Below are 119,921 nucleotides of genomic sequence, written 5' to 3'. Positions count from 1 at the left end.
TACTGTTAGTATCCAACTTGAGAAAACAGTGCATATTATATATAGTTGGAAGAAAACAGTGAATATTATATATCATCCAAAACATAAAACAATAGGAAAAAACAAATATATATCATCCAAAACTTTAAAAACTTCTAATACTTAAGAGTCTAAGCTCCAATCAACTATCTCAAATTAGATTTTCGTGGTCTTGGTGTAGGGTAATTGCTGGTATCCGGAGCATGTTCTTTTGCTATGCGGGGTCCATCAAATTTGATAGCAACATTTTCAGTTACTTCACTCTCACTAATCGCACCATCATCGTTCTTTGTTTTTTCGTACTGCCATAAGATTGTGGCGTACCTTTGACGATGATACTTTGCATCGATATCAATGAAATTCATATTAAAAACTTCATTGCTGATATATTCAACAAATAAACATGTGTACATACCACAATCACTGAAACAAAAATAAAAGAAAAATAATTTTAAGAAATAAAGTGAATTAATTTTTATGATGAAATCACTAAAAGATAGAAATACAAACTTTGAACTTGACTCTTGTTGAGGCACATTTGTCAGATGCATGACTTCAAGTATTAAGATAGTTTCATACCAATATTATTCTTGTTTCATACCACATTCATATACATATATTAGTTAGATGACACACTTCATACAAATATTAAGACAGTTTCATACCAATATTATTCTTGTTTCATACCACATTCATATACATATATTAGTTAGATGACACACTTCATACAAATATTAAGACAGTTTCATACCAATATTATTCTTGTTTCATACCACATTCATATACATATATTAGTTAGATGACACACTTCATACAAATATTAAGACAGTTTCATACCAATATTATTCCTGTTTCATACCACATTTATATAAAGATATGAGAGATTTTGAATAATAACTTCTCTGCTAAAAGGTGTATCAACTTCATACCAAAATTTAATCAGTTTCATATCAATGTTAAAACATACTACATACCACATTCCTAAATCAATATTAAGACATTTTTCATACCAATATTATTCATGTTTCATTCCACATTCATAGACATAATGAGAGATTTTGAATGATAAATTTCCTGCTAAAAGGTATACAAAGTTCATACCAAAATTAAATAAGTTTCATACAAATGTTAAACATACTGCATACCACATTTATAAACCAATATTAAGTCAAATTCATATCAATCTTAAACATGCATAATTGAAAAATAAATTAGATAAAATATTTACCCTAACCATTTTTTTTCCCTTTTTGATATTGTAATTTCCGAAGCCTCCTTCATTGTTGCTCTTCTTTTGGAGGGTTTTGATGACTGACCCGTTTCTACATTTGTTGATTTTTTTATTTTTTTGATATTTTTCTCGCTTACAAAATTTGAGTCTGAATCAGAAGGGGGTTCCACCCTTTTCCCCTTCCTCTTTTGTCCCTTCTGATTTGAAGGACTTTGAATTTTCTTTGCTTGAGTTTCTTCTCATTTTCTGTAATCTGCTTTTGCTTGAGTTTTCTTCTTCTTTCCTGTAATCTGCTTCTTATTTTGAGAAGTACCAACCTTTTTCGCTGGAGTTGCATTTTTGTTATGCGGTGGCGTTTGAGTCAATATGTTAAACGTCGGAGGCTCTATTCCAACCGTAGAACTCGCTTCTACTAATATGAGACTTTTTCTAGAAGTATGTTATGATTTCTGACATGTTTTAACGAAAATCTTGAAAACTTGAATCTTAATATTGTGAAATCGCCCTTTCTTTCTGATTGTAGACTGAATATTTTCTGATTTAGGAGGTGATATTGAGATGTAGAAACGATTTGAATGGAATATGATTGATGAGGTGAAAGAGGAATGGGTAGTTGTTACAACGGAAAATTTTACTTTTTGAACGTGGGGGTGGTGGGTTACTGACTAGAAGAGGCGTGGTGACATTAGGGGTATGAATTTGACATGTAAAAGTAAAAAAGGAACAAGAATCAAGGAAAATTTCCTATAAATGTGTAAGAGATAATTATGGTAGATTATTTATTTATATCATTTAATAATATATATAAAATTATAAAATACTATTTATTTAATAAAGTAAAATTTTAATTGATTTTTAAATAAAATGTGATCTGTTATAACCCGTAATTAAACGTTATAAGTAAGAATATTTTAAAAGTAGCTTTAAAACCCGTAATATTATCTCTTAAATATATATGTGGGGTGATTTTTCCTTTAAAAGTTTATAGGTTCACATTCGTAATTTATCATTATCGTCAGATTTACTGGATTAAAAATTTATTATTTACATAAGTATATTTTAACACATACAAAGTGTATGTCAAAACGTCACCTGATAAAGTGTATAAAAATAATAATAGTTAGAGTAGATTAGTAATGCTTACATACATTAATAATGCACAGTGACACATCCAAAAAAATTATATTATGAGTGCTCAATTCTTTTAACTCAAAAATTACTATATAGAATGGTGCTCAATTAATACATTTCAATTAAATATTAAATTTTATACATAAATAGTAAAGTTTGTCATAAAAGACAGTAGTAGTGGGTGCTTAAGCACCCATCATGCACAAGGTACGTTTGTCACTGACAATGCATGTATTAGTTATGCTTGCATTAATTATATATTATTTTTTTGCATTGTTTGATTTAACACATTAAAAATAACATTGCATAAAAAAAATTATTTACAAAGATACCCTCTACTATTATGATAGAAAAGATGTAAAAAGAGGTTTTGATGGGCAATTGAGTCTTTGACCATGTTAATACATGCATTAAAATCATTGTGTTGCTAATACATAAAAATCCATTATATTAGCAATATACACCTTAACACACAATAAAGTGTTACTTATACAGAGATTAAAAAAGAGTACCAATAACACTCTACCAAACAACGAGTTCAGTGGATACTTCAATATGACATTAATAATGGAGGGAATACACGCGTTTGATATCCGAAGGATCAAGTCACTTGATCACCGGCTATTTAGATTTGACCCCTTTTTAAGAGTGGATATAATATAAAAAAAAATGCTCGTTTAATTAATTCGGATTCATGGGCCAGAACACGTTTATCTCACATATGCAATTGTCAGCCATGTCTCCCCCTCCAATTTTTTATTTTTTTTTATCCCTCCATAGGAGCTCTCACCCTTTTTGCTCCCTTGGTGACTCGAACTTGCAATCTTCGGGTTGAAAGTGAGGAGTGCTTACCATTCGAGCAACTTCCTCTCGTCCTCCAAATATTTATTACTTTTTTTAAAAAAAAAAATAGCTTAGTTTCACTTAACACAAAATTTAAGAAAATAAAAAAAGATATTTTAATTTTAATCTTGTGGCCGTAAATATATCACATGAAAAATTGAAAATTAAATTGTTGCCAAAAAATGAAAAGATTCATTCTTTGTTTGATACTACCTAAAAAGAAAAGGAAGTTGTTCTTTTTTAAACGAAGCAAGTTTTAATAATTTGTCATGACTAAATAATGAATAATAATAAATATTAGTACTGATAAATTAATATTGGTATTTGGTGATATTAGTGGGTAAGAAGACACATCATGTATTTATTTAGTTGAAATTATAGTAAATAGTATGTGCGTAATTTTTCTTTTAATGGAAAACAATTGCCATGACGTGTTAATTTAAATATTTTCATTGGTGTGTTACACGTTCGAATCTCTTAATTTTGGTCTTTTATGTTGGTTTCACTTGTAAATATATGTTTTCATTGGCCTCTCTAACTTTGTATGATTAGTTAGCTTAATTCGCTCCTCCTTTTTAATCTCTAAAGCCTTTTGCATGCTTAATTCATTTTTGAACTCTAATTATAGTTTGGTGAACTTGAAATTAACGATATAGATTAAAAGGTTGTTCGTCAACTTGAAATTAAGTCACTTATAATAAGTACTATGTCAAGGGGAAAGTTAGAACCTAGCTAGGAATTTTCCTGTCCGTATCTACTTCTTGAAAAACCTAAAGGGTCAAGGTAAGCGTATCAAGAGAAAATGAGCAAAGCTTATGCCCGGCTAATTGAATGGAGTTCTCGGCTTTAAAGAATCAAATTCAAGTACCGAGGAGATTTATTTGAAGAAAATAGGCATGTGGAAACAACATTGCTTGCATTGATTTGAAGTGGCGACGTTTAGTTGATTGCTTTTCTTCAACCTACTCATATTTTATTTAAGTTTCTATATTTTTGTCTTTGATGACCATGATTCACGTGATAATGCAAAGGACAATTATCACTATATAAACAATTAATGTCCAAAAATTTAAAATCATGATTTTGTACCACTAAACGTTTTGAGGTGACTTTTAAGGATAGATTTTTCTAAGATCGAGGTTAATGTATTTGGCTAGAAATAATATGTTGCTGTTGTAGAGGTAAGCTTATCATTATTTACAGATATTATCAAAATCTTGCTTAAAATGTTTAGTTTTGAATTTTATGAAAATTTCAAATACATTTCTGTCCTTTCGGGTTAGGGGTGTGCACTATTCGGAATAAACCGAATAATCAAACCAAATCAAACTGAATTTTTATTTAGATTGGTTTTTTGGTTTTTCGGATTGGTTTTGGATTAATAAATTACTTTGTTTGGATTTTTGGTTTGGTTAAGATTTTAAAAAAAAAAACCAAAAAAACCGAATTATATATATATATATATATAAATGTTTAGGTTTAGAATTAAGTTGGAGTTAACCACTTTTCTCCCTTTTTGGTTATTGCCTTTCCTCATGATTATGTTTATATTTTATATTTGAACATCTATAATAGGTTTACTTATAAGTATTGTGTTTTAAGTTTTACTTATGATTTATATTAGAAAGTATATTTAAGAGATTCAACATTATTACTTTGGTTATGTTATTAATTATTGATATAACCAAATAATCAAGCCGAAAAAAGCCGAACCGAATAAAGGAAAACCAAACGAAACCAAATTTATTTTGAATCGAATTGGATTACACTTTTACAAAACCAAAAATCGAAAAATTTAAACTGAATAGTGCAAAATCGAACCAAAAAAACGAATGCACACCCCTATTTTGGGCTAACCCTGCATGCATATGGTGAGGCAGATATATATGTCCCTCTCTAACGCGATTCGCGATATATATGGTTTAGAGTAAAATAATTATTTCTTAATTATTTATATTTGCATTCATGATATGTTCTTCATTGGACAATTTTGATAATTGATTATGACATTATTCAGAAATTTGCTGATACGGCACGGACTATATTAAATTGTCACTTGCCACAACAGTCCATCTAAAAATAGACTAAAGTATGCAAGTGACTGCATTATTTCCAATCAGATCAATAAACAGTGCCATCTTGATTGTCCAAATATTTCCATTATTCAATTTATTTATTTATTTTTGTGTGTGGGGGTAGGGTGTGCATCAGTCAATTTAATTTTATATTTTATGTATTATTGGTTTTCAATTTATAAATACACTACATCAATAAGATATTTTTTATCGGTTTTTGATCCTTAATGTTTCGATTTCTATTTAACCAATAAGAAAATGCACATAAAATAATCATATTACTTCTCCAACAATTTGGCGCGACTATACAAAAGTGCAACACAAATAAAAGAACTAGGACAATAATGTGAATTGAAAGCTAAAAGACAAAAGTAGTAACCATAAGGTATTGATATTACTATTTATGTATGAGTAGAGTAATATAAATTACTATTGTCTATTTGTCTTAATGGGTTATCGATTTACTCAATAATTCAATATTGAAAAAATCAAAGATTGAACCAATAACCAAATAATTTTTTTAATAAAATCATTAAAAACTCATTAACCCAATAACACTTCTATCGGTATGATTCAATTTTTGCACAGCGGGGGTCATTTTATATCTCTGCTATTTATATATCTAAACTTCAGGAAGTTTCTGAAGGACTCAAAAGGAAAACAAATGGATCTTAAGCTTGGTTTTTGTATTCTCTCCCTAATTCTGCTGGTAAATTTCACTCTACTTTCGTCAGTCTTAATAGTATTACAGTATTATTAATGGTTTGTTCAATATTGGTACAATTTATACAAAGTTTTGATTTATATGTATGATGTTGGCAGGTTGCTTATGGGACAGAAGGTAGGAAAATGGTTCAAGGGAACCTACAGGGCAAAAGATTGAACTTCCCAATTCCAGATGATGATGTCCAAAAGACTAATGTCTATTTTTGGATTTATGATAACCAAGGAGAAAATGGTTATCACAAAACAGTAGAGGACGTCCAAGTTCATCCATCATCAAATAACAAGAATCTTGAAAATAAGGATGACACTTATTTCTGGATATACAATAACCAAGGTGGAAATTCTCAGCAGGGCAATCACAAAATCAAGAAAGAGAATGCCGGAGTTCAATTATCATCAAACAACATTGATCATGAAAACAAGGTTGATAATCACAATTGGATATACAATAACCAAGGAGAAAATAAGCATCATCAAGCAAAAACGGAGAAGGAACATATCCATTCATCATCCCATATGGATCATATAGATCCTTCTCTGAGAGTTTTCTTCCTTATAGATGATCTAAAGATAGGGAAAACAATAACTGTCTCCTTCCCAAGAAGGGATCTTTCTTCTTCTCCGAGTTTCTTGCCCAAAGAAGAAGCTGATTCCATTCCATTTACTCAAAAGGAACTCCCAAACATCCTTCAACGTTTCTCATTCTCTCGAAACTCTCCACAGGGGAAAGCCATGGAAGACACACTGAGAGAATGTGAGGCTCCACATATAAAGGGAGAGACAAAGTACTGTGCCACATCCGCGGAGGCAATGCTTGATTTTGTTCAAGGAATCATGGGAGAAAAAATCCAATTCAAAGCTCTGTCCACAACTCATTTCTCAAACTCAACTCCCCCACTTCAAGAGTATACTATTTTGGATGCTCCACAAGAAGTAGAAACTCCTAAGATGGTGGCATGTCATACCATGCCTTACGCTTACGCGATTTTCTACTGTCATTACACAATTAGCAAGAGCAAAGTGTTTAAGGTTTCATTAGGGGGTGAAAATGGTGATAGAGTGGAAGCAATTGCTGTTTGTCATTTGGATACCTCTGAGTGGAGTCCATCTCATGCATCTTTCCAATTGCTTGGTATATTACCAGGAACATACCCTATCTGTCACTTTTTTCCATCAGATAATCTAGTATGGGTTCCAAAAATCGCCACTGCACAAGTGATTTGAAAGAGCAGTCTCTCCATGTAGATAGCAGCTCTTGTTGGCTTGTGTTTTACTACTACCTGTTATTACATGTATGTTTACTAGTAATATTTTCATGTATCTTTTCTGTACTGTTTCAGTGTACCTCTTGTTTACCTTCCTTTCCTGTGGAGAGATCCAAATTAAATAAAACAGTACGATTTTCTGCTAATGGAACTTCCACAGTTGATTAAAATTTGGAGTTCACACGAAAACGATTGCAACTCAAAAGTGCTGCTTAGAAATATTAAAGAACCTGTTACTAAATGCAAGAAGAAAGCATTGTACTAATTGACATCAGTATGTCAAGATACGACAATGGATATAGCTTATTTTATGATTCGATTCCAATTCAAAGTAAAATTACAGGATGTAATATATTGCTAATGAATAATAATGATGGTGAACGACCAACACGCAGATAGTAGCATTCAATTAAAGAAAGGGAAATTATAATTATGCATTGCAATGCGTCCAAAATTTAAGTTACATGTGGATTATTGGATTCAAATCCAGAAGCAATGACCTATATAACATGATTTACCAGATAACCTTCTATTAACAGGAAGAACAAAGCTATAACGGAGAGAGAATAATCATAAAAGAACTCAAATAAGAATTTTAACAAGCTTCAATACTTTTCTACAATGGTTCTTGTTTTCTCAATAGTCTCTCTCTACAAGGGAGACACAAAGCATTGTGCCACATCCTCACAGGCAATGCATGATTTTGTGCAAGAAATCATGAGGAGAAAAACTCCAAATCAAAGCTCTGTCCACAACTCATGTTTCACACTCAACTCCCCTGCTAGAAAAAGTATACTCAAGGTTTCATTAGGTGGTGAAAATGGTGAAAGAGTGAGAGCAGTTGCAGTTTGTCATTTGGAAATCTCTGAAAGGATTTCATCTCCTGTAACTTTCTGAGTGCTCGGTATATTGCCAGGAACATCCCCTATCTGTCACTTTATTCCATTGGATAATCTAGTGAGGGTTCCAAAAATAACCACTGCACAAGTGCTTTGAAGGAAGAGTCTCTCCATGTTGGCAGTAGCTTTTACTTCACTAGTGCCTTATCTGTTAATACATTTATGTATCTTTTCCTTTTTTTTCTAGCTGGTGTTAATAAAACAATAACGTGGTTTGTTGTCATAAAGTTTAGAGAGTTTTTACAGAACACAGATTGCAAACTTAAAAAGTGTGGATTGAAAATATAAACATACCTCTTTCAACTGCTGCAAAACATCAGCACGAGTTGAACCAGCAGCGAGCAATGGACATCAGCACTGCCTTCACTTCTTTTTCGATCTCGGTTAGGGACAAAACAAACTGATGTCGGCTTATCAAATAAGTATTAATAAGTTTATGGGCATTCTGAAAAGCATCTTTTAAAATTGTAGGTGTATGCAAATCGTCAGCAAGGTTTGTTTCCAACTCATTATGCAGCCTGTTGATGCATTCTGGGGCCTTATTGTAGGTGTATGCAAATCATCAGCAAGGTTTGTTTCCAACTCATTATGCAGCCTGTTGATGCATTCTGGGGCCTTAATCTAACAACAGGTGCAGCCACCCCACTTAGTACTGTTGATGATGGCAAGGCTCAAGGCTCGTTCACAATCATGTAAGGTCTGATAAATGTAGAACACAGATTCTGAAGCATATTCTATCTGTGATACTAAGTAATTAACAGGAGAGCGATAGTGAGCCCCCAACAAGAAGTACCTTAATGCAAGGGGATGGTACAATCGAGTAACCTCACGTATAGTGAAAAAGTTCCCTAAACATTTTGATATCTTCTCACCATCTTTGTTAACAAAACCATTATGCATCCAGTAGCTAACATTACTCTCCGGCAAGCAGCGCAATTCTGGGCAATCTCATCCTCATGAAGAGGAAAAATCAAGTCAATTCTACCACCATGTACATCAAAGGAATGTGTTAGATAGTGTGGCGCTCATTGGACTGCATTCAATATGCCAGCCCGGTCTTCCAGGACCCCAGGGACTATCACAGCTTGGTTCACCAGCCTTACAAAAGGCAAAATCAGTCGGTTTGTCTTTGTTCTAACCAAACAATACATAAAAATAATCTATACATAATTAATGCAAACATAACCAATACATGCATTGCTAATGCAAACATTATTAATACACTCTATTTAGAGTTATTTTTATACACTCTACCAAATGACCCCTAAGATATTCCTGGCTAAATAGACCACAACAGGATATGATCTTTTCCATTCTCTTTAGCCCAACCAATTACATTATCACCAATATCAGTGAAATTGCGGACTTAAACAACATCATATTGTAATTACTTCAGGTATCTGTAGAGAATGTCAAAGGCGACATAGGCACGGGCCGGGCATGGCCCATATGACTGAAATCTTACGGTGTAACACCGCAAACATGCATCTTCACCTTCCCTGGATCCGTCGACTGAAAAAGTTCCCCATACTTCGTTATTGTATTGTACAACCGGAATTCCACCTCCTCTGCCATTCCGATCGCCGGCAAATTGTTGCCTGATCGATTTGCTGCTAAGTATGTATTATATGGAGTGGGCGGGAAAAACCCTAATGCTGTAGCAATGCTTTTGGAAATTAGAACTATGAACGAGTAAAGACTATTTTTTTAATTTATATTTATTGCTATTAATTTCCAAATTTCATAGTGAAATATGGGTGGACATTCCATTCTTCTATTCAAACTAGATAGACTTGGCCCGTGCTAATCAGAGGATCATTGCATTTCCAGTCGTCGGTAGAAAACTCCAATTTTAAGTTCATTGAGAAAATCATGAAACATCTTCATTCCTTAATTAGACGTATGATGGTACATCAACAAAGAAGCTCCGTGATATAAAGCATGATCATTTCTGTGAATCATAGTGAGAAGTATGATGGAATTTCAAAGATATGAATACTAAAAGTGCAAATATGCATTGCAGTGTAAAATCATTTCTCTATAGGTTCAATAATTTTCAACAATACATATTAAGTAACAATTTCTCTCTTTGCAATACCTCCTCTTAATAAAATCGCTTAAACAAAATATTAAACATACCAACTTTTTAAATTTTCACATGGGACCAATACTATGACTAAACACTAATAAAAATAGTTATCCAAAAGCTCTCTGAGAGAATTAAACTCCTAGCAACAAAGGATAGGTGATACAGTCTCTTTTTCAAAACTGTTGAGACCAAACACTAACAAAAAAAAGTTCACGAAAAGCTCTCCAAGAGAATTGAGCTCCAAGAAGAGAACTCACCACACCAAAAGCACCTTGATTTAAGTACTTTTTTCATTGGTTTAAGTGCTGCCAAAATGAACTTGAAATTCATATCCACGCTATTTTAATACCTGCAAATAGCCGTTAAGTAATCCATATCAACATCTCTCCCGAGAATTAAAATCGAATACATTGTGTCAAAGCTAAATCCTTCTATTTTGAATAGAAATTAATAAGCGAAAAAAATCATATATGCAAATCTGTATCTACCGCATACTAAATAGTCACCATGAAGAACATTACCTTCATTCAAACATAGTAGCATAATCCCCTTTTCTTGTCTGTAATTAAAAATTCTACTACCCCAATCAAGTAATCTTTTCTTGGAATCATATTTCAGCTCTTCACTCAACCTTGATGGCCTATAAGAAAAAAGGTAAATAGTGTTACCTTCTTTACTCAACAAGATGCTCTAGCTCTTCATCATCAAATTTGTTCTTTTGTTGCCCTTCTAGTTTTAGAAGATCCTCACTTATGTTGTATGGTTCAAATGAATTACCTCTTCGCTCATCTTGGCAACAATTTTACCCTATGGCAGATATACAAACCATAAGCTTCATTCCATACAAAATTTCATAAATAGACTATTCCCAACCGTCAGCACTTGCATTGAAACACAGATCTTAGAGAAACAACTTTAAGAAAAACAAATATCACATTCAGAGTTCACCGTTGGAGATTTTGGCACTTTTCACAACAGCCTAGATGAAAAGGAATGAAACACTTCCTTGCCATTGGAAGAAAAAGCGTAACTTCCTTTCCTTTGAAGGAAAAGGGACACGTGTTACAATATATAATTCACCGTGTACAACTGTCAAGACTCAAGAATTGATAAAGTTAATAATACTTTGACAATATAACACAGGTGCAACAACATTTTGGAGGATCCAAGCAACATAAGTTAGATCGTGGATATGACACAATCAAAACCATACATTTCAAAATTACCTTCATTAGTTTATGGATTCAGGTTCTTGGTGCTTTACTTTTTTTTTTTAAATGATACGAGACTTCATGCCAAGTTGACAACTATTTATTGGGGGAAAGGGAACAATAGCATAAATAACTATTCAGATACAATTATGCAATGAATGGTTTCCTGACAATTGAGATCTGGAAGGAGGAATAGCCCTCTTTGGAACAAAATGGATTTATTAACATCGGCATAGTTAGCAATGGAGTAATAGTAATTAGTTTGTAGACATAACATCTTATATGAGTTCAAGATAAAGTACAATCAGATTATGAACTTGCAATACTTGAGAAACAAAAATCCCTTCATAGTTATGGAATGCCAACCCGGCCTCTTTCATTTAACCGAAGGCTATCTACAAGAATGTAATACTTTGGAGAGAACCAACAACACAAAAATTTGGTTCTATGTCAGCCCTTTGTTTAGGGGAATTGGGACTAAAGAATGGGGGGACAACAAACATCCATCTCCAAATTCGATAAATATAGCTTGATCATATACCTCATTACAACTATATGATTCAGAGCTATTCAGAGTATCATTCATATTTGATCCCTTTGACTTTCATATTCGAGTTGGTACTCTACATATTAGATGCAAAGTTCCCTCTATAACATTTTGGAACAGTCATTTGAGTATCAAAAAATAATTTTTCAATCCTATGTGCATTTGGTGAGTTTTTGATTGCTTAATCAATCTGTGGAATGAGAGAGTATAATTCCACTCTTAAATCCTCCAATTTTCATTCAAACCTTAAATTAAAAATCTAAAACTTCTAAACAAACAAACAAATAAAAACAACAACATAGCCTTAGAGTATAGAGTCACGACAACACACCATCAAAAGAAAAATATAAGACTTTGAAAAAGTGAGAAACGCCACAGACAAAAAATTCAAAGTGATAAAATATTGAGACGGTAAACCTTAGAAAAGGATCCGCAATTCTCCTCGGACTAAAGAAAAGAGGCCTTCATTGGAAGGATCCACAATTCTCCTCTGCCACGAAACTACGCAACTATACCTGGACACCAATATCAGAAAAGAGAAAATACATAAGCATATAATAAGCTAAAATCAAGGATCTAAAGAATCAAAATTGTATCATATTGCTCTTCACCAAACATGGATAACTTTCATAAATATTTGGGGCTTATGCTTTATCAGCTCTCTTCCTCTTATATGTCGTGTATTTCAAATTGGGATTTTCAACAGTATAGTTAATTTAACTCGTAACCCATAAGCTTTGAACCGTTAGGAGAAGAAGAGATTTGAGGGAGATGATCCATCATTTTGGCTCTAAGGCCTTAGCAATTGTTAATAATAATAATCTGGAAGTAGAGGAAAAAGATCTAGAACAATCTGGAATGGAAAGGTGTGGTTTGCTGAAATATCAAGCATGCTAATTACTATTTTACCTTGCATGATAACATAATTATGAAATTGTCCTTGATCGTCCTACCTTTCATGTTTCTATATAATAGAAATTTATCAAATTTTGATTGATTTTTTCAATTTTTGGTTATGAAAAGTATGCATCGAATTAATTTATTTTGGTCAATTTTTTTAACTTTGATTTGCCTCGGTATTTTTTGAAGGAAAAATTACGCGGTTAAGCAAACTTATACTACTTAATTACTCATCATAGCTATAATTTGCTATAATTATCACTCACGACTAACATTATATATAAATTACGCAGGCTGACTTCGAGTTTGAATAATTTGCCACGTTTGTATATGTATAATTCGCCAGAATATACAAATACATATGTATAATATACAATTATCTAACCTATATACATATACAATTCACCTTTCTCCCACTCTTTGCCCCTTCTCTCTCGCCTCTCTCCTCCATATAACATGTAGCTATGAATTGTAATTATCAAACTATAGCTATGGAAAGTAATTAGGCTATTTTTGTATGGCTATATGTGAAAGTTCCCCTTTTTTAAATCGTTCTTTTGATGCGAATAAAAAATAAAATAATTAAGGACAAAATCAAAGTATAAGATATGTTTCAGTGAACATTTATTGCGCTTAAAAATTATACTCTTTCTGTTCCTTTTTATATGTCATCACTTTCTATAAATAATTGGTTGTAATACTTGTCATTTCATAAAATCAATGCATAAATTACTATGTTCTTCCTAATATTTCCTTGACATAGTAGTTAATTAGTCTTGAATATATATATATATTGACCAACTTAGGAAAACTGATAAGTGATTAATATTCATTAGAGTATTTCATACATTGATTAATGAGCAACTTTCACATATAGCAAACACAAAATTCATATTTGTATACTAAAACAAAGTTTGCATAATTGCGCTCCATAGCAAACATATATATGTATAATTCGCTATACATATACAAAAAAAACAGTTGTATAATTCGCTATACATATACAAAGAAGACAATTATATAATTCGCTATACATATACAAAAGAAACAGTTGTATACAAAAGATCAATTGTATAATTTGTGTATGTATAAAACGAGAAAGAGAGAAAGGCAAAAGAAAACTGGGCAGGAAAATATTTGTATTGTATAATTATAAGTGTATAGGACGAATATATATGTATTTGCATGTGTATATACAATTTTCTCTCGCTTTATACAAATAGAAGCATTTGTATACAAAAGATCAATTGTATAATGTGTATATGTATAAAACGAGAAAGAGAGAAAGACAAAAGAAAACTGGGCAGGGAAATATTTATATTGTATAATTATAAGTGTATATGACGAATATATACGTATTTGCATGTGTGTATACAATTTTCTCTCACTTTATACAAACAGAAGCGCAATTTATACATTTCGTTTCTGTTTGTATAAGCGAGAGAGGCGAGGGTGGCGAGCGAGATTTGAGAGAGTGGCGAGCGAGATCTGGGAGAGGGGAGAGAGGGGAATAGAAAATATATGTATATATACAATTTCCTCTCGCTTTATACAAACACAAACGCATTTTATACATTTGTGTTTGTATAAAAGCAAGAGAGGCGAGCGAGACTGCCACAAACGAGAGTGGCGAGCGAGATTCCACCAGGGAGAGTGGCGAAAAATAGCAATAGTTTGCTATAGGGTACAATTAAATCAAAAGTATAATTTATAGCATTTAATTTGAATTAATAGTTTGCTATTATATATAATTTTTCCCTTGATTAATTACTCTCTCCATTCACCGTTCTATTAAATCTTATTTTGAAAAAGAAATCTCAACAAACAAAGTAAAAATAAAAGACGGAGAAAAAATAAAAAATAATCTTGAAAGTTGAAGATTTAACAATTTTTATTTTTTTTAGATCAATCAGTGAAAAAATGGCTCCAAAAATAAATTCAAAAGTTTAAATAGTCATTCAAATGCATTTTTAATTTTGAAATTATCATTTATTGAAAAGTTGACTTAAGAAAATATTAAATAAGGATAGAATGATAAGTTACTTAAATTCTCAATGTAAGTGCAATTTAAAAAGTTGACATATAAAAAGGAACGGATGAAGTATTTATCTTTGTCAAGAACATTTTACCTTTAAGGAAAACAAAGACAAAAATGAATTCCTTTAACTGACGCACATATTTTTTTTTTAAAAAGGTCTTAGTTATGTGAATCAAACATATTTTACTAATAATATTATATATAGAATAATAATTTTTTCTTGATTTTATAAAGGGATAAGGGTCTGAAAAATACCTCAACTTTGGTCGAATTTACTGTTGCGATACTAAACTTTCATGAGGACCTATTACCTCCCTAGACTATTTAATACCGTATTTTAAACATATATATTTGCCCACGTGGACATAAAAATAATGCAAAATTATAAATAGTAATGTGTCCACGTGGGCATATATATACCTTTAAAATACACTATTAAATAGTTTAGTGGGTAAAAATACGGTATTAAATAGTCTAGGGAGGTAATAGGTCCTCTCATAAAAGTTAAGTATCGCAACAGCAAATCCGACCAAAGTTGAGATATTTTTCAGACCATTATCCCTTTTATAAATGGAACAAATAACTCCAATTCTTTAAGTTATGTTTTACGATCAAATGAATTATAAGTTACATTTAAGAAAAATACTACTCTTGTGTCATTTACTTTTATCTGTTTAATTTCTAAACACATTTTAAAAATAAGTTATTTTATGAACGATAATTGAAAATGCAGCTACTAAAATAGGGAGCGTGATCTAAAATTAAAAAGTCAATCTGGTGTTCCTAAAGTTTGTTTATGAATTTATTCTATTATTTATTCTATTATAAGTTGGATTGATTCTTCTTGTTATTTTTTAATTTAAAGATTAGCCGGGTTAAAGCCAATAAGAAGTCAACAATATATTTTAATCAAATTTATGTCTGGAACTGTTAGGGTACACATTGTTCCAGATTCAACTTATATTTATTTTTATTTTCGAAAATTGTTTGAATATAAATTGTCATAATTTTTTGGATTGTGAAAACTTCCGAAAAATTGTTTTTATAATTTTTGCTTTAAATCATTCACAAAAATTCAAAAACAATATTAATTTATATTTATGTTCAAACATAATTTCAATTTTCAAATATCATTTATCATGAAAACAAATACACTTTTCTCCAAATTTCATATTTTTTACGCCCACTTAGTCATGCAAATAATATATGCAATGACAGTGAAAAAATTACATAATTTCCGAAATAATTTCTAGACATTATCGTGTAGTAGATGATTAGAGTTATGCATGTATTAGTAATATTGTTATTAGTTATGAGCAAATTTATGTACTATTTTATGTGAATAAAAATATTAGTTATGCACAATTTAATTGATATATATTATCCCTCTTCTATCCAACATAAAGTGATATATAAATTCCTCTGTGATTTACACATAATTAGTTATGCGGGTTTTTAAATAGCAAATCAAACACCGTATTAATTTTATATAAAAAAAAAACTTACTTCCCAACATCTACTAAACATTATCTATTACTTATATAGAATTTAATATATGCACAACTCATCTCCAAATCAGCTACCAACTGATAAAAAGGAACTACTTAGGCATAGTTACAAATAGCAACTAAACAACATCTAATTAATTAACAAGAAGCTTAATACTGTAATTAACTAGGTAATTAAGAAACACACAATTTTTAAAAAAAGGCATATAATATAATCAAGCATAATTAATTTCAGGGATCTACAGTTATTCTCCTTTGAGCTTCTTCTTCCTTTGTTTCTGAAAAATGATCATCCTAAGGAGTAGGCCTGGATCTTTTTGGATATATATCAACATCATTATGATAAATAATAATATTAGCCTTCAAATCAAAATTTCTAACAAATTTGTTCCTTTCTATTGGAAAATCTTGATATTGATCATTAAGAAGGTCCTTGAGTGCTTTAGGCATTGGATCTCCATTCATTTTGCTCTTCCAATATTCTTCTGGACCATCACTAATTACATATCCCAACTGAAAAAAATAATAATTAAACCAAATATAGGAAGACATAAAATTAAGTGAAATTAAATCTGCAAATTATTACTCTATCTGTCCTAGTTTATACGGTACAATTTGAATTTCGAGAGTCAAATAATTTAATTTTAATCATGAATTTTGGTATGAAATCTTTAAATTTTTGAAATAAAAATAATATATTTAAAAAGTACATAAAAAGTAATTATTTGAATCTCAAAATTCAAAAAGAGACGAATGGAATATTAGAGAAGAGGAAGTAGAAGAAGAATTACCAAAGAAAGAGATAGGAGAAGGAAGAAAATAGAGAGAGATTTCATATTGTTGAAACACTCTTTGAGTTTGTAAAATTTGTAGACTTTCTAATGTCTGACTTACTATTTATAGACTCTCCACAATGACCAAATAAAATATGTTTTTACACATATTTAAAATCAGGAAAAGAAAAAAAGAAATTAAAAGAATATGATGTATAGTTCTTCTGATTTCTTAAGCGGTCAGTTTCTCTTTAAAATTAAGAAATAAATAAAATGGGATGAGAATAGAAATGTATTAAAATATATTAAATATCTATAAATTTTACTAGAAATCAAAGTCAATCAATGTAAATTTGTGCTATCAAACATGATTTTTTCATTTATTTTCTGTTAAGCTGACTTGGAAAAACGCAAAGTGAGAAACAAATTCTCACGAGAAACTTCCTAATTTTTTTCTGAAAACATTAATACCTTTTTTACTTTTCTCTCACTGATTCAATCAAAATATTTGTGAGAATTCCACTAAACAAATTTTAATAGAAAGATCAGTGAAAAATTATTATTTTTTAATAGTGAGTTATATTTAAATTTAATTATCATAGATGTTAACTTGAACCCCAATTCATCGATCGCATCTGACCATTACATAATCGACCTTAAAGTCTGGTAACAAAATAAGAAGTATTGAGTTTTACACTGGAGACGTGACTTCTCCATTCTTAGGTGATTAACGCATCTTAGTGATTTAAATTATTATATGTATTTGGAAAAAAAAAACTACATAACAATGGAATATTTTTTAGTAAATAACTAATTTTGAAATCTAATTTTTTTAATTCGGTGAATCCAAAAAAAATTACAAACTGCCAAAGTGTAATCACCATAAAAATAAAAATAATTAAAAACTGACAAGGTGTAATCACCATAAAAAAACAGAATTTCAAGAAAAAAAGCTGCCAAAATTTAACACTGCTAAAAGTGTAATGACTGGAAAAAAAATTATTTCAAAAAAATAAAAGACAATATTTCAAAATAAAAGAACTAGATATATATTTGAAATTTCTGCTACAAAATAATCAATTTCGAGGCCTATAATTTTTGAATGATCAAGAAGAAGAAAATTAAAACTGCCAAAATGTAATCACCACAAAAAATGAATTTTTTTTAAAAAAAAAAAATGCCAAAAAAATATACCAACCGTCAAAGTGTAGTCACCGCGAAAATCAAAGATATTAACTTATTTATGTATTATAATTGTAATTAAATTAAATATTATTGTATATTAATTTTAAATTAATATAAAAAAATTTCAAGTTTAAATAATTGATCAATCTCTGATCACTGCATAATCGACCTTTTATAAAATCTTAGGAGGACAACAAGATACTATTGAGTTTTACATTGGAGACTATTGAGTTTTAACACATCTTAGTGACTAAAATCAGCATATGACTTAATGCTAGTCTTTAATATTGATCTCCTTGAAGAAAATAAGAACAGGAGAAAAAATAATCGTAAATAAGAAGTTGTTTGTCAAAGAGTATAGGATCATGAGTCTTTTTGAGCTTGTCGAGTTTCCTCAATATGATTTTTTTAAGTGCTCTATTATATTGTATTTGTTCACTTGTATCGCGCACTAGAATTACATATTCAAATCTACTAGCTATTTATACAATTTTAATAAATTTTCATATATAAATTTATGTTCTGCATTAAAAGTACTAGATTTAAGATGAAATCAATTTCAACGTGTTGAATCCACAATTATTTGAAATATCCGCAATTTACTTGGAGAATTGTCCTCCGAATATGAAATGTTTTTCTAGAAGTTTCTATCTTTTAACTATGATAAAGATTGCACTTATAAATACACTTTTTATTTAATATGATGATACGTTCTGTCTTCTCGCAATTCTTACTTTGAAAAAATAAATTCAAAAACATCTATCGAAAGATAACTTCAAGCTCACCGCATAGGGAAAATACATAAAAATTCCCCTGAACTTGGCGCGAGAACTTACTTTAGTACTTAAACTACACAGGTGTTTATATACCCCATGAACATCTTTTATGTGAATTATTTTCAACCCTCCGAACACCAGCCTTGTGCACGTGTTGTTACAGCTTAGAACGACGCGTTAGTCATCTTTTAACATTTTTTTTAAAATTAAATTTGCCCCTCCAACGATAATATCCAACCCATTACCCATTTGAAGAACAATCACTTTTTAAGAGCCCTAATTACCTCTTCTCCCTCACCAACCCAATCATTCAAAAATGGTGACCAAATTTATTATATTTTTCTTAATTTTTCTCAAATCTTAGTTCTTCAAACCTAAAAGTTGAATCTTTGAAGGAATTATTGTTCTTCAAAATCTAAGATTCAAACTTACTCTTCTTCATCTATTATTTTGATTTTTGTTTCCTCACTTTTCAGTTTTTCAAGATTGTCGTTACTTTTTGAGCAAAATTGTACTCCCTCCGTCCCATTTTATATGATGTACTTTGATTTGGCACAAACTTTAAGAAAAATGGAAAGACTTTTAAAACTTGTGGTCCAAAATGAATGATAGAAATTTGTGTGGTTGTAAATCATTTCATTAAGGGTAAAAAAGACATTTTATAGGCAAATTGTTACTTAAAATAGAAATGTGTCATTCTTTTTGGGACTGACTAAAAAGGAAAGTAAATCATATAAATTGGGACAGAGGGAGTAGCACACAATGCGATCAATTACTTCACGCTAACGAAAGAAAAATCTTGAGATTAGGTCTTGTAGATTTGAGAGAATGAGAATCAGGCTAAGAGATTTAGGGATATTTGTTTAGAAATGGGTCAGGTTGTATTTTGGGAACGGGTGAATTATATAAAACGGGTAAGATATTTTTTAAGCCCTTAGCGACGTGGACCAATGAAAACACGTGTGTGTAACAATGCCCAGCCTTCAACTGGGCTGGTGTTCGGATGGTTGAAAATAATTCACATCAAATATGTTAAGGAGGGTATATAAACACCCGTGTAGTTCAGGGCCGGCTCCAGCCTATGAATTTTTAGGCCAATGCCTTAGGCCCCCCATTTTTGGGGGCCTCAAATTTCTAACACTCACATTATTTATCTTTTTATAACTCTTTTTGTACTCTATTTCTTCAAATTTTTGATAGTTAGAGTAATATTCTGTCAAAAATATGAAGCAATAGCCGAAAAGTGTTGAACAAAGTAAATTATAAATATTTTTTTATTTCTTCGTAACTTTTCCTATTAAAGTAGGGTATACCAAGTTATCAACTTTTTGAATCAGATTCAATTATAGAACTATATTATTGATTCATATAATAATTGTCTCAATAAAATGATGTTTTTCAATGTTGAATTGATAAAGTCTTGCTTAAAAATAATAATTAAAAAAAGTATTTGAAAAAATCATTTATAAAACAATATTAAGGAATAATTTACATCTAAAAATTTAGAAAAATAAATAACTACAGATAAAATGTATTTAAATTTTAGGCCTCTAATTAAAATTTCGCTTTAGGCCTCGAATTATGTTGAGCCGCCCCTGGTGTAGTTTAAGTACTAAAGTAACTTTTCGTGCCAAGTTCAGGAGGGTTTTTATTTATTTTCCCCACCGCATATTACATAAACTAGTTAAAGTATTTTTTGTCATGATCACAAGGAACAAAACATGATTGTACCAACAAAAAAAATTAAAATAGTCAACGTTTAGGACCCAAAAACTAAAGTTTTAGGCCAATCAACATGAGAAAAAAGTACCCATATACTGTCATGCAATTAAATTATTTAGGCCAGGAGTTAAAATGACAGCACATATATGCATAAAATATAGGAAAACAAGATCTATAAACAAACCAATTTGCACTGTAAACCACTTACTTTTCTCACTCTTTTTTTTTTCTTCTTTAATGTCGAATCTTGTTATAATATTATGTCCATTTCATTTTTTTTTTTAATTTTATTTTCAGACTATTTAAGTATAATATTTAGTTCCATTTAGTTTCAACTTTTTACGTGATAAGTTTAATATCGTAAGATTAAATGATGTTAGTTTATACGTTCCACATATTTTTTGCTTAAAATTACAAGATTTAAAAGTATTCCTACTCTTTAAAATTTTATGTCAAATTAAAATCAGACAAACATATTGAAACGAAGTATTTAAAAACAATATGCAAAAAGGAAGGACAGGAATCAAGATCAATAGATTCGATTGACTTTTAGGGAGAATATAATTTGATAAATTAAAGCTCCACTATTGAGGGTTAGGCACCAATCCATACTTGTTGTACCCAATACCTTTAATTTGGACTTGTTTTTGAGTGACACTAGCTAAAAAAAAACACTTTTTTTTGTCTCAAGGGATTGAACCTAATCATGTTTAATTACATTTTTTAAGCAGAAAATTTAAATCATAATCTTTTCTATCATTTGTCGTTATTCATTACTAGCAAATAAGAAATGTGACAGCCTCAACAACAACAATGTTCTAATAATATTTAATCATCATTCACCTAAATGACTTTTCACATATGATAGTTTTAAAGGACTTGAACCCTTTAGCTAGTCAATCACTCCAATAAAGGATAAAAAAAAGGACTCGTCGATGAATATTGCTTTTTAAGTTTTTGATGCTCATAGAAGGGTTGATTTGGGGATTGGTTATTTGTAGATGACTGAATTGCACAAATATCTGATTTTGGATTTGTTATTAAGCAAAAGTTATGTTTATTCTTTGGCAAGTAAATTCACTCTAGATCACTTTAGTTAAACTAAATTTAAGTTACGAAAATTTTTGTGTTTAAAGTTTGACAAACTTCGGAGACATTATTTGCTTGAAGTATGACAAAATGTCATATATCTTTCATTGAAATTATGATCTTGACAAGGCCTAACTTCAGAGTTCAGACTTGTAATAATTTATCACATCAATTTTAGACATTTTTACTTTTAGCATGCAAAGCTTAACTTCAATCATATAATGATTTGCCAAGGGCAATTGTTATTTTTCCTGAAGTTGTAGTCTTGGTAAGGTTACCATAACTTCGAACATATAATGATGTTGCACTTTTGACATTTTGGTGTGAGGTTAGGCAAAATATTTGGCCGCAGAATTTTAGCATGAAGTTTAGGTGAATGAATTTTTGCCTAAAACTAATAATTTGTTTTTCGAATTTCAACAATTTAATATTCAAATTTATCTCAAATGAGATCAAATTTATAACTGAAAAATTCCATATATCATAAAAAGCAAAATCAAATCATCAATCTATCAAAACAATAATAAATTTAACAAATTAATTTTTCAATAATGATGATTTGTCATTATTTTCAAACTTTTCCGATAATACCTATTTGATTTAAAATTTACTTTTTAAGACCATTTCTTCAAAATATTATACTTCAATTGTCATAAATTAAAAAAAATACTAATATATTGTACAATAATTAAGAAGAACAAGGAGGTGGAAAGAATAGCAAAAATTAAATAAATTATCCGGTGAAACTTTTGCGAAAATTGTACTTATCTAGATTTTTTAGTGGAGAAGGTAATGGTGTTGTCATAAACTAAAGTCAACTATATATGAAGATTTACATGAACGCAAAATAGATAAAGAGTAGCAACACACATCCTCAATTAGATTCTTGCACATAGTTTGACAAATTAAAAAGATTGTAGATGTGACATAACAAAAGTCATAGTAGCACATAAAAAATGAGATAAATAGAAACACGATATAGTGGAATATAGACTTTAGCTTCTTTTTTTAATTATTATTTGATATTCGATATCTATATTAGCATATAATTAAATTTAAATTTGCGCTAAAAAATTTCACATTTGAAGGTAAATGCTCCTTAATAAAGATTACTTATGTACCCAAAGAAACTCAAATAAGATACCACTAAATAAGAATGACGGAGTACTTACTGCTCTACTTCTTACTCGAGGGTTACTTTAATTTTTTTTGTGCACGTCCATAAATCATATCAAATATCCACTATAATGACATATTGGAGTATACTATAGACTATTTGAAATTTTGAAATTGCACTGCATCATACACCTGTTTTGTTACTACAGTCTACATCAAAGTCTAAATGAATGTACTTTCAACATTTCATGGCCATGGATAGTACTTGCATCATTTATTTAGACTAAAAATTAGTTTTGCTGTTTGCTGACGCAGAACACAATTCATTACCATTTCAATGGCTATCACAGAATTTTCAAACCTCAACCCAAAACACAACATCAGCAATTAACGGTTGCTTCCTCGTCTCAATTTATGTGACATACTTTGCTCTAATTTCGTCTGAAATAGAATGTCGCTTTATTATAATTAAAAATAATTTATGTTAAAATTCTTTTATAGGTATACGAATTAAATGGTCAAAGAGTGTTTCAGATCAGAAGTTTTAAAAATCTTATTTTATTTCTTAAACTTGATGTCAATTTAACACATAAATTGAGACGGAAGAAGTGACGTTTACCATTTAACAAGCTAATAATGAGAAACGAATTCAAGATGTAAGAGTTAATTGGTTTAAAATAAACATGTATTACTAGAACTCTGTGACGTAGTGGTGATGGCCAGGAGAAAGTCAAGAAAACTTGAAGATATAATAAGATATGATAATTTTATCCTAATTTAACCATCTTTCCTATAGTTTGAAAGTGATAATGCTAATTTTGGGGTCATTATTATAGAAAAAAATAGTGAATTAATTCATGCCAATGTTTACTTCACCATCTTATCACTCTGCAGTTGAACACACGATTAGTATGCTTTTAGGAATTATCTTTTTTGTCATAATTAAGGCCTAAGGGTTGGACGTTGACAACTAAACACCTACGATTTAACGTTGATATAGGTTTTAAATATAAATCGTTGAATCAAAGAAGTTAAAAAACATTCACATATGATGAATAAGGATCAAATATATATTTCTCAACCTTACGAGAATGATCAAATATATTTCTATATGTATTTTATTTTAATTAAAAGATCAATTTTTTTCACTTATGTGAGCCAAAAAAATATATCTACATCTTTTATGTCACAATCCTAAAATTGGGGGTATAACATGTCTTTTTCCCGGTATTATTTAAAGAACAATTCATACAACTATAAAACTATCCTATTGCCCTTTTATTTATTTATTTAGTTTTGTTTCTTCTTCTTACGTATTAAAATAATTAGAGAAGTATAGCGTTAGGGTTATATATTAAGTTAATAGAAGTACGTGCATCTAAACAGAAAAATATAAGTTAATAATTTTAAAATAGCCTAATTAGTTAAGGGTTTATGATGGTCAACTTGGACAACTCTTATTTTATTCTTATTTAATTATCTAGTTGGAAATACAAAAAAATAAGAAGATTAAAATAAAGTGAATAATTGTTTTAGAAGCCTCAAGAAGTCCAATGATACAGGCACAAGGAAGTCAATAATTTTGAATTACAAGATTTTCTGAATTTCATCAGTAATTTAATACCAACTAGGCATAATTCAAATGGTTAATGTCTGTATTTTCTATACGTTTTTTTTCAATTTCAAATTATTTATTTCTCCTACCACTGGTGATTACCGGTGTTATTAAACCATTCACATTAATCTAATCTACAAATTTTATTTTATTTTAAAAAACTGTCCCTCAGCTATTTTATGAACTCCCAAAATACTTGTCATTTTTTTTAGAATCAAACTACATGATACTATAATATATATTTTCCATAATGTTGATATAAAAATAATTGTAATGAAGCATATTTTTCATATAGTTTTTGAGTATTTGAAATTTAAATATCTTGTCAATATAGTTCAATATTTAGCTTTAAAAAATAGTTAAATTAATGTTCGAAAAGCGAAATGTGACAAGTATTTTAAGACCGAGGGAGCAGTGAACTTCGCCAGATACACATCTGCTGTGTTTATTTTTAAGTTTCAACAAAATGATTGATTGCAATGGCTACCACTGAACTGTTTAGTTGACCAAGTGTTAGGATAATTAAAAAAAAGTTTTATCAGAAATAGTATTATTTCATCATAGCGCTGACTTGTTTTATAGTGTGTGATTTGATAAATTAATCATAGATTGCCAATTAAATTATTGTCTCAAGCTTAGTTTTGTTGTCAAGTTGGCATGTTCCTCCCATTGGCCTATACTTCCAAGAAAAAAAACATATTCATAAAAAAATATTTTTTATATAGTGGTTGTATAATATTATTTTTTTCACATTATTAATATATTTTAGCATGTCTTTTTAAAAATAAAATAAAATTGAGGTTAGGGGAAAGAGAAATGAAGCGGAGATTACAATGTGGGGAATTGTATCCTGATCAACAAAATGAGAGTTTAGATTGTCAATCAACTGAGCTATTCAGATTTACATGTTAATATATTTTATTATGTCATAGTAAGCTTACCTGTCTATTTTTTAAGTGATCTGATGATATTGAATTCCTTTAAATTGTCTAAAATTTTATTTATTATTTTTTAAATAAATCCAAAAGTAAAAGGATTCGAAAAGAAATTTATATATACTTAAAGAGAATGACCAAATTAAGAATATGACAGAAGAAAAAAAAAAACTCTTATTGGTACATGAAGTTCACTTTCCATTTATTTTAGAAACAAAAAACATCAGAGTAGAAGCAAGAAAACTGATCAACCATGGAGTTTAGACCCACTCTTTCCATCTTACTTCATGCAATTCTTCTGTTCCGGGTACGAAATTTAAACTTGACGAGTTCAACTTATGTATTTTTATTACTTGCTGAGAAATTTAGTGATTGTTTTGCATATACAACTAAGTTTCTTATAATATAAATTCGATTGAACCTAACGTGTTGAAACTCAAGTGTATTCGCCTTTGCATATGATCAATCTATTTATCTCATTCGAAATAATGTTCTTATGTGAACTTAAAATCTGCTCGAGAAATAGTTGTCCATACACTGATAAGCGATATAAACAGTGTAATCGTAGAAATTTTTTTTTTTTTTTTTGGGGGTTTACACTATGATTAAATTTATTTATTTTTTGTTTTTGCAGTTTGTGAGTGAAAGCAGAGCCAGAGACATTGCAAAGACTTCTCCAGAAGAAACTCTAAATCCACAACTCAATATTTTCTTCACTCCAAAAGATTTAAAAATTGGAAAAATTATGCCTCTGTTTTTTGCACTAAAAGACCCTTCAACTTCTCCTCATTTACTTTCTAGAGAAGAAGCAAATTTAATTCCATTTTCTTCATCAAATCTTACTTATCTTCTTAATTTTTTCTCATTTTCTAAAGATTCACCTCAAGCAAAAGCTATGGAAGACACATTTTTCCACTGCGAAATCTCAGCAATGAATGGCGAATCCAAATTCTGCGCTACTTCATTAGAATCAATGCTCGATTTTGTTCAAGAGATTTTAGGATTTCACACCAAACTCGATGTATACACTACAGAATTCTTGAAAAAATCCCCTGTTACTTTACAAAATTACACAATTTTGCAAAAACCAAAGGAAATTTTAGAGCCAAAATTAGTTGCTTGTCATACTTTGCCTTACCCTTATGCTGTTTTCTATTGCCATATGCAAAAAGGGGAAAATAAATTATTCAAGATTTCACTTTTGGGTGAAAATGGAGATAGAATTGAAGCTGCTGCAATTTGTCATATGGATACTAAAGAATGGAATCATGATCATGTTGCTTTTAGAGTGTTGAAAGTTCTGCCTGGAAGTTCCCCTGTTTGTCATTTTTTTCCAGTAGATAATCTTGTTTGGGTTCCATCATTGTAAATTTCTACCTATGTACTAGCTAGTATTTTGTTGTGTTGCTCGGACTTTTTAAAATCTTGTTTAGTTCGTGTTGGATCTTTTCAAAATAGTGTGCTTTTAGAGGATCTGACATGTGTGCCGTGTGAGGCATCGTTTGTAAAGAGATCAAGCAACATAAGTGGTATGTGATACTCTTGTTTGAATTCAATGATGGACCTTTATACATTTGCATAACCTACCAGAGTAAGTATGATTAAAGATTTAAATTTTATGACTTCTATTATAATTTTAAATTAATTTACAAATGATATGTATCTAAACCTTTGGAATAGCCCCGATAAGTATAAGTATTTGAAAAGTATTTTGAAGTGCTAAGATAAAGTTTAGAAGTTAAAAGAGGATAATAACTATTACTCCCTCCGTCCACTATTGTTTGTCAGGTATACTAAAAATAGTTGTCCAAAATTAATTGTCAATTTAAACAATCAAGGATTAATTAGTTACTTTTTTCCAATTTTGCCCTTAATAATTACATAACTACTTTCAAAAAGTACTGATCATTTTAAAGTTACTATACTACTTAATGTGAGAAAGTTATTTTTACATTTTTCAAAAAGTACAAACCATTTTAAAGTAACAAAGAAAAACTTTTTAAGAAATTGCCCTTTAGTTAGCTTAAGTTACTCTATAAATTGGAAAGTTATTTAGGTAGACCGTTGGTATTCTTTATAATATATGGGTAGACTTTTGGTATTCTTTAGTTTACTTTTGATTGCTTTAGTCTTTATGCATTTAATACTCCTAGCAAACAACAGTATTAAATGTAAAATTGCACGGTAAAAATACATTTAAGACTAGGTATTCTTTAGTTCAATAGACTATTAATGAAGACCAATTTTCATAATGATTGATAGTAGGGTTATATTAGTCAAATTGCACCTTATATTCAATTTTTCTTAAGGGTTGTGCCAGACCTTATCCTGACAAACAATAGTGGACGGAGGGAGTAATAAGCATTGAAGTATTAAGTACAAAAATTCCAATAATTTTCCCTTTTACGACCAATAAAAGGGAAAATTATGCAGAATAACAAATACTTAGCCTATATTATGTACTATAGCTATCGTTTAAGAAAATTATAATTCGCGGCTATAAATTCCTCAATTTTTGCTATTTTCTTTATTTGTATAATTTTTCTAATTTGTATAATTTCTGAATTTGTATTATTCGGTTCCTGATTGTATAAATTCAGAAATTTATATATGCTTACCCTGACTATTTGTATACAGTTTATGAAAGATTCATAATAAATTACTATGTTTGTATATTGGCGAGCGAAATCTACAAACAAAGTTCTGGAAAAAAATTAAATGTATACATACATAATTTGTATATACTTATGCTACTTGTATATTCGCATGTGAAATATACAAATGGGCAGAAAATTAGTAACCGCAATCTCCATAGCAAACGAAAATTATGGAGTGCAATTATAAAAAAATATAGCTATATAGTCTTATTATGTTTATTATGCTTGTTATTTCTGAATTTTTCTCCAAAATAAAAAGGCATTGGGTTTCGGCTCCTTGTAGAAGTCCACTATAACTATCAAATATGGGCTTCTGGATTTTTTGAGCCCACACTATTTCCATGGATGAGGTTGCAGAATAGAACGCTTAATTAGGTCTATGTATAATAGGATAAAATTCACAAATAACCACTTTTGACCCATATGTATTGAAAAATAATCACAATTACAGATTTATGCAGATTTATAAACAACTGTTAATTTCCTCACAAATCCTATAATTAAAGCTGACGCCATCCAGTTGGCCACTAATGAAAATAACAACTAGGGGTGTACATGGCCGGATTGGTTCGGGCTTTTCAAATATCAAATCAAACCATTTGTGTCGGATTTTTGAATTTATAAACCAAACCAAACCAATAAAAATAAGATTTTTCAACCTCAGGTTTTTTCGGATTTTTCGGGTTTTTTCGATAAAGTATTCATACAAACATATAATTTACTTGTATTTCAAATATTTCTTTAGTCCTACCAAAATACAACTATATAAGGTGTTTCTTAAGAAAATAACATAAAATATGATATGATTAATTACTCTAAAATATCCAACAACAAAAAAGGGAAAAATGTCTGAAATATATCCAAACTTTGACCGAAATTGCTGTAACAATACCGAACTTTGGAAAGGACATTTTTTACTCCCTGCACTATTTAATAGTGTATTTTTAAAGGTATATATGTGCCCACGTGGACATCATAAATATTACATCATTTTAAATAGTAATGTGTACACGTGGGCACATATATACCTTTAAAACACACTATTAAATAGTGCAAGGGGTAAAAGGTCCTCCATAAAGTTTGGTATTGTAACAACAATTTCGGCCAAAGTTGAAGTATTTTTCAAACTCCTTTCCCAAAAATATATGATATGATTAATGACACTAAAATATCCAACAACAAAATTATAATGAAATCGCGTAAAACAAATATTGTAAATTAACAAGTCATAATGAAAATGATCATAATTTAAAAGTACTAAATCATGCTAAAATTAAGTTTAATAAGTATTAGTTACATGACTAAATATTAAAGGAATTAAAATTAGATTATGTATTTTAATTGTCTAAACTTATGTAAAACTAAAGAACAAATATTCAATATTATTGTCATTCTTAGTGTTGAATTGATTTTCTTTTTGCATTAGTATTAATTTGATTTTGATTTAAGCTTTATTATAATTACCAACATCTATGAACTATAATCTTTATTGGACCATTAAGAATTCTAACTTTTCAACATGAAATAATATATTAAAAGATAAAAACTATGAAAAAGTATAAGAAATATTTAAAAATTATATCAAAGTAAATATTTTTACGTATAAAATAAAATTTTAAAATTATATATATAATGTCGGGTTGTTTTTTTTTAGTTGAAATCAAACCAACCCAAATATAATCGGATTTTTTTTCCAATACCAAACCACTAGTCGATTTTTTTTTTCAATTTGACTCAATTTGCAATTTGATTCGATTTTGTACCCCTTAATAACAACAAAGATGGTGGCGTAATAGGACCATGAAATTTGGGCCACAATTGGGCTAATAATATACATGCACATGGCAAGAGTAAAAGACTAGAGGACCACCAACATTTTAAGGCCTGGTTTTGACCAAAGTAAGCCATTAAGTAAGTCAATTTACCAAAATAATATGTTTTTTTGAAATTTTACAAAACTAGAATAAACGTATTTGGCAATAACGTTTTAGGTATTATTTTATTAAAAGAAATCAGTAACAAAAAGACAAAAAGCTGACGGAGTTAACAGACCTAAAACGTTACTTTCAAATACGTTTTATTAATTCGTTACTCACAGACACGTTTTATACCTAAAACGTTACTTTTAAATACGCTTTATTAATTCGTTACTCACAGAGATGTTTTAAGACTAAAAGGTTATATCTGATGTATCGTTATCTCTAAAGGCGAAATTTTCTCCATTAATAACACTCCCGACTTTCACCACCATCAACCTCACTAGTCACTCCCACAACTCCGCCGCCCCCAATTATTACGACGCTCTTCTTCCATATTTCTCCGACGACTTCACAAATAACCTCTGCGTTTCCGTAAGCAAAACTCTTTTGCTGGCATTTCAAACAGTTGTCGTCTTTGCTATGTTTGTCACTATAAATTTCCCACTTTTTCAAAAATTTCTTAAAAAAATATATTGAATTGATTCTTGGAATTTGACTTTCTTCCATAGATAGATTCAAATTTCAATAAGTGATTTCGATTAACTTGTCAGTTAGGTATTTGACCAACTAATTTGAAACTTAAATTTGAAATTTCTGGATGTAAATCTTACTAAAAGATAAGATTTCAATTACAAATTTGTAATTTCAGTTTCTTACAAATTAATTAAAACATAGTAACTTATATGTTTATATTTTATTTTTAAAAAATTCATAATTCCGAAGTTTGGATACATGTGCAGACACTCAGTTATGTTTTAGCCTCTATCTGTAATCGAATTCTAAAGAGTTCTTATGGTCAGTAACATTTTAGTCATAAAACGTGATTGTGAGTAACGAATTAATAAAACGTATTTGAAAGTAACGTTTTAGGTCTGTTAACTCCGTCAGCTTTTTGTCTTTTTGTTACTGATTTCTTTTAATAAAATAATACCTAAAACGTTACTGCCAAATACGTTTATTCTAGTTTTGTAAAATTTCAAAAAACATATTATTTTGGTGAATTGATTTACATAATGACTTACTTTGGTCAAAATTTCCATTTTCTCTTTTCAGCTATCATATCTAGCAAAGTTTGTGTCACTTGTCAAATATTTAACGGAACGACACGAAGTCAACGATTTTTTTATAGGAATCTCACATAAGTTAATAATAACATATTCAGTGAAATGTCATAAAGCAAAGAATGTAGAGAGTAGAGTGTATGCAAATCCTATTCTTACCTTTTGCAGGGAGAGAGAACATTTTCGAAAAATCCTTAGTTCAAGTGAAACAAAGCAAAGTAGAAATAAAAAGGGAAAAAGTCAAATCTCATAAAAGTTATGGCCTAAATTTCTTCTTGAAATAGACGACACATCTTTTAGTGGCAGGATGGAGAAGGAGAAAGTGGACGATGGGCCTGAAAAAATATTAAAAAGGTGAAAGAGAGAGTTTGTAAGTTGTAAGAAGACGCAGATGGTTGAGATTTTAGTGGTACCAATTAACCATTGAAGTGGCAATTTCTTAATCATCTTTTCTTTGATCTGCATTGATTCCAACAGTTGGTAGGTCTTTCGAGAGAATATGATCTTAGGTCCACCTTGTCCTCTTTTGACAACTCCACCCGCTAAATTTTCAGAACTATGATACATTTAGAGGTTGATGCAAAGCATGATCAAAACATCTCAATCGATCTTTGCTCGTTTTATCTTGTGCCTTTTCGTGAGCTCAACCAAAAACGTTATGGGACCTAATATTTATATTGTGTTGGTTTGCGAGTCAATTCCCTAAATGGCCACCAAATTTAGGCAATTGCCTTGAAATATCATTTGTGATTCATTTAAGACCAAAATATCACTCAACTATCACTATTTTCCTTCAAATATACTTGACACTTCAAAAGCATCACTCTCCTCCAAGGTGAATAGCTACAAACTCAATGCTGATCTCGAGTTTGGTTATTTGTTCTAAAGAAATTCAAGGACCATTTTAAGGAAATTTTTTTGGGTAATGAGACAAAAATGACATATTTTAAAGGCAGTTTGAGATAATTTTTACCTCTGTTTACACATCATGTATTGGTTTTGATAAATATTTGTCATGTATCGTACATGTAGTAGTTTTTATCCAAATTATCAAAAGTCACAACATATTGAAGTAGTAGTATGTACAAAATTAGGAAATTGTTGTCTCCTTTCATATATTGTTATTTGTCTATTATCCAAAGTCTCAAACAATCACACAACTATGTTTGGTTGTGCGGATACCATCATAAAATTTTGCATAGCTGGATTATTAGTACCCATCTGAATCTGGCCGTTATCGTTACTGTTTTTCTCCGTCTTCTTTAATTCTTTCAGTTCTCTCCCTCTCTCTCTCCAGTTCCAAAAAGTTCCAAACAATGTTTCCATTTCTTCTAGAGTCTTCCCTTGAGTTTCCGGCATCAATGTGTAGAAAAACACCCACGCCACCGCCGCTAATGCGGCGTACAAGAAGAACGCCGCTCCGATAGTTATCGCCTTTTGGAGGGACAAAAACGTCATTGACACTACTCCACTTGTTACTCTGTTCACTGCTACCCCTATGCTGCATCCAGTTGCCCGGAGCGTCAACGGAAATATCTCCGAACTGTAAACCCACGTTATCGGACCCATACCGATAGAGAAGAGCGCCACGTAAGCTAACACCATTGATATGCAAAGTGCTATTGCCCAAACTAATTTCTGTTCTGAGTGGTCGATAATTGTGAGGCCGGTGGCGAGAAGCACCAACGACGCCACCATTCCGCCGACACTGGTTAATAACAACGGCCGGCGACCGGATCTGTCGAGCATAAATGTGGCTACTAGAATGAACAACGTTTTGACTACTCCGACGGCGACGGTGCAGAGCAACCTGTCGTGATCGGACTTGATCCCGGCTTTTTCAAAAATCTTCGGGCTGTACAAAACGACGGCGTCGATTCCACTTGCTTGCTGAAAAAAATGGATTCCAACGCCGGTGATTAAAATGTGTCGGATGGCCGGCGTCGGGGAGAAGATCAATTCCTTCCATACGTTGTCTCCATTTGCGCGTTTCGGTACTTCGACAATGTCGTCGTTGCAGTTCTCCGGTATGCCGGCGGCTTGTTTGATATCGGCGAGTCTCAATTGAGCTTCTTGTAAGGAATCGGATGTTTTGTTGAGAACTCGCCGTGCATCGCCGAGTCGACCTTGCATAACTAACCAACGCGGTGACTCCGGCATAGCCAGAACACTAACGGCCAAGAATACAGATGGGACTGCTCCGATTCCGAGCATAAATCGCCAACTCAGGTGAGTTGGAAGTTTGGAGAACGCCACATTAGATACATATCCCATCAATATACCTGCCATTAACAAATTTATCTGAGTCTATTTGATAAAAACTAAATATAAATATTTATCACGTAAACTTCGATTTAATTAAAAAATATGTATATAATTTTATTTAAATATTTGTTTAATAAAATGACATGGTAGTATCTTTTCTAATACAGTAAGAATTGTGTTCATTTATAGATATCTTTTAAATCTCAACAACTTAGATTACTTTGCAATAACTTGTCACACTTTTTAAACTTCATTCCTGATAGATATTTTCAAAACGTCTTTATGTTACCAACCAGAACTTTATTAGAACAAGCAAGAATTTTAAAATAAAGAAATCTCTCCCAAGTCTTGGAATAAAAAAAAATGGAGAATTATATTATTTTTTATTTTAATTTATTTGATATATATATTGACTCGGCACAAATTTTAAAAAATAAAAGAAATTTATGAATCTTGTAATTTTAAATTAAAAACATATCAAATATATTTTAAATTAAAAACATATCAAATATATTTTATAATTTTAAACATATCAAATGGAAAATTCAATATAAAATTGCTACCGATTAGAAAACAAACTAAAATAAAAAATAGGTGATGGCACGAAATCTATAGTAATTACAACTGACAAAAGTAAAGATCTTTTTTGGATATTATATATAAATCATTTGAATCCACAAAAAAATGCCTTGAGAGGTAGACATTGAAGTTTTGTCGGACTCTTCCAGATCCCGTTAAATTTTGGTTGGGACTCTACAAGGTATGTTCAATTCTAATTAGAATTCTTTGAGGCTATTTAACTCACTCTACATGGTATGTTCAATTCTAGTTAGGATTCTTTGAGGCTATTTAACTCTAAACCCTAGTTCATGTCTAGATAAAAAATATTATATTTCCTTATATAGACATCTCAAATATTTCACAAACTCATAAAATATTCATAAAGAGATTAAATTAAAATCGTCTTTGAAAAATACACCATCCTCAAATTATGAATAAATATCTTATTAATTATTTTTTAATTTGTTGCAGAGGGATTCTACTGTCGAATTATATACAGTAAAATATATTTTTCTCTATCGTATCAATAAAATGATACGACAAAAACATGTTGTTTGTCATTACTATTGACTCAGAAAACGACAATTTCAACGTCAAATTCAAAGTCCCACGCCATTGGTTTCAAATTTTTTTCTTTTTTTTTAATTATAATTAAAAAATAGTACTAATAATTTCATAAAACATATTATTATTATTAAAATCTAAAAATAGAGAACGATTGTTAGATTGATATTTTATTAGTCATACTATCCATCTTTTTAGGATCATAAATCTTGCTCGAATGCGTGAATATTTTTACTATCCGTATATATAACTAAAAACTTTTAACTGTTAACTAAAAATTACCACGTACCGAAATTAATGAAAACTTCGGGGAAGGAAGTAAGAAAACCGCGAGATGACGCCGGCGAGACTTCAGCTGTGTAAACCGGGGCAACCATGAGAGCATACCCGACTCCGACTCCAGCGACGAATCGACCAAACATGAGAAAGGCATAAGTTGTAGCAAAACCCATCAAGAGAGCTCCGGCGAAAAAGATTCCGGCAGCCACCACCATAGTATACCGGCGGCCAATCCAATCAGAGGTCCGACCGGCGGCGGCGGAACCAAAGAGAGAGTAAACATTGAGGATTCCGACTAGAATCTCTACTTGGACATCAGTAATATGGAGATCTTTCTTAATATAGATAATTGCTCCACTCATTACACCAATATCTGCATGAACCAAAAAGTTATAAAATCGTTAGAAACAGATTTAAAATTTAAACTTAACGAATAACAATATTTAAGTGTTTTAGTATTAAATTCGATATATATTGATAAAATTAGTGGCATAGAATTCAATGATGATAAATATTACTGTCAAATAATAATAATAATTTGAGATAACTATTTTCGGAAAAAGAGACAATTAATTTGAGTACATAGGTAATAAATGAAGTAGTATGTAATAAGAAGGGAGAAAATGAAAGTAGTTACCATAACCAAGCAAGATGGATGACAATGAAGCTAGAAAAGTACAAGCTATTGCATATTTGTTTGTTTTTGGCTTCTTTGGTGGATCAAAATCTTGAATTCTAGCTACCTGGTTTTGTTTATCTTCCTCCATTGTTGGAAGAGAAAAATTAGCTAGCCTGAGAGAGAAGGTATAGTTGGGAAGAGTCACCCAAGAGTGTGTGGTCTTCATCTTTGTGTTTATCACACACCTCTATTTATATACATAAAGGGCCCCTAATATTGACCTAATATATGTTAAATTATTGAGCTTATGGGGTCCATTTTAATTTTGGTTTATTGGATCTTTATACTTGACTCGTTTTTCTAAGGTGGATATGATTTTTAAATTTGATTATAGCTGATATTTATGTTTATTACTTTGAATATGTATAAATAAATATTAATTAAATATTTATAAAGTTAAATAAATGGACATATAACGTTGTACTTAGCGTCCTACATGTATTATATATGAGACGTTGGGCATGTCTGGTGTGTGTCTACTTGTTCAATTTTATAGTACAAGTTTAAGTGTTTACTGAAGCATATATAAAGTTGAAAGTTTTAAATGTTAGTCGAAGTCAAGTTAATTTAACTACAACAAGCTCATTATAAGCACCAGATGGTGTGATCGATATCAATTCTATTTTTACCTTTAAGTAGATATTTCGAATTTAAATCTTTATGTTAATATTTTATTCCTCAAATAGAATTATACAAAATGATTTTGAATTAATCGTACTCTAACATGAATAGCGAATGAGGGAGAAACTCAAAAAGAAAGAAAAAAACAAGGTCATTACATATTATTGTTCGTTTTGGTGATGCCGACATCCAATTTTATGGTCGGTTTACACTTAACCACGTCGATCAATTAATGACTAAATTATCTTCTTAAGTACTACCATATATGGAACAGCAGAAACATAATTAGGAACAATTGAATTAGCTAATTCGATTGTTTGATGTATATGCAAAAAGTACTAAGTTTATACTCCTACTGAAAATTTTATCCAAAAGTTCTGCAGAAAGATATCAAAACTCTTCCTTTCATAGAAATGATGCGGATAAAGAGTACCCAATATAAAATCAAAAAGTGAATCTATTGAAAATCAGAAAAGAGTTACTTTACGTAGAGTCCGTTTGGATTGACTTAAGAAAAATAGTTTTTAAATTAAAAGAATAAAAAGTTAAACTTAAATAATGTTAAACAAATAAAAAATAAGGAAAATTTATTTTTGGTTTTTAACATATTGATCATCATTTTATACTTATTTTAAACTTAGTCAAATACTCCAAAAGGTGAAAATAACTTAAAAAAGGTTCTAACCAATTTTTAAGTTAATTCAAACATACTCATAAACTCATTAATGACAAAGTGAATTTATGAGAATAATTAGGCAATTTGACTGTTCTTCACATAATCGTTAAAAAGACAATTTTAAATTACTACAAAAAAATGGAAAAGAATTTTACTTATTAATCAAACACCTCTAAAAAAAGATGATTAAAAATACTTTTGGTTTTCAATTTATTTTTTTTACCTCCAAATGACCAAATCGGTTGGCCAAACAGCTCCTTTTTTTTAAATTATTTTTTAAGGCCAAACATCTCTAAGTTGGACTCATTGGTCATTTAAAAGGTTAGAAAAGTCAAAGGAGAGTTTCCTCCATACCTAGGAGGGCATTTTAGTTTTTAAAATGAAATATTGGGATCCAATGAACCCTCATCCCTATCCAATTCCTTCATTTAGGCTAGCTAGCTGCTTCCTTCTGTCATTATTTGTCTTTGATTACTATTCCCATTGTTTTTTTAATTACTTTTTTTTGGTTTCCGACCTAGTGTCAGAGTTCGTGTTGGAGCTTCAATTAAATTTGGATCGTGCATTGCAAGACCCATTTGAGGATAACACTCTCAACAGAATTTTCACCATACTCAAAACTTGAAGTCAAGATATCTGGTTAAGGATGGAGCAGTCTCATCACTGCACTACCACAATCTATGTTCGTTTTTTAATTACTTACTCCTTACAACAACATAGAGATTTATTATTTTATTTGTGTATTTTATCAAATCAAAATAGATCTATTATTTTTATAATAGATTTAGTATTTAGATAACAAAAACTATAGGTGATAGTGGTTGGAAGTTGTAGGGGATGTAGGATAATGGGGATGAGAGCTAGGGGGGATGGGGGGCGAGGATGAGGTATTTTGGAGAGTGGAAGGACAATCACTGTGGAATGCGATTACTAGTGAAATCTGTTTTTTCTATTTTCATTTGGAAGATCAATTTCTCTTTTTAAAATTAAAAATTAGAAAACTTCTTTTCTGAAATTTGTTTCCTTAATTCGTACGGAACACAACCATCGCACAAGAATTAAATTATTTAGGAGTACTCTCACATTTTGTAAGCACTAAATTAAGTTAGTATTAATTAACTAAGAAAACAGCTAAAGCCATGTGCTAATTATAATATGATGCTAGATTTAAATTGGATAATTTGCAACTCCTAACTTCTTTATATAAAGTAGTAATTGTTTTTTAGAGAAAAAAAAAAGGAACTGCCTTTAAAGCATGGGAAACATGAATTTACATGTCATAATCTAATAATCTTTGAATAGAAATGCCACATATTTTGAGAAGAACAACATGATATACCACTATAATGAAGTCATTATCAAAACCAATGAAAATAACTTGCACCATATTTTTAAAAATGAGTACATGTTATAATCCAACTTAGTTCTAGTCATTAAGATTAAGGGGATTCATTATCCTAAGTTCGGTGATGATCTTATGGAACGAAAATAAATTTAATTAATTTTGATACATGATTCTTCATATTTGAGTATCTTTTTGAAATATTTATTCAATTTTCTTCTATTTAATTTGTAAGTAACCAGAAAAGATGAGATAAAATATTAGTTGCAATTTTCAGTAGTAGGTATTCTTTCACGGAACACGCTGATGATACTTATCCATAGTTTCTTACATTATTTCAGTCAAGAAAAAAGATTATGTGAATATTATTATATTACAATGTTTATTTATTGGACCTAAGTATAACTTAGGAAAAAGGTAAGATCCTTCCTTTTTGTTCCATACTATGATGAGTCAATAAGTTGATGTGAAAAATAAGTCTCTTTTCTTTTATTAGCAAAAGAAATAGAACAGTGAACTAAACGTTAGTAAAATAGATGAAACAAAGACCCCTACTCTTGGGCCACTTTCATGTTATAAAAAAATAATGACTTTTTAAGATAATTATTAATAATTGAGTTATTAGAATATATAGTGACTACAACTTTAATAGTAAAAAAGATTTAAATAAATAATTTTATGAGATAATTATCAATAATTGAGTGATCATATACGAGAGTTGCTTTCCAAATTGAAATAAAGTCAAATTAATGATTGCATCACGAAGAAAGAAATTTTGAAAACATGGATGATAATTGTTGATATGTTTGGAGTCAACACTGATGGGCTTGATATCTTGTACTGCTTAATGAAACAAATGCCCCACACTCATTTCATTAGAAAAGTCCTTATTATATTTAGTTATATATTCACACTACAACTTGTTATATTTTCTTTTTCATTTTTGTATATTATAAAGTGCATGTGTCGATGAAGAGAATAAAATATACGCAAATTTTATATATGCATACTTTTATGTGGTTGAGTGCCCCCAAATGTGTGTCAACAAGTGTCTTAATGTATGGCGATGGGATAAACAAAATTATCCTATGTAATGAAATTAGTTATTCCTGCTATATATATGTGTAGTTTATTTTGTTACAATCGTATAATTAGTGAGATTTTATCTCGAGATTATTATCTTTATCCTTCCTGCCAAACAACTCCTTCATAATCTAACTGTTTGTATTTTGTTAAAATTCTTGAATGACATGAGATATAATTGGAATCTGTAACTCTTAAGTACAAATATCGAGGTATATTTGATAATATATTTTTGGCAGCTATGTTTCTCCACTTGCTACTCAAGTTGTCAGCAATTATCCAAGTGTAGCCAGTATTATATATGGCCATTGTTGAGCTATATGCTATATACAGTATATACATATAGAAATGCCAGTTGTTATACCTGGCTTCCCCGCAACTTCTCTTTTAGTTATTTTAATTTCTTAGCTTTGATATTATTATTGTGATGATGACAATTAACAAATATATTCCTCTACTATACTTAGGATGTGTTTGGTATGAAGGAAATTGAAATATTTTTGAGAAATATTTTTTATTTTTACTAGAGTAGAAAATAATTTTTGAAATTGAAAATATTTTTTAAAAACAAACTTATTTTTTTTTGGGTGGGGGGTGGGGGGGTGAAGAGATCAATGTGATTATGTATGCTCTCTAAGAATAAGAGTCTCACTAACCTAGAACGTGGCACTAAGGCTCTGGTGGCATCCAAAAGATCTTGCAACTGCACAGCAGTTTTGAGCTTTGTCTGTGCAAGTTTGAAATATTAATCATCTAAGACATCAGAAAAAAGATAAAGAAAAGCAGTTGTACCATGAAAGCAAAGAAGCACCTCTGATCTAGGTTTACCGCCATTGTATTTTAACATCAAATTTAAGAGTTTTTCCTCAGTAACCTTCAACTTCACTTTTTGTTTTGGAGTTCTATCACCACTGTTACAGTTGAGAATGGTTAGGTAAAGGAGACAAATGGATCTTGCCAGCAAGGCTAAGAGGCATAAGGAGTATGTCTTACTGCCGAACAATTGTAACAACACATCGTAGTTCCTCTGCTTGTCCAAATGTGCCAATCAGCCCACTTCCTTGACGTGTTAACCCCTCAGAAGGCTGAACTGGTTCACTGACTTTCCATGGTAAAATTGGTGGGATTGTCGATGAAAGATGTGGAGCTTTTGCATCTAGAAACATCTTCCTCAACACACAAGCAGCATCGTCATAGTACCTTTATTTGGCCATCGTTGCAATAACTATCTTTTAGAACAAATCATATAATGCACAAACTGAAGATAGTACCAGTCATATAGCTGCTACTATTGTAATTATGCTAACCATACAGATTAAGTGATGTCAGTAATGATATAATATGATGATACACCAACTACACTAACACCAAAAAAGTAGGAAAGATTAGATTGGAGTATATGTCTCATTTAATTGATATTTGAGGAAACTGAAGAAACTTACTTGTAAGAGTTCTTCACAAAGCTCCAGCCATTTACATCACAAACATATGAACGCCCCTCACTACGCAATAGATCGAAGCCACAAACCTGAAACGAGAAGGGTAATTTCATTGCTTAATTCTTAGGGCACACAGATAAAACAGCGATAACTTAGTCAACATTATCAAAGAAAAGAAAAAAGGGAAAATTAGCTTGCGTAGTAGGGGGGGTCGAGGGTAGGGGTGTTAAAATGAATATTTGAAGTTGAAAATATTTTTTAAAAACAAACTTAAATTTTTTTCTTTTTTTTTGGGGGGGTGGTTGGGGGCTGGTTTGAGGGTAGGGACAAAATAAATTGATTTTTTCAACAAAAAAAATTGTAATTTGAAATTGAAAGAAAGTTTTGGAAAATGTTTTCCTTAAGTTTTGAAGGGAAGTCATTTTCCTTAAATTTGAGGAAAATGAGTTGATTTGGAAAACATTTTTCAAAACATTTTAGCCCAACCAAACATGAGAAAATGGAAAAACATTTTCCGACAAATATTTTTCTTCATACCAAACACACCCTTATACCTTTGACTTCAAAAAAGATTCTTTAGGGGTTTGGTTAAGACTATACTCATCCCCTTAAGACTCAATCGCATCGTAGCGTTTGTCATTTCAACTAGATTATGACATGTTAAATGGTCTTCATTCTCTAATAAATTACGTTTTTATTTCGATTTATTGCCGTTCATCAAATCCTTTAAATATAACAGGATTTATGATTGAAAATCACAAAGACTTTTGTGAGTTATCATAATATTTAAGGAATCGATATCTCTCTTTGGCACTCAACTACTGGCTCGTTTGGTGAATCATCTGACAGAATATTCAACTATAAAATTAATTGTTTTCATTTTAAATATAAATTAAATATGGACTAGTAGACCCACAGGGGATATTTAATTGGACAGGTGGATATTTTTTACTAATAAATGAACAGACACAAATCCATAACAGGACTTCTCTAAATTCAAAGATTACTACAATTGCCATTATTATTATTTTAAATATCGAATTAATATAATTTAATTTTACTTTAAAAATTAGTTAAATTAACTTTTGAAAAGCACAAGATAATTAAAAGTGGACAAAGCAAATATATATTACATGAGTATCGCAACTAGTCTATTTCACTGTATCTTCAGTTCACCAAAATGTGGAATTTGTTGTCTTGTGAGTCAATTCAAAATAATCTATTCATCAAAATCATGACTCATCACATATAGAGAACTGGAAAATATTTCTCTATGTTGCGTAATGCGTGTTAGCTGGTGGTAAACGAAACGGTCAAGTTGAATATGAGCAAGTCAAATATTTATTGGTGTGTGTTTAATCATTAAACACGTAATTTTCAATGCAAAATATATACTTATGTGTATACATATTAGATATAAATTCATAAAATTTAAATCTTGAATTCGTTTTTGATTAGTTCGAATATGGAGATAAAAAGGATTCGTATATGGGGATTAAAAAGGGTATCAATTTTTTTCAACTGTGAAAGTGTAAACCCACAAATAAATGAATATGTACATGAGAGTGATTTTTAAATGGATATTAGTGAATAGTTAAATGACTTATGTGTGACGGAAACAAATAATATACGGCCTTTCAATAATATTGAGTACCAAATAATTTTTCCTTTTTTCTTGGTCAAAGTATTGACTTCTTTTTTCCTTAGTTGCACGTAATTATATTAGAACCTGAGAATCTCTTTAAAATACAGTTTAACTGATTTTGTAGGTTATTCATAAAAAAATTTATTTTATAATTTACTTTTTATAAGAATTTTTTAATTTTAGATACAAGAGATCAGAAAAAAATAATTTTTTTTAATTCAATTTGTAAATGAGACCAACAAATCTTATTTTCCTTAGAGATAAAAACGGAGATGATAATAGCAGAATCTTTGAAATATATGTCCACATGAACAATCCGAATTAAAAATACTCTGATCCCAATAAATCAAGCTTATATACTCCACTTCTTATAATTAGTAAATCATTTACCTAATAATTAATTACTAGTTAAGTTTTCTAGTTAACCAATTCATGACTTTCAATTATTGCTGCTTTCTGATCTAGTTAGTTGGATATAATTATAAAATTATGGCTGCCCACTTTCTGGCAAGTTAGACAATTCAACTTCTATAAATTATGATTCAAAAGTAAGATTAGTAGGCTAACTATACAAATTAAAATTTATGTTAGTCCATTCGTGTTGATTTAGTGTCGATAAAATTGTGTAAAATATCAATATATTTCAAATTTGATTTAAATACTTTTACTGTGAACGTTTTAGTAACTCCAACACGTCTTTGATATAGTTGATTTTTAATTTTGTCTCAATTTTATAGTACTGTTCGTATCTTGCAAAAAATAATTATTCAAACATATTGTGGTTTTAGAAAATTTAAAATGTATTAATGATCTTTTTTCATTTATATCCTAAGTATTAATAGAGTGAGCATTTATTGGAGAAAAAAATTGATATTTTGTCAAATAAATTATAATCAAATCGATTATTAATAGACCAACACTAAGCTCCTGTTGGGTTGTAAATAGCCTGATCATAAAAGTCTATTATACGCGACCTGCCCATGCATTAATCATAGTACTATAATAAGTTGAAGTCAAGTATTACTAATATTAAAACTCATCAATTTGACGAGTTCATGAAAACACCATGATTAATACACCAAATTCATTTTTAAGAAATTACCATTAGAAATTAGGACTTGTCAAATCTTATTCATACAATCAATTGTTAATTGAAGTTATAAATAGGAGTCGATGTCCACATTCCTAACCTTTTCATGCTTACGTCTAATTAAACAGTTTCTTGTAATTACAGGCTGTTAGGCTGTTAATAACAGCGACGTGCCATTATATATTTATAGATTTTTTTAATAAAAAAAATAGTTAATGAAATGCTATAATCACCCGTAAGGGTTATCGAGTTGGTTAAGTAGGTGATCTTCAAGGTTTTGAGTTTCCAATCCCCATCATGCTTTCTAGCTCGGTAGAGCATGTCTCACGACATTTTGCTTGGTGTGGTTTAGCCTCTGTAATTTGCAGACTATTATACTGAAGCGAGATTTATCATGTACGAATATAAAGAATAGCGACTGTGAATTTTCTTATCACCGACAAAAGAAATGCTAAATAAAAATCAATCAAGTCTCACTGGTTTTACCTATGCCCAACGCATAGTATTTCTGACATAAATTAAGTTAAAAATTCACACAAGAAAATATGTTAGTTATATAATTAATTTATCAATAACTTCTAATTCATTTGACGCTAAAAACTTATAGCTAATTAAATAATCTTTTTATAGTCCATCACTAAATGAAATTAACATGATTTTTTTTTTTGCTATTTAGCTGCAGTTTTTTGTTTATTGCTAACTAATTCTTTATTTTTTTAATAGAACCTGTCTGTATCAAAAATATTTTGCTTTGGACTATTTGGTAAATCTAACAATTAGTTATTGTACTTTCACAAAGGTTGTTTTACTATAATAAAAATTAGGAAATTATGGCTAATGTTGTGAATCTTTGACCAACTAATGTAGCCACATGCAATGAATCATTTATTTTCTTACCCTAATTAAAAAGTATTTTAATTAATTGGGGACAAGGATAGAAAATGATATTAATTATTGTGAGTATTAATTACGTATCAAATTGTGGGCAACAATAATTCACCAAAAAATAATGCTTAAAAGTCCACTTCACGTGGCTTTGAACATTACTATATTGCTGCAGATTTTTCTAAGTCTTGCTGCCAACTTTATTATCTTGTCATATATCATAAAAAATACTTTTGGGGTTTGATTTAGACTGCCAACAAATTACGAAAGAAACAACGATAACATAATTAGTATAATTTCACAAGTTATATTTGTTTAAATATTAAAGTAGAACATATGTGGATTTTATTCTTGCGAGGTTAGATAGATTATAATTTCCGATAGACCCTCGATTCAAAAGAAATGAAAATTTATGTAATTTTTTTTTTAATATTATGTTTAGGGAAGTAAATTAATTTGATGGCTTACATTTATTTCTCAAAAGTTTATTATACACAGGATTTTAATATTAGGAAAAAACAGAAACCTTTGTTCGACATAATAATCGATGGTTGCATGTTGATAGACTGTACATAAGTTGTATACAATAATCAAATAACAGACGCGACAAATTAAATCATGCAGAGATTTTAAAATAACGTCTATATTGTCTGTTTAGTATACTTTTTTTAAATAAATAAGTTTATAAATAATGATATCAGATGCTCAATCTTTTATAATATTGTTGGTTACACTTATCTGTCAACAAGAGTAATACTACTATTATTAATTCTACGAGTCAAAAGTCAAATATGATGTACTAAAGTCCAATTTGGTAAGGGCCATATAGTGTTGACTGTTGCAAAAGATCTCAAATTATATATCTTCATGCTCACCATACGTATATACTACACACTTTTTGGACTAGTCTATTGCCTTATTTGACTTCGGGCATGGATCAGTTTGTGCAGATCTTAATTATTTTATTAAATAATTGCAATTTTCTATCAAGACATACATTAGTGAATTTACCTGATAAAATATACTTAAATATTTTTTCATCTCATATTAGTTGTCCTTTTTTTGGTTACAATTTCTTTATTTTTCATGCCCCAAAAATTGCTGCTTTTATGTAGGAATGTCATTCACTGACCATTTTTTAATCTCATCTTTGAGAAGTAGTCAATATCATGAGGTTTCATATTTCAAATGTGTTGCCCAATTATATCTGTGAAATTTAAAATTTTATGACAAGTTATTTTTAATAGGATAAATATGGTCCTAAATACCTCAACCAACTACTTTTCAAAAATGTATAAAGTGTATAAGTTGTGTGTATATATATACACTCTAGGATTTTGGACTTTTAGCCCAATAATATCAAGCTCTTGTTTTTTTAGAGCAACTTTCACATATAGCAAACACAAAAATTATATTTGTATGCTATAGCTATAGTTTGCATAATTGCACTCCATAGCAAACTATATGTTTGCTATGGCTATTAATATGTATATTTCGCTATACATATATACAAAAGAAACAATTGTATAATTTGTTTCGGTATACATATTCAAAAGAATCAATTGTATAATATGCGTTTGTATAAAGCGAGAAAAGAGAGAAAGACAAAAGAAAACTGTCCAGGGGAAGATCTGTATTTGTATAATCATAAGCGTATAGGACGAAAATATATGTATTTGTATTTGTATATACAATTTTTCTCTCGCTTTTATAAAAAAACACAATGTATACATTTGTGTTTGTATAAAGTGAGAGAGGCGAGTGAGAGTGGCGAGCGAGATCTGGGAGAGGGAAAATGAAAAATATATGTATATATACAATTTTCTCTCACTTTATACAAATACAAACACATTTTATACATTTGCGTTTTGTATTAAAAAGCGAGAGAGGCGAGGGAGAGACTGCCGAGAGTGGCGAGCGAGATTCATCAAGGAGAGAGGGAAAATAGTAACATTTTGCTATGGGGTACAATTAAATCAAACTGTGGTTATAACATTTAATTTGAATTAATAATTTGCTATTATATACAATTTTTTCCCTTTTTTCAAGTTACAAACAAAAAGGAAGCCCAATAAGTGAATGGGTTACTGAGGGCCCAATAACAGAGATGAATCAGAATATTCTTCCCACCTCAATCAGTGCAGCTGCAAAGTGACAGTAAACGGAGAGTAGCGTTTTCAGTCAAAGAACTCGTTTTTCCGATATGAGTTCGCCGGAAAATGAAACCCCTCGTGGCGTCCAATCGGTGACCATTTTTTTCTAGAGAATCGTTATTACTATTCAATATTTCTTGATTCGTAATTCATAATTATCTATGCTCAATTTAGGGTTTCTGCAAAGAGGATCAAGCTAGAAAGTGTACAGTACAGCCAGTAGTCATTGGGGGTATGGTGTTGGATGTAAATGCAACATCTTCCATGCATGCTAATCCAAGGACCACCACTCCCGGAAAGGTATCAACTTTTTTAACTATTTTTTTTTTCTGGATCATAAATATAAGTATGTACATAGTGTTGTTTTACTGCTTTAGTCTGTAAAAGTGTAATTTTTGATACTCATTTTTTCTTCAACATATCAGTCTTGTCCAAGAATTGAACTTTAGTGTGTGAAATTCGGTTAGCTTTTGATAATTGCAGCATTTGCCTTGTCACGGTTGCTGAAGCACAATGCTACATGGTTTTGAACTTGCAGATGAAAGGCCAATTTATCAAGTTCGAAAATTGTAAAAATATTAAGATATTGGAAGAAAAAAAATCACAAAACACAATGGACAGAACAATGAGAGAGATATTTCATAGATACTCATATAATGTAAAATGAAAGGTTTCTTATTTATTCCTATTGCAAATCAATCATGCTAATATTAGTCCTTGTTTTGTGACAGAATTAAGTAATGACACCATCATATTCGCAATGGGTTAATTACTTAAAGTTTATTTAAATGATCCATCCATTTGGTTTTGATGAACTAAATAATGACACCATCATATTCAGGTTATCTTTTCATTAGGTGGTGTGGCAAGGAACGTTGCTGACTGCATCTCGAAGCTTGAATCGAGACCATTTATGATAAGTGCTGTTGGATTTGACATGGCAGGTGAATTCTCTCTATAGTTGGCACAGTTCCGTTGCCACTCGTCCCACATTTTATGGAGTTGGTCTTTTTGGTAATAACTGATAAATTCTCCCACAACATGATGGTTAGACACTTCTGACAGTCCTAACGGATTGGATTTGTTGAAAGAACATGCTGTCAGGTTTAGGAAGGTGTTACCATTAGTGTTGCTATCTCTCTCATCTATTCCAAGAAAACTCAACTTTTAGCGTGAATGATGTAAGTAGGTTATGTTCTCCCCCGTTTTATATTTTGCAGTATCATGACCACTTTATAAGTGTTACTATCTCTGTCATCTATTCCAAGAAAACTTAACTTTTAGCGTGAATGATGTAAGTAGGTTATGTTCTCCCCCATCTTATAGTTTAGAGTGTCATGTCAAGTGAGCTGGAAAAATAAATCCATTTGAATTTCCACCTTAATGTTACAGGTAAATCTATTGCTATGACCTTATTGACTGAATCTACAGTGATGCGCTGTTATACAGACACAGTGGCGGAGCTAGAATTTTCAATAAGAGGGTTCAAAATCTGTAGAAATAGACACACGAAGTAGCCGAAGGGGGTTCGACATCTACTATATATACATAAAAAATTATTTTATCCATGCATAATTAATATAATTTTTCGCCGAAGGGGGTGAACCCCTTACTACAAGGTGGCTCTGCCCCTGTTAACAAACACATGTGTAGATTATGATATAACTCGGCATTGAAATTTCCAATAACGTCGAGGTGCCCTTTAGCTTGTACTCATGCTGATTATGTTTGTCTATGGTAATATTAACAGTGTTACCAAAAAAAAATAATTCCAATAATGGGATAGCTTAATGTTTTCTAGAAGCTTTTCTGTCTCATCACTCTAGAACAACAAATTAATACGAGTTGAGAACTGAGGACTTGCACATGGTGTTTCTATTTTTATAGGAAATATGCTACTGGAACACTGGGAATCTGCTGGATTATCTATAGAAGGTAACCTTTTTGACCTTTTAATGAACTGTCAACCTATATGTTCATTTGCCATTAACTATGTTGACATGAGAAGAGGGTTCATTTTCTAACTACATACACCTTTACTCTCTCTTTTTCCTCCCTGTAACACATTCCCAAGTGTTTGAGAAATCATTTTGCCTACTTTGGAATTAGAGTGATGCTTTCACTTTATGGAAGCGGATTGCCTACTGCCAAATGAAGGCTAGTTGCGTACCATTTAAGTGAACAACTAGTCATGTTTTGACATTGGAGTCTTCTCATGTATTAAAGATCAACTGCAGAATCTGATTAGTCATCCTTGACTAGGTATCCAGAGACATCAGAATATTGAAACTGCTGTTGTTTGTCATATCTTTGATGAGAAAGGTGAAGTGGCAGCTGGTGTAGCTCATGTAGAGTCAATTGTGAGTTGATTTAAAGATGAAGCAGTTAAAAGTTAATACTCCCTGTTACCTACTATTAATGTGTGTTTAATGCCTCTAAAACAGGAACAGTTTCTCACTCCAAGGTGGATAGAAAAGTTCAAGTGCAAAATAAGCTGCAGTCCAATATTGATGGTTGATGCAAACTTGACCTCTTCTTCTCTTGAAGCATCTTGTCAACGTAAATACCTCCCTCTATACATTGTCAATTAATCTGCATTTCGTTGTTCAGGAGGTGCTAAGTTTCTCATTATATATATTTATCAAGTGGTGATATGCATAGCAGAACTTATTGATTCTCAAAGTACCACATACATGCTCTTCATTGAAGAAAAAGATATCACATATATGCTTAAAGCGACACATAAGTTGTATTTTAGGAAATAATGTTGAAGCTTAAAACTACAAAGCATATTTTCTTCTGCACAAGCAATCTACTTCTAACTGCTGTCTGTGTTGTCCAGCTAGGGGTGCAAGTATCCGATACAGGTGCAGATCTAGAAACCGGATTCATCATGAAGTAAATCTTAAGATTCAGGGCACAGATCTACGTAGGGATAAAGTGTTGGGATTCAGCTAAAAGTAATTCAAACTTCTAAAAATAGAGCTACACAAATATGCTTGAATTATTAGAAATATTCTGTAGATAACTTATATGCAGCTTGTAGAGTCCATTTTGTTGCTTGTTGGTCATTTTCTATTGTCTAAATTCCAAAAGTGTAAGTTTTACTAGATGTTCATCTACTATTTGGAGTCTTATCTTGAATGATCATCTTCCTCACTGGGAGATGAATTACTCTTCTCCAACATTTCTCCATAGTAAATCTCTCGTGTTTATGTAACTGGGCAAATACTGAACCGAGTATTTTGTATTATCTATTGGGTAGGCGCAATTAATCAAAATTCTATCTAGAAAGCTTGAAACCTACTTACTGCCTTGCAGTCTAATATCTCTTGTTTGTAAATGTTGTAATATACTCAATATTGCTTGTTCTTTATCTACTACTTTAGTACTTTAGTACATGGATCGATATTTATGAACCATTTCAAACATTTTCCTCTCAGTGGCTGCTCAGTTTAATACTCCAGTATGGTTTGAGCCTGTATCAGTTGCCAAATCTAGAAGAGTTGCTTCAGTTGTTCAGTATGTGAGTTCTTGACATCTTGTGTATATGCCTTTTATTTGGATATTAAATAAAAGACCTGAAAAGAGGAGTGTACTGCATGTTAATATGATTAAAAACTGTGAAGAATAACTAGCTCTGTTGGTATATGATACTAAATGCAAAACCCTTCAACTGTATTTTATGATTTCTACCTTCTATGTGTTTCCTCAAACAATATGTGTAGGCATTGCTGTTCTTAGACCGAATCTGGATGCTTAATTTGGACTTGAGCACAGTAATTTTTAAATTTCTGAATGAGTCAAATAGGGGTGGTTTCTTTGACATTTCAGAGGCAAGAACTCTCGAGAAAACTTGTTGTTTTCATGCTCTACTGAAAATTGTACTGCTTAATCTTCTTATTGTGCTGAATTTTAAAACTTGAAAGCTTCAAACATGAATGTGACTCGTAGCAATTTGGCATTAAGCTCTTTTTAGTAGAAAAGATTGGTGTCTATATATTCTAGCATTGGGAACTTCCACAAGTCAGGAAGAATCATTTTGGATTGGCTGTATATCTTTCCTTGTGAGGCACACAGAAGGACCTTTTGCATGATTTTCTCTTCTTAGATAAGTAATATCATTGTTATTGTAACTAAATAATAAGGTTTTTGCAGGTAACTTTTGCATCACCTAATGAAGATGAACTTGTAGCCATGGCAAATGCAGTATCTGGCAAAGAGATATTTCAACCAATTCGGAGAGATGATAGTAGTACTAAGCTGTCCAAGGAATATTTCTTCCAAACGCTTAAACCTGCTATTTGGGTTTTGCTAGACAAAGGTGTTAAGGTACTTGTTGTAACACTTGGATCAGAAGGGGTACTCGTATGCTCCAAAGCAAAGTTCAATCTTCAGAGACTTGCTTTCAAAGGAAACCAATCCCCCTACTTCAGTAAGCAGTTGTATGAAGCTGTTAGTACAGTTTGCCCAAAGGACAAAATTTTTGGTGCTTCAATGTGCATGCCGATGTCAGATCTTTTTGCTGTCCATTTTCCTGCACTTCCTGCTTCAGTAGTGAGGCTTACAGGTGCTGGAGATTGTTTAGTTGGTGGAACGATAGCTTCTTTGTGTGCTGGTTTAGATGTCATGCAAAGTATAGCAGTTGGGATTGCGGCTGCTAAAGTAGTTGTTGAAGTAGAAAGCAATGTCCCTGATGAATATTGTTTGGCCAAACTAGCAGGTATTCACTCTCTGTTCCCTGATAAGATATAGTTAGGCCTGTATGTGTGACATTATACACATTCTTATTTGACATTGCTTGCGGACATACAACACATAAATATGCCAGCATGGTTTTCTTAAATTGTGAACATTTCACTCTTCCGACCACTCTCCCTCAGAAAATAAGAATCTTCTTCTCCCTCTTTCCTTTTGTTTTCTTTTATTTTTTTTCGTTGAATCATCTTCTTTTTTTTTCTTTCTGAAGAAGAATGATAGTTCACCTTAAGTGTGCTGGTCTTGTCTTCATAACTTCCCAAGCTATACACATGGGTTAACCGACAATATTTGAAGTGTTGCAGTAAGATTTATTTGCAGAAGGTTTATTATTAATGATAATAAGTGATAACACCGGGTGTTCTCATTTTGCAGATGATGCAAGGTCTGTCTACTCCGGTGCCACCATGCTTCTGTGTCAATCCAAGTTGTAGGTCACCAAAGTATGTGAAATCTATTGTGTAATCTTATTGCTTGTTCTTGCTGTAATCTGATCCAAATAAGAAACGGGTCACTAAAGTCTGTAAACAAAAAACAAGGTGATTTTTTCTCTTCTACTTAGCCGGGCAGAGTTACCGGTACTTCATACTTGTGCTAGTGGAAGGTAGCAAGTAGCTGGTAAAATAGTTGAAATGCACAGTAGAGAGAGAAGAGCATGCAGTTGGAAATCATTATCAGAAACTCTAATCCAATAGGATAAATTAAAACCTTCTACAGATTGTATGAATTAACTTCTCCAGTTTACTTAGAATTGTATGAACGTACAAACACATCACAAATCATTCAGTTACAGAATTTGTTCATTCCTTTATTATTAGCATGGGTGTGAGTGAATCAGAATCATCTCCTTCTTCGTCATCCGAATAGCAATCTGGAGATGAGTTGGACTCATCCGATGATTCTGAAGAAGTCTGGCAGTGTTCTTCATTGTCGTTATCAAGAGATTGTGAATTTCCATCAGGATTCATGGCTTCAAGTTCTGAGATCTCATTCTTGCTGAGTTTATTCTTCAATTCTTGCTGCTCCATTTGAACATGTTATTTAACTTGTATTAGTATCTCCATAAAATTACTACATTAAACTTTGTTAATTCTGACAATAAGTGTTTATTATAAAAGTTTGTGCATAATCACCTCGCAAAGAAAAATTAATCAAACAATGTATATAACTTAAACTTATATAAAAAAAGAAGGGGGAACTGACCAGCAAGTTGTAGTTCTCTTTTTTAAGTTCCATGCAAGATTTTGCACTCTTCTTCAGTAGGGAAGAGAGAGTACAAATTTCCTTCCTCAATTCATCTTCTTTTGCTTTTAAAGAATTAGCATTTTCCTGCAAGGAATAACAAGTATGTGTGTTTATTAGTACTTTAAAAGACAAATACTCTATCCGTTTCAATTTGTTTGTTTCATTATATGATTTGGAGCGAAGTGTAAAAAAAACAAAGAAGATTTTTGAATTTTGTGATTTTAAATTAGAAATATGTCATTTAATCTCATTGTCATAAACATCTCAGGTGGAAAGTTGAAATTAAGAAATTGCTAAAACAGCAAAGAGACATTTTTTTGAAACGGACTAAAAAGAAAAATATGATAAATAGATTGAAACGAAGGTAGTATATGCAGCTTCCAATATACTAAAAGTGGGAATACATATATTGAAAATGTAAAATTATTTGACATGATTATAAGTCAAAAATCCAAATGTACTTACACTTTGGTGAGGGTTTGAATTGTCTTCAGCTGGTTGATTCTCATTCCCTCTGTTTTAAAAAAACAACAACTTAGAAATAAGTGAGAAAATGTGGAAAACTAACTAAATAGAAGAGTGCATATCATATATTATAAGATTAGAGAAGAATTACATTTAACAAATTTGTCATGTCTAAAAGTACCTTTTTGGAGTCTGAGTATTTGAAGGACATTGTGCATCTGCCTCAACACATTCTGTACCTTCATGGCCTCCCTCGTGACTTTCACTCCTCAACTTCAATTTCATTAATATTTCACTTTGTTTTGAGTTTTCACTTGTCATTACAGCATCCTAAGAAAAAAAGAAGAAAAGGAAACGTTACAAGAAATTAAGCAAAACTATAGAAAGCTAAAGTTTTATACTTGGATGATAGTGTAAAATATATTTACATAATTAGGTCATTTATTATAAAGTGCAGATTATATAACCAATAATTTTTCATATTAAGCATTGATAGATACCATACCATTGATGTATATTTCAACATAGTATGAAACCGTGTGACCTAAATAAAATTAAACTTTGAAACAAAGTGATCACACAATTCAAAATTAAGTAAAAAGTAATCATGGAAACCACCACAAGTACCGGATGTACAACCGGATAGGAAAATTATATATTTGTAAAAAATAAAATTAAAAAGGAGAAAAACAATTGGAGAATAATTTAAGTAGTTTGATATTTACGGGTAAAAATCTGTTTAGGTTTTCAAATAAAAAATGGGGGTAAGGAGAGAGGATTACTAAGAATAGAATTGGATCCATGAATATAAAATTTCAAATAGTCAATCAATTAAATTACTAAAATTCTCCAATTACGCAAGTCGCAACTCAATGGAAATAATGCAAAAGAAAAAAAGCAAATAAATATAGCAAGAAAGTGAACCGGAATGTTGACTTTGATCATTGTTCAATATATCTGGCAAATTTGACAAATCTTTTTGTTTGCAAAAATATATACCGCAAAATTGTATAAAAACGAAAAATTAAGAGAACACGTACAAAATAATTAAAAGAATACTGCATTATATAAATAGTAAGTATAGTATATATAAAGAATCTGTATGGCAGAAGGATTACTTGTTCATGTTATATTCAATTTCAAATTTTAATCGTAAATTTCCCATTTAATTTCCTAAACCTTTTCGGAATAGGGAAATCATAGCACTGCCAGCTGGCACTTTTTGATTGGGACATACAATTCCTTCTATATTTAAACGACGGCTTAAATTATATTTTCATATCACACGTATAATAGTACTCCCCCTTTCCTATTTATATGTGTGCTTACTTTAAAAAATAAATGATTCTTAATATTCATCATTTCACAAAATTAACGTATAAGTGATGTTATTTTTTTAGTTTTATCCTTAAGAGTTATTAGTCTTGAAAATATAAATTTGACCAACATAGAAAAACTAAATGATTAATGCATATTCATTGATCAATTTAATTATTTTCAACTTCTAAACATTTAATTTATACTAATACTAGGTTTGCATATTTGTTAGTATTTTAATAATATATATTATTTATTTAACTATATATTCGGTATGATATTCAATATTTCGTTATGTTATTTCTACATACCAAATACCGTACTAAATATCAAAAACAATTAAAATGTATACTATATTACACACCAAATACCATCATACTAAAATCACGATACTAAAATTTTCTATATGAAATGATAATTCAATATATATCATACCTTGGGGAGTATTTATTTTTATTATTTTTTTATATTATAAAAGTGAGTTTAAAGAGAAAAAAAAGGACAAGAAAAGAAAACTAATGTGGCCTTTAGTAATTGACTCGTCAAAAGGAGCTGTCCAAGATTCCATGTTTTGAGCTTTAATTAATCACTCCGTACCTATGAATTTGGGTCAACAGTAAAAGACAGAAATACGGATAAAACAATAATAGTACTATTAATTCCATAACCAAACAAAAATATTCCTATTTTGTTTCTATTATATTTCCTTTTTTCTTATTTGGTTGTCTTTTTAGCAGATTGAGACACAAATTTTTACAAGTATTACTCTAAAAAAAAAGTAATTATTTAGACCACAAACACTACTGTGTTCGTTACGTAGACAGCCTATTATTAAGATATGAAGTTTGATATAATTTGATTTCTCTTTCCAATATTTAATAGAAAAATTAAATGAAATGATCAATTTCTGAATCAACATCAAAATTTATCTCAATAAGTAAATAATACACAAATTTAAACGTAATTGAACTAAATATTCTTTTTTCCACCTTAACCTTCAATTTATATCTCAGACATTGTAAGGGCATATAGCATTGAAGTTATTTGAGGACTTTACACTATATGATAGTAATACAAAATTTAATGAATGCAATGCATTAAAAAGGATTATATTAACAACTTGAAAATGATAATCTATTTGTTTCAAAACGCGTGATATTTTTAATTTGGACATACTTCTTAAGAAATTATTCATTCTTAGAAAATAAAAAGTGTTTTTACTACTTATTTCTAATAAAAAAAAGAGGCTAATAAATAGTTCTTGATTACGTAAACAAGGATAATTTTGGAAGAATAAAATCAGTTCCTTCTTGAAATCCTTAAATACATAATTTATTTTAAAACAAAATAAAAAAGCTAAAACACCATTTTTTCTGAAACAAAGAGAGTAATATTGTAGTGGTCGTTTGATAGGGGTGTGTATTAGATCGAGTGTATAAAGAATAATATATTAACACTATATTTGAGTACATTACAAATTGAAGTATGGTTCGTTATAAACCATATTTAGTAGTATTATTATTTTTATACATGGTAAATATGACATTAATAATATTCTAATACATCATATTGTTCTCATTCTAGTAGGTAATATAAATTTTATTCATTTAATACAATCAACAAAATTGTAAATAAAAAATAATATTAACATAACTAATTTCAACACTACTAATAAATTATTATTATTATTATTATTGTTAATACATGCTATTCTTAGTACTATTTTTATAATACATTATTATTATTATTAATACATGTTATTCTTAGTACTATTTTTATAATACATTATTAATTATTAATACATGCTATTCTTAGTACTATTTTTATAATGTCAAAAACAATCTTTTGTGTTAAGCAATGTCTCTGTCATAACTCATAATAGAGTTTGTTTACTTTTGTGAAAAGGTGCAAAAAATGATCATGAAAAGAATTTATCTTATCTCACTTCTTGGACCTCTAAAATGGCAAGTCTTTCTATGTTAAACCAAAATAATAAACTTTGGATCCTTTATAAATCAACTTTAACTTTCCTTTTTCTTTTCATTTTCACCTAAAAGGGTTTCAACAAGACCACTGTCCCCTTTTTTTACATCTCTGATTCTCACAGCTTTGGTATTTGTCAATCAGTCACAGGCTGGAACAATGTGCATATTTTTTCAAGCAGAAATTATTAACTTTCAGTCCCATTTGCTCTTTATATCCTGAATATGAATACCCTTTTGGAATCTTGACATAGCGACATTCTTTTCTTGGTCTCATGAGTGTTATTTCCAAAAAAGGTATTTGGGTTTATCTGGTTTTTGATTTTTATTGTGTGGGGTTCTTGAATTCTTGGGTATTTTTTTTCTTTAATGTGTTAATGTATATGGTGACCTGCATTTATGTGAAATTGTTGTTTTGGGGTTTGTTTTTGTGAATCTGATCTACTTACTTGTATTCAGAGATTTATCAGCTTATTGTAGTTATATATTTCTTGAGATTTTTTGGAAATAAGGTGCATATGTATCTGTTTCTATTCAGATCCAAATTTGTTTCTTTACCAAAATGACAATGTGTAAACCCAAATTTGTGTATCTTTTTTCTTCATAACACAGTCATTAACACGTGATGTCGCTATTCTAGAATTTAGAACCTGTAAAGTTTAAATCTTGGCTTCGTCTATGATTATTTATTTGTCGACTATACAGTGAACTTTGGCTGTCTGTTTAAGTTGCTGTGAAATAGGTCTTCACTCATAGTTTAGTGATCTCCTTTCTCAATTCTCATTGAGGACAGAAAATGGTTACAATTTGAAGTCTTTAAGTGAAAGAGGCTAAGTTATTGATCTTTAGGTGTTCTTTGAAGAGAAGTATTGTGCCAGTTGGTGTAGATTTAAAGACCTATAACTTGATATGATTCGATACATTATTTGATGTTTTTCGTTTTCTGTTTCACTTGTTTGTTTCTGTTTGTGTTAACCAGTGAAACCAGGTTTATTTTCTTGACAAAATTAAAGCTAGAAACATGATTTTATTTCTTCAGACCTTACTTGTTAGGTTGGTTAGAATGTTGTATGTTTAAATATCTTACTGGAATAGATTCAACTCGAAAGTACCATTTTTGCTCCCTTTCCCTTCCTTTAAAGTCCACTTTACCATTTTGAATTGAGACCACCTTTTTGACATTGTATATTCGAGTCTCTGTAGTCCATTCTTTTTGCACACAGTCTGAGATATTTATTGTCCATTATCGCTCTCTTACACCAGTGTTACAAGTTGTTGAATGCTATGTACTTATTGAGCCCTTACCCATGACCAGTATTGAGATTTATAGATTGATATGAACTATTTGATAATTAAGTTCAGATATCACTGCGTTTATGTTGTCAAAGAGCATGAATAAGACCGTATCATACGAAGTTTGTATGGACAAATCAATTAGGTAATCTTTAGCACAATAAACCTTGTTTTTAGTTCTGTCAGTTCCACAACCATCCCCCAAGCTCATCCCTTTGGAACCTTCAACAGATTTTCAGTCTACTTGCCCATCTACCTTTTCTACATCTAATTAAGTTGAACCTAGTTCGCCACCTTTTTCTTCTCAATCAAAATGATTTCTTTTTGGCCTTGTTCTATCCCAAAAATCATGAATGCAGGCATATTTTTGCTCAAAAAAGGTTAAGAAGATACTCCCTCTGTCCCAATTTATGTCCCAATTCATATGACACACTTTCCTTTTTAGTTAGTCCCAAAAAGTATGACACATTTCCTTATTTGGCAAATATTTTATGACACTGTCAACATTTTACCCATGTTGGGTCCCACTTATTTAGCAAAAAGTCCACAAATGTGTACTCTTCTATTTAAAATTTTGTTTATTTTAAGGATAGTTTTGGAACATATCAAAGTCTTCCCATATTTCGTTAATTCCATGTCCATTAAAACTACATCACATAAATTGGGACAGAGGGAGTATAAGATATGGACATATTTGTTTGTCAATTTTGTGGGATTGCGCATCCTATATTGGCTGAACTTAGTGTAGTTGACACTTGACACTTGACACTTGATTTTCTTGTTGCAGGTAGAAACTAGGTATTGAAGCATTCCTAGTTTTGCCTTGAACATGAAATCAAAATTAAAGAATGACTTGTGTTCTGTGGTCCCTCTTCATTTGCAAGGTGAATCCGCAACACGTTTTTGCATGTTTCCCAAAGTGAAGTCAGCTTGTTGTAGTCCAGGCAACACACCTGTTTACCTTAATGTGTACGATTTGACACCCGTTAATGGCTATTTTTACTGGGCAGGCATAGGTGTCTTCCATACAGGGATTCAAGGTGAGTCCACATTTGATTTTTGATGTATATTTTTCGAGATCAAGACCTATTTGGCTAGGTTCTTGGACATTCATCTTGTTTGTTTAGAGCATCTACTTTATGTTAAGTTTTTGTTGGCCTAAAAATCCATCCTTGGTAAATTCATAATCTTAAAATTTAGAGCAACAACAAAAATATTTGTGATAATACGAGTGAAGACAACAGATGTGGTAGCTTACTGCAACTCTCTCTTGTCCACGCTTGTGTATCCCACTGATTACTCACACTGAAACATGCTCCTTTCATTAAAGGGAAAACATGGTGCTGCCACATGTTGTGTAGCACTACAATGGAGAATCTGAGTATTAGTTATCTGGGAAGTACATATTCAATTAGTCTACTTTTTTTCCTTGAGATGACGAGATAATAGTATCTTCTCGTACTCATGTTTTCTCAAAATGCTCTTTATTAATAAAACATTAGTATATTTTTCTAATGCTTTCATCATATTTGCAGTTCATGGTGTTGAATATGCTTTCGGAGCACATGACTATCCAACAAGTGGTGTCTTTGAGCTTGAACCTCGACAGTGCCCTGGCTTTAAATTTAGAAAATCGGTGTTCATGGGGACAACATATCTGGATCCTATCCAGCTTAGAGAATTCATTGCGCGCCAATCAGCAAACTACAATGGTGACTCATATCATTTGATTGCTAAGAACTGTAATCATTTCTCAGATGATATCTGTTACAGGTTGACTGGGAAACGGATACCTAAATGGGTGAATCGGCTAGCACGAGTAGGTCTGTAATCTATCATCTGCATCGTGTTTCTTGTTCTGCTTAACTTCCCAACATTTAAATGCTTCATAGTGCTAACACAAGCCTCTCTTACTGCTCCAACATAAAACTTCAATTGTCATTCTTTTAGCAATCCTTTCTTTGATTGTTTGTTTCATTTTTCTTTTCTCTTTACTTATCTGCTATTGGGAAAGCTGAGTTATATGATGAATCATCTGTGAAGCTACATATGTCAGTCCACTTCTTTGGTTACATGGACATAAATTATAACTAAGTCATTGCTTTGGCAGAGACCATCTATATCTGTTTGTCTCTTGTTTGTCCTCTCATTCTGCTTGTTGAACTGAAGTTGTTGTAAATTTGAAAAGGAGTTAGAAAATGAATTATATTGATCTCTTCTTTTTTACTTAATAAAACTGTATATTTCTTCTTTAAGTAAAAATAAACTTTTTTTTGGGGTATTCCTGTAGGTTCATTGTGCAACTGCATTCTTCCAGAAGCCCTCAAAGCTTCCACGGTACAACATGGCACAAATGCACAAAACTATGACAGTGAGAAGAGGAAACTAAGAAGCTCTTTTAACTGTTTGTCTTCAATCTCAATGCGTCAAGGTGAGAAAGAAGTATCAATATCATCGTTGTTCTTGCACTCCCACTATAAAGGATGTCTGCCGCCTTGGGAATCCAAAAAGTCTAGAAGCAGGTCTTTGAAGGAAGGATAAGGTCTTTGCAATCCTCTATATGGAAATCCTGTGTGAATACTGACTTCTTTGTCAGACAAGCATTTCTACGTATAGCCATTCTGTGAGCTTGTTGAAATATTTGCCGGGCTCTCATTTGACTACTGAATAGCGCTTGCTGACTGAGATTCTTTTTGGCTTGCCTGTGGTGATTTATGCACATTCTCTGAGTTCAGATTTCTGGTGTCACAAGTTCTGCTGTCCAGTTCATATTCTGATCCTGTTGAAGATCAAATCTCTGCATCAGTATTTTGAGTCCCAGAAATGTATTTGTTTGTTTATTCTCAGTCATTTTCTTGTTTGATACTTAAAACAGAGAGATTCTTGTTTCTCCTGTGGTAGAAATTTAATTTGGAAGGATCATGAGCTATTTGCAAACAATTTTCTCAACCAAATTATGACAAATATACCAACATCACTTGCGCAAAATCCTGCTTATTTCCCCTCTAGTAAATTGGCATTACTGTTTATGTGCTGTGTACAGTATATTCAACATGATTTCTGTACTGACCCCTGCGCATAACGAGAACTTAGTAAACTGAGTTGTCTAACCTGCAACGACAATGTCAACGCCCTGTAATATATGTCTATGAAGTTGCAGTGATTTCAATAATAATAGGTGAGAGATATATGGCCAGCTAAAACAATTTGGCAGTACATGTGCCGTAAGTTTATCATACTTCAAAACCCATTAGCTGTCTTCTTAAGTTCTATTAGTTGTATCGTATCAAAGGAAATCTTTTGACAAACTAACAATCTTGATCTTAAGCTAATAAAATATCATCTACAACACAAAATATTCTAACCGGGATATCTTTAATATATATTTATATTTCATACATTAAAGAGATAATTAAGGTAGTTATATGTCGTAATAAAAGATGAATAGTACTATCAACTATGTAAAGTTATTTGTCAGCAGAGTATAATTCTGTCAAAATCATTTGAATCGTGGAATCCACTTTGAGGTTGGCAGCAAATTAGAACTTGCCAGCGAAGCTTCTATTAGAAAGTTCCAACGTAGCTAAGGACTTCTGGTCAACTCTGCTTGTGATAATCCAAGAATCAACATAATCTAAAAGAGCTAAAAGTCCCTATTAAATTCTCAATTCAAGAATTGCTCACAACCTATTCGGAAAAAGTCCCACCTGAAGAAAAAGTTGAAAACTTTGAGATAAAGGGTTGCGATAATTTTGGATTTCTTGATTAAATTCAGCTAAATGGGTAAAGGAGGGGGTTGTATGCCAAGCAAGAACAAGTTTCCTATAAATGAATCAGCAGAGAGACCAGTGAGTCAAACTGATATAACAGGGTCAGAAGCAGAAAGGTCCAAGAAGTTGAGAATATTCATTGTGTTTTATTCAATGTATGGACATATTGAAAGATTAGCTAGAAGGATGAAAAAAGGGGTAGATGGGATTGAAGGTGTTGAAGGGGTTCTGTATATGGTTCCTGAAACTTTAGCACCAGATGTTTTGGAACAAATGAAAGTCCCCCCAAAAATTGATGAGATTCCAGTGATATCCGTGGATGAGCTTATGGAAGCTGATGGATTCTTGTTTGGATTTCCTACAAGATATGGATGTATGGCAGCTCAGATGAAGGCATTTTTTGACTCGACGGGGAAGTTGTGGAGAGAACAAAAGCTTGCTGGATTGCCTGCAGGGTTCTTTGTCAGTACTGGTACACAAGGAGGTGGGCAGGAGACCACCGCGTAAGTCTCTCTTCTGTCATCCATTTACTTGTGTTTATACTATTAATCGTTTCTTTTTATGTCATCGGTGATGTCTGATCAGTGATCACTGTGTGTGAGCTAATTGCAACTTTCAGTTGGATGTTAATGCATTTGGGCAATGACTAATGTGTATGTGACATATATGTAAACCAAAAAAGAGGAGAGTAATATGGCAAAGTTGTACTTAAGCAAATTGATAGATACCCTTCAGATAATTGCTGCACCTAGTTGTAGTTGCAAATGAATAGACAGAAGAAACGGAGAACACTAGCAGAATCTAAGTCCACAACTTAACTGATAAGAGTGCATACTAGTGACTAGTCTGAAAAATCATTTTGCCAGCCCTACAAAATTGTATGTAGGCTGTAGCTCTCCATAGCATCCAAAGGATTGCCTTTAACTGTTGATCCGTTTAACTGGTACTGATTGAGTTAAAGGAATCCCTTCATCTCAATGATTCGCAAGGTATCATTGAGGAAGAAGGCTCTAGAGACCCAAAAATACTGTTTCTGATTGATCTTCCAACAATTAAAATACTTGAAGGAATTTGATTTTCCAACAGGCCCAAGGGAAAGTATCTTGCAGTCAGATTTTTCTATAATAGGTAATTAAGGCATCAAGAACACTTAACAATTGTCAGTATAGAATCTCATTTAGCAAACTGGTTGACTGCTATGATAACTATCCATTATAGTTTATGAAGGACTATAAATGTACTCTTATGCAATCTCTATATCCTTTATCTTCTGTTCTATTTTCTTCTTTCTGATGATCCACTTATATCCTTGTTCCAATATTAATCATGCAACCAATTGGGGGACAAAGCTTAGTCAACGATAATCTGCTAACGAAATCACCATTTTGAAATGTTTCATTTTTCGTATTTGCAGCTGGACAGCAGTCACTCAGTTAGCTCACCATGGGATGCTCTATGTTCCAATAGGATACACATTTGGAGCAGGAATGTTTAGAATGGATTCAATAAGAGGAGGTTCTCCATATGGAGCAGGAACTTTCTCTGGAGATGGTAGCAGGGAACCTAGTGAACCAGAGTTGGCGCTGGCCGAGCACCAGGGCAAGTACATGGCAATGACAGTTAAAAGATTGGCTCAGCACTATTCCTTACCACCTGATAATGCCAGCTCCCGACGTTTTTAGAAATTGAAAAATGTCCAAATTTACCCCTCTACTATATGAAATGTCTTAATTTTAAGTTATACTTTGGGGCCATTCATACCTTTGTCGTTAAGAAATCGTCTTTGTATCTGTCTTTGCCTTTAACAGAGCTCCAAAGTGAACCGGATGATAAGGATTCAATTTACCCCTCTACTTTTCACTATACTTTAAAATTACCTTCTGTTATACTTCAGGTTGGAGTTCCGTTAGGGGCGAGAACGGCAAGGGTGTGGATGCCCTTTAAAAGTATAACACATTAGTAAACTCAAGACCTTTCATTTAGTAGAATTGTAATTTTACCCTTTTTGGTTTAGAAATACCCTACATGTAATTTTTGTCCATTCCTAAAAACATTTCCTAAACTGAATGTATCAAAATTTGTGTGCCCTTAGAACTTAGAAGGTAATGTTTTTTTTTTTCATTTATTAATTTGATTTTAGATTTTACAATGGATTAGGGGAGGGGATGATGGAATTTGATGTACTATGAAGTATAAACTATGATTTGTGTTCCATTTTCTATATGTTTTGGCCTCTCTTGTTTTGAGGAGTCTTTTGTGATCCGGAGAAAATAAAGCATTTAGATAAGCACATTGATTTCGCTTTGAACGTCAATTTCAAATACTAATAATTAAACTTCATATTTAGTGATTTTTTTTAACACAAATACATAGTTTGAACAAATAATATTAAAATACGCTGAATTTATATTTGGACTTCTACCTCTATTCGTGATGGTAACACTCATTAATTGAGTCTAATTTCATTGGCGATCAACCCAAATTTATTTTATTGAACTAAAGCTACTAAACTACATTTTATACAAAAAAAGCCACTTAACTTTGCGTAAATATCATTAAAAGTCACTAATAAATAAATTTTATTTGATTAAAAAGTCACATAAAATTGCCTAAATATGAGAGAAACAATATTATGATTAATGTCATGTCTCTTTTGTTTCATCCTCAGAGAGTCGCTCCCATAAACGAATGACTGCTTCTTAAGATTCCGTTTATGGCTGACCAAGGAGCATCACGTTGGCTTTGAAGCAGCTGTTAAGCCCAAGTGCAACCAAACTAGCAGGATTCAAGCGACGGTACAGAAGAAGAACGAAACGAAGTGGACGGTATGGTGTAATTGCGGGTATGGCCTGGTGGCAGGCGTCGTAGAAGGAGATAACAGGTGGAGCCAACGACCCACGAAGTCCAGCATCAGGAACAGCCTCAAGCTGCTATGAAATTCCATTCAGTTCAGGTCCTTAGTTTGGTGAGAACAAAATGAGGACGAGGCTTAGATTATTCGATCATATGAAGAAATAATTCACAGATGTTCACAGGTGTGAGACACGGGTTATAGTGGGTTTAACGAGTGATAGAGGTAAGCCGAAAAAGTCCTAGGAAGAGCTGATTAGATAAGACATGCCTCGCCTGTAGCTTACCAATAGCACAATTCTATATAGAAAAATCGATAGATAGAGAATTAAGATAGAAGATTAGTAGGCCGAGAGTTGTCTAGTTCCTTTTTTAGTATTGTTATTATTACACTTTTCCTATTTTAATTATCTTATTATTTATCATTGTTACTGTTCTTCATTGTATCTGACATGACTTTTTCGCTACTATATTGTACATATTGTTTTTAGTCGATGCCCGAGGTCTAAACTTTAAAACGAAACTTTTACATTAAAAAAAATTGGGGTAAAACTGCGTCTATAAAAAAATCGAGTGAGTTTTTCTTTACCAAAAAATAGTTTTGTGACTTTGGTGCAATAAAGCGAAAGTTGAGTGATTAACCATAATTAATTGTGGATGCAATTACCTTCCGTTTTACCTGAACTGTAAACTTATACTTATCACTTGGTCGAAGACTGAAAAACTCTCGTCAACTCTGAAGTGGAGTGAAGGGATCTTTAAGCTTCAAATCTCGCTAAACCCTAGTGGCTTGCGAGCATTTTCAACATGTCTCGAGCGCCAGTAATCCTCAGTTTCCTTCTTCTTGCGGTTCTTGGCAATGCATTTTCCCCTGAAAACCCAACAGATCGGAAAATCTTGGTTTTGCTCGATGATTTATCCATCAAATCTTCACATTCTCTCTACTTCCAGTCTCTACAAACCCGTGGTTTCGATCTTGATTTCAAACTCGCCGATGATCCCAAGATCGCGTTACAGAGATACGGACAGTATTTATATGACGCCTTAATTCTCTTCTCACCTACCATTGATAGTAAGTCTCCATGCCAGATTTCTTTATGTTACATATGTGTATAGATCCGAGCTGAATGCAGTGGTTTCCAGTGAACCCGATGCGAAGGGATAGATCGAAATGGGTTAATTTTTTGGGTGTTTTAGGTAGATTAATAATGTCGTTCCTTTTTTTTTTTAAGGTTTAGGTGGATCTCTTAATGCGGCAGCTATTCTGGACTTTGTTGATTCTGGCCATGATTTGATCCTTGCGGCTGATGCATCTGCATCTGATCTAATTAGAGAGATTGCTACTGAGTGTGGGGTTGATTTTGATGAGGTATCAGAAAACGTTTCTGTTACTTGTATTTTTATTCAATCAATCACACAACTTTACCTATTATGCCCATTTCATACTAAAAAGACTTGTGTTTTAAGTGAATGATTCATATTGCATACAGAAACCCTTTGCTTAACATTTTTACTGTGGTGAAGTGAATTCAATGGGATTTTCTTTGGCTACTAATGATGTTGCTAATTTGGATCGATGTTCTAAAAGCAAATGATGAACATAATTTTTTTGATTTTCTGAACCCCTATCAATCACTTTCATTCTTATGGGTGATTGCATCTTTGTGATAAGTATACTCATACTCCTCTAAAGTTAAGCATGACATGCTGACTAATGTTTTTCTACTCTTTATGTTCTACATAATAGGATCAGTCAGCTATGGTCATTGATCATACAAGCTTTGCAGTTTCAGATACAGAAGGGGACCATACCTTAATTGCTGGTGATGATTTCATTCAATCTGATGTAATCTTGGGCAAAGAAAAGATCAAGGTAAAGCACTATATTTCATCTATAATTATCATGATTTTTGAGTCTACTCTTCTATTTAATCATGGAATCAACGTGATCATAAAATATTAGCACATAAGTGTGGCCCTCCATTCCCATTTTTTTTTTGGGCGGGGGTCTGTAAATACGAGAGATCAACAATAGACCCTAGAACCCAATTCGCATACCGCTCTTAAGGGCTGATGGCCAACTGTAGGAACATACCACATGCCCAAGTGGGGAAGAACTAACATCAAACGTGTCGAACCATCCAAACAGTGTGATCTCTTATGAAGATGCTATATCTATAATTTAACTGGAAAGGTTTGAACGAGTTTGTTGTGATCATCTTTCCCTTAAGATTGAAAGAAATAATTAGCAGTTTGTCTTTCTGGAGCTATCGCCTATAAAAAGGATTTTTTAACTTATTTATCAATGTATTCTGTTGATGCCTTTTGTAGAAATACTGATATTTCATAACATGTAGCAATTTTAGAGATCAATTGGATTGTCCTGTCCCACAAGAGAATGGCCTAAACTCTCTCAACATGTAGCAATGTTTGTTTGCATTGCAAAAGAGTTGTTTCTTCCTCCCAACATGGGTAGCTATCCATTAATTTTTTGCTTTCAACCTCCCATTTTGGAATCGTATCTACACTAATAAGCTGTGAAAACTCTATAAAGCTGATACATTTAACCAACCACTGTCATTTCACTCACTAATTTCTTAAAGATTTTAGAAACCTTTATTGTTTAGGCTTTTTACTTCCCTAGCACATCTTATGTGGCACTTAGCATTTTGCAATTGTTTCTCTTGTTCTTTTTGTTCATTTGTGTATTTGCCATGTTCGTTGGATTGTATCCTTGCAATTGTTTGTTGTAGCTTGTATATATGCTAATCCACATAGGGAAGTCATTAAAATAGTGACTCAAATTGCAGAAAGTACCACAATTTGAGTATTCTTTAGCTGTATACCACTCTCGTTCAGTCTATTATTCTTGAACAAGGGTGCTCTATTTTGCTGATAATAAAGGAACAGATTATTATTCAAGCGGTAGAGTGCTTAGCCACATGAATAAACTTATACTAGACCTTCAATTAGAGATACAAGTTCAAAATTCTTCAGGGAAGTTCTGAGGAAGGATCTGGAACCAGATCATTATTAGTACACATAGAAGAAGCCAAGAAGGTTCTTTATTGATCTGTCTATGGGATAGGGATGGGGAAGGGAGGAAACTGAAGTTAAACTCCCTCAGAGTGTCCACCTTCTCTTTATAAAGTCCGGATAAAGACCAATGATCTTGAGTAACCGATATGGTGTAGCAACTGAAACGATCAATAAGTATACAGTAATTTCTTCATGCTCATTGTAAGCTCTATTGTGCTCTCTTTTTGAGGTAGCTGCTTTTGTAAATAATACAAGGATCGTCAAGTATCCTTTTTTTTTTGAAATAGGTAACTTTGTATTCACACAAAAGACCTCATCAAAATCGATGAGGTGGGATTTACAAACCCCCAGGGGGTGCCATCATACTCAAATCCAAAAAGACAAAACTAACTTTACAATTGGCTTTTAAACTCCACAAGGCTATCTACTTCCCCCACTAAATTTTGCTTACACCAAAAATACAAAAGACTAAGGCATTTCATCTTGATCTCCTCTAGGCTGCTAACCCTTCCTTCAAAACATCTCCCATTCCTTTCCTTCCATAGTGTCCACCATATGCAAGCAGGGATATTTTTCCACCAATCTTCTTTTGATCCTCTCTTTCCGATTCCTTGCCAGTGTGTTTGGACCTCAAAAGTGGTTCTGGGCATTGTCCAGTTAACCCTGAGTATACAAACGAACATGTTCCACAGATCTGTAGCTATCTTGCAATGCTAAAAACACATGACCATTTACTTCAGCCTTCTGTCCGCACATGTAGCACTTTGAACAGATCTGTATACCTCTCTTTGTAGCACTTCATGGGTGAGACAAGCTCTTCTAAATTACCAACCAAGTGAAACATGCAACTTTTAAAGGAACCTTAATTTTCCAGATTAATTTCCAAGGCCAAACTGTTGTCAGGAGATGATTGGTATTCCTCTCCCAATAGCATGATTTAACTGTAAAAACCCCTCTGCTATGCAGTTTCCAGACTGGTTTGTCCGGCTCTGTGACAGTGCCTGGAAACAAGTTTAAAGCATGCAGTAGGTCTGCTACTCTTCCAACCTCCCAATCATTTAGAGCCCTTCTGAACATAAGGTCCCAACCTTGAGGGGTCCACATTTGCGCTATAGTGTCATTCTGCTGTAGACTGATAATGTACAGATCGGGAAAAAGTATCCTCAGATTTACGTCACCTAACCAGGTCTCGTTCCAGAAACTGGTCTTCAAACCATTCCCCACTCTGAAGGTCACCTTTGCACTGAAATCAGGCCACATTCTCCTGATGGTTTTCCATACAGAGCACCCAAAAGTGCCATTCACCTCTTCAGTTATCCAGTTGCTTTGTAGGTCATATTTCTCTGCAATAAACCTCCTCCATAATGCCATATCTTCACAACAGAATCTCCACAACCATTTTTGCAGCAGGCTGGTGTTCTGAGTACTCAATTTCTTAATGCCCAGACCTCCTTGTGCTTTGCTCATTGTCACCTCTTCCCATTTAACCAGGTTGTATCCTTGCTTCTCTTTATTTCCTTGCCAGAGGAAGACCCTTCTCAGCTTGTTGAGTTTCTTTCCAATACTTTTTGGTAGTGGGAAAAGACTTAGCATATAAGTCGGAAGTGCATCCAGAACTGATTTTATGAGAGTCAATCTACCTCCCAGGGATATATATTGACTCTTCCACCTTGTCAGCTTCCTTTCACTTCTCTCCAGAACTTCACTCCATACTTCCAATTTTTTGTTCTTGGCGCCCAAGGGCATCCCCAGGTATTTGGTGGGAAGAGAAGCTACTTGGCAGCCCAGGTTGTCGGCAAGGCCTTGCATGTCATTTACTTGATTAACTGGGAACAAACAACTCTTCTGCCAGTTCACATGTAGTCCTGATATGCCTTCAAAAATGGTTAGTATTGCCCTCAAATGTCTAATTTGCGACACTTCTGCACCACAAAACACTAAAGAGTCGTCCGCATAGAGAAGGTGTGTGACCTCCATATTATTGGCTCTGTTTGTGTGTGCACCAAAACCTCTTATCCACCCCATTTCATTAGCCTTTCTGACCATGTAGTTGAGTCCCTCCATTGCTAGGAGAAATAAGAAAGGAGACATGGGATCTCCTTGTCTCAATCCCCTTTGTGATTGAAAAAAACCTTCAGGACTCCCATTTATAATGATTGAGAACTTCACTGTTGATACGCAAAACTTGATCCAATTCACCCATTTCCTCCCAAACCCCATTTCACTCAGAACTTTCCAGAGGTAGTTCCAGTTGACATGATCATATGCCTTCTCTATATCCAATTTGCATAGGATACCTGGTATCTTTTGTTTTTTCCCTGGAGTCCACCAACTCATTTGCCAATAAAGAGGCATCCATTATCTGTCTGTCCTTCAAAAAAGCCATTTGGTGCTCATCAATCAGTCTCCCCATCACTGTTTTCATTCTCTCGGTGATCAGCTTAGCGATGATTTTGTACATTCCACCAATCAAACTTATTGGCCTAAAATCCTTGAGTTCCGCAGCTCCGAGCTTCTTGGGGATTAATACCACAAAAGTGGCATTCAAGGATCTTTCAAACACTTCATTCTGATGGAAATTGTGGATTGTTTGCATCGCATCGCTCTTTATGATCCCCCAACACTCCTTGAAAAAAAGCATAGTAAAACCATCTGGACCAGGGGCTTTGTCTCCATCGCACAATTTGAGAATGTGTACCACTTCCTCTTCTGAAAATGGTCTCTGCATCCATTCCTGCTCCTCTTGGCTTATTCTTGGGCAATTTGTCATCACAAATGATGGCCTCCAACTTTCTGATTCAGTGTATAGCTGCTTGTAGAACTCTGTTATATGATCTTTGATTTCTTTTGGATCTTTATTCTCCTCCCCATTGATAATCAGCCTGTCGATGGTGTTGCATCTCCTATGAGCTGTTGCTACTCTTTGAAAGAACTTGGTATTATTATCACCTTGTTTCAACCACAACACTCTGGACTTCTGTCTCCACCTGGATTCTTCATTCTTCGCTAATTCTTCTAACTCGACTAGAACTGTTGCTCTAATCATCATCTCATCCTCTGTCAGCACCCTATCATTCTGGATCAGATCCATCTCAGCTAGCTCACTTAACAAGCTGTTCTTCTTATTGTTAAGTTCCCCGAAAGTTACACTGCTCCAATCTTTAAGTTTCTGTTTTAGCATCTTTAGCTTCATACTGAATTTGAAATCTGGGCATCCGTCCACAATAAAACCATTCCACCAGTTCTGGACTAGATCTTTGAAACCTTCTACATTAAACCACCAGTTCTCAAATTTGAAGTATGTCTTCCTCTGTTCCCAATCACCACATTGTAGCATAACTGGATTGTGATCAGATATAACTCTAGGCATAATTTGTTGCCTTATGTTTCTGAATTGTACTTCCCACTCAATTGAATAGAGAAACCTGTCCAGTCTCGCAGCACTGTCGTGGCCAGCCCCTCTGTACCAGGTAAAGGTCCCACCATTTAGATGAGGGTCATGTAACTCCATATCCTCTATCCAACTCGAGAAATCAGCCATTACATTGGTTATTCTTCTGCATCCTCTCCTTTCTGCCATTGTTCTGACAGTGTTGAAGTCCCCACAGGTGACCCAGGGGCCTCCACATAGCTCCCTAACTGCTGCAATTTCTTCCCAGCACTCCAGTTTCTCAGCTCTGGTGTGTGGAGCATATACGCCAGTAAGAAACCAACAAAAACCATCGTGGACAGCTTCAAATTTGTAAGTGATTGAGTATTTGCCTTCCTCCACACAACTACCCGTCCATACTCTTGAGTCCCACATAATTAGTATCCCCCCACTACTACCATCAGCTTCAGAATACCCACATTTCATCCATCTACTAGACCACAATTGTTTGGCTATCCCCTCTACATCTTTATTGATTTTTGTCTCCTGAAGGCAATAAACATCAGCTCTCCATTTTAGAAGAGAGCTCTTAACCAGATTCCTTGCTGAAATCTTGTTAATCCCCCTGACGTTCCATGATAAAATATTTACTTTCATTTAAGAGTTAGTGATAGGACTCTCCCTCTGTTCCTTGCACCTTCGACCTCCTCGTTCAGATCTGACTGTAAGTTCTTCAACTCATTCTTGCCAATTCCTCTGTGACGAGGTGTTGACACTGCACTGTTTGCCCCTTTCTTTTCCATCACACTCTTTCTTTCATCGAGCTTCATTAGTAATGCATGTGTTTCTTCCCTGAAACCTTCGAATGCCACTCCATAAGTTTTACTGAGCTCCAAAATATGTGACTTTATCCAACTGGATGCTTCAAACTCGCTGTCTGTATGGTACCCAGGGTTTTGTATGGAAACCGGCTCCGCATCGTGAATCTGTTGAATTTGCATGCCTCCTTCCACTAGTTCTTGTACCCCTGAAATCTCCCCAAAATCCTTAGAATGATCAATACCCTTTGCTTTGTTGCATAGTAGTTCAACAGCCTCTTTCGTCTTGTTTACCGGCTCTCTGTTTTTAGCTGAGATGTCGGTGTTTTCCACCATACTCGAGGTTTCCCATTTGTTGTAAGCCTGTAAGAACTGCATCGCTAATTCCTTGATGCCACTTAACCCTTCTAGAAATTCCCCCTGATTTTCACTTTTCACTTGCCAGGTCAAACTTTTTATTGACCAGGCCCCCCTCTTTATTTTGTTCTGGCCCCAATCTTAGAATTGGGCTTTGTTTTGAGTTGGGCTCGCCCCGGCCCACTATTTTGTTTGACTTGGAGGACTGCCCACCTGCCTCTGACACAACATGTGCTCTGCCTGCTGTAGCAGTTACTTTTTGACTTTGCAGAGGAGCCTCACCTTTACCCAATGGTTTTCCACCTCGTGACCGCTGGGTACTGATCTCGGAGTTCAGGTCTTCTCCGGCAAATACTCTTACCGGCGATTCTGCCCAAATTTGCATCGTGTAGCATATTCCGCCCCCGTCGATGGTCACTTCTTTGGGTATGTCTGCTCCATCTCCTTTGATTCTGATTCTTGCCCATTTGAGATGATTCCTCAATTGGGTTTCCTCTTCCGTCTCTACCCACCCCCCGCAGAAATCTCCGATGACCTTGAAAATTTTCTGATCCCAAAAATGCAAAGGCAACCCTACAATTTTTACCCAAGTTGAATTTTCTTTACTCCTTCCGCATCTCGTACCTATTGTTGGATTCCACCATTGAAGGATAACTGGACTATTCCTCCACTCCCAATCCCCTTCGATCACTTGCTCTGCTGTGACCCTAAGTGCAAACTCAAATAGAAAGAGTCCATTCCCCATTTCATAGATGTTCAAGCTGTGTGTTTGTTTCCACAGTCGATTAGCCCATCCCCTGATTTCTGACAGGGTCACTGTCTCTCCGGCTCTAGGTTCAAAACTTCAAATGCACCCACCAAACTTCTCTTTAGCACTTCACTGTACTCCTCTGGATCATCGTTGATAAAGATTGTATCCCCTTTTAGAGCTGCCTTCTCTTTTTCAGCAAGTTTTGAATCTTTATTAGCCCATTTAATGCTCCCTTAGCACTGTAGCATATGGAATGTCTCTGCTCACCAGCCTGTGATTGCCCCCATTCATTAACTTTCTACAACTATTAATGAATCTTCCAACCTTTTCCGCAAAGCTCAACCAACCTGAGTTAAAATTTAATTCAGGGATGATGATAACTTCCCTCCTCCTGCCTTTTACATTTATTAAACTGATGTAGCGCCCATATTTATTGTAGTTCCTCGAACAAAAAACTTCTGAGAACCCATCTTTTTTCTTCCATCTCTTCACCATATTCCCCCTTGTCATTGATGCCTCCCGTAAAATCTGCACGATCCATTCCATTGACTTCTCATTAAAAGTCGTTCTCGTCATAGATTTTCTATTTCTTTCCGTCCAGTCGTACCATGCTCCCGCCGTACCAGGTGTTCTTGTGATGTCGTAGGACTTGAATCCAGCTGCAAAGTAAATACTATCTTCCATTTGAAACTCGCCTGCAAGGACAGTGGGAAAGAAAAGAAAAAAAGAAAAGAGAAATGAAATCCGGTTAGATGTTCAAGCTGTGTGTTTGTTTCCACAGTCGATTAGCCCATCCCCTGATTTCTGACAGGGTCACTGTCTCTCCGGCTCTAGGTTCAAATGCACCCACCAAACTTCTCTTTAGCACTTCACTGTACTCCTCTGGATCATCGTTGATAAAGATTGTATCCCCTTTTAGAGCTGCCTTCTCTTTTTCAGCAAGTTTTGAATCTTTATTAGCCCATTTAATGCTTCTTAGCACTGTAGCATATGGAATGTCTCTGCTCACCAGCCTGTGATTGCCCCCATTCATTAACTTTCTACGACTATTAATGAATCTTCCAACCTTTTCCGCAAAGCTCAACCACCCTGAGTTAAAATTTAATTCAGGGATGATGATAACTTCCCTCCTCCTGCCTTTTACATTTATTAAACTGATGTAGCGCCCATATTTATTGTAGTTCCTCGAACAAAAAACTTCTGAGAACCCATCTTTTTTCTTCCATCTCTTCACCATATTCCCCCTTGTCATTGATGCCTCCCGTAAAATCTGCACGATCCATTCCATTGACTTCTCATTAAAAGTCGTTCTCGTCATAGATTTTCTATTTCTTTCCGTCCAGTCGTACCATGCTCCCGCCGTACCAGGTGTTCTTGTGATGTCGTAGGACTTGAATCCAGCTGCAAAGTAAATACTATCTTCCATTTGAAACTCGCCTGCAAGGACAGTGGGAAAGAAAAGAAAAAAAGAAAAGAGAAATGAAATCCGGTGATCAGAAGGATCACCGGAGGACGTAGGAGAGGGGGGTCCTGCTGATTTAGACCATTCCTCGGTTATTGTGTCTGAGAGCTACTGCATCATTTTTCGCAATAATACTTATAGATCCTCTACAGAATAAGTATCCTTTTTTAGAAGGTAAATAAATTGATTAATAATAGGAAACTCTCATTCTAAGGTGAAGAAATTGATTAATGCCGGAGATTTTTCCATTATCTCTTATAAATAATAATAGGAAAATCTCACATAAACCAACAGTTCACCAAAGAGTAGAGAATCTATAACATAGTATAATTCACTGTGAATGACACCAAATCTTCTATATATATAAACTAGAACCTCAAGGGTGAACCTGAGAGAAACTAAATTTGAGAGGCTATCCCAAATGTATGTGGCCATTCTATACCCTTCAAATTCAAAGCTCTCATATTTCTCTCTTTCAACAGTACCAACATAAGTGCTAATGAGGCAGATTCTCAGCTGTCAGGATCTCCTGTATCTTATCATATGTGTATCAAATAGGAGTCAGAATCTAACTTGAGGTACCAAATTAGACCAATGGAACTTTATCTACTCTTGCCATATTTAAAGCCAATAAACAAAGGCTTGTGAATTTATCTTCAAATTTTTTTATTTTCTTGTATTGATTATTAAGCTTGACATGGAATCAAATGCACTATATTTATCAGGTATATATTTAACCTCAAATTTTCAATTAAAATTAGTTCATGAATCATGACAATGAAGGCAAATCATGATGTCAGAAAAAAGAGTATGCAGTAATAGGATAAGGTCGTGATGGAATAGATCAAGCAAGCTCGAATTGATGCAATAAGGAACCTATTTGGCCAAAGCCCTCATAAAACAATGTGCAATTTTTGAGGTGGTCTTACTTGAACATGGTCTGTTCAATAATCTCCTAACATAGACCTTTTGAGTTTTACAATGTGCATTTTTGAGGCATTTATGGTGTTATTTTGATATTGGCATTGGGTCATAAACTTTGTATGTACAAACTTCCCCAGTTACCTTTTTCATTTTTTACACTGACATATGATTGTGTATCGGATGATACAGCTCTTGAGTCCTGCTGTGATGGAGCAGCATGTTTCTAATACATATTTCTGTTATGTAAATCCAGGCTCCTGTACTCTTCAAGGGGATTGGTCACTCTGTAAATCCGGCTAATAGCTTGGTAAGTTTCTGCAAGTTCTTTCTGGACATACATGTGTGTGAAGTACATTCTGTATAGTTATTTAATGTCAAAGGGTGCATCCATCATGCTTGCAGGTGCTGAAAGTTCTCTCAGCTTCGCCTTCAGCGTATTCAGCTAATCCTAAATCCAAATTATCAACTCCACCAACATTAACTGGATCTGCAATCAGTCTTGTTTCAGTTGTGCAGGTGGTTCATCTAATATGTGACCTATTAATATTCCTAATCATTTTCTTAAATTTCTACGTTCATTCAGATTATTGACCTTGAACCTCAAAAGTTGTTCAACCGGTGCTGTTTAGCTTTTTAAGATAATGAAGCCATGCAGGGATGCTTGCATAGAAGTTAAGCAGAAAAAGAATCATAATTTACTTTTTTTAAAGAATAAAGAAAAAGGGAAGATGGAAAGGTGTAAGCAGAAACGCCTCTCTACCTCCACGAGGTAGGGGTAAGGTCTACGTTCTACACTCCCCAGATCCCACCTATGTGCTTACATTGGGTATGTTATTGTTGTTGGAAAGGTATAGGCAATAGATGTTATACCTTTTGCAGTAGCTAGATCACATTTAGATGAAATTATTTGATCTGGTCACTATGGTGATGACGTATCGTGGCAATTTTCATATGTAAAGACTGCATACTTTGCTGACAATCGTTGCCTCATAATGCTACCCCTGGCCCATCGCCGTCCTTCCTTTTGTTGCTGAACAATTAAATGATGTTTAAAATAAGATCAACAACACGCCCATAAAAAGGTCAATGACAATTGTTTCCAATTGCAGGCAAGAAATAATGCTCGAGTTCTTATATCGGGATCCTTAAGCATGTTTAGCAATCGGTAAGTAACTTTTGAGGCTTTAGCTGGAGTAATATCTAATCTGAATTGCTCAAATTGAGAAGCCTTTTTCTCATGTCCAGATTCTTCAGATCTGGGGTGCAAAAGGCTGGAAGCACAATCAAGTAAGCACTCGTAGTTACTCTGTTGCTTCTGTTTGTCTGACATGATAGTACCTTGAGTCTGATGTGTGTGGAAGCCTCAGCATAAATTGACTTAGAAAATGAAAAAGAAAACAAAAATTAAAAGCCTCGGTATTGGTTGGACTTCTCTAAGACTGAAGCTTGCTAAGAACATCATTGATATGTCAGTAATGTATCCATTACCTGGGAAAAGGTTTCTCAACTATTGGCATCCTGATATGGACCTGTATTTCCTGTTTTGAGTTTTGACTACCAGAAAGAAGTCCACTAACCAAAAATATTTGTTGGATGTTGGGAGTTCTTTCGTTGCTGTAATTACTAGAATGTATTGTAAGGTTTTCTACTTGGTATACTCTTCAATGTATTGTAAGGTTTTCAATTATGCGGATCCACACAATTTTAGTTTGAACAGTATGTGTAATTTGATGTGATTTGATTTCTTTTCTCAATTTCTTTGTTTTCACTTAATGCTGCTAGAGAAGCAATATCTTGAAGCTAATTGTGCCTCTTCCTGTCCTCTTCCACGTAAAGTACAACTCAATTTTGTATTGTTTATGCTTTCTGACTTGATTGACCATAAATTTATCCCATGATCACAGCCATGAGAAATCTGGTAATGAGCAGTTTGTGACTGAAATTAGCAAGTGGATCTTCCATGAAAGAGGCCATCTCAAGGTGCAGTATCAGATATAAGTTCTTAATTCATATCCACTTGCTTCTTTATTTTAATATTTTACTTTGGGCATTCTTGTAGTCATAAAAGAAATGCACTTCAATTGGTTGCATTTCACTATCCATATTTGCTGTTCTCAATATGTGAATTGGGAATTTATGTCTATACACTTTCATATATAGGCTGTGAATGTAAGACATCACAAAGTTGGGGAGGCAGATGAACCTTCTATATACAGAATCAATGATGATCTGGTACTACTACACTGCAAGTTTGAATAATCTATCAATCTTATATTATGTTTACTTAATGGTTTTGGATGTGTACTGAAACTGAGATTTTGATCCAAGGAATATTCTCTTGAGATTTATGAATGGTCTGGAACAAGTTGGGAACCTTATGTTGCAGATGATGTTCAAGTTCAGTTTTACATGATGAGCCCGTACGTTCTGAAAACCATGTCAACCGATCAGAAGGTACTCTTTAAGTGCTCCAGAATTAACTTATGGTAGGAATTGTTTTAGCACTTGGATTAATATTTCTAATTTCATTTTCTGTAGGGTGTCTATTATACATCATTCAAGGTTCCAGATGTTTATGGAGTATTCCAGTTTAAGGTTGAGTACGAGAAATTAGGAGTCACAAGCTTGAGCCTTGCAAAACAGGTATGTTCTTTCGAAATCTACAGGCACCATCTCTTATGGAGGCATCTATTACTTTAAAAAATTTGTTATCATACTTTAAGCTGGTTAATTGTTAGAAGAGGTAGGTGCAGTGGTTATTTCCATGTTTTACAGATTTTGTAGTGAAGAGCTAATATATATGCTGTATCAGTCACTTTCTGGACACAAATTTATCTAGGACTTTTGCTTTCCCACTTATTTGGTGAGAGAATTACAACATGATAACCCTTCGGGGTACCCCAGTGGTTTGGGCTTGGGACTTCCATGTTTGAGGTCTCAAGTTCGAAACCCCTTGCCAGCGAAAGCAAGGGGTTTGCCTTCTGGGTCGAGCTCGTCGCACCGGGCTTGCGAGCTAGTGCATAGGAGCGGGGGTTTTACCCTGTGCGTACCCAAAGGGTAGCGGCTGCGGGTTTCCCTTGTCATAAAAAAAATAAAAATTACAACATGATAATTAACTTCTAATACTCTTTAGAATACACGCTAGTCTGTTGTCATTACTCAAATGTATATGTAGAAGCAGCACACCTTATTATGAAAACATTCTTTTTTCAGTTATCACGAAATTTGTTGTATATCTGCACTTTGTCTTGTTTCATCATTTGTTTTGTTGCTCTAGTTCCCAGACATTGTTGGATGAAAGCAGTGAATATAGTCGTTGTTCCTCAGTGACCTGCTGTTCATAAAAGATACTCGTTTAAGAGATATATTTATGAAAGCCATTGACGCCTGTGCTCTCCTTATTGCTTTAGTTTGTTTTTTTTAAATAATGGTGACAGTCTAATATTGCTTTAGCTTTGAAGTGCAAGAAAACGACTTTTGCATATAATTGGTCTTAACTATGTCATCTTCCGAAATTCAATAATGAATAATATAATAAAGGAGGTGGTTGACGACACCTTATATAGTTATTTGCATTAATATGGGGAATCTTTTTACTTGCAGATTCCTGTTCGACCCTTCAGACATAATGAATATGAGAGATTTATAACAGCTGCTTTTCCTTATTATGGAGCATCCTTCTCTATGGTACTTCTCTCCCCCACTCTTTCTTTCTCTCTCTCTCTATCTATCTCTTTGTTACACATTACAATTGATTTACCATCAGCATATTTTTAATGTACTATATGTAGTTCCAACCCCTTCTTTCTGTGTAGACAATTCCTCCCCAAGTTGTCGAGACTTAGAGTATAAGGAGTCTTGTTATCTGATTTAATGAGGGTATTTATCAAACTTTTAACACCTAAAAAGTACAGATATGGTAGTAAATGCTGCTTAGTTATATCAGGAAACTGAGGATACAGAAAATTTGTTGCAGTTGGTGTCCTATTGTGAAAGTATCTCTTGAGGAGTCTTAGATTACAAAATTAATTTTACAAGATTTTATTTGGAAACCTAGAAAAATCTAAAGATTCTTAAATATGTACTGTCTGTTAAGTATTTGTTGGATCCTCCTCTTAAAATGTTTAGAGTTAAGAGGGGGGAGTCAAATGAAACATACACGCAATATGATGACAACGTTTTGTCTTCTTATTTTATGATCTGATCTGTTGGATTATTTCGTACCTCTTTTCTGTCACGGGATATTAAAAAGCAAGTGCTATTTAAGATATTGTTTGGTTGTTGTTCATCTACAAGAATATTTTGTATGATTCTGTTTTGTTTGTATGATAGATGGGTGGTTTCTTCCTCTTCTCCTTGGTATATCTGTACCACAAGTAGTAGCTGCAAAGACTGCTGGAATTATGAAGAATCAAGTGCAGATTTTGTATTTGATGCTCTAACTTTTAAAGTTATAAAATAGAGGATGTAGTGTTTCTTGGAACGGAAAAAGGTAGATTTATTTTGTTTAGCAACAATGGATTATTGGGAACTTGTATTTGAAATTACATCCACTGATAATTTTATGCATACAATTCCCAAGGAATTTTTGGTCTTGGCAAGCTGCTCCCGTTTCTTTCATTTTATTACTTGTGATATTTTTGGGTTAATTGTGCAAAGGTTATCAAATAATTTAGCTTAATTGAAAATTACTAGTTTAATTTTAAAATTTTCGTTATACCCATCAATAAGATGATCAACCTCAAGGAATTTTCACAACACCTTAACCATTAGACTAGATTTTTAACTTGTGTCAAGAGATGTCAATACTTGTATATATATTTATTAAATCAAAATTTGATCTTTATATACAATGTTATATTTGTATGCGGGTCTGCCCCTGCATACAAATATTTATAACTTATTTAGACTATATATTAAAAGAAAAAAATTTTTAAATGTTTTTTCTAGTTAAACACGGTCATAAATTAGGACAAAAAGAATAAATCAGAAGAGTAGACGGGGTAAGATGCCACTATATGCAAGGCAGACCTACATTGGTTCAAGAGAGTTCAATTGAACCCACTTCGTCATTTTTTATTTTTTGCTATTTATATGTACAAATTCATTGTAAAGTTGTATATCTAAAATGAATCCACTAAATACAATCAAGAAGCGTGGCTCAGTGGTTACTGGGTTCATTTACCTGTTCTCATACCAAGATCAAATCTCAGTGTAAGCGATCTTAAATTGTTTGTTCAGTTTTCCTTTTAGTTTGTTATTTGATTGTTAATAATAATTTAGGTTACATATTTATAGCTTTTAAATAGTACTACCTTATATTATACTTAGTTTAAATTCTTTTGTAATCTACAAAGTTATGTATTTTTTTTCTTATTTCTTGGTATACATAAAGGTTAGGTTAGTATATTTTTATTAATTTATTATTTACTAAATTATTTTTTCATTTTATTTATATTTTTTCAAAATTAGTACATTTTTATCGTTAGGTGAATTATTAGTTCGTCCCCAAACTATTGTCAATTTTAATAACTCTCATTTACTTGACTAACTGAACTTAAATACACGTTCACTTTGCCACATGATCATACATATCACATGATCAAACGGACCCTTAGTTAGATAAGAAGGAGCAATTGTACTTCAACAGCTTATAATTTGCTTTGCTTTTTAAGTCTTCATTCTCGTAAGCTTTTGATGATCTCATACTTATTTTAAGGGTTAATAGCATTTTTAGTCCATCAAAAATTAATAAATTCTAAATTGTGAATTTTAGTTATGCATATTTAAATTTTGATTAAAAATATTAAAACTAATAAATTCTATATACTTTGATATAAATTTGTCAAAAGTATTAAAAACTTGAAAATATATTAACATAGAGAAATTATTCAAAAAAAAGACGAGCCCAGTCCATTAAATTTCTTACCTCTGAAAAATTGGAGTTGGGCCGGCCTGTTTTGACAAGAAGTAGTGTGTATAGAAGAAGGAAGGGGCTTAATCGGAATAACACAAAACAAGGGAAGTTGGATGGTGTTCTGCCACTTTTCCTGACGGCAATAATTTCAAGATCCAGAAAATTGCTTATTGAAATTTCTTTTCTTCAGTCAGATCTATGACACATTTGTTTCTTCAGTATAATACTGTCAAAATCATTTGAATCGTCGAATTCACTTTGAGGTTGGCAGTAAATTAGAACTTGCCAGCGAAGCTTCTAGTAGAAAGTTCCAAAAACAGTTGAGGACTTCTGGTCAACTCTGCTTGTGATAATCTAAAATAGCTAAAGCTCCCTATTAAATTCTCAGTTCAAGAATTGCTCACAACCTATTTGGAAAAAGTCCAACTTGGAGAAAAAGTTGAAAACTTTGAGATAAAGGGTTGTGATAATTTTGGATTTCTTGATTAAATTCAGCTCAATGGGTAAAGGAGGGGGTTGTATGCCAACCAAGAACAAGTTTCCTATAAATGAACCAGCAGAGAGACCAGTGAGTCAAACTGATATAACAGGGTCAGAAGCAGAAGGGTCCAAGAAGTTGAGAATATTCATTGTGTTTTATTCAATGTATGGACATGTTGAAACATTAGCTAGAAGGCTGAAAAAAGGGGTTGATGGTATTGAAGGTGTTGAAGGGGTTTTGTATATGGTTCCTGAAATTTTGGCACCAGATGTTTTGGAACGAATGAAAGCCCCCCCAAAAAATGATGAGATTCCAGTGATATCTGTGGATGAGCTGGTGGAAGCTGATGGATTCTTGTTTGGATTTCCTACAAGATATGGATGTATGGCAGCTCAGATGAAGGCATTTTTTGACTCGACGGGGAAGTTGTGGAGAGAACAAAAGCTTGCTGGATTGCCTGCAGGGTTCTTTGTCAGTACTGGTACACAAGGAGGTGGGCAGGAGACCACCGCGTAAGTCTGTCTTCTGTTATTCATTTACTTGTGTTTATACTGTTAATCGTTTCTTTTATGTCATCGATGATGTCTGATCACTGTGTGTGAGATAATTGCAACATCTTAATGCATTTGGACAATGACTAAGGTGTAGTGACATATTTGTAAACCAAAAAAGAGTAGAAATATGACAAAGTTCTACGTAAGCAAATTGATAGATACCCTTCAGATAATTGCTTCACCTAGTTGTAGTTGCCAATGAAGAGACAGAAGAAACGGAGAACACTAGCAGAATCTAAGTCCAGAACATAATTGATGAGAGTGCATACTAGTAACTAGTCTGAAAAATCCTTTCGTCAGCCTTACAAAAATTGTATGTAGTCTCCATAGCATCCAAAGGATTGCCTTCAACTAGTGATCAGTTTAACTGGTACTGATTATGTTAAAGGAATCCCGTCATCTCAATGATATGCAAAAAATCATTGAGGACGAAGGCTCTAGAGACCCAAAAGTGCTGTTTCTGATTGATCTCCAACAATTAAGTACTTTAAGAAATTTGATTTTCCAACAGGCCTAAGGGACTTGAAGTATCTTGCAGTCAGATTTTATTGTAATAGGTATATAAGGCATCAAGAACACTTTACAATTGTCAGTATAAAATTTCAGTTAGCAAACTGGTTGACTGCTATGATAACTATCCATTATAGTGATAGAGATCTGTAGCTGTAGCCACTACTCCATAGGTGCATCATCTACTGTCATTCCAACCATATTTGCTCAGAAGTCATTTTAGAGGTATACTAATTCAAAAAAATTGTTATTATTGTAGTAACTTCCTCGGGCTAATAGGTCTCTTTTGTTATTGATCTTACTGGTTTTGCAACCTTGGGAAGTCATCATGCATTCATGCTAATGGATGAACTTCAAATCTTGGATGAATTGGATTGTGATTAGTTATTTTATGAAAATAGCTTGCTTGTATGTGTTGTCGCAGAATCCTTAAACAGGACATTTTATCCACAGACTAACATAGTCTATGAAGGACTATAGTTGTACTCTTATGCTATCTCTATATCCTTTATCTTCTGTTCTATTTTCTTCTTTCTGATGATCCACTTATATCCTTCTTCCAATAATAATCATGCAACCAATTATTGAAGGACAAAGCTTGGTCGACGACAATCTGCTAATGAAATCCAGTGGACCATATTGAAATGTTTCATTTTTCATATCGCAGCTGGACAGCAGTCACTCAATTAGCTCACCATGGGATGCTCTATGTTCCAATAGGATACACGTTTGGAGCAGGAATGTTTAGAATGGATTCAATAATTGGAGGTTCTCCATATGGAGCAGGAACTTTCTCTGGAGATGGTAGCAGGGAACCTAGTGAACCAGAGTTGGCGCTGGCCGAGCACCAGGGCAAGTACATGGCAATGACAGTTAAAAGATTGGCTCAGCACCATTCCTTACGACCTGGTAATCCCAGCTCTCGGCGGTTTTAGAAATTGAAAAATGTCCAAATTTTCCCTCTACTATATGAAATGTCTTAATTTTAAGTTATACGTTGGGGTCATTCATACCTTTGTCGTTAAGCGAGTCGTCTTTGTATCTGTCTTTGCCTTCAACAGAGCTCCAAAGTGAACAGGATGATAAGGTTTCAATTTACCCCTCTACTTTTCACTTTACTTTAAAATTACCTTCTGTTATACTTCAGGTTGAAGTTCCGTTAGGGGTGAGAACGGCAAGGGTGTGGATCCCCTTCAAAAGTATAACGCATTAGTAAACTTAAGATCTTCCATATAGTAGAATTGTAATTTTATCCGTTTTGCTTTAGAAACATCCTACATGTAATTTTTGTCCATTCCTAAAAACATTTCCTAAACGAATGTATCAAAATCTGTGTGTCCTTAGAAGGTCATGTGTTTTTCATTTATTAATTTGATCTTAGATCCTATCATGGGTTTGGGGAAGGAAAGGATGGAATTTGATGTACTATAAAGTATAAATAAACTATGATTTGTGTTCCATTTTTCAAAAATTTGACAGACAAAGGAATTTAGCTCCAAATCAATATCATGAAAAAAGCATGTTGATTTCGCACAAAATGTTAATTTCAAATGCAAATAATTGAAATTTAAATTTAACAATTGTTTTAAACACAAACATATAGTTTACATGCCAGTCTGTTGTCATTTACTCAAATGTATATGTAGAAGCAGCACACACCTTATCATGAAAACATTTTTTTTCTTTTTTCTTTTTTTAGTCATCACAAAATTTGTTGTATATCTGCACTTTGTCTTGTTTCATCATTTGTTTTGTTGCTCTAGTTCTCAAACATTGTTGGATGAAAGCAGTGAATATAGTCGTTGTTCCTCAGTGACCTGCTGTTCATGAAAGATACTCGTTTAAGAGATATATTTATGAAAGCCATCGACGCCTGTGCTCTCCTTATTGCTTTAGTTTTTTTTTTTTTTTTAATAATGGTGACAATCTAATATTGCTTTAGCTTTGAAGTGCAAGAAAACGACTTTTGCATATAATTGGTCTTAACTATGTCATCTTCCGAAATTCAATAATGAATAATATAATAAAGGAGGTGGTTGACGACACCTTATATAGTTATTTGCATTAATATGGGGAATCTTTTTACTTGCAGATTCCTGCTCGACCCTTCAGACATAATGAATAAGAGATTTATAACAGCTGCTTTTCCTTATTATGGAGCATCCTTCTCTATGGTACCTCTCTCTCTCTCTCTCTTTGTTACACATTACAATTGATTTACCATCAGTATATTTTTAATGTACTATATGTAGTTCCAACCCCTTCTTTCTGTGTAGACAATTCCTCCTCAAGTTGTCGAGACTTGGAGTATAAGAAGTCTTATTATCTGATTTAATGAGCGTATTTATCAAACTTCTAACACCTAAAAGGTACAGATATGGTGGTAAATTCTGCTTAGTTATATCAGGAAACTGAGGATACAGAAAATTTGTTGCAGTTGGTGTCCTATTGTGGAAGTATCTCTTGAGGAGTTTTTAGATTACAAATTAATTTTACAAGATTTTATTTGGAAACCTAGAAAAATCTAAAGATTCTTAAATAGGTACTATCTGTTAAGTATTTGTTGGATGCTCCTCTTAAAATGTTTAGAGTTGGTAGAGGGGGAAGTCAAATGAAACATACACGCGATATGATGACAACGTTTAGTCTTCTTATTTTATGATCTGATCTGTTGGATTATTTCGTACCTCTTTTCTATCACGGGATATTAAAAAGGAAGTGCTATTTAAGATATAGTTTGGTTGTTCCATCTACAAGAATATTTTGTATGATTCCGTTTTGTTTGTATGGTAGATGGGTGGTTTCTTCCTCTTCTCCTTGGTATATCTGTGCCACAAGTAGTAGCTGCAAAGACGGCTGGAATTATGAAGAATCAAGTTCAAGTTGCTCCCGTTTCTTACATTTTATTACTTATGGTATTTTTGGGTTATTTGTGCAAAGGTTATCGAATTGATAGTATTGTTGCAGTGTAAGTACAGCATTGTACCCAGTGTGATCCCATAAATAGGAAGAAATTATTTTTAGCATAACAAGTACTGCCGTGCCTGAAGGAGTATTATATTGGCAAAGGAAAAAAAACTGCCTTAAATTTTTGGAAAATAAATGCTGTCATTATATTTGGCAAAAAAAGAAAGTAAATATGTAGTAGGAATCCTAATTAAAGTAAAAAAAAAAATCTTTTTTTTTTTTTTGGCTAAACATGCATACGTTTGACGTGTCCAAGTGAAAAAATAAAATACATAGGTTTCCCTAAAGGTAGTTGTACTAGGAAACAACTAGTATATGAATTGGGTCAAGGATGTAAGAATTGGGTTATTACGACTCAAAGTCTGAATAAAAGATGAACTACTATTCATCAATCACTTGCAAGGAAAAAATTGATGTTAACAAGAAGGGGAGATATTGCTTGGCTCGTTTGGACGATTGGGGTTTTTTCATTGACCGGACGGAATGTTTTGTTTGGCACTTCAAATACCATACCAAATTCAAGCTCCCTTATTCTCATTACCACTACTACGATGAATGGACAAAAAAACTGATCAAGTGTGTTGTTTCCCCTTCAACGCATGAATATTTTCTCAACAAGGATGAATACTTATGCAACATCTCCCTCTTCTTCAATGAAGAGCCGTATTGTCTAATTTGCAGTCCTCATTATAAAAAGTGGGTAAAGGTAAGACTTTATAAAAATAGCAGGTTGGTCGACGCGGTCGCCTTCTGTAATGGTGAGAAAATATGCACTTTGTTCCAGAAAGGGAAACTAGGCATAATACAAATGATCCCTGAAATAACTACTAGTCTGTCTCCTGTCACATTCAGGGCACCAACAGATGCCACTGCTCTCTATCGACACAGACATTTGGTAACTTGGCAAGACCAATTGTTTCTAGTTCAACGAAAATTCGGATCACCTTCCGTCTTTGAGGTTTGGGAGGTCGACTTTGAAACAAATCAATTCAACAGACTATACAATTTGGACGGATTTATTATTTTTATATGTGGACGATCCTCCGCTGCAACTTTTTCATCTCTACCTCAAGAAAAAAACCATGTCTATTTTACACATAACACCACTTTATATGCCTTCCACATTGGCGATCAAAGCTTGTCAACCACTAAGCAATTTCGTGTCTTTATCCCTCACAATTCGGTTCCTCTATTCGCCAGGTAATTAATTTAGATAGTTTGTCTACCATAAATGTTTTCGAATATTGTTCATAACATTTGATTTATTTTTGACTTATTTAGGTCAGAAGGGGCCAATATTCAACATAACACTAGTACTGGAGGCGACAAGTTGAAAAAATGTCCATCCGTGCCTGTAGACAGCAACATTTGCATCCATCTTTCTCTAGACCTTCAAAGGGAAATTTCTCGTTATCTACTTTCTCAAGAAGCATACATGAGTTTCCGCTTGGTGTGTAAATTATGGAGATCCGTTGCTCCTCCATTACGTTGGAAAGTGGTTGATCATGATCATTGTTATGATCAAGACTCCATGTGGCTTCTATCTCTAAACCAAAAGGATGGTTTGTGCACCTTCTATAATCCCTTTAGAAATTTCAACTGTTATATGACCAACAATGACTTAGTAGGCTGTGAAATTCGGTATGCTAAAGATGGATGGCTTCTTGTGTCTAGGGGAAAGTCTCTCTTCTTACTTTCGCCTGGGAAACAAATAATACATCTCCCACAAAAAACAGACAACTATTTCTGCGACACTATGTCATTCTCAGCTTCTCCAACTAATTCTTCTTCTGCCTGGGTAATCTTTGGTATAGCTTTCTTAAACTTGTTTCAAGTTAGGATTTCATATTTGAGACAAGGGGATGATAAATGGACTAGCATCACAACAGACAATGAGGTGCCTTTCCTACTTTCATGTTCTAGTCCAGTCTACTTTGGTGAAGAATTTTATGTCATAGGCCAACACGGTGATGTTGGTGTATTTGGCTTCTTTAGTGACGGAAACGGAACCCCTTACTGGGTTATCCATAAACTTTCTCAACAATATTCACCTCCTATTTCTGGTTCTTGCCGTTTGTTTTTAGTTCAACAGGATCAAAATGTGCTACATTCCGTGGTTGTGACACCACAACATGATGTTCATGTTTATGAGCTAGACTTTAGACGGAATCTAATAGTCAGATTAATAAAACAAGTCAAAAATTGGCTTTTTTTCACTAGCGAAGCCTCGTCTGTTGGTGTTTGTGGCATGAACGTAAATGTGGATAATGCAGTTTTCTTCCCCACTTTCAACACTTGTAACGACTATACTTACTATTCTTTGGAAGATGTCGCTTTCAAAGTATTGAAAGACAATTGTACGGATAAAACACAACAGAAAGAGCTTTTAAATCGTGTTTGGATCCGCTGTGAACTGACAGGGAATTGATCTCTCTACTCTCTCTTATGTATTGTAGTAGTTTGTTTGTTTTTTTGTTGAAGTGAATAAATTAGTCTTAGTTAGACATGAAGGACCAATTGTACTTCAAAAGCTTATATTGCTTAGCCTTTTAAGTTTCTTTTTTTCCTGGCATGGGCTTGTGGGTTGAAATTTATAAATTTATTTCTTATTCTGTCAAATAGAATATATAGAGTTAATAAGAAGTTAGTTAAAGTTTGTCACTTTATATTTAACTTGCTTTGTTTATTTGAGATCATTATTTGAAATTTGAAACTCTCAACAAAAAGAAAAATCATAATTTGGAAACCCAAATTGTGATTTCAATTTCTTTTTTTAAATGTAAAACTTGACCCAAATACATGAAGATTCATAATGAATAGGTTGGAAGAGTAGTCTTTAGATAGTATAGATAATATTTATGCCTTGAGAATCTACAATAGGCAAGTGTTTGTAGTCCTATGGTTAGGATAATTGCCTTTTAAGCAATAGACCCGGGTTCGACTCCTGGCAGATCAATTTAGTCGGTTTATAGTTAAATGAAAAAAAAAACCAAGTAACTGACCGGATATTGTACAAATATCTTACCATCGTTGGGGGTGCTTCTCCCTTATAGTGCTTTCATTGCAGCTTCTGCAAAGGCTTGTGCAACATCAGCCTCTCTAGAGAACTAAGATCAAACACAGAGGAAAAAATAGTCAATATAGCACCATCATATTAATGTTACAAACTTACAATCATAGAAGGTAGCATTCAGTTCATACTGAACAGGATACTAAACCAGGACCCATCCATACTCAAAAAGTAGTTGAAAAAATTAGACTCCTACGATCTTATGCAGTTGATACTGTTGCGAACTGCTTAAAAACTTGTGTCCCCCCACACATTAAAGAATTAACAACTGTACAAGGTAAGAACTAAAAACTATTAACAAATGAGTTCCAGAAGAACTCATACTTGAATTAGCAAGAAGCACCAAGAGCAAACACCATTCAGAATGTTATTGATGGCATGACAAGCAAGACTTCAAAATTCCAAAATGTGTTAAGAGGCCCTATGAAAGAATATAGTGCAATTTAACTAAGCAGTACTGCTCTAAATTGTCTTACTTTTCGGACATTAAGCTCAACAAGAAAATGAATACCTCTATGTACGTTGCTATAGTAGTCTTGTTGGAACCACCCGGCTCCTTCAAGTTGCTTATAGCCTCCATTATAAGATTTTCCAATCTATAATAGTAGTAAAGCAGCAACACTTAGAGATAGTCGTCCTTCCAGCAAAAAGTAAGACCAAAAACTGGAACATAACAAACTTATTATAAGACTAGGACAACTTTTATCCATCTACCATAGTCAGAATGCTAAAAACAAAACATGAATTATTACTTGGAAATAACATGGGTAGAATGTGAAAATAATTTGAACTATAGAAGTATGAGATCACGCAGAAGACAACATTTAACTAAATCCACGAGCAGAAGCAAATGTATTTAGAACTATAGAAGTATGAGATCATGCAGAAGCCAACATTTAACTAAATCCATGAGCACAAGCAAATGTACAAGGCTACAACTTGAGTCATGCTGGAACAAGTAATGAGCAAGGTTTAACCTTATGATAGATCTTTTTGACCCACGAATCTGTGGAGAATCACTAGAAGTAGTAGCTAGCCTTGCTTCAGCCATTTCCTCATCACTTTAAGCCTTAGTGGAGATAGATAAAGACCTCTCATCCTGTTTACGGGCTTGATTCATTCTTTTGAGAGCCAACCTTGCTTTCTCTCTAGAACCACAGCCGTTTGTCATCACACTCATGTTCCTCCACTTGTCCTGAACAACAACAAAGACAAATTAACATATCATGCATAAATACATCGCTAAGAGGAAAAAAAAAGATATGTGACCTTCATCAATTCGAATGACACCAAAGCTTCCTCTCTGCAAAAGAAAACTTTATCCTAAAAGAAATGGAGAAAAGGGAAATTCTACCTTTAGATCTATAGTAGTTTGATACCTATCCTAATGGATACTATTTACTAAAACTCAAAAGAACTTTACCTTCAAATCTTACGATATCCATTTGGCCTCCCGTGAGTTTTGGTAACAATTCCAACAAAGAAACATCAGAAATAGAGCTCAGAGTCTCTCCTTTAAGGCCAAAGCTTGCTGGGAAAGCATGCATATCATCTGAATGGCAGTATTTTGATGTCGTTGTTGTAAGGCAAGCATACGAAACCATAGTTAAAATGGCGATGAGAAGGAAGCATAACAAAAGGCAGGAATGGTTTACCTTCTTTTGACTCCCCATCGCGTGTACTTGTGCACTCCCCTTGACCTTGTAATTTGCTATTTCAGATGTTAAGAAGATTCATTTTCACACTTGGCCTGAAGAGAGAAACATCAGATCGTGCGAGTAACTAATATATTTGATTGAGAACTAGCAAAGCGATGTACATGAACATCTTCTAATAAACACAAAACCAAAGTGTAAGCATCAATATTTTGTGGTGTGTACAGACTTACCACTTTTCCCAATTACAAGTAAAAAACACAAAATAATAAATAAAAGGACGTCTGTAAAAAGACACTAATGAACACAAACTGTCAAAGAGCCTATCAGTCGAGTAATGCATGCAATCCTATAGCAGTAGAGTAATGCATGCAATCCTATAGACTACAACAACCATTCAAAGTTATGAACATCCTAGTTGTCAGGCAAAATAAATTATGTACAGCAGCATCAATATAATAGAAAAGATGATGTCAGTTCAACGTTTTGCAAAAAGATTACCACATCTTTCTCCCATCAGCACCAGTCCATCTCGTGACTCCAGATCCTTCAAAAAAAAACGACGACTTCAGGTGATGAAGTAAAATAATAAAATTCAGTAGAACTTTCTGCATATCAAAATGCATTGGATTAATGTCAAAGAAACTAATACTTACCTTTGTCATCCACCTTGACATAGCAGGTCCCAATGCCTATAGCAACAGATACCTAGTGGAAAGTGGAAACCAGATTAAAGTTCAAACTAGGAGTACACAACTTATAAGAATAACAAACATCAAAAGAACAGTCCTATAAGGAAGTAAATCTCATGGATAAAAGAACTAGAGTTGTGATAAAAGAATATTCATTTGAAAAAATAATAATAATGATGCTAGAAGGGGAGTGTCATACTAAGAGGAGAAAAAATAGTATCAATTTTCATGTAAAACATATGCCCTCATCATAAGAAGTAGCAAACAAAGGAACATAAGAATTCATAGAAGAGCCTCACTGGACAATAGTAGACATGGAGAAAGAGAAGCACGTGTGCAACACAGGCCATTCTCACTGCACACAAATGGCAAACTTTAAGAAACCAGACAGTATATCCATAGGTTAGCTGGTGTAACAAAGACGGACCTTTCAATCTCAATAATTTGAAGGAGAGGATGTACAAGAGAAGAAACTCTTTCAGAGAATGCAAGACCTTCTTCGGGCTTCCAGATCATAAATGCAAACCAAAAGATCAACCAGGTCAGAGTACAACTTTAGAAGTAAAGTATGTAAATCAATACTTTTCATTTATTTGAATTGTGAGAAAACTATAAGTACTTGGAGTGCATTTGCTTCCTTCTAACTGGCTGGTTGTAAAATACATCACGAACAATGACTGCAAAAAGAAAAATCCCAAGAAATTTCCTTATTAGGAAACAACAGTCAATTCATGTATCAGGTAGGCTTATACAGAATTACCTGTTGTACCAACATTTTTTCTACAATCATCAACTCCGAGGTACAAACACTTGCCATTCTGTAAACAATGGCAATAACAAAGACCAAGTTAGTAGTTTTATACCTAACCTAATGGATACTACCAACTAAATCTCAAAAAACTGTACCTTCAAAACCTTCTGATATCCGTTTGGCCTCCCGTGAGCTTTAGTACAATGTCCAACAAAGAAATGTCAGAAATAGAGCTCAGAGCCTCTCTTTTAAAGCCAAAGCTTGCTGGGAAAGCATGCATATCGTTTGAATGGCTATATTTTGATGTCGTTGGTGTAAAGGAAGCATAAGAAACCATAGTTAATAAAGAGAAGGACGGGGCGCCAATCCTACAAGTACCATTAAGAACCAACCAGTCACCACAAGAGATTCTTGAAAAACACATTAAAATAACTTTATCAGATTAACACAATCAGTATCAATGATTCCAACAAAGGGAGTTAAATGCTGCACATAATTTCTGGCAAGTTGACTGCACATCTAACATGGAACAAAGATGAACAAGTGACACATTTTTTCTTTTTTGGGGCGATAAGTCAAACCACTCCTCTCTTAACCTACATTCAAACAAAAGATCATAATCCTTGACTATGTAAAAAGGGACGCACATTTATTTTGACATGGGCCTCAGTTTCTACATAAGAATATACTCCACCAGACAGCCACAAAGTGATGGGATAATAGATAAAGCACCCTATATCACTATCCTTTTCTTCAGTAATATCACAAAATTGCAATACAAAAGAGTAAGACATTATTTGGTGAAAGTATTAGTCCTGCAGGGGATGTTTATGCAGTGATGATAATGTAAAAACTGTTATGCGGTAAATAATAATGTAGGGATCCTAATGCGGTGAATAATAAATGAGTTATTCTTTTTTTTGATTTGCACCGGGTGTCCGAGTCTCTTTGAGCCCCGACTAATCCCGGGGGTGCACAGGCCCTCGGCAAGGAGTTTCCCGCAAGTGCACCACGGTTAATTCAGGTTTTACCCAGTCCGATGGCCCTCAGAAATTGTTTGCACCCAGTGGGTTTCGAACTTGAGACCTTGAAAGGGAGCAAACCCCAAGGCTCAAGTCAATTGCCAGCAGGCCAACCCCTGAGGGTTATTCTATGCAGGGACTATCTAATATAAAGGGAATTTTTCCTGTAAATACTCATCCGTGCATTGGTGACACCTGCTTTCTTATTCCATATTCAATCCCGCATAATTCTCGCACAAGTCATGAGGATAATTAATAATGAACAGTTAAATACTGCCAACCAGACGCTGCATAAGTTATGTTGAGCTTATTTTTCTTATGCAGATAACTGAGTGGTACATAGGTATGCAGTTATTACTTTACTTACATGACCAACAAATGTTATTCTATTTATGCTAAGATTTATATTTGCTAATGATGGAACCAAACGATCCCTAAGAGAAACAATTTTTAAAGAAAATGCATTATAAAGAATTTTATGAGAAACCAAGAACGGACATAATGGACTATGCAAAGGCCAGAATAGATCTGATCAATTATAGCAACTGGCCCACAAGCGAAATAAACTTCTTATCAACTTGTTGAAGAACTTTGGCACCCTCCACCAGGCAGTTTTATCAATGATATCAGGAACCAATGAAGCACCAACAAAATGCAAGATGCCAGAAGTGACATTGAGTATATTATTCTGATTCTTAAGACTGTTCCAGTAGCGCTCTGCATCTCATATTGGAAAGAAGAAATTCCATCATATTAACATAATAGAGAAGAAGTCACAAAACTGTCCGAGATATAGCTAAGGTACTTAACTGTAATCTCTGGACGGAAATCACTCCATTTGTCCCAGAATATAAGATACATTGAGTTTTTTGTTGGTGCAACTTCTGAAGATTTGACTAGAAGTGTCAGGCATGACAATTCTATCACAAAATCAGAACATAAGCAAGATGGAATTTGAAAGAGACTATGTGGCCTAGGACACTTAGAAAGAGACACTGTAATCTCTAGTGCTTTCATGATTTATAAGAATACAGTCTAAGATAATCTTGAAAAGTGGGTGAAAGAATGAAGCTAATTAACTGAAACATGCACTAGAAATATTAAGCTCTTATTCAGGACAGGAACTGTTAAGAGTGGGTTGGAGAATGGATTGGTGGTTTGCTCATATGGACTTAGGCAATTCACCCCTCATGAGCAAGTTTTTGGGGTTAAATCAAGCCCAAGGGTCATATCTTCATATGGTATCAGAGAAAGGTTTATCTTGCTTGGGCTCCCAGTCTACGCTCTAGTTGGGCCCTAGGCGTGAAAGGGATGTTAGAGTGGGTTTGAATCCCACATTGATGGGATAATGGACTGGTGGATTGTTAAATGGACTTGGGCAATCCTCTCCCCGTGAGCCGGCTTTTGGGGTTTGGTTAGGCCCAAGGGTAATATCTTCACAGGAACAAATGGCAGGAATGGTTTACCTTCTTTTGACTCTCCATAGCGTGTACTTGTGCACACCCCTTGAGTATGTAATTTGCTATTCCACATGTTAAAAAGTTTCATTTTCACACTTGGCCTGAAGAGAGAAACATCAGGTTGTGTAAGTTACTAACATATTTGAGATAATATCAGAAAGAGACCTAACCCTCCCAAGAAATTTGATAACATTACCTTTCATCAGAGAATACACTGTCACCACAACTTTGGGTGGAAGATTGATCACACTTATGGGACGACTGCTGTGGAAGCTCTGAGCAGATAGCTTTTGAAGAATGCTGAAGTCTTCTTACAGCTCTAGTTTCTGCACGGTGGAAATGAACATTAATTAGTTACACATATTTTCTAACATTGTTGATTATTAACACAAACAAGCACAAGGACAAATTATCTTGGCATTGGATGAAAGGGGTTGCTCTGAGTTTCTGGATTTATACTTTACACCAACTGTGCAATGAGAAAGAGATCCATCAATTCACCGACTTGAAATTTAGGTCTGACAGAGGAATCTGGACTCGGTATCAAGCTTTTCAGAAGCACTTCCCAACAGAATATTCTGTGAAGATCGAATCTCTCTCCTGACAGTGCACTCTCCAATCAGTTTCTTTGGCTGTGGGGATGGAAGTTCAAGTGTGACTTTGCAACTCTGGGCCCTACACTTCTTTTTCTTGATCTCATAATTCACAAGTATATCTGAAAAGTGGAGCAGGGAATGGGATAGCAATAGATGAGGCGGAACTTCAACAACTATATTCTTATCTAGGTTTTCCAAAAGTAGCTTAAGAGAAAAGAAAGTAACTAAACTACACTATCTCATAACACTGAAATGCTTTATAGCTTCTGATGGGTAAGTACTCTCTCTTCCACTAACCTTCCACAGTGCCCCTCCCCCCCTCAGGGAAGCAGGTGAGGGGCTGCAGCCTACAGGAAAGGGAATGTGGAGTTGCTCTCACCAACAGAGTTACTTCCAGTCCAAAGATTCATGACAGTATCCTCAATAAAGAGAAGAATGGAGCGCCAATCCTACAAGTACCATTAAGAACCAACTAGTCACCATAACAGATTCTTGAAAACACATCAAAATAGCTTTATCAGATAAACAAACTCAGTACCAATGGTTCCAACAGAAGGAGTTAAATGCTGCACATCATTTCTTGAAGTCGATTGCACATCTAACATGGAACAAGAATGAAGTGGCATGTTCTAATAGACAAACAAGAACCACACACACACATCTCTTCGTTATTTTCCTTTTTGTGGTGATTAGTCGAACCTCTCTTAACCTACATATGGTACACAAAGTAGAAATTCTGAGCTGGTGATGACCAGCATTTCTAACAAATGAGATGGCATTGAAGTCAATAGCTTCCTATCCAGTTCATAGCAAGATATCTACATAATCAGACAATGTAATCAGTTGAAACAAAATTCAGTAATCCAGAAAAGTGCAACAGTTCTCAAGTTTGATCTAGTCCATGGTGTGCAGTCGAAAACTAAGAGGAACCAAACGCAGTCCTCAGCTTACATGTGCTCCCACTTCCTCCACTCATCAAAGAAAAATAAGAAAATTTTGTCACTGCCTCGGAGCCTATTCTAGTTATTCCTTAATCACCTCATTCTAATTACTAATTTCTAGTATTTATTAAAACTGTTAGAACTTAAGAGTAGTCTTAAAGTTTTCAAATGAAGCTAGTTCCTCTAAGATGTGGATTGTATCTCATATAGGTTAGACCTACTGGCAGTTAGTCTAAGCCAATACCGGCAACTAGCATTACTGCTCTCCAGCAACCCACCCTACCTACCAAAGACCAGCACCCTGTACTATCGGTGCCCTTCTCTCTTCAGTATCACATCTCTCTCTCATGGTCATTCCAGAGAGAACATACCTCTTTTAGGCAACTGATCAAGAAGACCTCTTTCCAATGATAGTTCTAGCGATGTCATGCCTCTCTACGACAACCATTCTAACAGAGTCACACCTCTTTCCTATAACTTTCTGACAGAGGCGTGACTCTTTTCAGATGATCGTCTGGTCATGTCGCGCCCCTTTCCGAAGAGCATTCCCACAACATCGTGCCTCTTGTTGGTGATTATTCCTGTAGAGAAGTGGTCATTTTTCTGACAGCAATATTAACCCTCCTGGTAAGCTTCCAACTACTGGAACTTCTCTAGCCAGATCATCCAGTGATATTCAGTTTCTTATCTTTTCGCTATAAGAAAACTAAGGCGGCTTCTTAACTTTGTGCTTTTCTGGTGTCCAATATTAGATAATGCTAGGTGTTAGTACAAAGTTAGGTTCAACTTTAATGAATGTTGCAAAATTTAGTGCAATGGATTCTGGTAAATGGCAATTTTATTAAGTTTCACAGAGTGGTTGTGTAATGAAAATCTAATTAAAGATAGTAACTTACCAGGTAAATGATCTTGAAGCTTGTGAATGAATGTTGTACATCCAACCCCAGTTTTGAATTTGGTCAGCACAGTTGTGTAGTAATTGGTAACCAATTTCAGGCACGACCTGCAAAAGCATAGTCAAAGACTTAAAATCAATGTTACCTATTATAAAGATCCCCACAAAACTCAAATTCAATGTTGCCTATTCATCAAAATCAATATATCAATTCCTGCTCGAAATCAAGATAGGTTGATGTCCTCATTTGTCCAGATAGGAATTGATAATTCAACAAGTTACAGACTCCAAGTACATGCGGGATTTCACTGGGTATGTAGTTGCTGTTGTTACAGACTCCAAGTCCAAGTTGAAATAACACGTTAATGAGCTTTTAGACAATCATTACCTTCTCACGCAGTTCTTCCAAAAGGATTCACTCATCTGCAGAATGCTGTAGAACATTACAATTAGTGTAATATTCAATATAGATAAATGCTAGAATCAAACAAAAGATCATAATCCTTGACTATGTAGTGCAGATAACTGAGTGCTACATAGTTATGAGGATATTGCTTTTTCTAACGTGGCCAACAAATGATATACTATTTATTCGGAAGTTTATGCTGAATTATATTTGCTAATGAGTCCAACCAAACGATCCCTAAGAGAAACAATTGTTTAAAACAAATGCATTATAAGGAATTCATGAGAAACCAGGAATGGCCATAATGGAATATACAGAGGCCAGAATAGACCTAATCAATTATAGAAAGTGTGGGCACACCACTAACGGAATAAACTTCTTATCAACCATTGGAGAACTTTGGCACCCTCCAGACAGTTTTTATCAATGCTGACAGGAACCAATGAATCACCAACAAAATACAAGATGCCAGAAGTGACATTGAGTATAGTATCTCATACTGGAAAGGGTAAAAGTCCACTTCTTCAGATTCTCTGTTCCAGTTCTGCTCTGCATCTCATACTGGAAAGGGTAAAAGTTCATCATCTTAACAAGATAGAGAAGAAGTTGCAAAAACATCCGAGATATAGCTAAGGTACTCAACTGTAATCTCTGGACGGATGTCCCTCCATTTTGTCCCAGAATATAAGAAACTTTGAGTTTTTGTCGGTCCAAATTCTGAAAATTTGATTTTAAAATGTCAGGGGGCATGACAATGCTATTACAAGATCAAAACATAAGCTAAATGGAATTTGGAAAAGACTGTGTGGCCTAGCAGACATAGAAAGAGACATTGTAATCTCTATGGCTTTCATGATTATAAGACTGCAGTCTAAGATAATCTTGAAAAGTGGGTGAAAGAAATGAAGCTAATTAACTGAAACATGAACTGGAAAAGTTCAGCTCTTATTCAGGTCAGGAACAAATTGCAGGAATGGTTTACGTTCATTTGACTCCCCATCGCGTGTACTTGTGCACTCCCCTTGAGCTTGTAATTTGTTATTCCAGATGTCATCAAGTTTCATTTTCACACTTGGCCTGAAGAGAGAAACATCAGGTCATGTGAGTTACTAACATATTTGATTGAGATAATATCAGAAAGAGACCTAACATTCCCGAGAAATTTGAGAACATTACCTTTCATCAGAGAATACACCATCATCGCAACTTGGGATGGAAGATTGATTATATTGATGGTATGACTGCTGTGGAAGCTCAGAGCACATAGCTTCTGAAAATGATGCAGTCTTCTTACAGCTCTAGTTTCTGCACGACGGACAAGAACATTAATTAGTTGCACACATTTTCTCTCATCATTGATTATTAACACAAACAAGCACTCAAGGAAAAATTACCTGGCATGAGTGGCACATCATGAACAGTCTATTCTTATTTCCCGCTTCCTTTCTGGAAGACTCACTCGTGGCAAAGAACTTCATCTTGCCTTGGTAAAATGGAGAGCAATGACTTATTCTACTCATCGTCTTCCTTATAAGTTCATCTATTTTACCTCCATTTTCAGCATCAATCCATTTATGTGAGTCCCCATCCACTCTAGAGGAGAGCATAGCTCGTGCCTCGTGGTATCAAATAATTCTTAAGATTCTTTTCACCGTGAGAATGCACAAGTATTAAATCATCTCCATCATAATAGAATGCAGAAGGACCTGAACCATAAACACCCATAGATAAACCCCCCTATAGTGGCCATCTCTTCTCTAGAAAGAGCATAAAAATTGAGATCAAATTTTGCAGTCCTCTTTTTTTCAAATTATTTATGGCAGGGACCAAGAGATTATGTTCCGTGTCTCCAAAATTATATGTCACAACAACTTCACGTTTAACAGGAAATCATCCTCTGTGGGTAAAGCATTACTTGAAACATTATTCTATCTAGGTTTTTCAAAAGTAGCTTAACAGAAAAGAAAGTGATAAAACTACATGATGGCATAACACTTGAATGATTTGCACCATCTGATGCATAAGTAACTCTCTCTTCCAATAACCAACCCTCCACAATTTGTTTCCCCCCACCCCCACCCCCCTCTTCTTTTAGGGAGGCAGGTGGGGGGCTACATGTACAAATAATATCAAATACAATAAATCCTAAGTAATGTTGCATAAAAATGTCGAGACAATTGCTCTCACCGACAGAATCACTTCCAAGTACAGATATTCGCGACAGTATCCTCAATAAAGAGAAGGACGAGGCACCAATGCTACAAGTACTTTTAAGAACCAACTAGTCACCACAAAAGATTCTTGAAAAACACATCAAAATAGCTTTATCAGATTAACACAATCTGTATCAATGGTGCCAACAAAGGGAATTAAATGCTGCACATCATTTCTGGCAAGTTGATTGCACATCTAACATGGAACAAAAATGAACAAGTAACATGTTCTAATAGACAAACAAGAACCACACCAACCCCACCCACCCACCCTTTTTTTTTCTTTGTGGTGATAAATCAAACAAGTGGAAACTCTGAGCTAGTGATGAGCAGCATTTCTGACAAATAGCATGGCATTGAAGTCAATAACTTTCTTGCCATTTCATAGAAAAATGCCTACATAGTCAGACAATGTAATCAGTTGAAAGAAAATTCAATAATCCTAAAAAGTGCAACAGTTCTCAAGTTTGATCTAGTCCATGGTCTACAGTAGAAAACGAAGAGGAACCAAACGCAGTCCTCTGATTACATGTGCTCCCACTTCCTCCAGTCATCAAAGAAAAGAAAAGAAAAAATTATGATTACATGTACCAACATCTTGTCTACAATCATCAATTCCAAGGTACAAACACTTGCCGTCCGGTAAACAATGGCAAGAACAAAGACCAGGTTAGTAGTTTTATGCCTATCCTAATGGATACTACCAACTAAATCTCAAAAGAACTTTACCTTCAAAACCTTAGGATATCTATTTGGCTTCCCGTGAGTATTAGTAACAATTTCCAACAAAGAAACGTAAGAAAGAGAACTCGGAGCCTCTCCTTTGAAGCCATAGCTTGCTAGGAAAGCATGCATATCATCTAAATGGCTGTATTTTGATGTTGCTGGTGTAAAGGAAACATATGACACCATAGTTAGAATGGCCAGACAAAAAGGAAACAGAAAAAAAGATGAAAGAAACAGGCACATGTACTGTCTCCATAAGCACCAATATGTTTGTTCCAGCTCAACTTCAGCTAGAACATCTTAAATAATCAGAACATCTTTAGATACAATAGCGACTTTCTTGATTTTTTCTTAAATTAAGAATTTCAATGTAGTAACTTCAACAAGACAACAAGTTCTTGGTTTTTTCTTAAATCAAGAATTCCAATTGTAGTAACTTAAAGAAAACCAAGAATTCCAATGTAGTAACTCCAACAAGTTCTTGATTTTGATTATTTTTTTAAATTAAGAATTCTAACAAGTTGCCAAATTTTCCTTGAAGAATAACAAGATAAGAGTGGCGAAATCTTATGAAAGAGCAGAAGCGTTCATAAGAGTTTTGATCGGAATCGTCACCGGGAAAGTTAAGAGCAGCGCCGGTAGCGTAAAAGATAGGCGGGTCGGGTCGGCTATGATGGTGAAATTTTCCCTTTCTATAATGCACAGGTGGGGTGTCTATTTATAGATATTAATAATTAAATACACGGAAAATAGAATGAAATTGAGTCGATTGTTTTTTTAGAGCGTGTTTGGAAAGATAAAACTTATTTATTTTAATTGAATTTGGTGCAGGGGGGTTAATAATTATTTGATTAGCAAGTAATTGGTATTGATATGAGTTGATTACCCTCTTTCAATTCTTAGAGCGATAAATTGTTGATAATTACATAGTGTAATGGTAATCTGATTATTTTGTAATTTCTACATTTTATTTTTATTTTAGTTTTAATTTTATTGTTTTAAATTCCTTTAAATTTTTATTTCTAGTATTTTCTTTAAAAAATTAAAATTCATATTTCATTTTTTTTCTCATTCTCAACCTTTATTTCATATGATTCCGTATAATTTTTTATATTATCTGATTTTTTAATTTTATGTTTGTTTTTTCACTAGCATAATTTTGTTAGTTTTCTCATTTCTAAATTAAAGTATGATTATTGTTGAATAAGGTTATAGACTTATATTTTTTTAATTCTTTTATATCATATTTATGTGTGTTATATTGAAATATGAAATAAGAGTATTGTATTTGTACAAAAAAAATAATATTGTATTAAATTTTTTGTTTAGACATTAAAACTTGTGTCATATTTTATATTTAATTTGTCATAGAAATATTGATTTGATATTTCTCATTGCAAGTCATTTATTGTATAGTTAGACATGATACATTATCTTTTTGTCAAAATATTTTAATAATTTTATGATATTGTATTAAATATACAATTCATAATATTCATAGAAATCTTATACTTTTAATTTCTATGATTAGTTTAATTAAAATATACTAATTTAAAAATTATTTATTAATTTATTTTATAATATTATTTAAGAACATATGTTTATTAATTAATTAATACATTTTAAAAAACGATAGATATCTTAAATTTTGATTTTATAGCATTTATAAAGGTCTTTATTTATCTATCTAATACAAATTTTAAATTTTAGATGGTTAATTTTAATTTTTTAAAATTTAATACAGCTTTATGAATTACATAGTCAATGTCAGATAGTTAAGTTTTCTTCTTAGACAATGTATCTTTTATCTATATTGCCTTTTCATTTTTATTCTCTGTGTTCATAAACATATATAGTTGAGGCCAAAGCTTGTTGGAAAAGCATGCATAACATTCGAATTGCAGTATTTTGATGTGGTTGGTGTAAAATAAGCATAAAAACTATAGTTACAATGGTCAGATGAAAAGGTAAAATATTAGAAGATGAAAAAAAAAAATAGACGTATCTCCATAAACTGAGCTAATAAATACTTAAGCACCAATATGTATAATTCAACTCAACTTTAGATGGAATAAATAATCAAAACATACATATAGTAATGATTAACAAAAACAAAATATTTGTAATTAGGATCAGATATTATATGTATACAAATACAAATATTTTGCTACATTCTAAATTAAAATACTACAGTATTATATTTTGAAATACAGCAAAATCTTGCAATTCTTTTGCCAAATGATTGACATTAGCTGATATTTCTCTCCATTCATCTTTATTTGACCAATATCCTACGCATTAGACATTAGCTGATACTTCTCTCCATTCATCTTTATTTGACTTAACATATCCATTTAAAAAATAATCGTAGATAGTTTATCATATTATCTCTATTAGTTGATATTTAGTATTAATTTTTGAAAAATAATATTTAATATTAAACATAAAATATAAAAAAAATAACTCTCTTTTCTTAAAATGTCAAATGACAACATAAAAATAAAAATTTATTTTAAAAATATATGATATTGCTTTTGAAAAAAAAACAATTTATATTTAATTAATTAATTTGAAAAGTGTATTCGATAAACAATTTGTATTTAACTAAGAATCAAATTACAAAAAAAATAAAGTACCTATATATTTTTAATAATATTAAAATTAATGTCTATTATTTATCTTTTTAACTAAAATGTACATATTCCAAAGATCAAATTACAATTTCTTTAAATAAAAAATTTAAAATCCAAATATCACTATTAAGGTAATTTATAAGTAGCTCTTGCTCCTTTCAATTTATATTAAGCTAGCGTTTGCTAATAGATTTCCAAATATTTTTGGCAAATATTATTTAGGTGAAATTTCACCATGTATTTGGACATAATATTTGAAAAACATATTTCACTTTTTAGAAAAATATGATTTATATCCATAAGTTTTAAAAACTATCAAAACTAATCATAAGTTTGTATTAAGTCAATTGAATCTTCGTTGCGATAAATAACAAGTAGTGTCCACGACACTGGAGCCATGTGATAGTTTGGAGTGAGTGCAACAAGCGTCTCATTTCATACATCGTGAAGTAGACAAAGCACATGACTTTGTTACCGTGAGTCAATTGTTCATCATTTTCATCAACGACCTTATCATCATATTCACTGAATATTTCATCAATACTTTCATGTTCACGTAAAAAATTATGTAATACAACGCAAATAATTACTATAGAGGCATTTTTGTAAAAAATAAAAATTTGGCATAAAATTTCCCAAATAATGAAATTTGACCCAAATACTAAAAAAAACTAATATTTGAGAATTTGCCAAAAAATGACAAATTTTATGGACAAATACTATTTGTCCAACTTTTCCCCAAATATTACTTGAGAAATCTATGAACAACAACCAGGTCCTAAGATTGATTGTCAGGTTGATTTAATATAGTCATGTTATTTATACAAGAAAATAATCAAACTATTTATTCTTGATATAAAATTACTCAAACTTAAACTAATTGTTGCGAGTCATTTTGATGATTTTTTAATAAAATTTATTTTGAAATATATACCTAAGGAAGGCAAGATCGTGTAAATTTAATGAATGAATATAATTTTAATTTTGACCACATCCAGTACTAAAGTCACTACCAATCAATTTATCCAGATTCCAGAGAAATTGCTGTGTTCAGTTATCAAATAGTGCAGTTAAAAAGAAACAATCTCAAAGAGAATTGTATTCAGAAAAAATAAAAGTATGTATGGATAGTTACTAGTAAACGCCTCCTTGAAAAAGTAGAAAAGGCATTATCAGCGAAACCTCCAATTGATTTAGGCCTCCCATGAATCAAATAAGCACTTTGAATTAACTCAGCTTATTTGGGATTATGAAGGCCATTAACACACTTGACAACCAAAACAAAACACATTCTAAAGATTGAAGAAAAAATTAAGAGAAGAAGATGAAACCCTAGCAGGCTGGTGGCGACGAGTACTATTAATCTTGTGCGGCGAGGCATTATATAGTGATCAATGTGAAGCGTAACCCTATGATTATTACTCTTTTGACCCCTTAAATTTGTTCAAATTCACTTATTGCTCCCATTGTTTCAACTATTTCACTATTGATATACTTTTCTATATTAAGTTATTAACCTATGTAAATAAAAAAGGCAAAATCTTTGATAAGAGCTTTTTGAAATCTAGCGACCTTAACTTTTATCGGATACTCAAACTGAACATGGCAAAACTTTTTCCGACTACAAAATGGGTCATAGTTTAACTACAAGTAAAACCTTTATAAATTAATAATCTCTCTAAAATAATATTTTTCTCCGGTTTTGATTTGGACCAATGGAAAAAATCATCAATTTCGATAAGATAATAAGATAATTTATTTTCAGAAGACCCCTATATAAATATATGATCCTATTAATATCATAAATTAATAATCCTTTAAAAGACAAATATATTTAAAACAATTTAGTGAAATATGATTCTATTGTGTTCTGTTTTTTCTTAAAATTTAAATCTAGTTGAAACTCATCTCTAACTTTTCTTATTGCATCCAAAAGCTCTGGTGTTGTCTTTTCAAACTGCACCATAAAATTGTGAAAAGTTCTAGATGCGATAAGTGTTTCCTTACACGTAACTGGTTCCAAAGGTATAATATCATCTTCAATTTCATCATCAACATTGCTTTTTTCGATGGTATCCACAATTTCTTCTAAGCTCTGAACCTCTGAACATGTATCACTTTCACCCGGATAATCCAACACGTTATTGACATCCATTTTACTGTGGTAACCGAGATCATTAATCAATGACCTCAAGTTCATGAATGACGTTTTCACAAGTAGGTTCATTCAAATTCTCTGAGATGAACGAATTTTACAGTGTCGAAAACAACTTGCTATTGTCTGTTGCAGAACATTTGTTGTCCAAACAGGGATTGCAAAATTGATAGCATCCAAAACATTAAACTTTGTTGGATCGGTTTGTCCCACTTCATAGTCTTCTAATATTCTACGATAAAATATGTTCGATAATACATCTTGAAAGCTCTTATTATCCCTGCATCACAAGGTTGAAATTAGTAAGATGCAATGCTTTTGATATATTCGTTGTACTTTATGTATAATATTTTGTTATGTGAAATCAATAAATATGATACATAAATTAGTAAGATACAATGATTTTGATATATTCAAAATTAACCTTCATTAAATCTCAATCCATTATTTAAATTAATAAATATTAATTTATCGATTAAATAATATCTCTATAAAATAATAAAATTTCATGGTCCCACCTATATTAATTTATAGAGGCTTTACTGTAATAAACTAAAGATACAATAGCATTTAGAATCGATAAAGCTTTTGATCTTCCTACAAATTCTAATTAACAATTTACTTATTATAATAACTCCTTTGAGTTCAAAATATAAATGACTACTCAAACCTAACGTTTTTTTGGCACATGTAGACTAATATCTCAGAGTTATCTAACTAAGAAGCACATATCACACTCATCTTAACATTGGTTTGTAACTTTGCATTAACATGTCGATAGTAACAAAAAAAAATCATATTCTAATAATGGATAAAATTTGGGCGAATTAGGTAGGGCATACTTCTCTAATATCTTATACTTGAAGTGGAAGACAATCAGGGCATTACACTTGAGTTGTGTAGGAGGAGAAATACGAAAATATTTTTTTGTTTGATATCCCAAGACCATTTTCAAAACTTAAAAACAAAGAAAGTAAACTTGAATAGATAGAGTATGTTGTTATAATCAGATCTGGCAAATGACAGTTTAGATTGAATTTGGACGAATCAAGATGAATTGATGAGATATTAAATAAGTGCACTATTGATTCGTTCAATAGTTACTTTGACAGAAATAGGTTAAAATATAAGAAGATACTCGATGTATAGAAGCAATAAGTGAGAATTTACTTTAGACAAAAATAATAGCAAAAAAGATGTCAAATAGGTTAAAATATAAGAAGATACTCGATGTATAGAAGGAATAAGTGAGAATTTACTTTAGTAAAAATTAATAGGAAAAAATAATTGCGTCTGCCGGGAGTCGAACCCGGGTCTATTGCTTGGAAGGCAATTATCCTAACCGTTGGACTACAAACGCTTGATGAATCCTTTTTCTCAACCATTTTACAAGTCTCTTGTAGTCGTTTTGATGGTATTATCATCTTGTTTAAAATCAAAATCAAATTATCTTTTATCAATTAATAAAATGAAAAACCATTTCAAACCAAACCAAGAAATTTCATTTTTTTTACTTATTTGATACTACTATTTTTCAGTTAATCCAATAATTTAATATGTCATTTTGAGTGCAATCAATTTTATCACATCAACAAACATATTGTATAATTCAACCGGTTTAAATTTGAACTGATTAGACAAATGACTAGATCACCTCAACAAACAAAACGTCAAAGTTTATTAAAATAAACTATTAAGATCAACCACACAAAGTTGATCAACATAAATTCTTACCATAAAAGTAAAATAATAAAACAAAGCACATGACTATAGGAACCACACACTTAAATTCAAATTTCAAACAACAACAAATTAAACCAAACATTAATTCACCACTCACTACTCATTAAAGGGGTACGTGTCAGTACTAATCTTCAAATCCCAAATTCGCTTCTAGTTTAATTAAGCGGAGCAATTAGGTGAATCAGGTTTGCATTTAGATGGAAGATCCATAGCAAGAGTGGAATTAATCTTGAAACTAGACAACATTGGACTATTCTTGAAAGTGCAAAGGCAAGGCAAATCTGCTTTGGTTAAAGCAGCACAACATTTATCAGATGGTGGCAATGGTTTAGGCCCAGATACTGCTGACTTACATGTCATTAAATCATTTATTGTTAATCCACAGAAGGAATCTGCACTGGCCATTTCAATTCCAATGGTTGCAACTATAAGCAATGTTGCAAAAAATATGACCAAGTTTTGCTTTGCTTCCATATTGATCGATCGATCGATTTCAAAAAAATTGTCTTTTTTTTTTGGTGGTGTGGTCTTTGTGAAAGTGGTTAAGGGCTTATATAGAGGATTATTATGAAGACCTTGGCTAGTTGATGATATTTATTTTATGTTGGTTAAGGACATTTCACGTGCAGTTCCAAATGATATGTTGTAGGATAATATAATGATTTTAGTACGTACCAGATAAGAACGTACAATTACATATTCGGATTAAGGGTGTACTCGGTACGGAAGGAAAATAAATGAATTTTTTATTTATATTTCTATGTTAGATACGTGAGTAAAAAATATTTCAGTATAATTTAGATAAATAATATGAAAGTTAGGGATTGGGTGGTGGGAGTGAGGGCTAGGGGGTGGAGTGGAGATGATCAGGTGTGTTGGACGATGGGAATGACACAATCAATGTGGAATACGTGGAACTTGTTTTTCATATTTCCATTATGAAAGTCATTTTCTTCATTTTTAAGAAACTTTTTTTCTATCGATTTTTTTTTAAAAAAAATTTGGACAATCAAATATGAGAAAAAATAAGATAAAGAACTTCTGAACTTTATTTAGACACATACATAAGTAGAGGTTGAGCTAGAAGGTAGAAACAAAGTCGTCTCAACAAGTTTGGGGCCTAAAGTCAAACGTTATAGAGAGTCCTTATATTTTAAGTTCTGTGAGAAAAATCCATAGTTGAGTGACTTTGACGTTATAGAGTGACTTTCTGTGAAAATAAGTACTCCTAGTTGAGTCACCATATGATATATTAACTCTACAATTAACTAAATATTATTTCATTTCTCAATTATTACGACCTCCACATTAAATAAAGTAATTATATATTCTATCCAAAAAAATCCTTATATATATATATATATAAAACCTTTAGGAAAAATGAGGGTCCTAGTGATTGCTTTAGTGACCTTATGTCCGAGACAATCCTGAATAGAAGGATTCATCTAATCTCTTTTATTGAAAAATTACACTATACAATTGAATTAAACATCCCGTGAGTAGAGTTTTAAAAGTAATAAGTGGATTAAAAGGAATAAGTTTGGGAGAATCTTGACACCGACTAAAAAACAGGCAAATTCTAAGGTTGCAAAATTGGCTTCACATATCACGGACTTCATATCCCTAATTATACTATTTACAATTATAAACTTTTTAAAAGAGAATAGAAACAAATTTGTAGTGCTTTTAGTCTGTCTAATCAATTATTCTTTAGTGGTCACGAGAGTCATAAATTTTAATGTATATATAGTAATATATATGATACTTCTATACCATTGAAGTACATCGAAACCAGTTATTGATGCCCATGGTACTGTTGTGTTGTTCACATATAATTTAAATTAATAACCACTTTTCTGGCCTTATATTTAGAACTTAGCAACTTAATGAAAATAAGAAAAGTTCGAAAGTAGTCACCTCCTCTGAAGATTAAATTCATAAATCAAAACTAATATTAAGACCTTTAAATATAACATGAAGCGAGAAAATGGTTATCAAGATTTGATTTTAAAAACCTTATACAACTAATTAACGAGGGGCAAGTATATCATCTATTAGCTCATGAACCTACCTAAATGAAAATCTAAATTGGGAAGTAAGACTTGGTAAATAGTGATCACAAAAAATGAGAAAATTAGTGATATCTGTTTGTTACCAATAGAATGATCATAAATATCTCATAAAATTAGTTGAGATATCCGTACATCATAATTATATAAATATATTTAGCCTAAGCAAGTCCCTTAAATTTAAATGGAATTGATTTGTACCATCATTACTACAAGACTTTTTACTCTTTGTTTCATCATTTCAATGGGGATCACAATTCTAAATGACATTCAGTCATTCAAATCATAATTTCACTTGAAGGTAAAGCTTCATTTATATTCCTAATTAACTATAAAGTTTTAAAATAATAAACCAAATTATAAAACAAACTCCGGTGTAAATTAGGTAATAAAATTAGCTCATAAAAATATAATCATTTCAACTCTATCCGTACTATAGTTGATTTTAGCTCAACTTTTGAGTAAATCAATAACATGTCGATATATTAACCCAACTCATTTTAACTCACTCAAGAAAAAAATTCATAGGAAACGTGAAGAAAACAAAATCAAAGTCTGTCGTCTTCTGAACTTCTCTTTTACTTTCTTTTTATCGATAATGTACAAAATAGTTTGGAGTAGAACACTCATATATCATAGATGAACAAAATGTAAGAAATTAAAATTATTACGAAATAGCTGCAAATGAGCATATTAAATATAGCAAAATATAAGATGTAAACATATGCATGGCAAAACAATATTAATCAATATATGTATTAATTTTGACACTTCATTTAATTAAAAGTTAAATATGCTTAGTCTAATAATATAAGGATCAAATTAATAATGGAGTATGACAACAACTCAAGCACTAAGATTGCTCCTTATTTTTGCTTTGAGATTCAATTGAGTTGAATTAATTCGGTATAAGACCTTTTAAAGAAAAAATGTTTCTACCCATATACTTTAAAGTTTATGAATTGCTATAACGATTTCAAGTTAATACAATTAATAATTTAATATGGATAAGTTATTGTATTCATTTGACCCTGGTCTACCATTGTTTTTATCGAAACTTCTTCACTATTAAAAAATGATTCCGAATTTTTTGATTAGAAATGAAAAATCTTATCCATCTCACGGTAATCGTGGGAGAGGCAAAAAGGTTAGGAAGCACGTGAGGGATAACAAATAAACTTAACTAAAAGATTGGTTTTCTCTATTTGACGTAGCGTACAATCCTTTTGAATCCTACTTAAGGCGGCAACCACTCAATTGCTGACACGCGTCCACTAGGATGACGTGTCAACCCCCGAAATGCCTGGGTTCGATAAAAATTCCCAACAGCTCCGAAAATAACGCATCCTGCGTATGTTAAAGCACGCGGTGCTGTTTTGTAACATAACGGTTTATTCTTCTTTTTTATCCACTTTTTTTTTTTTAAAGCTACCTTGAATTCAATGAAATTACGAATATACCATTGTCAACTCTAGTTGTGTTAAATATTTTAACAAAAAATGTGTTAAATAAATAACTTTTTCTTTGTCCTTTAAAAAAATAAGATTGACTGATGAGTACAAAATGTGAGCTTATGGTGGGAAAGGGTGGTCTCGATCTTGTTTGGTGGTAGCACTCTCGATAATTGTAAACTCAATAAAGATTTCGTGCTCAAGTTGAAAGTCACTTTCTTTATTCATTGAGTCAAGTAATTAATTTGCTATTCGGTGTTTGATTGTCCTACATTTTCTTGATTTTACATTGATTAATATTTATTGATATGCTTCAATATTTTGTTCATTTGAATTCAGTATTTTCAACGAAGAGTATAGATTTTGTATGTGAAAATTTGACTAAAATTTTATGTTAAAGTAGAATGTGTTCAATTAGAATTTTAAGAGGCAAATTTGTCTATTCTCGTATGTATTATTGTAAATAAACTAGATTCATATATCGAAAACAAGTAAATTATTCTCCAATGTGGTACCTAAAATTTGATAGTAAAGAAAATATTGTCACAATAAAAAGGTGTATTTGTAGAAATTTTCGCAATAATTGCATTAATGTCATCGCGTAGTAATAGAAACTTCTTTTATCTTTTGACATCAAATACTCCATACGTTTAATTTTCATTTGCATAGTTATTAATTGTGGAAACTATGATGCATTAATTTAACCTTTCTACCTAAACATTACGTACACAAATTTCAAAACCATTGCATTCAAACATCATAGTTGACACTTGTAACAATGACAACTGTTATCTAAACAACAAAAGAAGAACCAAAAAGATAAAAAGGGGAATAAAGAAAGCAACAACTAATGACTTTCATGGCAAGTCACTTGTCTTAGCTTGGTCTTTCACATAACTAATTTTGCCTATAAATATTGCTGCTTCCCATCATCATTTTTACCCAAAAAAACTACAGCTATAGTATAACAAGCTACTTCTCAAGTACGATTGAAGATTTAACACACTTTGAGATCATCGGTAAGTTAACTTCTCCATTAATTCCTTACTACATTGTGAATTAACGAATGATTTATCATCGATAAGCAACGCAAAACGAATGGTAAATGATTTGCTGCTCCTTGAAAAACATCATATATAGCAATTAGCTAATCGAGACCTAACAAAAATGTAGCATTACTCAGCGCTGTGAAGGTTTCTATACCATTTTCTTTAATTTTACTAAGGAAAATGGTGCCTTTAAAACAAATTTGTGACAATAAAATGTGTTGATGAGTTTGTCCCACCTATCAACATTCCCCTGATCATGAACTAATATTTGGGATTTGAGTTAGATTTAATAATAATGTTGATTCTTATCGTAGTATATTACAGTTAGACTCATTCCATTTTTTGATAAATGTGTTGTTGGGTTCCCTTCTTATGTTGTCTTAGCTCCACTAGTGGCAAATTAAACGTGGACAATGTGCGCAAGTGGTACAAATTATTTCACATCAGTTGTGAAAGGATGAAGATTTCTTTATATAATCTTGAACAATTTCTCGGACTTTTTGTTCTATAATTTAGATGAACACAAATGAATAAGCTTAAATATACCATTAGAAGACCATAAATTAATCTCATTCCTAAAAATATACCATTAGAGATTATATTTTTTTTTAAAACTCGTCATAAAATCTTGGTCCCTAATAAATCTTTTTCCTATTGTGAAAGCAAGTGTAGAGATAAAGGGGTGAGACTTGAGAGTGGGATGATTAGATCATCAGTCTAGAATAAGTTTAAACTTATTTCTTTTAAAAAAAGTATTTTTCAAAATATTTCGACCAGCCATATACCAAAACACACCCTAAAAGACACTAATTTGCATCTATACAGAGAATGGTCAGATTAATTAATATTGATGAAACCATATAGTCCGAATTTGACTTTTTCTCAGCCCAATTGGCTATGGAATCCATTGCTTTGTGTTCAAGGTTGACTCTTGAGTACATCAACTACCCTCTAGATTATTAAACCAGTCAGTCAATATGCAGGAAAACGTGCTGCCCATCCATGTAATTTAACATGTTGTAGTTGGTTGTTCATTTTATTTTTTAAATAGTATTTAAATTTATTTTTTAGGTATAATATTTTTTAAAATGTGCATTGTCAATATATAAGAATTAAACTCAAAGCAAAAGATTACAACTCGTGGAGATCTGGAGAAGGTAAAGTGTACATATAACTTTACCACTATCTCGTGAAAGTAGAGAGGTTGTTTTCGAAAGATCCTCAGCTCAAGTGTGTCAACCCATATAAAAGAAGAAGAACAAGAAAACATATATAGTACATTCATAAGAAAAACACGGTAATGTCTATAAGAAAGAAACAATAACAATAGCAAAATAGTGTGGTAATTCAAAACACTAATAAATAATATATGACAAAAACTGTAAGATTACGACTATTACTACAACATATACTAACAAGCCCGAAACCTTCGCAAAGCAAGGTTTCAAAAATATACATTTAAAAAAAAGAAAAAAAAGGCCCATGTTTTCTTGTATAATCTCTCTCTCCTTAACTCACTCTGTCTTTTCTTTAAGCTGAAGTTTCTTCCTAGGTATCCTTCATTATTTTTCCTTGCTTTCCGCGTTAAATTAGAACTAACTCTGTTAGCATTTACATTTCTCTTTTCTCTTTATATATATATATATGAAATTTTTATACATATCTATCTACACTGAAAAATTAAGCTTGAACCACAAAGAACATTGCTTCCCGTGTTTTCCATCTCAAATTTAGTTTAATTAAACTCATGCGTGCAAGCTATTTGTTCTAATTTGCGTTGTGTCAACCCCAAAGCATTTTACTTGGCTCTTAACACTTTCATTTCTCTATAAGCTTCGTCCTTTATCCCTAGCCTTTAATCTTTATCTTCCCCTTTTTTATAAATACCTGTTCTTTACCCCTCTTTCATTTTTCAGAACCCCCATTCTTGAACAGAGCATCATAACTTGAAAGATTAGCTGAAAATTACATTTTTAAGTTGCCCCATTTGAGATCTTGGGACAATTTGTTGCTGCTAGTTGGGGGAATATATGAAGTAAGTAAGAATCTGTTGGATAAAGTTTGGATCTTTTTCTGTTTCTGAATTCTTCATATTTTAGGTGAATTTATTCAGTTGATGCTGTTTCTTGTTTGTTTTGTTTTGATTTGATGTTATGTTGTGAAAGTGATTGTTTTGGGGTTGGGACCTATTATTTTGTTCTCCAAACTCAGATTCTTTAATAAAGCTGAAAATCTTGAAAGTTTTACATGTATTTCAGTTGCCCATTTGTGATCTTGATTTATCTGTTGCTGCAAAGTTGGGGAATATATCAAGTATGATTCTGTTGGGATAAAGTTTAGATCTTTTCTGTTTGTTTGTTTTTTTGGTTCAGTTGTTGCAGCTTCTTGTGTTTTTGTGATTGATGTTATATGTATGAAAGTGATGTTCTGGTAGGACCTTTTTGTTTGGGCGTTTGTTATTTTGTTCCCATCCTATTATTTCCCTTTTGAATTTGGAGTTTAGCTTAAAAAGAGGATTATTTGTTTTGGGTTTCTGACTTTCTGTCATAGTTTATGTTGTGAAATTACATTTCTAAAATTTTGCATTGTTGCAGCTTGTGTAGAGATTTGTACTGAATTTGAGCTTTGAGAGAAATATGGGAGGACACATGAGCAAAAAGCCTGGTGAAACTTCAGCTGCAATTGACAATCTGCAGTATAAAATTGAGCTGAATTCATATGAAGCTGCGTGCAGGGTTGACACAGACTTACAGTCCTTTGATACGAATCTACAAGCTCGAACTAGTCACGTTATCAATTCCCTTGCTGACGGGGTTGAAGTTAGAGCACTTTCGTTTGATTCCCTGAGGGAAGTAACTGGATGCCTTTTGGAAATGAATCAGGAAGTTGTGAAGGTGATATTGGATTGCAAGAAAGATATATGGAAGAATCAAGAATTGTTTGAGCTAGTTGAGGAGTATTTTGACAATAGCCTCAAAACTTTGGATTTCCTTGCTGCTTTAGAGAAATGCCTAAAACGAGCTCGGGATAGTCAATTGCTGATTCTTGTAGCACTTCAACAATTTGAAGAGGAAAGTGGGGTTGAAGGGAATAGATACACTAAGACTTTAGAGGAACTGAAGAATTTCAGAGCTGCAGGGGATCCTTTCACAGAGGAATTTTTCCAAATATTCCAGTCTGTTTATAGACAGCAAATGCTGATGCTTGAAAAGCTGCAGCTGAAAAAGAACAAGCTTGATAAGAGGCTTAAGTACATCCATGCTTGGAGGAAAGTGTCAAACATTATATTTGTGGCTACATTTGCTGCTGTTTTGATTTGCTCAGTAGTGGCTGCTGCTATAGCTGCACCTCCGGTCGCATCTGCTCTGGCAGCTGCAGCGTCGATTCCATTGGGCTCAATGGGCAAATGGATAGATTCCCTTCTCAAGAACTATGAAGATGCTGTCAAAGGGCAGAAAGAATTGATCAACACAATGCATGTAGGTACTTTTATCACAATTAAGGATTTGGACAGTATCAGGGTGCTTATAGATCGATTGGAAATCGAGATTGAATCACTCTTGAAGAAAGTTGAGTTTGCTATTGATGAAGATGCTGTTAAGGTTGCTATAGAAGAGATCAGGAAAAAGCTGGATGTTTTCATGAAGAATGTTGATGATCTTGGAGTGCAAGCTGATGTGTGTAGCAGGGATATTCGTCGAGCCAGGACTGTTATCTTACAAAGAATCATCAAACCCCCAAACTATTGAAGATGCAGAAGGTTACAGCATGCTGAAATTTGCATAAGCACTTTAACAGTTATCTGATTTTCATAGCTTTGTGATGTTAAATATGTGAAACTTAATCTGAAACATATATATCGTGGTTAGAGGACTCCTTAACTTTTTATACCATGAATAATAAGTTTTTTTATTGGATTCTTTTATAAAGTATATCAATAGTACTACTTTTATTTGTTGTTCATTTATTCTTTTACATGAATAAATAACTCTCTATTATACATGTTAATTTTATCTTCTGATACATGCTGAGGCTGCATTCGTCAATGCTTTTCTTTATTTTCTGATTTCATCATGGTTAGAGGGGGATAGTCGAAAATTTTCACTTTTTCAGTGGCTATATTTGCTTCCCTTCAATAACAGGTGAGACCATGTCACGCCTCAGTTTGGAACAATAAAATCTGATCGTTCTCTGAAAATGGAGAACTCCTCGATAGAAAATGTTTTACCTCTTTAACTAGCTTCCCCGGTGCATATCCAGTTTAGTCGAGCTTGTGAATTTCGAATAGCAGATAGTTAAAACACAAAATATGATACTTATCTTTCTTCATTTAACTGAAAAAAACATAACTTATATACTATGACTTTTCCAGTCGTACCTTCAGACCATTTAAGAGTCAACATGAGGACCATTGTTATTGTTATTAATACATATGAGTCATGGTGATGGTCCCAAATCCTTTGAAGTTTTCATCAAGGATTCAGTCAAGAAAAGGAAATAAGAAATTTCCACAATATGTGATGAATATTCACCTCACAATACAGTGTCCAGAGTTTATAGGAAACAACATCTCTACCCCCACAAAGGTAGGGGTATAGTCTGTGTACTTCCTACCTGCCCACACGCCACTTGTGGGATAATATTGGGCATGTTGTTATGTTGTAGTAGCATTCACATCACAATACAAACTATAGAAACATGACTAGTAAGGATTCATATAGCCCAATCCCTATGGGATTGAGGAAGGAACTTCAAGGGATCACAACAGAAATTGAATACAACACAACAGCACAGGGAAAGTTGTACTAAATTAAGGCTCCCTATAAAAGGCAATTACATTCATAAAGATACAATGGGAGAAGGTCGAAAGTTGAAGTATGTGGCTGTTGTAAAGTATGCACATACAGAGGAAACATATATCTTGAACCAAATGGATGAGAAAAGTGTTAGATATGTACAAAGTGCAGTCGATGTTAGCACAAAGATGAAGTTTGCTAAACACTTGGCCGTAGACAGCTCACTTTCTATTCCTTCGCGAGGGAAATGACCTTGGGAATGAAAATCAGACAGCAATTTATCCTTGTCACAGAATGTATCCATCAACCATGAAGCAGCCTCATTTTCAGATTCTGGTATATCCACAATAGCAATACAGCGAACGTGCATATGAACTTCAGCTGGATCAACCCCAAAAGCATTGTCCAAGAAAGAAGGGCAATGATGCTTGTAGCCAATTGTGATGTCATAAACTGAAAGAGCACGAAATGGACAGTCAAAAGAAGCGTAATTGCTAGTCTCATTGAATGATCATTTATGGACTAGCAACCAAATGAAAGTATACTTGAGAGATAACTGCATGAAGAAATTCTGCTTAATTTGAATTTTAATGAGAATAATAAAACCGATAGGACATGGCAATGATGAATATAGCATGGCTTGTGTCTATCTGATTTTAATGCATATGCAACAAAAAGCATGGTATATTAGAAAAGACATTAAGACAGATATCTGTTTGACGGTACTCTGCTCTCTCTTAAGTGGACTACCAGACCACAACTATTTATATCAAGAAGAGATAGAACTTCTATTTTTGATATGTGAGGTACTAATGCCACATACATCAGGAGATTTAGAAAACAGCAAAGCTATTAAATCTATCCACATCGAACACCCTTGTCCACCGCGGTCAGCTTTGACATGACAAGCCTCTAATATACCAACTGCATCTTCTCCACAATACACCTACCAGTCTAAGAATATCCCTAATCAAGATGAGCAGATTATAACTTCACAGAGGAAAGCATGACTTATATTCTACCTCTATAATTACCAAATACCAGGAGAAGATGCGATGTTGCTCGCAAACAGAATATTAGATGTCCAGGAAAACGCAACAATTAAGTTACAACCAAATCTGAAGGCAATACTACTGAACCAAATGCAACAAAACACAGCCATATCTGAAGGCAATTAGTTATTGTACTACCATTAAATTTAGTTCAAAAGCAGAATCCATCTAAATAAATCCACTAAATGCCTTATGCCCCCTCATTATTTAGGCAGGACAAATGAGGAAGTAATACCAAATACTTGGATCATCTTGGTGAGAAGATGGAGGAATGATACTGGATTCAATTTAGCATCAGAAAATATTAATCCTGCTTTATGGAAGGTCAAAAATAGGAAAACTATGATTAACATCAGCCCAATAGTTACACAAGAAAGAAGATAAAAGAAGTGCTACCTGCATCCAAGGAACCTCTCAATTCCTCCAAACATGCATAAAAACCCTTTGTCTTTGGAAGAAGTACATTGTTCAGGATTGGCAATCCGTTTTCAGAAGCATATTTTTTACTACGAATGCACTTCTGTTCTCTGTTTTGAAAGTAAGGAAGCCAGTAAGTTCTTAAACTAGTACTGGAGAGAAAATGCACTAATTTAGCATGCCATACGGGCACAATCTCAAACATAAATATACATTAGAATTTTAAATACAGAGTTAAAAGGGAACAGGAAATACGTGAAATCAGTGCCTTCTGGAAAAACAACAAGCCACAGTGGATCTTCAGGATCTTTATAGGTGTAAAGAATCTGACGCAGCTTCAATGCATCAGCCTCCCATCTTCTCTCAACAGGTATGAACTCCATGATATGAAAAACCCATCCAAACACAGGCAATTTCATCAAACTGCTCTTAAGTATATACCTGATTGAACCCACACATCCCTTGCGCAAAGCAAGATCCCACAAGTACATCCAATCAACCTCAGTTCGATGGTTTGCAATAACTAAGACTCGTTTGGCAGATGGAACAGCATCTCCAGAGATTACCACTTTGGTTTTGTTAATTTTTTCAAACCAAAAGGGCCACAAAGCTAACCAACATCCAAAAAAGAGGGATGTTCCCACTCTGCTATAATGGACACTGATAATTCGCAAGCCAGTAGCAGTCCAAAAGCCAAAATACACTAACACCATAAATGCAGAGAGTACTAACACAATTAGACAGAAAATACCCCTCATCATCCTCAGCGGTGTTAGATTACGGTGCCTTGGTTGCTTCCCAGAATCATCACCCATTTGAACATTCATGTAGTTGCAGAAAGCAGAGTACAAGTACCAAAAAGATAAACAACTTAATACAGGCAAGTAAAAAATTATGTATTTTCTGTTGAGCTTGAATCTGAACTTTCTCTCACATCTCATAAATCCATCACAGATTAGGCATCAAAATGTCAAACAAAGGCCTCCCTAACCTAGTCCCCTACCGGCCTACCCTGTAAAACATGAATAAAATGTTATTCTGTTAGTTAAACCAAAAGGAACAGCTCTACACTTGGTATAAACTCATCAAAAATCAAACTTTGATGTAAAAACACTGCTTAATACAGCAAGTATGATTATTATTTATATGTATTTTATTTTTTTTGATGACTAGGGAAACTGCAGCCGCTACCCTTTGGATGCACACAGGATTATATGTATTTCGTGTTGAGCTTAAATAAGAGCATCCTCTCATCCCAGACTAGGCATCAAAATGTCACTCAATCCAAGTGGGATTTGGTCCATGTATCAAACAAAGACCTCCCTACCCCTGGTCCCATACACTGTAATACATGAACAAAATGTTATTCTGTTAGCTAAAACAAAAGGAACAGCTCTACACTTGTTGTAAACTCATCAAAAATTAAATCTTGGATGTAAAAACACTACAACTTAAACAGAAAGTTGAAGCTTTTTAGCTTTTTCAAGAAACACATACAAGTTAATTTCAGAAACAAGCAGCATTATTCCTCATCAAAACACCCAATTCAGCAATCTTAAACTTAAGGGTAAACTTTTCAGTAATCAGTCAGAAATGCAAACCTGAAGTTGCTGAAAACTTTGTTGAATTGAAGGATCCAATGTGGCTCGACTCTCAACGGTACACAGTTTCAGCGGAGATACTTCGTAAAGTAGTAGTGCCAGCACACTGTATATGGAAATTGGGCTTCGGGTCGGTCCGGGTCAGCCCGTATCTGGCGGATCATGTGGGCCGGTCTTTCATATTAGGTCTAAAATAATTGCTTTTTTTTGTCCTCTGGGTGGTTATCGATGATGGCTACGGTTTTCCTTTCAACCACATTCTCATGATGGTGACTCTAATATTTTTATTTTATATTTATTACGTTTTGCCGCATAAGTCTTTGTTAATTCAATTTATGTTAAGTTTAGATTGATTTTTGAAAAAAAAAAACTTTGTATTTTCTTTTTGATACATGCTAATGAATTCAATATTCATAAAACGACATCATACCTAAGAATCCTTGAATTAGGTACTTTCTTTATACATATGACATGTGAATCTTTTTTGCCCAAATGACATTTTATTAGAAATAAAATAAACACAATAATTAAATCTAAAAATGAAAATAAAAAATATACAGTAAAACTTTCGTTATTTTAAGAAGAGATAAGTGTCAAAAACACATCTAAACTATACCTTTTTTTTTAGTTTCATACCTAAACTATTGAGAGTGTGAGATTCATACCTAAACTATCACTTATTATTTTGAGAAACACACTTGTCTCTTTTATACCACTCTCATCACGATGTGTGTAATACACTCTCTTTTTTATTATAAAAATTGTCATATCACACTCCACATGAACAAAACATTTCATCTTGACAAAATTAAATTAATTATTATTATTAGTTAAAATTAAAGATTAAAATTATTATCCCAAAAAACAATATTTTTATATAAAATAAAATGTAAAATATTTTTCTTACCCCACTCCATCACTTCCTCTCCCCCCACCCCGTGCCCATTTTTTTTTGTTTAAATTTCTTTTATAAAAGTATTTAATTTTTTTCTACTTCATCTCCCCCCCCCCCCCCCCAAATCCAAAT

At 32.9% G+C, this 119,921-nt stretch overlaps 15 protein-coding genes, 1 long non-coding RNA gene and 1 other non-coding gene across 26 annotated transcripts; 9 read left to right on the top strand and 8 right to left on the bottom strand.

Moving 5' to 3' along the window:
* Window positions 1-5,897: 5,897 nt before the first annotated feature.
* On the top strand, window positions 5,898-7,435 carry LOC102601020 (BURP domain-containing protein 5-like). The gene is made up of 2 exons (XM_006365459.2): window positions 5,898-6,007; window positions 6,121-7,435. Exons 1-2 carry the CDS (start codon window positions 5,963-5,965, stop codon window positions 7,246-7,248), a joined length of 1,173 nt encoding a protein of 390 aa, XP_006365521.1. The 5' UTR covers window positions 5,898-5,962; the 3' UTR covers window positions 7,249-7,435.
* A 305-nt stretch (window positions 7,436-7,740) lies between these two features.
* On the bottom strand, window positions 7,741-12,914 carry LOC102600338 (uncharacterized). Of its 6 annotated transcripts, XR_001472149.1 has the most exons (6): window positions 12,647-12,914; window positions 12,453-12,550; window positions 10,799-11,084; window positions 10,535-10,626; window positions 8,982-9,286; window positions 7,741-8,887 (listed from the first exon to the last, which is right to left on the bottom strand). It is a non-coding gene; the product is annotated as an uncharacterized lncRNA (long non-coding RNA). The 6 variants fall into 6 exon arrangements; XR_001472147.1 differs by having other exon boundaries at window positions 7,741-9,286; window positions 12,647-12,908; XR_001472148.1 differs by lacking the exons at window positions 7,741-8,887; window positions 8,982-9,286 and adding an exon at window positions 9,296-9,843 and having other exon boundaries at window positions 12,647-12,908.
* Window positions 12,915-16,476: 3,562 nt separating this feature from the next.
* On the bottom strand, window positions 16,477-17,347 carry LOC102600017 (uncharacterized). The gene is made up of 2 exons (XM_006365458.2): window positions 17,273-17,347; window positions 16,477-16,994 (listed from the first exon to the last, which is right to left on the bottom strand). Exons 1-2 carry the CDS (start codon window positions 17,315-17,317, stop codon window positions 16,776-16,778), a joined length of 264 nt encoding a protein of 87 aa, XP_006365520.1. The 5' UTR covers window positions 17,318-17,347; the 3' UTR covers window positions 16,477-16,775.
* Window positions 17,348-25,835: 8,488 nt separating this feature from the next.
* Window positions 25,836-27,274, top strand: LOC102599684 (BURP domain-containing protein 5). Its single transcript, XM_006365457.2, has 2 exons — window positions 25,836-25,999; window positions 26,327-27,274. The coding sequence occupies exons 1-2, from the start codon at window positions 25,946-25,948 to the stop codon at window positions 27,059-27,061; spliced, it is 789 nt and encodes a 262-aa protein (XP_006365519.1). The 5' UTR covers window positions 25,836-25,945; the 3' UTR covers window positions 27,062-27,274.
* A 5,106-nt stretch (window positions 27,275-32,380) lies between these two features.
* LOC102599356 (polyol transporter 5-like) lies at window positions 32,381-35,911 on the bottom strand. Its single transcript, XM_006365456.2, has 3 exons — window positions 35,696-35,911; window positions 35,069-35,431; window positions 32,381-33,671 (listed from the first exon to the last, which is right to left on the bottom strand). Exons 1-3 carry the CDS (start codon window positions 35,901-35,903, stop codon window positions 32,542-32,544), a joined length of 1,701 nt encoding a protein of 566 aa, XP_006365518.1. The 5' UTR covers window positions 35,904-35,911; the 3' UTR covers window positions 32,381-32,541.
* Window positions 35,912-46,612: 10,701 nt separating this feature from the next.
* Window positions 46,613-52,232, top strand: LOC102599035 (pseudouridine kinase). Its single transcript, XM_006365455.2, has 9 exons — window positions 46,613-46,763; window positions 46,846-46,971; window positions 47,513-47,615; window positions 48,559-48,606; window positions 48,934-49,031; window positions 49,116-49,230; window positions 50,115-50,197; window positions 50,830-51,394; window positions 51,805-52,232. The coding sequence occupies exons 1-9, from the start codon at window positions 46,722-46,724 to the stop codon at window positions 51,861-51,863; spliced, it is 1,239 nt and encodes a 412-aa protein (XP_006365517.1). The 5' UTR covers window positions 46,613-46,721; the 3' UTR covers window positions 51,864-52,232.
* A 4,150-nt stretch (window positions 52,233-56,382) lies between these two features.
* LOC102598367 (deSI-like protein At4g17486) lies at window positions 56,383-60,668 on the top strand. The gene is made up of 4 exons (XM_006365454.2): window positions 56,383-56,735; window positions 58,519-58,771; window positions 59,267-59,554; window positions 60,022-60,668. Exons 2-4 carry the CDS (start codon window positions 58,561-58,563, stop codon window positions 60,270-60,272), a joined length of 750 nt encoding a protein of 249 aa, XP_006365516.1. The 5' UTR covers window positions 56,383-56,735; window positions 58,519-58,560; the 3' UTR covers window positions 60,273-60,668.
* Window positions 60,669-61,189: 521 nt separating this feature from the next.
* On the top strand, window positions 61,190-63,724 carry LOC102598041 (probable NAD(P)H dehydrogenase (quinone) FQR1-like 2). Its single transcript, XM_006365453.2, has 2 exons — window positions 61,190-62,004; window positions 62,916-63,724. Exons 1-2 carry the CDS (start codon window positions 61,511-61,513, stop codon window positions 63,181-63,183), a joined length of 762 nt encoding a protein of 253 aa, XP_006365515.1. The 5' UTR covers window positions 61,190-61,510; the 3' UTR covers window positions 63,184-63,724.
* A 1,297-nt stretch (window positions 63,725-65,021) lies between these two features.
* Window positions 65,022-79,673, top strand: LOC102597722 (dolichyl-diphosphooligosaccharide--protein glycosyltransferase 48 kDa subunit). Its single transcript, XM_006365452.2, has 13 exons — window positions 65,022-65,423; window positions 65,584-65,720; window positions 66,099-66,224; window positions 75,326-75,379; window positions 75,475-75,588; window positions 76,182-76,237; window positions 76,318-76,359; window positions 76,977-77,052; window positions 77,233-77,304; window positions 77,401-77,526; window positions 77,611-77,715; window positions 78,676-78,759; window positions 79,405-79,673. The coding sequence occupies exons 1-13, from the start codon at window positions 65,159-65,161 to the stop codon at window positions 79,450-79,452; spliced, it is 1,305 nt and encodes a 434-aa protein (XP_006365514.1). The 5' UTR covers window positions 65,022-65,158; the 3' UTR covers window positions 79,453-79,673.
* Window positions 79,674-81,076: 1,403 nt separating this feature from the next.
* LOC102596872 (probable NAD(P)H dehydrogenase (quinone) FQR1-like 1) lies at window positions 81,077-85,566 on the top strand. The gene is made up of 4 exons (XM_006365449.2): window positions 81,077-81,982; window positions 83,202-83,443; window positions 84,627-84,708; window positions 85,328-85,566. Exons 1-3 carry the CDS (start codon window positions 81,489-81,491, stop codon window positions 84,650-84,652), a joined length of 762 nt encoding a protein of 253 aa, XP_006365511.1. The 5' UTR covers window positions 81,077-81,488; the 3' UTR covers window positions 84,653-84,708; window positions 85,328-85,566.
* Window positions 85,567-85,768: 202 nt separating this feature from the next.
* Window positions 85,769-88,062, top strand: LOC102602927 (uncharacterized). Its single transcript, XM_015304473.1, has 2 exons — window positions 85,769-86,701; window positions 86,783-88,062. The coding sequence occupies exons 1-2, from the start codon at window positions 85,875-85,877 to the stop codon at window positions 87,927-87,929; spliced, it is 1,974 nt and encodes a 657-aa protein (XP_015159959.1). The 5' UTR covers window positions 85,769-85,874; the 3' UTR covers window positions 87,930-88,062.
* Window positions 88,063-88,287: 225 nt separating this feature from the next.
* Window positions 88,288-100,228, bottom strand: LOC102597195 (DNA mismatch repair protein MutL-like). The gene is made up of 14 exons (XM_015304475.1): window positions 99,932-100,228; window positions 91,679-91,736; window positions 91,538-91,595; window positions 91,346-91,422; window positions 91,218-91,273; window positions 90,883-90,934; window positions 90,728-90,773; window positions 90,227-90,321; window positions 89,995-90,123; window positions 89,841-89,874; window positions 89,549-89,766; window positions 89,083-89,234; window positions 88,527-88,608; window positions 88,288-88,445 (listed from the first exon to the last, which is right to left on the bottom strand). Exons 1-8 carry the CDS (start codon window positions 100,169-100,171, stop codon window positions 90,288-90,290), a joined length of 621 nt encoding a protein of 206 aa, XP_015159961.1. The 5' UTR covers window positions 100,172-100,228; the 3' UTR covers window positions 88,288-88,445; window positions 88,527-88,608; window positions 89,083-89,234; window positions 89,549-89,766; window positions 89,841-89,874; window positions 89,995-90,123; window positions 90,227-90,287.
* Window positions 91,950-99,925, bottom strand: LOC107057667 (uncharacterized). Its single transcript, XM_015304474.1, has 12 exons — window positions 99,177-99,925; window positions 98,384-98,695; window positions 98,166-98,294; window positions 97,972-98,066; window positions 97,633-97,706; window positions 96,972-97,016; window positions 96,585-96,691; window positions 94,348-94,477; window positions 94,158-94,252; window positions 93,502-93,611; window positions 93,190-93,408; window positions 91,950-92,037 (listed from the first exon to the last, which is right to left on the bottom strand). The coding sequence occupies exons 4-11, from the start codon at window positions 98,041-98,043 to the stop codon at window positions 93,265-93,267; spliced, it is 777 nt and encodes a 258-aa protein (XP_015159960.1). The 5' UTR covers window positions 98,044-98,066; window positions 98,166-98,294; window positions 98,384-98,695; window positions 99,177-99,925; the 3' UTR covers window positions 91,950-92,037; window positions 93,190-93,264.
* A 5,776-nt stretch (window positions 100,229-106,004) lies between the features above and the next one.
* On the bottom strand, window positions 106,005-106,076 carry TRNAG-UCC (transfer RNA glycine (anticodon UCC)). The gene has a single exon. It is a non-coding gene; the product is annotated as a tRNA-Gly (tRNA).
* A 295-nt stretch (window positions 106,077-106,371) lies between these two features.
* LOC102596195 (putative lipid-transfer protein DIR1) lies at window positions 106,372-107,036 on the bottom strand. Its single transcript, XM_006365448.2, has one exon. It carries the CDS (start codon window positions 106,931-106,933, stop codon window positions 106,619-106,621), a length of 315 nt encoding a protein of 104 aa, XP_006365510.1. The 5' UTR covers window positions 106,934-107,036; the 3' UTR covers window positions 106,372-106,618.
* A 3,897-nt stretch (window positions 107,037-110,933) lies between these two features.
* Window positions 110,934-114,989, top strand: LOC102595853 (UPF0496 protein At4g34320-like). Of its 5 annotated transcripts, none has more exons than XM_015304477.1 (3): window positions 110,946-110,998; window positions 112,945-113,063; window positions 113,623-114,989. In XM_015304477.1, the coding sequence occupies exon 3, from the start codon at window positions 113,665-113,667 to the stop codon at window positions 114,775-114,777; it is 1,113 nt and encodes a 370-aa protein (XP_015159963.1). In that variant the 5' UTR covers window positions 110,946-110,998; window positions 112,945-113,063; window positions 113,623-113,664; the 3' UTR covers window positions 114,778-114,989. The 5 variants fall into 5 exon arrangements, with proteins under 5 accessions (XP_015159965.1, XP_015159963.1, XP_015159962.1 ...); XM_015304476.1 differs by lacking the exon at window positions 110,946-110,998 and adding an exon at window positions 112,504-112,580; XM_015304479.1 differs by lacking the exon at window positions 112,945-113,063 and having other exon boundaries at window positions 110,934-110,998.
* Window positions 114,990-115,787: 798 nt separating this feature from the next.
* Window positions 115,788-119,067, bottom strand: LOC102595519 (probable 1-acyl-sn-glycerol-3-phosphate acyltransferase 5). The gene is made up of 4 exons (XM_006365446.2): window positions 118,895-119,067; window positions 117,549-118,305; window positions 117,273-117,403; window positions 115,788-116,277 (listed from the first exon to the last, which is right to left on the bottom strand). The coding sequence occupies exons 2-4, from the start codon at window positions 118,232-118,234 to the stop codon at window positions 115,868-115,870; spliced, it is 1,227 nt and encodes a 408-aa protein (XP_006365508.1). The 5' UTR covers window positions 118,235-118,305; window positions 118,895-119,067; the 3' UTR covers window positions 115,788-115,867.
* Window positions 119,068-119,921: the final 854 nt, after the last annotated feature.

Source organism: Solanum tuberosum, unplaced genomic scaffold (assembly GCF_000226075.1).
Source record: "Solanum tuberosum cultivar DM 1-3 516 R44 unplaced genomic scaffold, SolTub_3.0 scf00555, whole genome shotgun sequence".
NCBI lineage: Eukaryota > Viridiplantae > Streptophyta > Magnoliopsida > Solanales > Solanaceae > Solanum > Solanum tuberosum.
This window is presented reverse-complemented; position numbering and strand designations above follow the sequence as displayed.

Excerpts from the sequence above, each read along its gene's own strand:
- LOC102596872 (XM_006365449.2), top strand. The coding sequence starts at position 81,489 with ATGGGTAAAGGAGGGGGTTGTATGCCAACCAAGAACAAGTTTCCTATA. Across the intron at positions 81,983-83,201 it reads GGTGGGCAGGAGACCACCGC|CTGGACAGCAGTCACTCAAT; the intron begins GTAAGTCTGTCT and ends TTCATATCGCAG. Across the intron at positions 83,444-84,626 it reads GCACCATTCCTTACGACCTG|ATTCCTGCTCGACCCTTCAG; the intron begins GTAATCCCAGCT and ends TTTTACTTGCAG.
- LOC102599684 (XM_006365457.2), top strand. The coding sequence starts at position 25,946 with ATGGAGTTTAGACCCACTCTTTCCATCTTACTTCATGCAATTCTTCTG. Across the intron at positions 26,000-26,326 it reads ATGCAATTCTTCTGTTCCGG|TTTGTGAGTGAAAGCAGAGC; the intron begins GTACGAAATTTA and ends TTGTTTTTGCAG.
- LOC102596195 (XM_006365448.2), bottom strand. The coding sequence starts at position 106,933 with ATGGAAGCAAAGCAAAACTTGGTCATATTTTTTGCAACATTGCTTATA.
- LOC102599035 (XM_006365455.2), top strand. The coding sequence starts at position 46,722 with ATGAGTTCGCCGGAAAATGAAACCCCTCGTGGCGTCCAATCG. Across the intron at positions 47,616-48,558 it reads TGTTGGATTTGACATGGCAG|GAAATATGCTACTGGAACAC; the intron begins GTGAATTCTCTC and ends CTATTTTTATAG. Across the intron at positions 48,607-48,933 it reads TGCTGGATTATCTATAGAAG|GTATCCAGAGACATCAGAAT; the intron begins GTAACCTTTTTG and ends ATCCTTGACTAG.
- LOC102600017 (XM_006365458.2), bottom strand. The coding sequence starts at position 17,317 with ATGAAATCTCTCTCTATTTTCTTCCTTCTCCTATCTCTTTCTTTG. Across the intron at positions 16,995-17,272 it reads TTCTCCTATCTCTTTCTTTG|TTGGGATATGTAATTAGTGA; the intron begins GTAATTCTTCTT and ends TATTTTTTTCAG.
- LOC102597195 (XM_015304475.1), bottom strand. The coding sequence starts at position 100,171 with ATGTGCCTGTTTCTTTCATCTTTTTTTCTGTTTCCTTTTTGTCTGGCC. Across the intron at positions 91,423-91,537 it reads AGGAAGCAAATGCACTCCAA|CCCGAAGAAGGTCTTGCATT; the intron begins GTACTTATAGTT and ends ATGATCTGGAAG. Across the intron at positions 90,935-91,217 it reads TCCATGTCTACTATTGTCCA|GTATCTGTTGCTATAGGCAT; the intron begins GTGAGGCTCTTC and ends ACTTTCCACTAG.
- LOC102599356 (XM_006365456.2), bottom strand. The coding sequence starts at position 35,903 with ATGAAGACCACACACTCTTGGGTGACTCTTCCCAACTATACCTTCTCT. Across the intron at positions 35,432-35,695 it reads ATCCATCTTGCTTGGTTATG|ATATTGGTGTAATGAGTGGA; the intron begins GTAACTACTTTC and ends TGGTTCATGCAG. Across the intron at positions 33,672-35,068 it reads CGAAGTTTTCATTAATTTCG|GTATATTGATGGGATATGTA; the intron begins GTACGTGGTAAT and ends TGTTAATGGCAG.
- LOC102598041 (XM_006365453.2), top strand. The coding sequence starts at position 61,511 with ATGGGTAAAGGAGGGGGTTGTATGCCAAGCAAGAACAAGTTTCCTATA. Across the intron at positions 62,005-62,915 it reads GGTGGGCAGGAGACCACCGC|CTGGACAGCAGTCACTCAGT; the intron begins GTAAGTCTCTCT and ends TCGTATTTGCAG.
- LOC102598367 (XM_006365454.2), top strand. The coding sequence starts at position 58,561 with ATGAAATCAAAATTAAAGAATGACTTGTGTTCTGTGGTCCCTCTTCAT. Across the intron at positions 58,772-59,266 it reads CTTCCATACAGGGATTCAAG|TTCATGGTGTTGAATATGCT; the intron begins GTGAGTCCACAT and ends TCATATTTGCAG. Across the intron at positions 59,555-60,021 it reads GAATCGGCTAGCACGAGTAG|GTTCATTGTGCAACTGCATT; the intron begins GTCTGTAATCTA and ends GTATTCCTGTAG.
- LOC107057667 (XM_015304474.1), bottom strand. The coding sequence starts at position 98,043 with ATGACATCTGGAATAACAAATTACAAGCTCAAGGGGAGTGCACAAGTA. Across the intron at positions 94,478-96,584 it reads GCTTCAAGATCATTTACCTG|AAACTAGAGCTGTAAGAAGA; the intron begins GTAAGTTACTAT and ends TCCACCGTGCAG. Across the intron at positions 93,409-93,501 it reads ATTTCCGTCCAGAGATTACA|AGCGCTACTGGAACAGTCTT; the intron begins GTTAAGTACCTT and ends TATGAGATGCAG.
- LOC102595853 (XM_015304479.1), top strand. The coding sequence starts at position 113,665 with ATGGGAGGACACATGAGCAAAAAGCCTGGTGAAACTTCAGCTGCAATT.
- LOC102595519 (XM_006365446.2), bottom strand. The coding sequence starts at position 118,234 with ATGAGATGTGAGAGAAAGTTCAGATTCAAGCTCAACAGAAAATACATA. Across the intron at positions 117,404-117,548 it reads CCAGAAGGCACTGATTTCAC|AGAACAGAAGTGCATTCGTA; the intron begins GTATTTCCTGTT and ends CTTTCAAAACAG. Across the intron at positions 116,278-117,272 it reads GAGAGGTTCCTTGGATGCAG|TTTATGACATCACAATTGGC; the intron begins GTAGCACTTCTT and ends GTGCTCTTTCAG.
- LOC102597722 (XM_006365452.2), top strand. The coding sequence starts at position 65,159 with ATGTCTCGAGCGCCAGTAATCCTCAGTTTCCTTCTTCTTGCGGTTCTT. Across the intron at positions 75,589-76,181 it reads GTCTTGTTTCAGTTGTGCAG|GCAAGAAATAATGCTCGAGT; the intron begins GTGGTTCATCTA and ends TTCCAATTGCAG. Across the intron at positions 77,053-77,232 it reads ATGAAAGAGGCCATCTCAAG|GCTGTGAATGTAAGACATCA; the intron begins GTGCAGTATCAG and ends TTTCATATATAG.
- LOC102602927 (XM_015304473.1), top strand. The coding sequence starts at position 85,875 with ATGAACTACTATTCATCAATCACTTGCAAGGAAAAAATTGATGTTAAC. Across the intron at positions 86,702-86,782 it reads TCGGTTCCTCTATTCGCCAG|GTCAGAAGGGGCCAATATTC; the intron begins GTAATTAATTTA and ends TGACTTATTTAG.
- LOC102601020 (XM_006365459.2), top strand. The coding sequence starts at position 5,963 with ATGGATCTTAAGCTTGGTTTTTGTATTCTCTCCCTAATTCTGCTG. Across the intron at positions 6,008-6,120 it reads TTCTCTCCCTAATTCTGCTG|GTTGCTTATGGGACAGAAGG; the intron begins GTAAATTTCACT and ends TGATGTTGGCAG.